This window comes from Hemitrygon akajei, chromosome 5 (assembly GCF_048418815.1).
Source record: "Hemitrygon akajei chromosome 5, sHemAka1.3, whole genome shotgun sequence".
Lineage (NCBI taxonomy): Eukaryota > Metazoa > Chordata > Chondrichthyes > Myliobatiformes > Dasyatidae > Hemitrygon > Hemitrygon akajei.
Window position 1 is genome coordinate 113,053,663 of NC_133128.1, and position 144,179 is coordinate 113,197,841.

The 144,179-nt window shown below is 46.3% G+C and overlaps 1 protein-coding gene across 1 annotated transcript; it reads right to left on the minus strand.

Annotated features, from left to right (window-relative positions):
• Positions 1–12,300: 12,300 nt before the first annotated feature.
• Positions 12,301–79,918, minus strand: mnx2b (motor neuron and pancreas homeobox 2b). Its single transcript, XM_073044611.1, has 3 exons — positions 78,890–79,918; positions 22,885–23,045; positions 12,301–14,094 (listed from the first exon to the last, which is right to left on the minus strand). The coding sequence occupies exons 1-3, from the start codon at positions 79,356–79,358 to the stop codon at positions 13,822–13,824; spliced, it is 903 nt and encodes a 300-aa protein (XP_072900712.1). The 5' UTR covers positions 79,359–79,918; the 3' UTR covers positions 12,301–13,821.
• Positions 79,919–144,179: the final 64,261 nt, after the last annotated feature.

Below are 144,179 nucleotides of genomic sequence, written 5' to 3' on the forward strand. Positions count from 1 at the left end.
CATTGTGGGTCAAAGAGCCTGCACTGTGCTGTATGTTCTATGATTAACAATGAATCAGAGTGCAGGGAGGAGAGAGAGAGCCTGGTGACTTGGCAACAACCTTTCCCTCAATGTCAGCAGGACAAAGAGATGGTCACTGAATTCGGAAAGAGGGGGTGATGCACATCCTCCTATCCACATCAATGGTGCTGTAGTCAAGATGGTTGGGAGCTTTAAGTTCCTTGGAGTAAACCTGTCCTCATCTAACCACAAGGTCAAGATGCACTGTAGAAAGCACCCTGCCTGGGTGCATCACGACTGGGTCTTGCAGCTGCTCCTCCTGCAACTGCAAGAAACTGCAGAGTGTTGTGGACACAGCACAGCACATTACGGAAAGCAACTTGCCTTCCATACGCTTCTCACTATCTCAGTAAAGCAATCAGCATAATTGAAGACCCCACTTCTTGTGTCTGTGCACAACTACCTATCGATTAAATAAAAGCATGCATGCAGGAGATGGTGTTAACTGGTGTGTTCACATTGCACAGAGAGAGAGAGAAAACAGTGCACATGCGTAAGCAACAGATTACCGTAGTACATAGTCCTAAGGTGGGGGTCATAGCTCTGAAGGAAATTGATCCATGCATTACACTTCCTCCCCTTTAGATTAGTGCAACATAACCTGTGTATGTACAAGACATTCAATTTCCCTTTCATTAACCCATATTCCAAATAAAGATTCTATCACAGTTCTAAAGGTTCAGTCTTTTGGGTGGTGCTCTGTTTGTTTCAGGATAGCACCTCTGGACCTGTGGAGTGGCATCAGGTTTGGTTGGTGTCTGGTCTAAGATAATACTCTTGGTTTGTCGTGTCACATTGCTGTCAGTGGCATCATCATTGAGAAGTAAGTCCAGTGATTGTAATGTATCCATCTTTTTGGATGCATTCGACTCAGGTGTGTTCTTTGGTTGAGCATCCAAAATTGGGTTGGTGAATTTCAAAGTCATGAGGACATGACAATTTTTGGTGAGGGGGAAGAGTGTAATGCCCTGGATAAGATTTTACTGCTAATGTTGTAGGGTATTTCATTTAATGGCTTTCTGTAGAAGCGGTGCGTCTGCTGGTGGTGTTGGGTTACCGTTAAAGATAAGGGGTTCATGCTTAGGAATGCTGTGTCATCCAATCAGAATGGTGGAATTGGGAGAACATTCTAGAGAACACTGGGCTGAGAGGTTTTGTGATGGACACCGAGGTGGGTCGAGGTCTTTATCAATGGGAGATGGAAAGATAAGAAATTCAAGAGAACTGGCTGTCGGATTTGATCCAACTGGATTGAGGGGGAGGAGGAATATGAGACGTGGGCAGAACAGACATCTCAGGTGCTGGGTGAGTGGCAGTGCTCTGATAATGAGAAAAAGTAGCCACTGGTAGAGAGTCTAAAAGGTCCAGCAGCTGAGGTGGTGAGGTCCTTGAAGGCTACTTCCACAGGCTACATACAAGCATTAGAAACCAATTTTGGCACAATGGAAAGCCCAAATGGAGCTTATGACGGCGTTTAGGAGCATGCTTCAGGAGAAAGAGGAGAACATTTCTACCTACATTTTTCAGCTAGAAAGACAGCTGCTTTGTTTGTGGCATAAAGGGGCCATTCCACAGGCTGATGTGAATCAATTAAGGATGGACCAAGTGGCAAAGGGCGCACTGCATGTGACGTGATTGCTTTAAGCCTCTGAATGTCTCGTAGGATGCACCCCCTCCCTCGTTGAGCTGATCAGAGAAGTAAGAGAGGAGGAAAACATGATGGAGGAGCAAGAGGCCTCCGTCAGCAGGGCACAGTCCTCAGTGGCCTCTGTTGCTGAAGCAGCCCCTGATGTCCCACAGTTCGGTGTTTTACAGGATTTTGTGAAAGGTTTTAGAGCCGAGGCTTCTCAGTTGATATTGGCCCATGCTGCCAACAAGCATCACAAAGTCAACAGGGAGCCGGACCCACTGGTTGGAGGTACTGAGCAGAAGGCTGCCACCGAATGGGGTCCCTTGAAGCAGGGGAGCGACTGATATTGTTTTTTAGAATTGTGATGAGGAGGGACATTTCAGGTGAGAGGGCGGAAGATGGGAAAACCTTTGGAAGGTGAACTAATGGTTACTGAAACAGAAGGGAAAGTCGGGAAACCTCAGGAAGACCCAATAAGGTAATGGCCTGGCGTCTTGCGAGGGGGGGGGAGGAGCACGTTCCAAACAATGTATCAAGGAACACTGCACAATGCAAAACCCTATTCCTGAAGACATAGTGGGGCCAAGATCCAGTGTATCCCTATTGATCGAGGGTATTTATGCTACAGCCATCAGGTTACATCGGCTGTCAGGTTACTCTGCTGTACAGATCCTTCTACAACCAGTATTTGATGTGTTTATCATTGACACCACTCAGTGCCCTAGAGCTTTGGGGTCTTGATACTGATAATTACCTGTATGATTTTTAATTGTCGTGGAAGCTGGAGTTTCTAGAGGCAGATGTTAGAGTAGCTGAGGCCTCTGATATGCTGGTATTATTCTGTCTGGACCTGGCTGAGAAGGGTGAAGCTTCAACTCTTGTGGGAACAAATACTCCTATTGTGAGGAGGCTAGTGAGAGCCTGCAAGGAGAGAATTGGAGAGTTTTCTGAAAACCTTGTCCATTCACTGGTGTTCAGAGCTGTTTTTGAGAAAGTGCAAGCCCATCCTAGGCTGGATGATGAGCACAAACAAGAAACTGTGTGGTAAACTCAATCCAAATCCATCGTGTTGTGGCCTGAGGAAGTAGAGTGATAGGAAACCCCAAATTTCCTGGAATTCCTGATGCCGAGGCCCTCCTGGTGGATGATCTGGAAGACCACAAAGAGGAGTCATGCTTCCCTGCTGGGGTGCTAGTGAGGCCTGGACTGCAGAGACCATCGGCTGTACAGGTAAACAGGATGACAGTGATTGTCAGGAGCACCTCAGAGAGAGAGGTCACCTTCAAGTGGGGGATGCTGATGGCTTATCTTTTTCCAGTAACTGTAATGTCTAGTTTTCCTGTGAGAAAACCAGGAGGGAGACTGGATCGGGAAAGTTGATAGCCAAGACTTCCAACTTTGGTGACTCCCCGGGACCTGGGATTTGAAAAAGGAGACTGATGGGGAAGATGTTACAGTTCGAGGATGTCTTTTCTACAGTCGAGTTTGACGTGGGTTGCTCCAAGAGTACTTGCCACACCATCTGAGTGACAGAGGACACCCCTTTCAGAGAAAGGTCTCAGCGATTAGCACCAGCAGAGGCAGAGGATGTCCGGCAGCATCTGCTGAAACTGAAAGAAGCTGGGATTGTCACTGAGACACAGAGTCCCCATGTGTCTTCCATAGTGGTGCTGAGGAAGAAGAATGGGAAGGTACAAAAGTGTGTTGACTATCGGACACTGTAAGTCCCTGACCAGTATACTGTTCCGCTGATGGAGGATGCTTTGGCCTGCCTGAGTGGAGTGAAATGGTACAGTGTGCTGGACCTAAAGAGTGGGTATTATCAGATACCCTTGAGTGAAGATGTCAAAGAGAAGACAGTATTCACTTGGATTCTTTCAGTTTGAAAGAATACCTCGGGGCACATCAGGAGCACCAGCTATTTCCAAAGAGTCATGAAGAAGACTGTTGGGGACATGAACTTGCTTGAGGTACTGGTGTACCTGGATGATCTCATAGTGTTCGGGTCCACCCTGGAAGAGCACGAGACATGGTTGCTGAAGGTGTTAGACCTCCTGAAAGCTGAAGGGTTAAATCTTTCCCTGGACAAATGCCAGTTCTGTAAGACGTCAGTCAACTACATTGGGCAGATAGTCTCATAAACTGGAGTAGCTACAGATCCATCCAAGATTGAGGTGGTGACCACATGGCCAAGGCCCAAGAATGTGAGTTGCCCTACACTCATTCCTTGGATTCTGTGGGTACTACTAGAGATTTGTGAAGGACTACTCCAAAGTAAGCCACCTTTTGAATCAGTTTCTGTGTGGGTATCAATAGAACAAACTGGAGTTGAGGAACCAGGTTTTATACAGGGTCATGTCTCCTCCAGATGGGTCTCAGCATTCCCAGTTGGTTTTACCTCAGAAGCATTAAAGGATTGTGTTGAAGTCATGTCATGATGATTCAGGTCATTTGAGGTTTGACAAGACTTATGGATTGGTCCAAAATCAGTTTTACTGGCCCAAATGAAGTCTGAGGTCAAAGAGTACTGTAAGTCGTGCATTCAGCGTATTTGGAGGAAGACGCTCCCTTATCCTGTTTACAGAGTGTGGGGCCGCTTAATTGAGTATGTATGGATTTCCTCTCCATAGAGCCTGCTGCATTACGAATGTCTTGATTATTTCTGATCACTGCACCAGATATGCTCAAGCCTTCCTTACAATGGAACAGAGGGTGTCCACTGTGGCTAAAGTGTTATGGGAGAAGTATTTCATTCATTATGGCCTTCCAAGATGGAATCACAGCGATCAGGGAAGGGATTTTGAGAGTAGGCTCATACATGAGTTACTGGGCACGCTTGGAATTGAGAAGTCAAGGACCACACTCTATCATGCTTAGGGTGATCCTCAGCCTGAGAGGTTCAACTGGGCATAGTTAGATATGCTTGGAACCATGGAGATCAGCAAGAAGAACAAATTGAGTCAACATTTTGGACATTTTGATCCTCTGCTACAACTGTACACAGAATGCCGCTCCTGGATACTCGTCATATTATTTGATGCTTGAGCACGAAGCAAGATTACCTGTTGACCTCTGTTTTGGGACTGGTGGGGAAGACTCGCCACAGAATACCTACCTTAAGTATGTGTCTGACATGAGGAAGGAATTGCAAAAGGCTAATGAACTACCAGAGGTCTCTGCTACTAAGCAGAATCAAGGAAACAAGAGGAGATATGATCAAAAGATATGATCAGTTCTTCCAACTGAAGCCTGGAGACAGAGTTCTAATAAGGAATTTGGGGCCACCAAGGAAGCATAAATTGGTTGATTATGGGTGGCTATGCCTTACATAGTGGGGAGTCAGATGCCAAATGTGCCAGGCTTTCGGGTGAAGCCAAAAGACGGGAATGGGCCTGTCAAACTTCTCCACTGGAACCAGCTTTTATCTCTAGGACAGGAGTTACGTGTTGACCCAGAGCCTCACATGGATCCTACACCTAGTAGGAGGAATCTGCACGGAAGCAGGAGAACAGAAAGACGATCAGTGGAGAGACCTGAAGGAGTCCTAGCCACTGAATGGTGTATGGATTCAGAGGATGAGGAAATGGAAGTGTGGTATATCAAGTCAAGTCACTTTTATTGTCATTTCGACCATAACTGCTGGTACAGTACATAGTAAAAATGAGACAACGTTTTTCAGGACCAGTGTGTTATACGACACAGTATAAAAACTAGACTGAACTACGTAATAAAAAAAACAACACAGAGAAAGCTACACTAGACTACAGACCTACACAGGACTGCATAAAGTGCACAGAAACAGTGCAGGCATTACAATAAATAATAAACAGGACAGTAGGGCAAGGTGTCAGTCCAGGCTTCAGGTATTGAGGAGTCTGACAGCTTGGGGGAAGAAACTGTTACATAGTCTGGTCGTGAGAGCCTGAATGCTTCAGAGCCTTTTCCCAGATGGCAGGAGGGAGAAGAGATTGTATGAGGGGTGCATGGGGTCCTTCATAATGCTGTTTCCTTTGTGGATGCAGCGTGTAGTGTAAATGTCCATGATGGCGGGAAGAGAGACCCTGATGATCTTCTCAGCTGACCTCACTATCCGCTACAGGGTCTTGCGATCCAAAATGGTGCAATTTCCAAACCAGGCAGTGATGCAGCTGCTCAGGATGCTCTCAATACAACCCCTATAGAATGTGATGAGGATGGGAGGGTGGGAGATGGACTTTCCTCAGCCTTCTCAGAAAGTAGAGACGCTGCTGGGCTTTCTTTGCTATGGAGCTGGCGCTGAGGGACCAGGTGAGATTCTCCATCAGGTGAACACCAAGAAATTTGGTGCTCTTAACAATCTCTACCAAGGAGCCGTCGATGTTCAGCGGGGAGTGGTCGCTCCGTGCCCTCCTGAAGTCAACAACCATCTCTTTTGTTTTGTTCACTTTCAGAGACAGGTTGTTGGCTCTGCACCAGTCCGATAGCTGCTGTACCTCCTCTCTGTAAGCTGACTCATCGTTCTTGCTGATGAGACCCACCACGGTCGTGTCATCGGCAAACTTGATGATGTGGTTCGAGCTGTGTGTTGCAGCACAGTCGTGGGTCAGCAGAGTGAACAGCAGTGGACTGAGCACGCAACCCTGGGGAGCCCCCGTGCTCAGTGTGATGGTTTTGGAGATGCTACTCCCGATCCAGACTGACTGAGGTCTCCCAGTCAGGAAGTCTAGGATCCAATTGCAGAGGGAGGTGTTCAGGCCCAGTAGGCTCAGTTTTCCAATCAGTTTCTGAGGGATGATTGTGTTGAATGCTGAACTGAAGTCTATGAACAGCATCCGAACATATGTGTCTTTTTTGTCCAGATGGGTTAGGGCCAGGCAGAGGGTGGTGGCAATGGTGTCATCTGTTGAGAAGTTGGGACGGTACCTTATGCAAACTCCCCAGTAATGGATGAATGAGATTCTCAAACCTCCCTATGCTGACTCAGATGTAGCAGTGGGGGGTGGGGGAACTAGCAGTAGACAGGCAGACTTGAGGCTGGACAATGAAGGGAAACCAGGCTCTGAAGTAATTAGGGATGAAGCTGAGCTCAGTCGAGTGGCAGGGGAACCTGAGTTTCTGGAAAGCATGAGTAATGGACAGGCGGAGACAGGAAAGATCCCAAGGAGTGTCTGAGACTAAAGAAGTGGAGGATGGGATAAGAAGGTCTCAGAGAGTCAGGTACCCTCCAGATAGGTTGGCCTATGAGGCACCAGGGGACAGTGTGGTGGGGGAGAGTGCAATGCCCTGGATAAGATTTTACTGCTAATGTTGTAGGGTATTTCATTTAATGGCTTTCTGTGTCTGCTGGTAGTGTTGGGTTACTGTTAAAGATAAGGGGTTGTGATGTTCATGCTTAGAAATGCTGTGTCATCCAATCAGAATGGTGGAATTGAGAGAAGGTTCTAGAGAACACTGGGCTGAGAGGTTTTATGATGGACATTGAGGTGGGTCGAGGTCTTTTTCGACAGGACATGGAGAGATAAGAAACTCAAGAGAACCGGCTGTAGAATTTGATCCAACTGGATTGTGCAACTCAGTGGAGTCCAAGAGGAAAATTCCTGCCAGTGATTTGTGAATAGGAGTTGGCACTGTGAGTACATAGGACACATCAGCTTTCGGAAGATTTGACCTCCAACTGGCGTACATTTGACTGTTTAATTACGATGGGCCCTTTTGTGTTTTTTTTACTTCCATGCAGTTTGATAGGGTTGTTAAGGATGTGTATGGCATGTTGGCCTTCAGTAGTCAGATTGATGTCAAGAGCCCTGAGGTAATGTTGCAGCTCTATGAAACTGTAGTTAGACCATACTTTGAATATTGTATTCAGAGCAGATTTACCAGGATGCTGCCTGGATTAGAGAACATGTCATATGAGGATAGATTAGTGAGCTAGGGCTTTTTTCTTTGGAGTAGAAGAGGATGAGAGGTAACGATACGGTTGCCAACCTTTTAACCTACTCTAAAGTCAATCTATCCCTTGTCTCCCACATAGCCCTCCAAGTTTTCTGGGCCTACAGTACCTACTTTCCATATTCCTACCTAAGAGTCTCTTAAATATCGCTAATGCATTAATCTGCCTGTTCCACCACCCCTGGCAGGACAATCCAAGCATCCAACACTCCCTGTGTAAAAAAACCCACCTCTGACATCTCCCCATACTTTCCTCCAAACTCCTTAAAATGATGCCTCTTTGTATTAGCAATTCCCGCCCTGGGAAAACATCCCTGGCTGTCCACTCGAACTATGCCTCTTATCACCTTGTACTTCTCTATAAAATTGTCTTTCATCCTCTTTCATTCCAAAGAGATAAGCCCTAGCTCACTCAACCTATCCTCATAAGACACGCTCTCACTTTATTTGAAGACAGCTGGCTAAGAGCTGCATTGACGTCAGGTGGGGATACTGCCAATGCGGGCTGAAGGAATGCCACGCTCTCAGAGACACCGTCTTCCAATGAGAATTGGAACTGCGACTTCAGCGTGGGGCAGCATGGTAACATAGCGCTTAGCGTAACGCTCTGAGTCAGCAAACTGGATTCAATTCCACTGCTGTCTGTAAGGAGTTCATACGTTCTCCCCACCACTGCACGGGATTCCTCCAGATGCTCTGGTTTCCTCCCACATTCCAAAAACATGCTGGTTAGTAGGTTTATTGGACACATAGGTATAATCGGGTGGTGTGGACTCATTGGGCCAGAAGGGCCTGTTACCATATAATACCTTATTTATTACTCAAAGGGCCTGTACTGTGCTGTATTGCTCTATGTTCTAAATCAATAAATAACCTCCCGTATTATTTTTCATCCTGAACTTTAAACAACCAAAAACACATTTAAAAGAAATTCTGCCAAATAATGACAATCATGTGAATAATTTACCAAATAAAATCTGTAGTCAGAAACATTTCGAGGGGTGTGATATACAACTGGATGCCAGGGTGAATGAGTTATACAAAGCTAATAGCTTGAATATCTTCCTGTCAGCTTCAGATGTTTTTTTAGGTATGTTAAAGATTAAAGATAAGTTTAATTTATCAAATGCACATTGAAACATCAAAATATGCAATGAAATGTGTCTTCTGTCTCAAATCAAATCAGTGACGATGTGCTGGAGGCAGCCCACAAGTGTCACCGCCAGCACCAGTGTCGCATGCCCACAACTTCTGAACCCTAACTACACGTCTTTGGAATGTGAGGAGAAATTAGAACACCCGGAGGAAACCGACATTTGTACGTTCACAGGGAGAATACGCAAAATCCGTACAGACAGCAGTAGGAATTGAACCCTGGTCACTGGCACTGTAAGGCGTTATGCTAACCACTACACTCACCCTCAGAGAGGACACAGAGATCTCTCTCCAGTAACAGGGGAACTCTTAAAGCTCAGGTGTGAAAGCCAAGAGCCATGTAGAAAGGAAAAATAGAAGATCAGTTCACTTCACTTTGGAAGATGAACTACTGTGCAAGATCAGATTATTATTTAAATGGTGAAAGGTTTGAGCATGTTGTGGTGTAGAAGGAATGGGGAGTTGTTGTCGATGAATTGTTAAGAGTTGGTTTGCAAGGGCAACAGGTTATCAAGGTAAATGAAATGTTAGCCTTTGTTGCTAGAGGGAATGAATTTAATGCTGCAAATATACAGAGTATTGGTGAGGCTGCATTTGGAGTACTGTGTGTAACTTTGGTCTTGTTACTGGAGGAAAAATATACTGATTTTGGATGTGGTGCAGAGGAAGTTTCCAGAAATGAGGGGATTGGGTTGGCTTCTCAGGAGAGATTGAGTCACCTGGGACAAAACTCACTGGAATTCTGAAGAATGAGAAGGTATCTTGTAGAAACATATAAAATTATGAAAAGGGTAGATAGGATAGAGGCAGGAAGGTTGTTTCCATTGGTGGCTGAGATTAGAACTTGGTGACATAGCCTCAAAATGTGGGAGAAGATTTAGGACATAGATTATGAGAAACTGCGTTTCCCAGAGAGCAGTGTCTGTGGAATTCTCCACCCAAGGAAGCAGTAGGGGCTATCTCATTAAATATAAGCAGGGGAATTAGGGTTATGGGGAAGAGGCAGGTAGGTCGATCGGAGCCCACAGCAAATCAGCCATGATCTTATTGAAAGGTGGAGCAGGATTGGCAGGTCAGATGGCCAACATCTACTCCTATTTCTTGCGTTCTTATGTCCTCAGGGTTTAGATGGAATTGAAAACCCTAATCTACTTCACAATGGACCTTGCACCTTTTACCTGCATCTTGTTAATGAGAGGTCAGAGGAGATTGGCCAGACTGGTTGAAGCTGTCAGGAAGTAGCTCAAATAACCATTTGTTACAACAGCATTGTGCAGAAGAGCATCCCTGAATGCATAACACATCAAACCTTGAAGTTGATGGGCTAGAGTAACGGAAGAACACAAGCATTCACTCTGTGCCCACTCTGTCAGGTACAGGAGGTATCTAATAAAGTGGCCACTGCTTGTATAGCACTTCATTCTGCAGTCTGTTGTCATTTTCCCTTGTACTGCCTCACTCGATGGCATGTAGAACAAAGGGTTTTCACTGTACATTCGTTCATGTGACAGTAATAAACCAATTTAACAATTTAATATGCAGATGAATTTCAATTATAGATCATCCATGTTCCAAGGCAGAACAGGCTAAAAGGCATATCACAAACACAAGATGCTGGAAATCCAGAGCAACGCACACAAAATGATGGAGGAACTCAGCAGGTCAGGTAACATCTATGGAGGGGAATAAATAGCTGAAGTTTCAGGCCAAGACCCTTCATCAGGACTGGAAAGGGAAAGCGGAAGAAGGCAGCGGGAGGAGGAGTACAAGCTGGCAGGTGATAGGTGAGTCTGGGTGGATGCATGGTCGAAGAGCAGCAGAGATCTCAGAGGGCAAGCAGTGAGAGAAGGTCTCACAACTCCCATTAAAGAAAAGATTTAACCTTCTTCTAGGTTATATTCCTCGAAGAGACTTCGCAGTGGAGCAGCTAATTTTAAACACAAGAGATTCTGCAGACACTGGTAATCCAGAACAAGACACACAAGATGCTGGAGGAACTCAGCAGGCCAAAGGCAGTATCAATGGAGAATAAATAGTCCACTTTTTCTATGGAGAGGAATAATTGTGGCTTCTTCTTTTCCAGTCTTGATGAAGGATCTCGACCAGAAGCATCAAATGTTTCTTCCCTTCCATAGATGCTCCCTGACCTGCTGGGTTCCTCCAGCATTTTTTGTGTGTTTCTCTAAAAGGCATCTCTACCTGTTGATGTTCTCACTGGGGAAGAGGCAGTGCAGCAACCATGCCAGGACCACCAGGCTCATAAACAGTTCCTTCCCCTCCCAAGCTGATCAGGCTGATCAACATCACCTAGCAGCATTTTATGTGCTCTCTGAGTATCGTCACCTTGTCATGATGGAGATGCTCGTGAGTTTCCGCGATCCTGAGAGCAATGCCATCTGGCACTCAGCTCCTGACAGGGTCACCCTTGGTGGGCAGGTCAAAGGGGATATTCCAGACAAAGAACGATCCAACCCAAGACCTCAACAGTGGAGGTGGAAGAAGATGATGACAGATCGCAATGACAGTGAAGGTAGAGAAAGGCTGCAGCAGTGAAAGGTCTCAGTCATCTTGTATTCCACGACACTGGACCCTGACACTGATCTGTCGAGGAATGTGCTGTGGCTGTCCATGAATCAGCTGTCCCATGTTAAACAAAGTCACACACGTGTTCTCCATTTAGGGAATAACTCCTCAGGAGAACATCATACTCAACCTTGAGTGAGCCCACTACAGCTATTTTATGTTACATATGTAGAGAACAGTTGTATGTACATTGTGTTTTATAATTTATCAATATATATTGTTTTTTATCTTATTGCATTTTTTATGCTGCATTGGATCCAGAGTAACCATTATTTTGTTCTGCTCTACACTCACATTCTCAAATGACAATAAACAATCCTGAATCTTGAATCTTTTGAAGTGAACACGTGGGAAATTAATGTTGTCTTTTAAACCTCATTGTCTTATACAAGTTCAAATTCAAGTATAATTGTTATTCAGCCATCCACAAGTACACAGCTAAAAGAAACAACGTTCCTCTGGGACCAAGGTGCAAAACAGAGCACACAATATGGTTAACGTAGCACATACAGCCACAAAGTAGAATAGTAGCACCAGTCCCTGAGAGACACGGCCTGAAAGTTGTTGGTGCATGGGATGTTGTCCTGGAGCCACGACTCTGCAAAAACAAGTGCGCAGCAGTTCCTCATCTCCCACTGCGTCAGCTGCAGGTGAAGGTGATCCAGCTTGTCTTCCAGGGAGCAAACAGTGGAGAGCAGCAACAACGGGAGAGCCAGCCTGCAGGGTCCGACCCCTAACCCAGCACGGATTCCAGTGTGCCCACCCACACCACCTCCAGCGCTTCCTCCCCTAGGTGGCTGTAACAGGCGCCGCTGTGGCATGAAGGACTGGTCAGCTGCCTGCCATTGGTAGGCTTTGCCAATGAACCAAACATGCAGTATGTTGTATTACCAATGCCCAGCAGGGTCTTGCAATGACAAGAAAAACGTTTAACACAAACATAGTTGTATAGAACATGATGCTGTTTAATATTCACATTTAAAAGCGTGGCAAGCATTTGCTTTGTACAAGGTTTAGGGTACTGCAGACAAGAATCTAGAGACAGACATCAAAGAGAAGAAAGCTCCAGACAGACAATGGGTGCTTTAAAGGGAAGGACGCAGATTTGGTTCAAAAAGTAGAGAAGTCTGTTTGTCACCAGCCAATACCATAAATATTTTGCAACTTCCAGAACAGACATTATAAAACTGTGAGGATGTAACGCTGAGACTTTAGAGGGCATTGGTCAGACTGCATGGAGTACTTTGAGCAGTTTGGGGCCCTTTATGTGAAAAACGATGAGCTGGCATTAGAGATGGTCCATAGGAAGTTCACAAGAATGATCCTGGGAATGAAAGGGTTAACATATGAGGACCATTTGATGCCTCTGGGTCTGTACTCACTGGAGTTTAGAGGAATGAGTGAGGGTCTCATTGAAACCTATCGAATATTGAAAGAGGATGATTCCTATAATGGGAGAGTGTACGACCAGAAGGCACAGTCTCAGAATAGACAGGTGTCACTTTAGAACAGAGATGAGGAAGAAATTTTTTAATCAGAGGGTGGTGGATCTATAGAATTCATTGCCATGGACAGCTGTGGAGGCCAAGTCATTGAGTATATTTAAAGCAGAAGCTGACAGGTTCTTGGTTAGCAAGGGTGATTAAGTCAGGAAAATGGAGTAGAGAGGGATAATAAATCAGCCATGATGGAATAGCAGAGCCTACTCACTGGGCCAAAAGGCCCAATTCTGCTCCTAGATCTTATGGATATGTGTACTCACATCTACAGTTCCTTCCACACACACACACACACACTTACCCATATTCACATGCTTGCTCTCAATTACACGCACACATTATCACATATGCACACATCCGCACACATATGTACACATCTGTATTTGAGATTCTGTGACATCAGCTGGTTGTGTTTTCTTGAACGTTACATAATATAAAACAGAAATGTAAAGATCCACAAAACACTTAAAATTCACAGTATTTGAATAAATTAAAAACATTCCCAATTCTTTCAATTCGCTTTTTTGTCTTTCATTTCCAAGATACTTCATTTTTAAAGTGTCTCTTTCCTTTTTGTTCTTGTTTTACACTCATGTTTTTGTCCATTAAGTCTTCAAACCAGCAGCCTTTCGTGGACCCAGAGATGTCTTCCCAAAATATAGTATATAATAATTCACATTAAATATGACAAAATAAAAAATAAATTAAATTAACTCAGTACAATATAATCTTCAAGTGCCCAGCCAGTCCAGCACTGCCTCTCTTTTTTTATTCAGTTTTCTTTTGCAGAAGTCAGAATTCTTTTATTATTTCCCCTTGGCTGAATTTTATAGAAATCTCAAACAGAGGAAGAGAGAGGAACAAACCAGACAGGCACTAGGACCTATCATTTGGGCAGAGTGCACCTTCTGGGAGACGGAAAGAAAGTAGGCTGTTCAAGTTTGTTAGGAAGTTGCACAAAATAATTCACAAAGCTGGGGCAATTTTCACTTCCTTCCGGGTCATTTCATCTTCTGAGCAGGAACTGTTTGACGTGTAGCCCAGTTCTGTGTTGCACTGGAGAAACGTTGTGGTGTGGGTGCTGAAATCCACACCTTCTGGCTCTGATCTGCTTTCGCCCCCAACTGCTTTCTCCAAGTACTTGCCACCCCGCTGTTTCTCGGCCTCCTGAGCTGCCTGTTCCTTGGCTTTCCGACTCCGCTTCCATTTCATCCGTCGGTTCTGGAACCAAATCTTCACCTGAGTGGAAAATGCAATTGAGAAGAGGTGGTCATCATTGGACTGACATTCTTGTTGCTACAAAGACTTCATTTCTTATTACCACTGCAACCCTCCTCCCTCCCTCGCATTTTCAGTGGGACCTTCCAAGAACTTATTACATTTCAAAAATAAACTTTACTCATCATATTAAAAAATACTGAAGAGCCAACAGTGCAAACGTTTACATGAACACAAGAGATGCTGGAAATCCAGAGCAGCACACACAAAACGCTGGAGGAACTCAGCAAGTCAGGCAGCATCTATGGAGGAGAATAAACAGTCGACATTTCAGGCTGGGACCCTTTATCAGGGCTGATACTGCCGGACCTGTTTAGTTCCTCAAGCATATTGTGTGTGTTACTCAGAATTACAATCAGGTTTATTATCACTGATTCATATCATGAAATTTATCAGTTTGTGGCAGCAGTGCAGTGCAATACATAAAAGAAAATTACTGTAGGGTCAGAACATTGACTGTTTATTCCTCTCCATAGCTGCGGCCTGACCTGCTGAATTCCTCCAGCATTTTATATGTGTTATACAAAATGTTTGCATTCATTGTTATTACATTCCATGGTGTCAACTTGTTTTTTAATATCAAAATAAACTTATTATGTGTGTTACCTACAAAATTATTTACAAGAATAAACCTTGCAGCCTTTTCATCCTTACAATCATAGTCAAAGCCTTAAGTAGTGCTCTATTACATTCCTTACAACAAACAGCATTGTTGCCACTTATGTGGCCCCCGGAGCTGGTACACTACTACAGTAACTGAGGGGCTTCCTCACCCAGTGTGGCCCCTCACTCTCCAGCAGTGGAAAAACCCTATACCTTTGTCCTTCACCACCAAGCCCTTGTCGTGACTTAACTTAGTTTTAAAGACCATAGCACCTTTACTATTCATGGTCTCCTGGGTGATTCATCCTTTCGGGATTTAAGGGGGTCCCCACCTGCCGCAGCCCGTCCATGTGTGGTAGTGGAAGGAGCCCCCACAGAAACTTTCCATTGTCTGCACCAAGACTCAGTGCATCACTCAGCATGTCCTACTGCAGCCTGACTGAGCCAGTCAGCAGCCTTCCTCCACGGACATCTCACTCTGCTGGATGGTCATCGAAACATAGAAATCTACAGCACATTACAGGCCCTTTGGCTCACAATGTTGTGCTGACCATCTAACCTACTCTAGAAACTGCTTAGAATTTTCCTACCGCATAGTCCTCTATTTTTCTAAGCTGCATGTAACTATCTCAGAGTTTCTTAAAAGACCCTATTGTATCTGCCTCAACCACCATCACTGGCAGTGCACTCTACACACCCACCACTCTGTGTGAAAAACTTATCTCTGACATCCCCCTTGTACCTACTTCCAAGCACCTTTAAACTATTCCTCCATGTGTTAGCTATTTAAACCCTGGGAAAAAGCCTCTAGCTATCCACACGCCCCTCATCATCCTCTACACCTCTATCAGGTCACCTCTCATCCTCTGTCGCTCCAGGCAGAAAAGACCAAGTTCACTCAACTCATTCTCATAAGGAATGCTCTCTAATCCAGGCAACATCCTTGTAAGTCTCCTCTGCACTCTCTCTATAGTATCCACATCCTTCCTGTAGTGAGGTGACCAGAAATGAACACAGTACTCCAAGTGGGGTCTTATGTAGCTATAACATTATCTCACAGCTCATGAATTCAATCCCACAGTTGATGAAGCTCAACGTACCGTACACCTTCTTAACAACACTGTCAACCTGCGCAGCAGCTTTGAGTGTCCTATGGATATGGACCCTAAGATCTCTCTGATCCTCCACACTGCCAAGACTCTTACCATTAACAATATATTCTGTCTTCAAATTTGACCTACCAAAGTGAACCACTTCACACTTATCTGGGTTGAACTCTATCCGCCACTTCTCAGCCCAGTTTTGCATCCTATCGATGTCCCGCTGTAACCTCTGACAACCCTCCAGACTATCCACACACCCCCAACTTTTGTGTCATCAGCAAACTTACTAACCCAGCCTTCTACTTCCTCGCCCAGGTCATTTATAAAAATCACAAACAGGTGAGGTCCCAGACCAGGTCCCCGCAGAACACCACTGGTGACTGTCCTCCTTGCAGAATACGAACCATCCACAACCACCCTTTGCCTTCTGTGGTCAAGCCAATTCTGAGTCCACAAAACAAGGTCTCCTTGAATCCCATGCCTCATTACTTTCTGAATGAGACTCGCATGGGGAACCTTATCAAGGGCCTTACTGAAATCCATATACAGTACACTACATCTACTGCTCTACCTTTATCAATGTGCTTTGTTACATCCTCAAAGAATTCAATCAGGTTCATAAGGCATGGCCTTCCCTTGGCAAAACCATGCTGACCATCCCTAATCAGGTTATGTCTCTCCAAATGCTCATAAATCCTGCCTCTCAGGAACTTCTCCAACAACTTGCCCACCACTGGAAGGGAGGTTGCCCATTGCAAAGTTCAAAGTAAATTTATTATCAACTTACACACGTTACCAGATACAAGATTGAGATACGTTTTTACAGACATTTACAGTAAATAAAAGAAATAGAATTTGTGCGAGGCTTTGGAGGAGGTACAGAAAATGCTCACCAGGATGCTGCCTGGGTTAGAGAGTATGGGCTTTAAGGAGAGGCTGGACAAACTTGGATTATTTCTGCTGGAGCATCAGAGACTGAGAACCCCCTGACAGAAGTTTTTAAAATGATGAGAGGCATAGCTAGAATAGAGAGTCAGTCATTCTCCCAAGATGCAAGTGTTAAATACAAGGGGGCTTAACTTTAAGGTGAGAGGGTGAAAAATTCAAAAGGAGCTTTGCAAGGCTGGAAAATGTTTAGTATTTCATCAGGGATGCCTGCCATTCTGACCATTCCTTTCTCTCTCTCTTTTGCCTTCTGGGAGAAGATACAAGAGCTTGATACCTCAATGACCAGACTCGTGAACATCTTCTTCCACACTGCTGTCAGACTCCTAAACCAGTCACCTCTCTCACATCCCCTTCCCAGTGGTGTTGCAACATTCTCATGCCTCTTGTAGTTCTACCTCTACTGCCCAAAGGAAGGTGGGGAGAGTTGGTGGAGGAGAACACATTCTATGTTCTGTTAAACAGCCAATAAAAGACCCTCCCCCCACCCCAGACATTTTCTCTTCAGATTCAGATTCCGTTTATTGTCATTTAAAAAACACAAATGCAATGCAGTTAAAAAATGAGACAACATTCCTCCAGAATGATATCAACAAAGCACATGACAAAACAGACTACACCAGAAAATCCACATAACGTTTGGCAATCCCCAATTCAGAGTCTGGAGAGGCTGCTGCGTATTAATATTGCGCTACCATCTTAGTGGAAAGGAGCTCCAAACCCACCAGACAAAACAAGACCAAAAACTAAAGCTACAAGACCTACACAAAACCACATAGTTACAACATACAGTTCTCTCCCACCAACTCCATCGACCTTCCATTGGGCAGAAGTAGAATTACAAGGGTCTGCAAACATACAGAACTGAACAGGCCCTTCGATTCACAATGTTGTGCTAACCTTTTAACCTACTCCAAGATCAAGCTAACACTTTCTACCCACATAGCCAGAATCATAATCAGGTTTAATATCACCAGGATATGTCATGAAATGTGTTGTTATGCAGCAGTAGTACATTGCAATACATGATAATAAAAAAACTGTAAATTACTATATATAAGTACCGTATTTCAAAAAGAGAGGAATATATACTGAGGTAGTGTTCGGGGGTTCATTGTCGATTCAGAAATCTGATGGCCGAGGGGAAGAAACTGTTCTTGAAGCATTGAGAGCATGTAAGATGAAGGTTTTTTACACAGAGAATGATGGGGTGCATGGACTGCACTGCTGGGTGGGGTGGTAAAGGCAGATGCATTAGGGAGATTTAAAAAAATAGATTCTGCAGAGGCTCAAAATCTTGAGCAGCCAACAGAAAATGCTGGAGAAGCTCAACAGGTCAGGCAGCATCTACAGAGAGGAGAAACGGTCAACATTTCTGTTATGTTTGTTCTTAATAAAGACAAACCGTATGGACAAAAATGCTAACATGCATTCATTTACTGTAAAATGGCTCTAGCTCCAGACATCCGTGCGATCAGCTCGCTCTCACATCACTTCCGGTTCCGGGTAAACAGCCCGCATTGCACATTGGGAATTGAGTTTTTACAATTATGTACCCATATAATAACTCGGTTTCGAAGCGAAACCTTCGTCAGAAAGTTAGAAAGATTAGCTTTAATTGTCGCATGTACAGCACATCAAAACATCGAAGCAAAGTGTGAAATGCAGCATTTGTGTCAACCAACAGTACGTGGTGGGAGCAAACTGCCCACAACTTACTAACCCTAACCCTTACGTCTGTGCAAAGTGGTAGGGAATCGGGGCACCTGGAGGAGAGTCATGGATTACAAAACCCTTACAGACAGTGGTGGGAATTGAACTCCGAACGCTGCCCACGCCCCTGGACAGGAAAGGAAGGGGGCAGGAGTAGGAATACAGGCTGGCGGGTGATAGGTGAGACTCGATGAGGAGGAAGGTGCAGTAAGAAGCCTTTGAGGTGATAGGTGGAAGTGACCCTCAGATAGGCACATGGATGTAAGATAATGGAGGGTTATGGGCTGTGTAGGAAGGAAGGGTAGGACTGTTTGTGGAGTAGGTTTATATAGATCGGCACAACATTGCTGCACTGTTCCACGTTTTCTGTTTCTAATCATTTTTACTTAGTGAGTGGATTAACGTTGAGAATGCACCAGCGGGGGAATAGTGGAGGCAGATTCAATTATCGCGCCCTGAGGAGGTACCTGGATATGTCATAGGATTTGGGGAGAGGGTGGGAAATGGGATAAGCTGGAATGTTGTTACATGTTGCTAGTATGGACTTGAAGGTCAAATAACCTTAAGATGGAAGGCCACAAGTAAGCTAGCCAATAATATTAAAGAGGATACCAAAAGTTTCTTCAGATACATAAAGTGTAAAAGAGAGGCAAGAGTGGATATCGGTCCGCTGGAAGACAACGTCGGAGAGATAGTAATGGAGGACAATGAAATGGCAGATGAACTGAATAAGTATTTTGTATCAGTCTTCACTGTGGAAGACACTAGCAGTATGGTAAAGTTCCAGATGTCAGGGGGCATGGTCTGTGAAGTTACCATAACTAGAGAGAAGGTTCTTGGGAAACTGAAAGGTCTAAAGTTAGATAAGTCACCTGGACCAGATGGTGTACACCCCAGAGTTCTGAAAGAGGTGGCTGAAGAGGTTGTGGAGGCACTAGATTCTGGAATGGTCCTGGAAGACTGGAAAATTGCAAATGTCACTCTTCTCTTCAAGAAGGGAGAGAAACAGAAGAAATGAAACTATAGACCAGTTAGTCTGGCCTCAGCAGTTGGGAAGATGTTGGAGTTGATTATTAAGGATGAGGTTTTACGGTACTTGGAAGCACGTAATAAAGTAGGCTGTAGTCAGCATGGTTTTCTTGGGAAAATCTTGCCTGACAAATCTGTTGGAATTCTTTGAAGAAACAACAAGCAGAATAACAAAGGAAAATCAGTTGACTTTGTGTACTTGGATTTTCAGAAGGCCTCTGACAAGATGACATGAGGCTGCTTAACAAGCTACGAGCCCATGGTATTACAGGAAAGATTCTAGCATGTTTAAAGCAGTGACTGATTGACAGGAGGCAAAGAGTGAGAATACAGGGAGGCATTTCTGGCTGGCTACTGGTGACTAGTGGTGTTCCACAGGTTGCTGTGTTGAGACCAGTCCTTTTTATGTTATATGTCAATTGTTTGGATGATGGAATTGATGGCTTTGTTGCAAAGTTTTCAGACAATATGAAGATAGGTGGAAGGGCAAGTAGTTTTGAGGAAGTAGAGAGGCCACAAAGAATGGGTAAAGAAGTGGCAGGTGGAATGCAGTTCAGGAAGTGTCTGGTCATGCACTTTGGTAGAAGAAATGAAAGGGTTGACTGTTTTCTAAATGAGATGAGATACAAGCAACTGTGGTGAGGAAGGCAAATGCAATGTTAGCATTCATTTCAAGAGGACGAGAATATAAAAGCAAGGATGTAATGGTGAGACTTATTAAAGCACTGGAGAGGCTTCACTTGGCAGTTTTTGGCCCTTTATCTTAGAAAGAATGTGCAGAAACTGGAGAGAGTTCAAAGGAGGTTCACCAAAATGATTCCAGGATTAAATGGTTTGTCATATGAAGATTATTTGATGGGTCTGGACCTGCAATAACTAGAATTCAGAAGAATGAGGGGCAACCTCATTGAAAACTATCGAATGGTGAAAGGCCTTGATAGAGTGGACGTGGAGAGGATGTTTCCTATAGTGGGGGAGTCTAGGACCAGAGGACACAGATAGAGTGGATGTGGAGAGGATGTTTCCTGTGGTGGTAGAGTCTAACACCATAGGACACAGCTCCAGAAGAAAGAAGTGTCCTTTTAGAATGGAGTTGAGGAGGAATTTCTTTAGCTAGAGAGTGGTGAATCTGTGGAATTATTTGCCACAGGCTCCTGTGGGGGCCAAGTCTTTATGTATATTTAAGGCAAACACTGATATATTCCTGATTGGTTGGGGCATGAAAAGATACAGGGAGAAGGCAGGAAATTGGGGCTAAGAGGAAATTTGGATCAGCTATGATGAAATGGCGCAGCAGACTGTTTGAGCCAAATGGCCTAACTCTGCTCCTATATCTTATGGCCCTATTGCCACTGCCTGTGTTTTAACCATTCAGCTATTGCAGAGAAGTGTGAAATATTTTACTTCTGGGGGTCAAATAAGACCATAAGGTACAGGAGCCGAATTAGGCCACTCGGTCCATCGAGTCTGCTCCGCATTCCATCGTGGCTGATTTGTTATCCCTCTCAACCCCATTCTCCTGCCTTCTCCCCATAATTTTTGACACTGTTACTAATCAAGAACCTGGCAATCTTCTACCTAAATATACACAATGACTTGGCTGCACAACCATCTGTGATAATGGATTACACAGATTCACTACCCTCTGACAAAAGAAACCCCTCCTCATCTCCATTCTGAGGGGTTGTTCTTGTATTCTGAGGGTGATGTACAGTAAAAGGCAGGACCCTTAGGACTACTAATGCACAAATGTTGGGGCGCAAGTCCACAGCTTCCTGGAAGTGGCAAAGCAAGGACATAGGATGGTCAGGAAGGCGTATATTGTGTTTGCCCTCATCAGTCAGGGACCTGAGTGTTGCAGCTGTATAAAGCATTGGCTAGGCCACATTTGGAGTATTGTGTGCAGTTCTGGTCGTCCCCATTATAGAAACAAAGAGGAGTCATTGGACATGGTGCAGAAGAGGTTCAGGAGCATGTTTCTTCAATCAGATTCAGATCCATATCGAAACAGCCAGTGAAATGTGTCATTTGCATTCACAAACAGCACAGCTTAAAGAGAACTATGAGGCATTAGAGGAAGGATGTGGAAACTTTAGAAAGGATGCCAAGGAGATTTACCAGGATGCTGTCTGGGTAGGAGAGTGTGTCTTATGAGAACAGGTTGAGCGAGCTCAGGCTTTTCGTTTTGGAGTCAAAGAGGATGAGAGGTGATTTGATCAAGTTTGCATTGCTCTCACTAATGCACCCATGAATGACTATAGGGAGCTTGCTAAAGTGACCGACAGTCTACACTAAGCCAGGGGCGTCATTCCACCTCCTTTCCCTGTCTCAATAAACCCAGTCAACAGGACCTCCAACACACACACAACCACGACTGCAGAACAGACAACGTCGGGTCAGTGCTTTTATCGTGCTTGCTTTGGTACGAATGCCACTGCCCTGCAGCTTCGACCGTGCCAGCACCTCGGGACATCAGAGGAACGTGAACACAGTGGGTTTCTGTTGACCTATATTCCACCTCATTTGTTTTGTCTGCCATGATCCACTCCTACATCCCCTTAGGCCCCCTCATGCATTTTGGAATGAAGAGAAATGACTTATCATTAGAGAGGAGAGATAAACCTGAGTGTATTTTAGTAGATCACCTTGCACCAGCCCACCGAGATCTGGAGGATTCTGCTACTATGACATGACCATGAACGTGTCAACATACCCCTGGGACGAGCCAGAGGCCTCTGCTGTTACTCCATCCATACAACATGGGACCTGAGCCGGGTGGCTCACCCAAGCTCCAGACGGGCTCACAATGCCGGATTTGGTGAATTCTGGGGGTGGCGGGGGAGGTCTGCATAGGGTAATGTAATGGTGGAAACATGCATAATTCACATTGAGTTGAGGGTCACTTGAAGAGGCTGACCGAACATGATGATGTGATTATATAAAGTACTTTTACCACGCTTTATGTTCTGTGTTTGGTCAACAATAAAGTGAATTGTTACTGTTTCCCTGTAAAACGCCTCTGCCACTTTGCTTATGAAAACCTACTATATGTTAACCCTTTCATTCTCAGGATCATTCTTGCAAACACAAAAGGTCTGCAGCTGCTGGAAGTCCAAAGTAACTCACACAAAATGCTGGAAGAACTCAGCAGTTCAGGCAGCATCAATGGAGAGGAATAAAGGGTTGATGTTTCAGGCCAAGACCCTTCATATCTGGACCCTCCCTCTGCCAGCATTTAGACATGGGGCCCAAAGCTGCTCACAATCACAGAATGTAGAATAAAGTATTACAGTGCAAGCAGGCAATAAGGTGCCGTGTTGCCCTCCCCATTCTGAAGGTTTCACAGCCTCCTCCTTACCTGGGTCTCTGTCAGCATGAGGGACGTAGCGACCTCGAAGCGCTTTGGCCTGGAGAGGTACTTGTTGAGCTTGAACTGGTTCTCTAACTCTAGGAGCTGCTGGCTGGTAAAGGCCGTCCGTGGCCGCCGACATTTCCCCATCAGACCTGACTGAGGCTGACCTGGAATGGTACATGCAGAGCAGGTTATTGACCACGCCAGCTGACCGGAAGGAAAAGTCATCAAAAAAGTAGCATTATACGGCCCAGTCAGTCACAGGAAAAGCCCTCCCTCTCACTGTGCACATCTACATGGAGCAGCATCCAACATTAGAAAGTCTTTGACAAGAACAGGCCATTCAGCCCAACAAAGCTTGCCAAATTCCTATCCACATAAGGTGTTGAAATAACTATCGCCTTTAGATTTGAAAGTCTCTAAGGTACTACTCTCAACTACAAAACTAGGTAGTTTGTTCCATGTGCCCACAACTCGCTGTGTAAAAGAAATGCCTCCTCATGTTAGTCTCCCCTTAACCAGTCTCCACCTTTGGTCCCCGTGTCCTTGATGATGGATTAACCTTGAAATAGCAGTCTTACTTATACCTTTAATGATTCTGAACACTTCTATCATGTCTCCTCTTGTTCTACATCTACTTAGGCTAAAAGGATTTAATTATTTCAATCCTTCTTCACAGCTCATACCCTGATGAACTGGAATGAGTCTCAACACCCTTCTCTGAACTCTCTCTGGTGCCTTCGCATCCCTTACATAACATGGAGACCAAAATTGTACAGAGTACTCAAGATGTGGCCTCACAAGCACATTATACAGCTTAAGGAGAACATCTCCAGGCTTGAACTCCATTGAGTGCATTATCTAGCCCAACATTCTATTAGCTTCCTGATCGCTTCTGTACCTTGCCTGGATGTTGATGGCGATGAGTCTACCAGGACACCCAAATCCTTCTCATACAGTGCACTTTCTAACTCAAGACCTCCACACTGTATATTTTATATGAACTTACATTAAATTTCATCTGCCATTTATCTGCCCACATCTGGATTTTGTTTAAATCTATCTGTATTGATTCTGCTTCCTGAATATTATCAGCCCATCCCATTGATTTTGTGTCATCTGCAAACTTTACTAGCTTATTTATTATGTGCTTATCATTAACGTGAATTAAAAAACAGCAGTGACCCCAAACCTGATCCCTGTGGAACCCCACTTTTAGAACATCTTCTAACTGTTTTTCTTGCTCTATTACTGATGCTTTTTGACCCAGTTTTGTTTTGAAGCTTATTATCAGTTTATGTCCTAATATGTTATTCTCCACTAAGATGTTTAAACAGTTGAGCCTGGTCTGTTCTAAGTTCCCTTCCACCCCACTCCCACCAATTCCCTAGTTTAAACAGTCCTTAATTAACTGAAGCATATGCCTGCCCAGTATATTAGTTCCCCTCCAGTTCAAACATAACCCATCCCAGCAGTACAGGTTCCATCTGTCTCAAAAGGTGCCTGAATGCCCCTCTAACCTACACCATTATCAAGGACCCCTACCATCCAGGCCATTTTCTCTTCTCACTGCTGCCATCAGGAAGGAGGTACAGAAGGTCCCACACCAGCTGGTTCAGGAATAGTTATTACCTTTTAACCATCAGGCTCCTGAATCAGAGCGGATAACTTCACTCACCACAACTCTGAACTGATTCTGCAACCAATGGACTTGATTTCAAGGACTCTACAAGTCATATTAGAAACATAGAAAACCTACAGCACGATACAGGCCCTTCGGCCCATAATGCTGTGTTGAACATGTACTTACTTTAGAAATTACCTTGGGTTACCCATAGCCCTCTATTTTCTAATACACACACTCAATCCTGGTGCGACACAGCAGGTCAGGCAGTATCTATCGAGGGAAATGAATAGTCGATGTCTTGGGTGAAAGACTCCCCTCTATTATCACCCCAACTTTGTTTTCCTTCATTCTGGTGTCCCTCTCGCACATTCTCCTCCCCTGGCCTCATGATCTGCCCATCTTCTCCCATTTTCTTCCCTTATTCTATTGTCCACTGTCTTCTATCAGGTCTCTTCTTTAGCCCGTTACCCCTTGCACCTATACCTCTCAGCTTCTCACATCATTTCCTTCCACCCTCCTTCCCTCACCTACCTTCTCACCCCATCCCTCCCCTGGACTCACCTTGCGCTGCCAGCTTGTGCTCAGCCCCCTCCCTCCCCACCATTTTATTCTAGATTCTGACAGTTGCCTGTCCTATGAAGTCGAAGCAGTTAAAGTAAACGTGTCACCAAAGTACTTCATGTTTCTACAGATTACCTTGAGATTCAGTTTCTTGCAGGCATTTACAAGAAAATAAATACTTATTCTCAATATTATCTATTTTTTTATTTTTTTATTTTATTTGTGTTTTTTGTAATTGCTCAGCTGGTCTTCTAATGCATATTGGTTGTCTGTTCATCTTTCTTTGTGTGTAGTTTCTCATTGATTCTACTATAACCATATAACAATTACAGCATGGAAACAGGCCATCTCGGCCCTTCTAGTCTATGCCGACGCTTTCTTTCACCTAGTCCCACTCACCCACACTCAGCCCATAACCCTCCATTCCTTTCCTGTCCATATACCTATCCAATTTTACTTTAAATGACAATACCGAACCTGTCTCTACCACTTCTACTGGAAGCTCGTTCCACACAGCTACCATTCTCTGAATAAAAAAGCTCCCCCTCGTGCTACCCTTAAACTTTTGCCCCCTAACTTTCAAATCATGTCCTCTTGTTTGAATCTCCCCTACTCTCAATGGAAAAAGCCTATCCACGTCAACTCAATCTATCCCCCTCATTATTTTAAATACCTCTATCAAGTCCCCCCTCAACCTTCTACGCTCCAAAGAATAAAGACCTAACTTGTTCAACCTCTCTCTGTACTTAGGTGCTGAAACCCAGGTAACATTCTAGTAAATCTTCTCTGTACTCTCTCCATTTTGTTGACATCTTTCCTATAATTCGGTGACCAGAACTGTACAAAATTATTGTATGTATTTATTATTCAAATTTTTTGTACTGTATTATTATTTTTTAATTATTTAAAATTATTTGTACTATTTATTATTCAAATAAGTGTATGTGTATGTCACCAATATCAGGACAGGATATGGTGACATACACGTACTTGAATAATAAATTTACTTTGCACTTTGGAAGGCCTGCAAATCTATAGCACCTTACAGCACCACACCTTATTGCATGCTACCTGGATTGGAGGATAGGTCAGACTACACAGGAGCGTGAGCCTGGTGTCTCTGCTTGGGATTCTGCAGTGGGGCTCAAACCCACAAACTTCTAGTAAGTGGAAAAACAGACTACTGGCCCCAGCTTATCAGTTTAAATAAAGTTTTGGATCAAATCTGTAATACATTACTCATCTGAGCACCAGGTGGCGCCAAATGCTTATCCTAGTCAATCAGAAACAGAATCATTGATATATATCATTGATATATGTCATGAAATTTGTTGTTTTGCAGCAGTAGAACAGTGCAGTGCATAAAATATACAATAAATTACAATAATGTAATACAATAATATAAAAGTAGTGCAAAAAAGAGAGCAAAACTTAGTCCCTTGAAGCAACTTACAGAATAAGAAAACCAGCTGCAGGCCATTTATAGCAATTAGTCCAACACCATTAGAGCACCAGGGCCCTGGGTTCAATTCCCACTGCTGCTTGTAAGAAGTTTGTATGTTCTCCCTGTGACTGTGTGAATTTCCTCTGGGTGCTCCAGTTTCCTCTCATGTTTCAAAGACGTTTGGGTTATCCGGTAATGCACTCCACCCCCCCCCCCCCCCCCCACCATTTCCCACTCCCCTTTTCCCTCTCTCATCTTGTCTTCTTACCTGCCCATCACCTCCCTCTGGTGCTCCTCTCTCCTTTTCTTTCTTCCATGGCCTTCTGTCCTCTCCTATCAGTTTCCCCCTTCTCCAGCCCAGTATCTCTTTCACCAATCAACCTGCCAGCTCTTTACTTCGCATCTACCCCCACCTCTCAGTTTCACCTATCACCTTGTCTTTCTTCCTGCCCCCACCTTCTAACTGACTCCTCATCTTTATCTCTCCAGTCCTGATGAAGGGTCTTGGCTTGGAATGTTGACTGTGCTCATTTCCATAGATGCTGCCTGGCCAGCTGAGTTCCTCCAGCATTTTGTGTGTGTTGTTTGGATTTCCAGAATCTGCAGGTTTTCTCCAGTTTGTGATTGGGTTGGTAGGTTAATTGGCCAGATGGGTGTAATTGGGTGACATGGGCTGGTTCGGCCAGTTACTGTGCTGCATTTCTAAATAAAAATAAAATGTTACTAACCAACCCTGTCCTATTGTGTTATTGAGTAATAAAATAGGGAGATGTTGGCCACACAAGAGATTCAGCAGATGCCAGAAATCTTGAGCAACACACACACACAAACTGTTAAAGGCACTTCACAGGTTAGGCAGCATTTATAGAGGGAACTTGACAGACAGCAGCTCAGATCAAGGTCCTTCATCTGGGCTGAAAGATAGAAGGGAGATGGACAGAATGTCCATTTCCCTGCCACAGATAGTGTCTGACCCACTGAGTTCCTCTAGCATTTTCTTTGTTGGTAAATGGTCCAGGATCTACAGTCTCTCCTGTCTTGAGTTAAGTTAAAATATCTACCTGCATTCTGGGTCCAGATCTTTAAAATATGTTTAGCTGATTGGAATCAGTTTTATATATAATGTCACAGTGCACACAATGTTACAAACTTGTTTTTTTCTTTTTTTTTGCTCTTTTTCAAAGGATTTAAAGATTCAAAGTGCATTTATTATCAAAGTATGCAGTATACAACCCTGAGATTCATCTTCCCACAGACAGCCACGAGACAAGAAGAGCCATGGAACCCATCCAGGTCCTGCACCCAAACCATAGCCCTCCGTACCCTCTGCTTCATGTACTTACCTATTCAAACTTCTCTTACGTTACAATCAAACCTGCATCCACCACCTCCGTTCTCCTCTCAAATTCCCCTTAAACTTTTACCATTAACCTATCACCTCCAGTTCTAGTCTTGCCCAATCTCAGTGGCAATAGCCTGCTTCTATTTACTCTATCTATATTCCTCATAATCTCATAACCCTCTTATAAAGTCCCCTTCATTCTCCTACGCTCCAGGAAATAAAATCTTAACCTGTAACTCAGGTCCTCAAGACCCAGCAACATCCTTGTAAACTTTCTCTGTACTCTTTCAAACATTCCTGTATTGTGACATGGACACAATAAACAGAGTGAGCAGGGTGTACAGGATATTGTATCACTTGTTTTAAGATATATCGTTTGAAGTTAATGGACACATTTTAATGACTGGTTATTACTTTTAAGGATATTTATTAGATGGCACTTTGCAAATTCAGTGAAACTGATTTGTAGCCTTCAGAGAGGGATTACCTTGTTGGAGATTTAGGATTAAACTCAGTAAATAGAGTGGTTTGTGAAGGTAAGATTAAAAGCAAAAACACATTTAAAAATGTGCAAAAGTGGTTTAGGACTAGAATAATTTGAGTTTCCACTCTGTGGCATACAGGGATAGGTTAGCAATCTCTGTCAAGTGATTAGAAATCCTGAAGCCTAGTTAAAGAAGAGTAGAGGAGTTTCCATGTCCCAACCATTACACAGAGAGTTGTGGAGACAGCTCTGCATATGACAGAAACCATGGACTCTGTTTACACCTCTCACTAACTACCTCAGTAAAGCAGCCAACATAATCAAAGACCCTCCCATTGGGCAGAAGATACAGAAACCTGAAAGCGCGTGCTACCTGGCTCAAGATCACTGTCTGCCGCACGGTAATAAGACAATTGAATGGTCCCCTAGTACAATAAGATAGACTCTTGACCTCACAATCTACCTTGCTACGATCTTCCATTTTGTTGTCTACTGCACTGCACTTTCTCTTATTTTGCAATCTGTTACTCTTTCCCTTTGTTCTACCTCAAGGCACTGTGTAATGATCTGTATGAAGTCTGCAAGACAAGCTCTTCACTGTATCTCAGTACATGCAACAATAATAAACCAATTTACCCAGGCATACCGATTGGATTGGTTTATTATTGTCTCCTGCACCAAAATACAGTGAAAAGGTTTTGTGAAAGCCATTCAGAGAGATCAGGGCACACATATTTATATCTAAGGAGGTAAAAAGAATTCAGAGCATCGTGTTACAATTACAGAGAAAGTGAGGTGCAGGTAGGCAAATAATGTGAAAGGGCCACAGTGAGGCAGAATGAGAGATCAAGAGTTTATTGTTAATGCAAGAGAGGTCCGTTCCAGACTCTGATTAAAGTGGGAGAGAAGCTGTCTTTGAGCCGAGTGCTGTCTGCTCTTCAGCGATGTATCTTCTACCCAATGGGAGGGGAGAGAAGAGAAATGATTAAGGTGGGAGGGGGGCCCTTGATTATGTTGGCTGTTCTACCGAGGCAGAGGGAAGTGTAGAGTTCGTGGAGGGGAGGCTGGACTGCCTGTGTTCACAACTGTCTGTAGTTTCTTGTGGGCTTGAAAGAGCAGTTGCCCTGTCACCACTACTTAAATCAAATTAACATATCATATACTGCATTACTGTTTCTGGGCAAAATAGCCACTTTTCTGTGTTTCCCAAACTAATAATAATAAAACCTAGAACATTACAGCACAGTACAGGCCCTTCAGCCCATGATGTTTTGCCAACCTGTTAACCTCCTCAGAGATCAATCTAACTCTCCCCTCCCTCATAGCCCTCAATTATTCTGTCATTTATGTGCCTATCTTTAATATCCCAGATGTATCTGCCTCTACTACCATCCCTGGCAGGGCGTTCCACACACCCACCACTCGCTGTGTCCTCCCTATACTTCCCTCCAATCACATTAAAATGGTGCCCCTATAATTATGCTTTCACTTTAATACTGCAGCTTTTGTTGTGAATTGCCACAACAGGATATCATGAGAAGTTTTCCTGTTCTGTGATTGCCTTCCATTGACCCCAATGGCCCTTAGAACAATGCCACCCACAACATGGCTATTTGACACATTAGGCCCATACCAGCTTGTTCCAAATCACTCTCCCTCCCCTAACGTCCTGAAAATTATTTCTCTCCAAGTACTCATTTACTTAGAGATAGAGGGCAGAACAAGCCCTTTGGGCCCTTTGAGCTGCACTGCCAGCAACACCCAATTAAATCTTAGTCTAATCACAGGATAATTTACATTGTCCAATTAACCTACTAACCAGTACATCTTTGGTCTGTGGGAGGAGACCAGAGCATCGGGGAGAAACCTGTGCAGTCACACGGAGGATGTACAAAATCCTTACAGAGGACACCGGGATTAAACTCCAAACTCCAAAACCTGAGGTGTAATGGCATCGCGAAAACCACTACACTACCCTCCAATTGAAAAGTGTTTCTCTCCAATATAGAAAGGATGTGGGAGATTTAGAGAGGGTGCAGAGGCGATTTACTAGGACACTGCCTGGATCAGAGAGTGTGTGTGTTTTTTTTTAATTGAATTTTCAAATAGGTTACAGAAGGAAAAAAAATTGTAATAACAAAATTATCAACCCTTCCCCCCTCCCCGCTAACAGAGCGTGTTTTATGAGGACAGGTTGAGCAAGCTAGGAGGGAAGGAGGATTAGACAAGACTTGATAGAGATCTACAAGATGATAAGAGGCATAGTTAGAGTAGACAGGCAGAGACTTTTTTCCCAGAGCAGAAATAGCTGATGAGAGAGGGCATAATTTGAAGGTGATTGGTGGAAAATACAGGGGGAATGTCAGAGGAAAGTTTTTTTATACATGAGTGGAACACTCTGCCAGAGATGGTGGTAGAGGCAGATACAATAAGGACATTAGATAGACACATGAATGATAGAAAAATAGAGGGCTATGTTGAAGGGAAGGGTTGGATGGATCGTAGAGTAGGTTAACAGGTCAGTACAACACTATGGAGCAGAGGACCCGTATTGTGTTGTAACGTTCTATGTTCTAGTTATGTTATTTCCCTTGGGAACTATGTTCATCAAATTGTTTTAGGCAGTGCATAAAGATTAGCCTTATTTGTCACATGCACATCGAAACATCAAAACGTACAGTGAAATGCCACAGCCTGAGGCTGTTGCTGGAGACAGTCTGCAGGTGTCGCTACGCTTCTAGTGCCGACACAGCACGTCCACAACACAGTAACCATAGCTGGTACGTCTTTGGAATGTAGGAGACAACTGTAGCTCCTGGAGGAATCCATGCAGTCAGGGGAGGTACGTGAAAACTCCATCCAGACCCCAGCAGGAACTGAACTCAATCACAGTTGCTGGTGCTGTAAAGCATTACACTAAGGGTTATGTTACTATACTAAACTAATTGACTTCAAAGTTAATTTGTCACAAGGCACTGTTGTGAAAATTCAAGTTTCACTTTTATTTTCCTCCCAGTCCTAAGGAAATTTTCATGACATGCTCAAAGAAAGTCGAGGCGCTGTTTAACACAGCAATTATACAGCCACTGCATGATTTTATTAACCCACTTAAAAGAGAAAATTGCCATTATGTTTGTGTGCTAAAATGGACAGTAAAACTCTAATAGGTCAATTATAATGTAATTGAGTCTGCCAATTGGATCTGGAGTATTTTTATATTGCATTGGCAACCTCAGTAGCTGTAAAGGGCATATTCGGACTGAGGGCTGATTAACAGATGCCAAAATAAGTAGCAAAGTCACACGTGAACCTCTAGTTAAAGAGCTGGACTGGTGGCATCGTGAAGCTGAGGCTTAATAGGGTATTGGTCAGAGTTCAACTTGAATATGGTGAGCAGTTTTGGGCCCTTTATCTAAAAAAGGATGTGCTGGCATTGGAGAGTGTCCAGAAGAGGTGCATGAGAATGATCTTGGGAATAAAAGGGTTAACATACGAGGAGCACTTGATGGCTCTGGGCCTGTACTCACTGGAGTTTAGAAAAATGAGGGGGGATCTCACTCTAACGTATTGAATATTGAAAGGTCTAGACAGAGCGGAGGTGAAGAGGATGTTTCCTATAGTGGGGGAGTCTGGGTCCAGAGACCACAGCCTCAGAGAATAGTAATTTTCTTTAAAAAAGAGAGCAGAAGGGTGGTGAGTCTGTGGAATTCATTGCCATGGACAGCTGTGGAGGCCAAGTCATTGGGTATATTTAAAGTGGAGGTTGATAGGTTCTTGATTAGTGAAGGCATCAAAAGTTACAGGGAGAAGAAAGGAAAATGGGGTTGAGAGGGATATTAAAATAGCTGTGCTGAAATGGCAGAGCAAAATTGATGGGCTGAATGGCCCACCTCTGCTCCTATGGCTTTATGGTCATTGTGGAGACCTGTGATTGGCTGAAATTATCAAAACTTTTAAAGTGTTAATTTGTAATTGACACCAAGGTGAGCGACCATATCAACTATTTATCTAGAATATTCATTGCAGAATAAATTATTGTAGGAGGAAACTATGGCCTCTTCATATTAAAGGCTACAGAGCAACTTAATTATTTAAAAAAATATACATTAAGTGACCGCTTTATGTACACCTGCCCGTTAATGCAAATATCTAATCAGCCAATCATGTGGCAGCAACTCAATGCATAAAAGCTTGCAGACATGGTCAAGAGGTTCATTTGTTCAGAATGGGGAAGAAATGTGATCTAAGTGACTTTGACTGTGGAATGATTGCTGGTGCCAGATGGGGCAGTTTGAGTACCTCAGAAACTGCTGATCTCCTGGGATTTTCACACACAACAATCTCTAGAATTTACAGAGAATGGTGTGAAAAACAAGAAAAAATCCGATGAGTAGCAGTTCTGTGGGTGAACATGTCTTGTCAATGAGAGAAGTCAGCGAAGAATAGCCGGACTAGTTTAAGCTGACAGCAAGGTGACAGAAACTCAAATGGCCACATTACAACAGTGGTGTGCAGAAGAGCATCTCTGAACACACAACACTTCGAACCTTGAGGTGGATGGGCTACAACAGCAGAAGACCACAAAAATACACCCAGTGGCCATTTTCTTGGGTACAGCAGGTGGGTAATAAGTGCATATATGAAAGTTTAGCAATAGCCTATGATTTTTCGATCAATGATGCGTTAGCATAATCCATTCAGAAAGAGTTTTTTGTTTTTCACACCATTCTTTGTAAACTCTAGAGACTGTTGTGTGTGAAAATCCCAGGAGATCAGCATTTTCTCAGGTACTCAAACCACCAGTCTGCTATTCCTTAGAGCACAGGAGACTGAGAGGTAATTTTATAGAGGTGTATAAAATCATGAGGGGCATAGATAGGAAAAAATACATTCGGTCTTTTTCCCAGGGTTGGATAATCAAGATTTAAAGGGCGTAGAAGGAATGAGTTAACAAGAATTTGAGAGGCAGCATGTTTTACACAAAGGGTGGTATCGATTAGAATGGTTATAGAGCCATCGAGTCATAGAGCACTAGCACAGAAACAGGCCCTTTGGTCCATCTAGTCCATGCTGAACTGTTATTCTGCCCATTCCCATCAGCCTGCACCTGCACCAAAGCCCTCTGATCCATGTACTTATCCAGCAGGGAGACAGGCTTTTCTGACCCAGCAAGTCCAGTGCTGATGCCACTACACCATTGGCTGGCCCAGACCATATCTATACCCCTCATAAATTTGTATTTTTGTGCTTTGTTGAGGCAGATATGTGGAATGGAAAGGTTTATTTATGGGCCAAATACTGAAAATAGGACTAGCTTGGATGGGGCACCTGGGTCAGCACAGACCAATTGGGCTGAAGGGGCTCTTTATGTGCCCTATGACTCTACATGAGCATAAACAAATCTAAGACGCTAACATTTAGATTGTCAAAGATTACACAATCATTGAATAGGTAGGCACTTGCTATTACATAGAAATGAAAGTCCATCTCTTTGAAATATAGATTCTGTTTAAAATACAGATTAGAGACACTATTGCGTAATTGGATTGCCATTATTATGTAGAAATTTGATTAGACCTACAATACAAAGATTAGATTGTTTCTTCTACCGGAGACAAATAATATAATATTCAGATCAAATACTGATTATAATACAAAGATTAGATAATCACTGAGTTTATGTCATCTTTACATAAATATTATTTTATTTTATCTATTTTTTATTTAGAGATACAGCACAGAACAGGTCCTTCTGGTCCAATGAGCCATACTGGCCAGCAACCCATCCATTTAACCCTATCCTAATCACAGGAGAATTTACAATGACCAACTAACCTGATAACTGGTAAGTCTGTGGATTGTGGGAGGAAACTGGAGCACCTGGAGGAAACCCATGTGATTCACGTGACAACATACAAATGCTTACAGACAGTGCTGGATTTGAAATCTGAACTCTGGCACGCCCTGAGCTGTAATAGTATTGCATTAACTGCTGTACTACCGTGGTGCCCAGTATGCACAGGATAACATTGGATCAATGGTACTAGACTGTAAAACCATAAGACAGAAGAGCAGAATTAGGCTATTTAGCCCAAGTCTGCTCCCCCATTTTGTTATGGCTGATTTATTACCCCTCTCAACTCATTCTCCTGTCTTCCCCCGTAATCTTTGACGTCCTTACTTATCAAGAATCTGCTTTAAATATAGGCAATGACGACCTCCGCATATTAATTAATTCCACAAACTTGCCACCCTCTGGCTAAAGAAATTCCTCTTCACATCAGTTCTAAAATGATGTCATTTTGTTCTGAGCCTGTGGCCTCTGGCCCTAGACTTCCCTCACTATGGGAAACATCCTCTCCATACCAGAGTCTATCTAGGCTTTTCAATATTTGATGGGTTTCTGTCAGATTATCGCTCATTCTTCTAATCTCCAGTGAATGCAGACTAGGTTGCAGTGAAGATGTCTCTTAGACTTTGGGTTTTGCCAAAGGGAATAAGGAAGCCATGAACCATTGGATCAGTAGGTATGTGAGGAGGCACGAGGTACATAAGGCAAATCATGGAAGCTAGCCTCCCCTCTGTCTATACTTCTCACTGACTCAGCAGAACAGCCAGCACAATCAAAGACCCCACCTACCTTGAACATTGTCCCTTCTCCCCTCTTCCATCAGGCAAAAGATGCAAAAGCCTGAAGGCATGTACCACCAGGCTCGAGGACAGCTTCTACACCTCCGTATGACTATTGAATAGTCCGCTAGCTTAGCTAGTTTTTGTCACGTGTACATCAAAACAGTAAAATGTATCATTTGCATCAACTACCAGCATCATCCAAGGTTGTAATGCGGGGCAGCCCGCAAGTGTCGCCATGCTTCCGGCACCAACGTAGCATGCCCACAACTTACTGACCCTAACCCTAACCGGTAGGTCATTGGAATGAGAGCGGAAACCCATGCCATGGGGAGAACATGTAGACTACAGTGGGAACTCCTGATCACTGGCACTCTAAAGCATTGTGCTAAGTTTGATGGTTGGCCTCACAATCTACCTCGTTATGATCTTGTACCTTATTGTTTACCTGCACTGCACTTCCTCTGTAACTGTTACACTTTCTTCTGTTATTGAGTCAGAATCAACCTCAATGCACTGTGTAATGGTCTGATCTGTACGAAGTGTGCAAGGCAAGTTTTTCACTGTATCTTGGTACGTGTGACAATAATAAACCAAACAACATCCTTGCCACTATCAAACATCTATTTACACTAATCCCATTTTTTTTAAATCCTCAAATTCCCATGTCCTCAAATCCTACCACTTTTGTCCATACTAGGGGCAATTTATAGTGGTCAATTAAACCTGCATGTCTTTGGGATGTGGAAGGAAACCAGAAACCCATCTGGACACAGGGAGAAAGTGCAAACTCCACACAGACAGTGCCAGAGGTCCAGATTGCAGCTGGGTCTCTGGCGCTGAGAGGCTACCTGCCACACCATTACGCTCACTGCCCGTATACTTGCAGAAATAGAGAGGACAATGACGTGAGGTGGTTATGGACCAAAGTGTATTGGTGCCCCTTAGGTTGTCCCTGCCCCTGTCTGCTGTAGCAATATTCACTTGCTGAGGAGGCGGAAGAGAGCTGGACTGTGCACGTCTACAGTACACTCATGTCCGTCCGCAGATGCGCAGTAAGGAGCATCCTAACATGCTGCACCACTGCAATGTGCAGAAACTGTCCCACAGCGGACAGGAAGGCACTATAACGTGTAGTCAAAACTGCCCACCACATCACAGTCTGCCAGTCACCAAGGATGTACAGTATATACAGAAAGGTGCCAGAAAAGGGCCAGTAACATCATAAAGGATCCCAACCACTCTGCTCATGGACTGTTTATCCCACTCCCGTCAGGGAGGAGGCAACGTAACAAAAATAGTTCTTTTCTTGAAGCAGTAAGGCTGATCAACACTCTGCCCACTAACACACCCCACCAAATCCACACCAGAACTACTTTATGATTTCCTGTCAGTCACCTTATGTACAGACACACCTGTACATACACATTATGGACATGAAAATTATCTATGTATATACAGTAAGCTGTCTTACGTATTTATATTTATTGTGTTTTTTGTGCTGCTTCGGATTCCGAGTAACAACTATTTCATTCTCCTTTACACTTGTGTACTGGAAATGACATTAAACAATCTTGAATCTTGTGGAAAGTGTTGACAATGCGAAACTAATTGGCCGCGGCATTAGGCTTCCCTCAGTAGACATTCCGCCTCTCCGCACTGCCACCTCTTTCATCCAGCCCCTTGTAAAATTTCCTTTATCTTTCATTAAGGCCGAGATCAAAAGTAATTTGTAGCACCAGACACGATGACGGAGCCGAGTGATTTGTGGTGGCAGCTGATAAATTATGGCCCAGAGCTGTTCAGCAAGCGCAGTCACTGGGCCTTTCTTTTAATGTGGCATTTCGGGATCCAAGCCAAAAACCATGGCCTGCAGTAGCTATGGAAATGGGCTGCAGCATGTTAAAGCACTCACAGCAACATTACCCCATTGATCTGACTGCCTCATCTTGCTGAGTGGACCATCACCTAACACATTGCAACCTATTTCATATCCCTACAAAGTGTCGTCAGAACAGGAGAAGGCCTTCTGGTTTCTGTCACCCAAACAGCTGATAGAGTCCTGAAATTACTCTGGTCATTTAGACCATAAAACCAGAAGATGTAGGAACAGAATTAGGCCATTCAGTCCATCGAGTCATTTCCTTCATCCATCATGGCTCCATGATTAATCTAACCATTGCCTGCTCTGCAGCCCTTAACATTCCACTTTTTCTTCATCCATGTGTCTACTTAAGAGTCCCTTAAGTCCTTAATGCATCTGCCTCTACCACAACCCCAGGCAGTATGTTCCAGGCACCCACAACTCTCTGGCTGAAAAAACGTACTTCTGACATCCCCCCTATATGTTCCTCCACTCAACTTAAAACAATGTCCTCTGGTACTAGTCATTGCTGCCCTGGGAAAAGTCTCTGGCTGTCCACTCTATAAGACCAAAAAATACAGGAGCAACATTAGGTCATTTGGGCCATCAAGTCTGCCCACCGTTTCACTGTTGTTGATTTATTATCCCTCCCAGCTCCAATCTTCTTGCCTTCTCCCCATAACCTTTGACACCCTTACTAATCAAGAAGCTATCATCCTCCACTTTAAATACACCCAACGACTCGGCCTCCATAGCTGTCTGTAGCAATGAATTCCACAGATTCACCACCCTCTGCCTAAAGAAATTTCTCCCCATCTCTGTTCTAAGGAGACATCCTTCTATTCCAAGGCTATGCCGTCTAGTCCTAGACTCCCACACCCACTCCATATCCACGATATCTAATCATTTCAACATTCAACAGATTTCAAGATGATCCCCCCCCCATCCATTCTTCTAAACTCCTGTAGGTACAGGCTCAGAGCTGTTAAACATTTCTCATACATTAACCCTTTCATTCCTGGGATCATTCTCATGAACCTCATCTTTAGCCTCTTCCATGCCAGTGTATTCTTTCATAGATAAGAGGCCCAAAACTGCTCACAATACTCCGAATATGTTCCAACTAATTTCTGAATTCACTCCCTGTGTAGAAAATTGTCTCCACCTTTATTCCTTCTACCAAAGTGCATGACCATACATTTCCCTACACTGTATTCCGTCTGCCACTTCTTTATCCTTTCTCCTAATCTGTCTGAGTCCTTCTGCAGACTTCCTGCTTCCTCAACACTACCTGCACCTCCGCCTATCGTTGATTCATTTGCAAACTTGGCACAAAGCTATCAATTCCATCAAAAAGATCATTGACATACAATGTGAAAAGATGCGGTCACAACACCAACCCCTACGGAATACTGCTAGTCACCAGCAGCCAACCCCTTTCTTCCCACACCTTGCTTCCTACCTGTCAGCCAATCTTCTATTTATACTAATATCATTCCTGTAATACCATTGGTTCATATCTTGCTCAGCAGCCTCATGTTTGACACCTTGTCAAAGGCTTTCTGTAAACCCAGGTATACAACATCTGCTGCGTCTCCTTTGTCTATCTTGCCTGACATTTCCTCTAACAGGACGGAAAAAGGATGAAGAAGGCAGAATGAGAAGGTGGGGGTGGGGGGGGAGGAGTACAAGCTGGCAGGTGATAGGTGAGACCAGGTGAGGGGGAAGGTAGGTGGGTGGGGGAGGTGTGATAGAGCTGGGGGTTGGATGGTGGAAAAGCTGAAGAGGAGGAATCTGACCATGGAGATCAGGAAACTGGAGGGGCACCAGAGGGAGCTATAGGCAGGCGAGGAGATGGAAAGGAGTAAGAGGGGAACCAGAATGGAGAGTGCAAAAAGGCAGACAAGGGAGGGAAAGAAAATACAGGAAGATAGAGAAATCGATGTTCATGCCAGCAGGTTGGAGGCTATCCAGACAGGATGTCCGGTGTTGCTCCTCCATCCTGAGAGTGGCCTTATCATGGCAGTACAGGAGGCCATGGACTGACGTGTCTGTTGCAAGCGACAGGTTAAGAAGAGGTCTAGTCAGTATGTCTCCATTCTGCATTCTGTTTTCTTCCGACTACATCCGTATGGCATGGTTTTTTAGATAGCGTGTAAAGGTTTATCACTCTATCTCGATACATGTGACATTAAACCAATAGCGACATATCACAAGTATCCGTGGTGATTCCATCCCATTTCGGATGCTGTGTCTGGGCGTCCAGTTACGCCGCAACATGCCGCTTTTTACACTTGACCTCAGGAATGGAAGGGTTAACGTGGTTGGAGTGCTTAATGGCTCTGGGCCTGTACTCGCTTCTGTTCAGAAGAATGACAGGGCTCTTCATTGAAAAGCCGAGACAGAACGATGGTAGAGAGCATGTTTCAATAGGTGAAGAGTCTGGGACCACAGGGACAATAATCACAAGGAAGCCGCTTCAGAACTGCGATGAGGAGGAATTGCTTCACCCACACATACATGCGCACATACACAGATAACATTTTATTATTTAAGACGAAATCCCGACCAGTTGCTATGAGATTGGCATTTTCGCAGACTGCTGGGCACTGTAATATTGAAGCACCTTGATTCAAGAGGTCAACGGAATGAAATACTGTGCGTGTTGTAATGAAAATTTAGGTTAACTATTATTTTCTAGATCCACTGTCGTGTGATTATCTTTCCCGCCATCTGCCCAAAGCCAGCCAGGACCCGGTTGTCTTCAAGATTGTTTAATGTCTTTCCCAGTACACATGCGTAAAGGAGAATTAAATAATTGTTACTCAGCACAAAAAAAACCACAATAAATATAAATAGATAAGATAGCTTATGTACTGTATATGTCCGTAAAATGATGCTAGGCACAGGAATGTCTTCATGAGGTGGCTGCAGGACATGATAAAATAGCGGGGGGGTGGGGCTGCGTGTGCAGGAATGGGTTATGGGTGGGGGTGTTGATCAGCCTTACTGCTTGGAAATAGTAACTGTTTTTGAGTCTGGTGGTGCTAGCGTGGATGCTACTTAAAATAACTCGTGTGTATGTGCGTGTGTGCGTGTATGAGAGAAAGAGAGAGAGTTATGTGTGTGAGTGAGTGTATGTGTGTGTCTGTGTTGTCTGCATGTGTGCGTGGTGTGTGAGTTTGTGTAAAATGCACGTATGATTGTGCCCATGTTTATGCATATATAGAGTCATAGACACTACAGCACAGAAACAGGCCCTTTGGCTCATCTAGTCCATGCTGAACCTGGTCCCATCAACCTGCATCTGGACTATAGCTCTCCAACACCACCACCACCCCCCCCCCCCCCACCCCGTGCATCTATATATATCTGTCTCTGCACGTGTGTGTGAGGGACAGCGAAATCGGGAAAAATACAGTCAAAGTACTTATTTATTACTACATACTGCCTCGAGATTCACTTTCCATCAGACATTCGCGGGAAAATAAATACAACAGAAATGCCTATAAGAAAATGAATCGGTTACAACAAAGGATGAGAACGGAAATGGGGGAGAGAAAACAGGAGACGGGAGAATCGAGGAAACTGAAAGTTGTCTGTAGTAGCGACAGAGTGAAAGAAGACGAGAGTACTTGTGTTTACTGTTTATGATTGCAGATGTGTATAATATATCTGACTGTGTTTTTGCGTGCGTATGTCTGTATGTGTTTCTACGTCTGCATATGTGTCTGTGTGAGCGCACTTGTATCTGTGTATATGTCTGTGTTTCTACGTCTGCATGACTGTGTGAGCGCACTTGTATTTGTGTGTATGTCTGTGTTTCTACGTCTGCATATCTGTGTCTGTGTGAGTGCACTTGTATTTGTGTGTGTGTATGTATGTCTGTGTTTCTACGTCTGCATATCTGTGTCTGTGTGAGCGCACTTGTATTTGTGTGTGTATGTCGGTGTTTCTACATCTGCATGTCTGTGTCTGTGTGAGCGCACTTGTATTTGTGTGTATGTCTGTGTTTCTACGTCTGCATATCTGTGTCTGTGTGAGTGCACTTGTATTTGTGTGTGTGTATGTATGTCTGTGTTTCTACGTCTGCATATCTGTGTCTGTGTGAGCGCACTTGTATTTGTGTGTGTATGTCGGTGTTTCTACATCTGCATGTCTGTGTCTGTGTGAGCGCTCTTGTATTTGTGTGTATGTCTGTGTTTCTACGTCTGCATGTCTGTGTCTGTGTGAGCGCACTTGTATTTGTGTGTGTATGTCGGTGTTTCTACGTCTGCATATGTGTCTGTGTGAGCGCACTTGTATCTGTGTATATGTCTGTGTTTCTACGTCTGCATGTCTGTGTGAGTGCACTTGTATTTGTGTGTGTATGTCGGTGTTTCTACATCTGCATGTCTGTGTCTGTGTGAGCGCACTTGTATCTGTGTGTGTATGTCGGTGTTTCTACGTCTGCATATCTGTGTCTGTGTGAGCGCACTTGTACTTGTGTGTATGTCTGTGTCTGTGTGAGCGCACTTGTATTTGTGTGTATGTCTGTGTCTGTGTGAGCGCACTTGTATTTGTGTGTGTATGTCGGTGTTTCTACATCTGCATGTCTGTGTCTGTGTGAGCGCTCTTGTATCTGTGTGTATGTCTGTGTCTGTGTGAGCGCACTTGTATCTCTGTGTGTGTGTATGTCTGTGTTTCTACGTCTGCATATCTGTGTCTGTGTGAGCGCACTTGTATCTGTGTGTGTGTGTATGTCTGTGTTTCTACGTCTGCATATCTGTGTCTGTGTGAGCGCACTTGTATTTGTGTGTGTGTGGGTCTCGCTCTTAATCTGTTTCCGCTGTCCTCCGCTCCAGCCCCACCGATTCTCCCGCCTCACGTTTTCACTCCCTCCCTCTCGGTTTCTTTATTCGATTTCATTGCCGATTTACTGAATCACTCGAATGGTCTCTAAACAGTTTCGCGAGTTTTAACTGTGTGAAAGACACTAAAATATGGGAAAGATTGAAAAACACTTCAGATGCCTTGCGCCCAACGAAAGACTCCTTCATATTAACCGCAAAGAGAATTTGTTTCCGACGGGAATCGACAGTAACTATCAAAATAAAAAAAGACGAAATTAAACTAGTTTTCTATAATGCCAGCAACGGTTTTAATTTCCATCTCCGCGGGCCGGTGAAAGCACAGAGCCGAATAGGGAACGTTTGAAACCGTTTCATTTTACTCGCTCCCTGGCCGCCGAAATCCTGGGCCTGTCAACTCGATTCATCAGGTCGGAGGCAAAGAAAAATCTCCAGCTCGGAGACGCCTGTGCAATTTGAATACAAGTCGAAACTTGTTCGATAGTTATTTTGTAAATGAATTTATTTACAAATATAAGCTGTAATTAATGTTTAATGCTAATCCTAATACTGTACCAAACTGGCCATGTCAGAATCTGAATCCGAATCCGAATCATCACCCACATGTGTCGTGAAATTTGTTGTACAATGCAATACACAAAAAAATCTGTAAAGTCCAATTATATATTTTTTTCATTAAGTAATGCAAAAAGAGAGGGAAATGTTGCATAGTTTGTGTCCGTTCAGAAAGCTGATGGCCGAAGGGAAGCTGCTCCTGAAACGGGTGTGTGTGTGTGTCGGTGTAATTAAAGTTCAATATTTGTAAACGCAACGTCTTAACGATATTTAATACACCTGTCTCTGTTAAATTAACATGTTAACACTGTCACTTATTTAAATAAAACAAAGGGTAACAAATGAATCGTGTTGAAATTAACTACGTAAATTGACGCCTTTGGTCTGTGAACCGTTTACATGCTTTGTAAACAGAACAATAGCGTTAATACTTGGTTTGGATCTTAATTTGAAAACCTGCGATAGTTACATTAGCCAGTATTTAAACTTGTAAGAAATACAGGTTTTGAAAGCAAAACCTCGTTCTTTTCTCCCCCAGTGTCCTCAACGTGTTTACGAGATAGATGGATGTGTTATTGTTTACGAGATAGATGGATGTGTTATTGTTTACATTTTACAATCGTCGCTGGTGTTAACGGGTTAAATCGCATTGTGTCCAGGGGTGCTGTCAACTACTTGAGAACATGGACATATTTTGTGTAAATTGATGTATTATTGTCACATGTATCGAGCTACAGTGGGAAAACCTGTACAACTCTACACGTAGAGTTTTAGAGGCAGGTTTTAGGCGTTTTCACCGTCAAATTTAGGATTAAAGGTCTCGGCCTGATAGATGCTGCCTGACCTGCTGAGTTCCTCCAGCGTTTTGTGTGTCTCGCTTCCGATTACAGTATTAGTATTACAGTGTTAGTATTACGCTGGGAGTGTGAACGTGTGCACAGATACTAAATTTTGTCCACGCGAGTACAACACTAGTGCACGAATTAATCCAGTGTGGAATCTTTTGGGATTCCAGTTCCAATTCCTCTATCTCTTCGGCGAGTTTAGGATTGGAGTTGATGCGGTGGAAGCTCTAATAACGTAGCATTGGTGAGTTGGGTCAAATAGCCAGCGTCCAATACACAGTTCCCCATACGGTGCAGATTCGCCGCACGTGTTTATAAACCGCGTGATGGCACCTTGAACTAAATTTAAACGCAATACATTATTTGCCCGTTTTGTGAACCCTATTTGTATCACCCCGTTGTAATAATGTTGCAAAAGCAGTTACACCCGCTGTCTTTCTCTACCTCTCTACAGCCTACGCATATTCCAAAATAGTTAACAATTTTGATTTGATCCTTTAAAGTTCAATTTTATATTCTATAATATTTCATTGATAAATATATACGTACGTAATGTACTAAAACGATGTTTATTAAAACATTATACGAAGAAATAAATTTAATATATACAGGTATGTACATATTCTTTCTGACACATGAAAGTGTAATGTGTAATCTGTAATCGTTCATCGATAAATATGTACATATGGAATTTACTAAAATATGAATTAATCAAAATATATATTCCTCGCAACACAACGAAAGTCATTTGATCATCTATAATCTTTCGTTGATAAATACCATGTATCTTTTAAATTTACTAACAATATATATTAAAGCAATATGCTAAGAAATAATTTTAAATGATCCTTTTAAAATATTGAAACTATATTCCTAATCTATAATATTTCATGACATACACGAGTTTGTATATACACATTTTTAAAAACCCTCCAATTCAATGAAAGACTTGGTGGTAGAGAGCGTACTTATGGTTTGTTCCATCCAAATATACATATATATTTATATATAACGAAGTATATACTTTATAATTGAATGATCATAGATTATCAAATTAAACCTACAATTTTAAAAAAGGAAGCGCTTTAAAATAATTATCAATGTAATAACGTTATTTTTTTACCCAAAACATCTTAATATTATATTCTGGCGGGACTTGCATTAATTAAACGTGTTCCTACTCAAAAGTTTCACGTTAAATTCAGCTCAAATATTTCAGAAGCCATGATTCCATTTTGCTATTGTATTCAAGTTTAGTTTGACCGTTTGTAAATGTAAAGGGAACCTGGTGATAACGCAATGAAGAGAATAAAGAAGATTCAAGATTATATTCGCAGTATACATGTGTAAACGAAATAATTGTTACTTCGGATCCGATGCAGCACAACAAAACAATAAGATCAAGAACGCAGTTATAAAAAACACAATAAATATAAATGCATAAAATAGCTTGTATGTCCAGGAAGTGGATTTATCCACGCTCATCACACTGAGGCTGAGAAATTCGACTCGCCGTCTGTTAAAGTAAATTATTAGCATGATGTTATTGCGAGGGAATGCGGGACATTATCATGAAATGCTCTCCCAAGGAGAGTCTTGCAGAATATCTTCTTACATTGCGACGGTGTCGCCTCCATTCTTGTACCTTCTTCTCACTTCATTTTATAATTTCTAATTACGATATAGAAAGTTTTCCCGTTCCATGCTGGGATCACTGCAAAACCGCCGGATTCCCGCGGCACAGCAGTAGAAATCCAGTCACATACTTGACAGCGGTAGTGGGTAAAGGTGAATACAGAAAGGGTCGCTTGCTCAGTCCATGTCGATTGCACACTTTGTTCGACCTGTTCGCGCTTTGAACGACTGTTCCCTCCACACACAGCAAGCAACTAACAGAGAAATAAGACTATCACATCACCAACAGCATCATTATAGCAACACAATACAGGGTCACATTATATACGCAGACGACTACCACAATAACCTCTCACTTAACATCAGGAAAACCAATTATTGACTGCTGGAAGAGGTAACCGGAACAGAGGTGGAGAGAGCGAGCAACGTGAAATTCCTCGGCATTATCATTTCAAAGGATCTGTACTGGGCCCAGCATGTAACTGGGGGCAGGAAAACGCTTCTACTTTCATGCGCGATGTGGCATGTAATCTAAAACTTGGACAAACTTCTATAAAGATGCACGGTGGAGAGTATCACGGCCTGGTATGGCAATGCTACGCTTGAACGCGAAAAAAAAAGTAGTGGATACTGCCCAGTCCACCACAGGTAAAGCCTTAAAACGAGAACATCTGCAGGTGCTGGAATCGCACAAAATGACGGAGGAACTCAGCGGGCCAGGCAGCCGCTGTGGAAAAGAGTAAGCAGTCGGCGATTCGGGCCGAGAGCCAGGGTTCTCGACCTGGCCTGCTAAGTTACTCCATCATTTCATGTGTGTCGCATAGGTAAAGCGGTTGAACGGTTTTACAGGGAGCGTTGTGGCGGGAAAGCAGCACCCACCTTCGAGGACCCCTATTACCCCAGGCCATGCTCCGTTCTCGCTGCTGATATCAGGACGGAGCCTCAAGTTCCACATCACCAGGTTCAGGAACAATTATTACCCCTCAGCCATCAGGCTCTTGAACCAAAGGGCATAATTTCACTCTCATGCCAAGACTGAACTGATTCTCTAACACTTCTAAGGATTCTACAACTCGCGTTCTCGATATTCATTGCGTGTTAGGTAATTTATTATTATTATTATTATTATTTTATTTTAGTATTTGCACAATTTGGTTTTTTTTGCTTGTCGGTTTTTCGTAGATTCTTTTGCGTTTCTTTCTATTTACCATAAATGCCCGCAAGAAAACGAATCTCACGGCAGAATATGGTGACATATATATACTTCGATATTAAATTTACTTTGAACATTGACTGTTCCAAATACACAAGTTCACATATTAGCATGTGTATAGTTTACCAGTATTATTCAGAAACCCGTATTTCCTCTGATACATACATTAATAGTTTACCAGAGTAACACACACATGAAGTGCTGGATAAACTCAGCAGGTTAAGCAGCATCTAGCAGGGCTTCCCACCTGGGGTCCAGGGACCTCTTGCTTAATGGTATTGATCCGTGGCATAAAAAAGGTTGGGAACACCTGAAGGAGAGGAATAACGATTTGACTTTTCGGGCCGAGACCTTTCATCAGACCCTTCCCTGACGAAAGGTCTTGACCCGAAACGTCGACTCCTTATTCCTCTCCATAGATGCTGCCTGACCCGCCGACTTCCTCCACCACTGCGTGTGTGGTGCTTGGATTTCTTGCATCTGTAGATTTGCTTTCGTTTGTGAGGTTAAGAGTTTATCTTATTGTGCTAGAGGACCGTTTAATATTTTGCGTTTTCCGGCGGTATGGGGGGATAATTGGACCTAGTCTCACCATTACTTGCATTGCACATCAAAAATGCTGGGGGAACTTACCATTACTTGTGACTTTTTGAAATAAGTCAGCGTCCATAACGGGCGAGAAATTCAAGAAACACAAGAGATTCTGCGAATGCTGGAAATCCATTGAAACATTTTAGCCTCGCAATTTACCTTGCTGCCTGTCTGCACTTCAACTTTATTCTGCATGTTGTTATTTACCCCTTGCACGCACCATTCTAATGAAATCAACTGTATCAAGGGTATGCAAAGCAGGTTTTCCACTGTACCTTGGCACGTGTGACGATAATAAACCAATTTACCAATTTAAAAGCATTCCAAAAGAGAGCAAACTATTTCGTTCAAAACAGTCAACTGAAGAAATGTTCGGCCGTATATAAAATCTCACTCCAGACTGGACGATTCAGCGGTAGTTTAGACTAGTGTAAGGGCCTGATACAAGAGATGTCCTCGTAATTCGACTACCTCAACGATTATATCGTTATCTCTTTGTTTTTGAATTGATTATTTATTTGGAATAGTGATTTTGAGTCTTTGCATTGGTTAGCAGAATCGCTTCACAGCACCGGCGATCCCCGATCGGGGTTTGATTCCCGCCGCTCTCTCTCTGTCTGGAGTTTGTCCGCTCTCACAGTGACCATGCTGGTGTTCTCGGGGTGCTCCAGTTTTCTCCCACAGTCCAAGGACGTACGGGTTAGGGGTAGTCAGCTGTGGGCATGCTATGTTGGCGCGGAAGCGCGACGACACTTGTAGGCACATTAACTTAAAGCCACGCGTGCCACGGTATGTTTCGATGAGCGTGTGACAAATTAAAGTGAATCTTTAATAAAGTTAATTTAAACCGTAGTGCTGCCACAGAACAACAAATTTCACAATATACAAGACAATGATAATACATCTGATTCTGATGTGAAAGTGATATTCAGCTAACGAACATTGTCTGAAAATTCTGTTGGCACCCTGCAAAAATAATAATACAATCTTGATCGCATTCACAAACAAGAGAAAATCTGCAGATGCTGGAAATCCGAGCAACACACACAAAATGCAGGAGGAACTCAGCGGGCCAGGCAATATTTATGGAAGAAAGTACAGTTGACGGTTCCATGGATGCAGCCTGGCCTGCTGAGCTCCTCCAGCATTTTGTGTGTGTGTTGATCGCACTGATCCTGGGCAGGTTAGAAATAGATTACTTCAGTTGAATTAGACCTAATTTTAGCAGGAGAGTCCGTGGATGTTGTTTACTTGGATTTTCATAAGGTCTTTAACAAGGTGCCGCACATGAACCTGCTTAACAAGAGCCCATGGTATTGCAGGAAAGATTCTCGCATGGATAAAAGATTGGCTGAGTGGCAGGAGACAAAGAGTGGGAATAAAAGGGGTCTTTTGTGGTTGGCTGCAGTGACTGGTGGTGTTCCGCTGGTGTTGGGACTTCTTTTTATGTTACATGTCAAAGATTTGGATGTTGGAATAGATGGCTTTGTGGCCAAGTTGCAGACGATATGAAGATAGGTGGAGGGGGAGGTAGTTTTGAGGAAGCAGAAAGCCTGCAGAAGGATCTAGACAGATTAGAAAAATGGGTAACAAAGAAGTGGCAGTTGCAATATGGTGTAGGGAGGTGTATGGTCATGCACTTTGTTAGAAGGAATAAAACCAATAGACTATTTTCTAAACTGGAAGAAAATGCAACATTGAAGTGGGAAAGGCACTTGGGAGTCCTTGTGCAAGATTCCCTGAAAGTTAACTTACAGATTGAGTTGGTAGTTAGGAAATGCTAATGCAATATTAGCATTTATTTCGAGAGGACTTGAATATAAAAGCAAGGATCAAAGGCATTGGCCAGACCACATTTGGAGTACTATGAGCAGTTTTGAGCTCCTTATTTAAGGCTTTGTAAAAGCTCCGGAGGAGGTTGACGAGACTGATTCCGAAGATGAAATGGTAAATGTCTGCGGAGTGTTTGTAGCTTCTGGGTCTGTACTCGCTAGAGTGTAGAAGAATGGGGGTGTCCTCATTTAAATCTATCAAACATTGAAAGGCCTAGATGGAGTGGACGTGGAGAGAATCTTTCCTATGGTGGGCGTCTAGGACGAGAGGTCACAGCCTCAGAATATAAGGCGTTCATTTAGACAGAGATAAGAAGGAATTTCTTTAGCCGGCTGGTAGCGAAGCTGTGGGATTCCTTGTCACAGGCGGCTGTGGAGACCAAGATACCGGGTACAGTATATTAAAGCGACGTTGATAGGTTCTTGATTAGCAAGGGCGTCAAAGGTTAACGGCGAGAACGCAGGAGAATGGTGTTGAGAGGGATAATAAATCAGCCATGATGGAATGACAGAGCGCACTTGACGGGCCGAGTGGCCTAGCTCTGCCCCCTGTGTCTTATAGTCTAAAGGGAACTACGCGGAGAACATAGAAGATTACATGGCTGGGGGAGAGAGCAGGCTCTGAAGACATTTCAAAACGGGATAATTTTGAAGTCAGCACTCTGATTTAACGTCGCTTATATTTCGCACATTCTTCATTACATCGTTAGGCGTCCTTGAACAGCCACAAGGGCGCGGGAGTAATACAACCATATCCCCGAGTTACTTAGTGAACTTCATTCAAAAAGAATAAAACCGAGCCCCTGAGATTATATTGTAATAACTGAAGCGAGCGCAACGGATTCCGATGTTCTGCTCTATCAGTTAACAGAAAGGGCCTGTAACCAGCTGTTGCTGTGAACAGGTGGGCTGCCCCCGACCAGTTAGAAGCGACTTGGCGGGAGCGACGGGGATCGAGAGGGGAGAAACTGGGAATGTGAAAGGATTTCACAGCATCTGGGGGAGGGGATGTGGATTTAGTACATCAGCTAAATAACGGCTTTCCCGCCTCTTCTGAAAAAGTTCTGTCGCTAAGCAGAAATCAAATCCATTTCAAATCAAAGTCTCTACATTCTTAATAAGGGAGACAGATGATCGCATGTGCGTTACTGCCTACCGAGCGATCGGCAGTGAAATCACTACTTGGGGCGGGGGAGGAATGAGTGGAGTTTCTGCCAGCAACAGTATGCTGTCCAGAGAGGTAATTACACCCTCCTCACCCCCAAACACACACCCATCCTCCCCAACACACATACATCATCATCATCATGTGATCACTCGTAGTCAAGTATGATCTGGTCACTTGTGGGTCTTGAGATGACTGAAGACGCTGATCAGTGATCCACAAGTCCTACTGCGGTGTTGGCAGGTGGTGGCCATTGAGGTGCTGGTTGGGCCTTTCCCACTCTCTCCTTATGTTGAATCCGCTTAGTCTCAGCAGCACAGTAGAGGTATTCTTCCAGCTGTGCAGTCCCCTCATAGACAGTTCTTCTCCAGCTTTTCCTAACCTGTGCTAATTTCTCCCATCCGCTCAGGTTGATGTGGCACTTCTTCAGGAGGGTCTGGTATTGTCCTTGAACCACTTTTTCTGCCCTCCAGGAGTGCACTTTGCATCTTCGAGTTGGCTGAACAGGAGTTGTTCTGGGAGATGGGAGTCAGAATTGGTGTCAAGTCATGATTATGGCTATGGGGTTAATGTTAGCCTCCTCCAGGATGATGGATTTATTACGCCTGTTCTTCCAGCGACCTCTCAGAATCTTTCAGAGGCATGTTTAATGGTAAGCTTCTATGGAGTTTATGTGCCTGCTGTATGTTGTCCATGACACCACCCCATATAGCAAGGAGGGGAGGGCTGTAGCTTTATAAACCAGAAGCTTAGTGTTGGTCTTGATATCTGTATATCAAACCTTCTTTCTCTGCCTGGCAAAAGCTCCACTCGCACAGCCTATTCTGTGAATTATTTCAAGGTCAATGTTGGCTCTTGAAGAAAGAAGGCTGCCAAGATATGGGAAATAATCAGTGTTCTCCAGGGGGATGTTGTCAGTTTGGATGTTTGGAGGTTTAGGAGCTTCATCTGGAGCAGGTTGGTGCAGGACTTGGGTTTTCTTGATGTTCAGATCAAGTCCCAGGAGCTTGTATGCTCTGGCAAAAGCATCTGTTATGTAGATCCTCCTCAGAGTGAGCTGCAATGACATTGTCATCTGCATATTGGATCTCCATGATGAAAGCAGTTGACACCTTGCTCTTTGCCTTGAAGCTGTTAAGGTTAAAAAGCCCCCCATCTATCCTATAGAGAAGTCTGGACTCTTTGTGGGAGGTTTTGGCCTGTGAGGTGAAGAATGGTTAAAATGTAAAGTGTAAACAGAGTTGGGTCAGCGATGCACCCCTGTTTGACCCTGATCTCAACCTTAAAAGGTGCTGTTTCAGAGCCGCTGTTGCTGATGACTGTTGCACTTATATCATTGTGTAAGAGCTGCAGGATCTTGAGGTATTTCTCCAGGCACCCAACTTTGGACAGTACCTGCCAAAGGTTAGGATGATGTACAGAGTCAAATGCTTTTGCAAGGTCTATAAAGGGCATATAAAGTGGGAGATTTTGTTCCTACAATTGACATGCTATAAAAACCATATCAGATGTTCCTCTGGCTGGACGGAAGCCACAATGAGACTCAGGCAGCTCTTCTGCCAAAGGTGAAAGCTGGTCACTTAAAATTTGGGTGAGTACCTTTCCTGTTGTAGAGAGGAGGGGAGATGTTTCTATAATTTCCGCAGTTACTTTTGTCACCCTTTTTGAAGAGTATGACGAACAGGACTGGAATCTTCTCCTGGTCCCATATCTTGACAGCAGGTCACAAATATGATTTAAAAGTTCTGTGCTACTTTCCTTGAGGATTTCTGCTGGAATTTCATCAGGCCCAGTGGGAAGCCATCCACACTTCTTCGATATTAGGAGGCTTACTCAAGTCCTCCTTCATGGGTCATTGTGGGAGCTGGTTGATGACTTCAGTGTCAACAGTGGTGTTATGATTAAATAGCTCCTGAAGGTGTTCCTTCCATCCATAATTGATGGCATCACTGTCCTTTAGCAGCCTTTGTCCATCTTTAGAGCCACGATGGTTTGGGCCACTGTCTTGATGGCAATAAAGAATCCCCTGATATCACCAGAGTCGACAAGCTGTTGCATTTCTAGGGCCCTCTCTGTCCATCACTGATTCTTTATTTCCTTTACTCTATGCTGGAGTACAGCCTCAGCTTTGGAGTGGGCTTCTCTTTTTGATGTCCTTCCACCAGGCATAAAAATCTTTCCTTTTGTTGTTGATTAGCTCTTCCACTTCATTGTTGTTTTGTTCAAAGCAATTTTTGTTTTTCTTGGTCTTGTATCCAGTGATGTTTTTACAAGTATCAAGGATGGTGGTATTCAATGTGATCCAGTGTACTTCAATGTCCTTGGATACTGCTTTGGGATTCTTTCAGAAGGGGCAGCCTGGAGATGATGTACCATTGCTGTGTCTTTCAGGCTTTCAATGTTGAACCTGGGACAGCTCAGCTTCTTTTGCACTCTACTCCTCCACATGATTTTGATGGTCATTTGTGAGTGAATAAGCCGATGGTCTGTCCAGCCATCATCAGCACTGATCGTGACTCTTGTATTCTTTACGTCTCTGCGATCCTTCCTCCAAGTACTGATGTCATCTGCAAGATGCCAAGTCTTTGAATGGGGATGCCTTCATGAAGTTTTCACCTTATTTCTCTGGTGAAGCAGGGTGTTGGTGATGGTCAGGTCATGTTCAGTGCATGAGGTCTTTTAATGAGGGGAGACTGATGCACGAGCAGCCACCACATGGTCTTTGACAGAGAAAGGGCCAAAATCCAATGGCATGGAGAACTAGATGACTGGGTTCCAATGGTCCAGATGGCATTGCTCTCAGGATCACACAAGCTTTCCTCTGCCTTTGCAGCCGTTGTGGTGGTCCTCATAATTCCGAGAATCTGGAGACTCTAATTTGCCACCATCTTCTGCCTGCTTCACTATCTGTGCAAGCAAGCACAGATTACAACCCCATGCTATCTTCCTATTGAAATATCCCGGCATTTATTCATCAGGACTGGCTTTCCATCCATTAAAAATGAAGTATTCATGGTCAGGAAGATCAGGATTTTACACCATGGTGTACTAAATCTCTCTTCATACGCTCGCTCACATACAAATGGGGCAAAGTCCATCTGATTTACCCTCATTCATCTATGGTAATGGATGGAAAGCAAGTCCTGATAAATAAATGCCAGGATATTTGAATAGGAACAGACCATGGGGTTGTAATCTGTGCTTGCTCACTGAAAGAGCTGCCCAGTTAAAGCCTCCCTAAAGCCCTCAACTTTTTTTACATGCAACATGATACAATCATAACGGAACTGTTGACTAATCATATCCATCAATCTCGATCTATTGCTGAGAGGAAAGACTGAGTTGTGTAGAGCTTTGGAAACTGAGGAAATAGAAGTGATATGTTCAGGTACACGAGATTCTGCAGTTGCCAGAAATCCAGGGTAACACCCACAAAGAACCGAGGAACTCAGCAGGTCATCCAGTGCTATGGAGGGGAATAAACAGTTGACGTTTGAGGACAAGTCCTGATGAAAGATCTCAGCCCAAAACATCAGCTGATCATTCCCCTCCTTAGAAGCTGCCTGACCTGCTGAGTTCCTCCAACACTTTTTATGTGTGACATTTTCAGGTTCTGTACCTCAGGTAATAAATACTTCGTTAAAAAAATAAGATTAGCTTTATTTTGTCACATGTACAACAAAATATTGCAGCATACAGCAAAATGTGGCATTATTGTGCCAATGACCCACACGGTCTGAGATGTGCTGGGGGCAAGTACCAGCATCCAGAGATACCGGCCACGTGACAGACGCACTGCCACCTGGCTGGTCGGAGGACACACCACACGCCAATCAACATTTGGTCCCTCCCAACTAATCAATGCACACCTAAATTATTGGTCACCTTAATTGGATTATCTCGCCCAGCCCCATGCCATAAAAGGTGAGACTTGTCCCTGGATCGGTCTCTCTTACAGACCACCTCATTGAAGGTAAGTGCATTGATTTATGCTTGGGAAGATCTATCGTTTGTCCTGGTAAGGGAGCCGCGGCTATCCAAGGTCAAGGGGGATAGCTGTTGTAGTGCTTTTCCCTTATTCTTAGTTTGTGTAACCGTACCCTGTCCCCACACCGCTTCCTGTGTATTGTAGTTGCTTGTGTTGACCCGACTTCCCCTTGTAAATAAATTCCTTATTATTAAAACTGTGTGTGTCCAGGCCTCTACTGTTGAGACTCAAAGAACCAGTTATTTTCCATCACAACACATGCCCACAACCTACTAACCTTAACCTGTACATCTTCAGAATGTGGGAGGAAACCCACCTGGTCACAGGTAGAAATTACAGACTCCTTACAGACGGTGATGGGAATTGAACACTGAACTTAGCATGTTATGAAGTGTGCTTGCATAATGTCTACAGGATAGAAATAAACTCTTTGACCAAGAAATCTGTGTAAGTGTTCACATTCTACTATGACATAAAATCTCATCTGTTGATACCTCTGTCATTCGATGTGTATTCCTTTCCACCTGATTGATTTTTTTTAGTTTAGAGATACAACAAGGAGCGAGCCATTCCCACCTACTTATTTGTTGTTCTTTCTTTCCATGCCTTGTAATTTGGGTTGCAACCTTGCCGTTTCTTTAGCAATTTTGTCTGTTTTTTTTTAATGAGGCCGAGTTTCTAGCTCGACGATCTACCCAGCGCGGAAGGAAAGCCTGCAAGGAGCTTGCCGGATTCGAACCCAGGACCACTCGGCTCGAAGTCTGGTGTGGATGCTGCTACACCACCAATCGGCTTAACCTACTTATTTAACTCTAACAAATCACAGGACAATTTACAATGACTAATTAAACTACTAACTGTACATCTTTGGACTGTGGGAAGAAACCAGAGCACCCAGAGGAAATGCATGCAGCAATAGGGAGAACAAACAAACTCTTTACAAAAGGCAGCAGAAGTAAACTTCAAGCTGTAATAGTGTTTCAGCCCAATTTAGATATCTTGCTTCTTGTTCAAAGTAGAAGCAATTTACATCAATGTTCCACAATGACTGCGTAAGGTATTTTTCCCTGATTACACAATGGATTTATTAGTTTTATGTTCTATGTTGTATGCTGCATATACAGAATCTACTTCATTATTGCTTATTACTCTCTTCCCATTACTATCTACAGAGAGGAGTACAGGCGCCTACAGACACACTGAACAGCTTCTTCCCCTCTACCATTAGATTTCTGAATGGACAATGAACCAATGTACACTACCACTATTATTTCTTTTTGCACCATTTATTATATATAATTGTAATTTATGTGTTTTTATTACTATGTATTGCACTATATTGCTGCTGTAAAACAACAAATTTCACAATATATATCAGTGATAATGAAACTTGATTCTGATCTACCAGCACTCTGTAACTGTTAAATTTTATTCTGCATTCTGTTTGTTTCCCCTTGTACTACTTTGATGCACCATGTTGTGATCTGATCTGAATAAACAGACAAGTTTTTCACTGTACCTGGGTACTTATGACGATAATAAACCAGCTCCAGTTCTGGGCCACAGGAATCTCCACTGATCCCAAGAGACTGCTTCTGATGAAGAACTTTTTGGGTGGAGAATTTCAGTTATGCAACCCTTATTTCAGTGGCTTGCCTATTGTACACAGAATAGTCATAAGGTAAACCACTCAGCTGGTTTCTACACTCAGTACATCCAGGATTACGAAGGGAATAATTCATTCTATCATGGGCAATAACCTCCCCACCATGGAGGACATGTTCAATAGGCAATGTCTCAAGAAGGCAGCATCCAACATTGAGGACCCCCGTAATTCGGGACGTGCCCTCTTCTCTTTGCTACCATCAGGGAGGAGGTACAGGAGCCTAAAGGTCCACACTCAATGAATTAGTAACATCTCCTTCCCCTCTGACATCAGAATTCTAAATAGACCATGAACTTTTTCCTCTCCTTTTACACTACTTATTTATTTTAGGCATATTTCTTATTGTAACTTGATAATTTTTACATATTGCACTGTACTTCTGCTGCAAAACAACAAAGTTCATGGCACATTTATTACCATTGTATGTGTACAATATTCAACCTAGAGACTTGCCTTCTTGCAGGCAGCCACAGAACAAAGGAACACAATAGAATCCACAAAAAGAAACACACAAAGACCTGGAGACATCCAATGTGTGAAAAAAGAACAAAGCACACAAACAATAAAAAATGTAAATACCACACAGAACATGAACCTCAGAGCCCCTGAAAGCGAGCCCACAGCCATGACATTGGTCAGTGAATAACTCTTCCAGTTCCACTGCCCCTTCATACTTTTATCAGTGAGACAGCATGTGTTCCTTTTAAAAAAGCCTCCCCTTAAACCATTTGTTTAAATAGATTAGAGACCTGTGTCATTTCTTGGATCTTTAATCTCCTTCCAGCTAATTCCCAACGAGATAAAACAATGCTTGGGCAGCTCAACATGCACCGATTCCCATCAGGATCGGTGACTGTTGAGTCTTTTGCTTCTCCATTCACTGGGAGACCCATTGAGCCACTGTATAAAGACAGAGCAACGCTCATTTTTCTCTGCTTCACTGGAGTGAATGATCTGAAGTGGTGTGCCCTTTTGTCTTGTGTGTCGTGCTTAACCAGCTCATAAAACACACTATGATTTCTTTATGTCCTATTTATTGCCCTCTGCTGCATTCCATGGGCTTTTCGTCTTTACAGCCAGGCAATTTAGGAGCTGTGACCAGCTGCAGGAGAAGCCTTGAAGATCCCAGTTACTCTGGAACTCCTGAAACCAATGGCATTATGACTACTAGATGCAAAGTGTTCCCCTACACAAACCTTAATATTGGGCCATAGACCATAAGCCAGAACAGCAAAATCAGGCTACTTGGCCCGTCGAGTCCGCTCTGCCATTCAATCATGGCTGATTCAATTTCAACAAGGCTTCTGGAACAGCACCTGCCAAACTAACTGATGTCCATAAGACTTCTGAGCAGAATTGGGCCACTCAGTCCATCGAGTCTGCTCTGCTATTCCATCATGGCTGATTAATAATCTCTTTCAACCTCGTACTCCTGCTCTCTCCCCTTTGATGTCCTTACTAACCACCACTCTAAATATATTCAATGACATCCTCCACAGCCATCTGTGGCAAGGAATTCTGCAGATCCTCAACCCTCTGGCCAAAGAAATTCCTTCTTGTCTCTGTTCTAAAGGGACATTTTTGTACTGAGTGATTACCCTCTGGTTCTAGACACCTCCGTTATTGGAAACATCCTCTGCAAGTCCATTTTATCTAGTCTTTTCAATATTTGGTAGGTTTCAATGAGAAACCTATCAAATAAATGCATTCTTGGTTCCAAGGTTGTCAAGCCGAGGAGTGTAAGGGGACAAGCTCTCACTACCTAAAAGTGCTCCTCACGGCATGCGCCTCAAATAGCCTCTGACAACCAAGTCCAACTCCTGGTCTTCTCGTGTGGCTTAGCCTCTAAGCCCGGCAGAACTGTTTCTACTGACAGGAGAAGGGGTGAAGGTGGGTCCTGGCACCTTGAAACCAGTTCTTCGGGTAGATGGAGCTCGTCAGCCTGGGAAGGCAGTCCATCTAAGAGAGGGAAAACTCTGATTTCAAACCTCCGCTGCCTTGCGGCCATACCCGCTCATGGGAAAGGCTTCGGGAGAAAACCCCGAGGACAAATCCGGAGATGGAGTCCCTAAGGCAGTCCGACGTTGTCTTCAACTTTGCTCTGGCAGCTCCTGTGACAACACTGGTGCCAAGCTGTATCAGCCCTTGCCCTTCCCCTGGACAACATCAGTGGCGTGGAGAGGGGAGACTCGCTGCATGTGCAATAGCTGGTCTTCCATACAACCTCGCCAAGGCCTGCACCCTGGAAAGGACACTCCAAGACTTTCCAGGTGCAGATCCATGGTCTTGCGAGACTAACAGATGCCTCAAATGCTTTCTAAACTGGTCAGATCTCCAGATAGCCCATATCCCTCTATAGGCCTGCCTGCTCACGTACCTACACTTGGCTGTTGTAATGTATGGTTACTTGGGTTACTATCACCTTCTTGTCAGTTTGAACCAGTCTGGCCATTCACCTCTGACCTCTCTCACTAGCAAGGCATTTTCATCCACAGAACTGCCACTCACTGGATGATTTGTTGTATTTTTCCACACCATTCTCTGTGAACTTTAGAGACTGTTGTGCATGAAAATACTGAGATATCAGCAGTTTCTGATATACTCAAACCTCCCCATCTGGCACCAATGGTCAAAGTCACTTAGATCATATTTCTTCCCCATTCTGATGTTTGGTCTGAACAACAACTGAAAATCTTGACCATGTCTGCATGCTTTTATGCATTCACATGACTAGTGGATTATAAAGTATATAATCTAATCAAATATCTATTTTGCACTAACGAGCAGATATACAGGTGTACCTAATAAAGTGGCCATTGATTGTATGATTTGGGGGTCTTAGATGGTGAATGTGGCTTTCTTGTGGCATTATACCAGGAGAGCAAGCGGATGCAGGAAGTGCAGCCACCAGCTGGCCTCACTGAGTGAGCAACCATGCTCGGCCATCCCAGTTCTGCCTGGCTCACCTGCTGAGGCTCAAGAGGGGTGGTTGGAGGGCTTAGAGGTACTGGGTGAGAAGATAGGGGGAAATCACCCTGTTCCCACCTGGCAGAAGGTGCCTGCAGCCCCACAGCAGCCGGCAAATTCATCCCCGCCCATCCCACCGGCCTGCAAAACACTTGGTCGTACACTCAGTGGCCACTTTATTAGGTACACCCATGCACCTGTTCGTTAATGCAAATATTTAGTCAGCCAGTCATGTGGCAGGAACTCAGTGCATAAAAGCATGCAGACATGGTCAGGAGGTTCAGTCTTTGAAATGGGGAAGAAATGTGATTTAAGTGACTTTGACTTGGACGGGGTGGTTAGAGTATCTCAGAAACGACTGAACTCCTGGGATTTTCACGCAGTATATGTGGCCTCTAGAGTTTACAGAGAATGGTGTACAGGAGGTACCTAATAAAGTGGGTAGAGTGTATCTGCAAAATGTCCATTAATTGTACATCCATAACCCAGGGAAGAACTGTACCCAACTATAGACTGGTACTGAACTAAATAAATTATATCAGTTTTATTAGTCACATGTATATCAGAACATACAGTGAGACGCATCATTTGTGTTAACAACCAACACACCTAAGGATGTGCTGGAGTCAGTTTGCAAGTGCCGCCACACATTCCTACACTAACATAGCATGCCCAAATGTTCAGCAGAACAACACAAGCAGCAACAGCAAAACAAGACCCTTCATCACCCTCACGTACATGTAGTTGCATAATATTGTGCATTGTTCCCTAGTTCTGTAACCCTGAGAAGCCATCGTAGGGTGAGCATTTACTTTTTTTATTTATTTATCTAATTACTACATCCAAGGGAGTAAAAATCTTTATTGCATCTCTGTTGCAATGTACAAGCAACAAAGAGGGGAAATATGGGAGGTTACTGCCCAAACGCTAAGATTGTATACGTAATTGCTTTGTATACACGTGTGTAGAGTCAGATGTACTAATGGCTAGTTCTAGCAATGATCAAAGTTGGCTCCAACCAAATGTGCTCTGCTGTTATTTTTGCACATACATAAAAAGAACTTTGTTAATAGGAGCTGCCTAAAAATACGCCACGTGGGAACGCAGCATGGGTGCCAAAGAACAAATGGCACCTACTTTAACAACTTGGAAAGGCAGCACAATGGTGAGCAACGTCTGTGCCAAACATGATGCCAAAGTAAACCAAATCCCTTCTGCCTGCACATGATCCAGCATAGCAGAGTCGTGGACTCATAAAGCACAATTAGGTTCAAAGCTCAAAGTAAATCTATTATCAAAGTACATATATGTCACCATATGCTACCTTGAGATTAATTTTCTTGAAGGCATTCACAGTAGAACAAAGAACTACAATCAAATCAATAAAAACTGCACTTAAAGACTGACAAATGACCAATGTGGAGAAGAAGGCAAACTGTGCAAAATTTACAATATAAAAAGGAAGTGAGTACACTTTGTGTGCCACGGTCTCGAGGATTACTTGGAGGGAGAGAGAGCCTTGAGTAGACATTGGATTGTGCATAATTCGGCACTTGACAAGGAAAATACACAGCTCAGAACGTTAGTCCCACCATGCTCAATCTTTCAATTTCTGACTTTGTATAACATCTTTCTCCACAACCACTACACTATCTTTTCTCGCGCTCTGCTTCCCATCCCCCTGCAACTCCAGTTTAAACTCCCCTGTGCAGCATTAGCAAACCTTCCTGCTAAGGAATTGATCCTGTATCTCTGACACTATAATAGCATTACACTAAACACTCTAGATTAATCTCTGCCTTAAATACACCCAATGACTTGGCTTCCACAGCCGTCTGCAATGAATTCCAAAGATTTATCAACTTCTGGCTAAAGAAATTCCTCCTCATTTCTGTTTGAACGAGACATCCTTCCATTTTGAGGCTGCACCCTTTGGTCCTGGACTTCCCAACGTTAGACACCCTGACTAATCAACAACTAATTAATCTCAGTTTAAATGACTTGGGTATATCGGACTTCCAGTTGCACACATTTTTGTCTCAGCAGGCCCTGTTTCATCGCTTCTGCATTGTAGATTGCCCAGCATGTACCGTGCCTAACATAATTCAGTAAAAACATTTAATCTCACTGCTACGTTATCATATTAGCTCCTGGAGAGCATCCAGGGCATGCTCTCTTCTTACTCTTGTCATTGGATAAGGAGTACAGCACCTCCTCAAGAAAACAATATCCCCTCCACCAGGGCAATGCCCTCTTCTTGCAACTCCCGTCAGGCAGGGGGTACAGCCTCCTGAAGTCCCGCACCACCAGGTTCCAGAACAGCTTCTGCCCTTCAAACCATTCACTTCCTGAACCAACTGGCACAACCTCAGTATAGCAACACTAACGTGGACTTTTATTTGCTCCAATTCTGTTTTCTTATAAATTTATGCATAATTTACTTTCAATTTGTCTTTCTTATGAATGCTGCTTATCTGATGCTGTGTGCCTGTGATACTGCTGCAAATAAATTTTTTAAATTCCATTTTATCTGGCCCACACTGCCCAATTACACCCACGTGACCAATTAACCTATTAACCCGTATGTCTTCCGTATGTGGGAAGAGACTAGGGAACCTGGAGGAAACCCATGTGCTTACGGGGAGAGCAAACAAACTCGGGAAACGAACCCAGGTCACCGGCGTAGTAATACATTATGCTAACCTCTATCCTACATGCTACCCACTTGTGCATATGTACTTCGTTACATTTAGTCAAGATTGACTAAACTGGTAACCAGGTTAACAGTAGCTGTAATTATACTGATGTAATATGATTGCAGTGTCTGTGTATGGCGGTTTACACGTTTGCTGCTAACTAACATTTAGCTCCAAGGAGGCACAGGGACATACTGTATCTCTGCAGATGCTGGGATCTGGAGCAACACAAATTCTGCAGGAGGATTTCAGCAGGTCTATGGGAAAAGGATCTGTTGACATTGGAGGGTGAAACCCTCCATCAGGATTGAGAGTGGAGAGATGAGAGAGGCAGTTTAAAGAGGAAAGAGGGACTGTGTCTGGTGGATTGAAAGTTTAAAGTTCAAAATTAAATATACCTAATATACTACATTGAAATTCATTTCCTTGCAATCAGTTACAGCGAAGAAATACAATAGAATTTATGAAAAAATGATACATAAACAATATCCTGATGAAGGTTCTCAGCCTGAAACTTCGACAGTTCATTCCCCTCCATAGAATCTACCTGACCTGCTGAGTTCCTCCAGCACTTTGTGTGTGCTCCTATACACAAAGACTGATGAACAAATAATGTGCAAAAGAAGATAAATTGCACAAATAACAATAAATAATGTTGAGAACATGAGGTTTAGGCTCCTTGAAAGTGAGTCTGTAGGTAGTGGAATCAGTTGTGCTGAGGTGAGTGGAGTGATCCGTGCTGCTTCAGGAGCCTGTCGGTTGAAGGGTAGTAAATGTCCCTGAAGCTGGTGAAGTGGGGCGCAAGAATTCTGTCAAACAGGTTGTGCTGGGCAGGGGAGGAGAGGGGGAGGTGAGCAGGGGAGGAGAGGGGGAGGTGAGCAGGGGTGGAGGGCAAAGGTGAGCAGGGGAGGAGAGGGGAGGTGAGCAGGGGTGTTGGAACGTTGTAACAAGTGAATGATGGAGGAGAGAGAGAGGTAGGAAAATGAAAACTAAATACAGATGGAGCAATTAGGATCGGAAATAAAGTGAAACCAGTATCTAAGACACTATGATTTCTTTTCGAGATACAGCACGGTAACTGCCCCATCCAGCCCAACGAGTCCGCACCGTCCACTCACACAAATGTGACCAATTAATCTACTAACCCAATGTCTTTGGACTGTGGGAGGAAACTGGAGCACCCAGAGGAAACCTTCCAGGAAGAATGTACAAACTCTTCATGGGCAGTGGCAGGAATTGAACCTGGGCAGCTGTAATCATGTTATGCTAACTGCTATTCTGTTGCACCTTCCCAGTTGATCTAAGTACCAGAGGAACACACACAGAAGGCCAGATTAAATAAAATGTCGACGTTTCAGGCCGAAGACCTTCATCAGGACTGGCAAGGAAGGGGCAGAAACCGGAATAAGGTGGTGGGGGAGGGCAATGAGTACAAGCTGGCAGGTGATAGGTAAAACCAGGTGGGGAGGGGGGAGGATGGGGTGAGGTGGATGAAATGAGAAGCTGGGGGGGGGGCAGTGGTGAAGAGGAGGAATCGACCTAAATACTAAATCTGGTGTAATAGAGAGTTTAGTTATAATCTCCTGAACACTAACTATCAGACAAGACCTTCTCAAACTATCTTTTCCACCAAGCATGCTTGAATTTCTAAACCACTTAGAAAATCAATCATCCATCAGCCCTCAAGTCTAATCAATCACCCAGTAAATGCCTAGGTTTTATCGGGAATGAGAATGCAGGGAATTGGCTTCACTTTACACCTTACAAATCACCAATAAGCACACATACAAAAAGGTGTAAACACATTCTCCTGTCTTGTTGATGCTATCAGTGAATATCTTTGCACAGGTGAAGGGCAATTGTTGAGGCGGAACTGATTGCATCTCCTAAGAGGAAAGTTGTTAAGTAACTGATATGACCCGGGCAAAGATGGGAAGAGGGTCAGCGGAATTCATTGTTACAGCACAGAATGGTGTGATACTGTGAATTGTTTGTCCTCTGATATTGGTATGCTGACTTATTAAAACCATAAGGTATAGGAGCAGAATTAGGCCATTTAGCCCATTGATTAACCCCACCCCCCCACCCTATAGCTTAAATCCTGGACCTCATTTTCAGTGCTGTTAGAGAACTCCACTCAGACCCCGTCTTTCATGAGACACCACACCTGGGTTGTTAGTGATTTTTTTCAAAGTACAGTACAGAAACAGGCCATTTGGCCCAACACATCCAAGCCATGCCTATCTAACCTACTCCCAGTTCAAGGTTCAAAGATCAAAGTAAATTTATTAGCACATGGATGGGAGGGATATGGAAGGCTATGGTTTAGGTGCAAGTCAATGGGACAAGGCAGAATAATAGTTCAGCACAAACTAGATGGGCCAAAGGGCTTTTTTTCTGTGTGGCAGAGCACCATGACTCTATTATTAAAGTATGTATATGTTACCATGCAAGAACACAAATCTTAGCCTGCAAGCCCATTGAAGGATGCAGGCTGGGGGCGGTCTATCCTGGGGCTGGCAGCCTGTCTTTGTGTGTGGGTGAGAAATGGGCTGGTTATGCTGTTGTTTTGCTTTGTCCTGTAGTTGTGTTGTTCTTGTTGCTTGTGTTGTTCTGCTGAACCCTGTGGACATGCCATGTTGTTACCGGAATGTGTGATGACACTTGCAGGCTGCTCCCAGCACATCCTTTGGTTGTGTTGGTTGTAAACGCAGATGATGCATTTCGCCATATGTGTGATAAATAAATAAATCAGATTCAAAGTGACAGGGGCCAATGGAAATGGAGCCTATGCAGGAACTCAGAGAGACAAGAGACTGCAGATGAAGAGATTTGGCACATTGATCTTCATAAATCAGAGCATTGAGTACAGGAGGTGGGATGTTATGTTGAAGTTGTATAAGACATTGGCGAGGCCTAATTTGGAGTACTGTGCACAGTTTTGCTCACCTACCTACAGGAAAGATGTAAGTAAGATTGAAAGAGTATAGAGAACATTTACAGGCAGTTGCCAGAACTGTTAAAGAGAATGGTTGATTAGTTAGACTTTATCCTCTAGCGCTTAGGAGAATGAGGGGTGATTTGACAGAGGTATACAAAATTATATAGACAAGGTAAATGCAAGCAAGCTTCTTCCATTGGAGTTGGGCGAGACCAGAACTAGAGATTATAGGTTAAGGGTGAAAGGTGAGGTACTTAAGGGGAACCTGAGGGGGAACTTCTTCACTCAGAGTGTGGGCTGAGCTGCCAGAGGAAGTGGTGGGTGTGGGTTTGATTGCAATATTTATGAGAAGTTTGGATAAGTACATGGATGGGAGGGATATGGTGAGCCATGGACCTGCTGGATGAGAGAATAATGGGACTAGGTGGGCCCAGGGAGCTGTTTCTATGCTCTATGACTATGTTGGAATCAGGAGCAGCAACCTGCTGAAGTAACTCCATAGTTTAAGCAGGGCCTCCTCCAGGTGTGGAGGTGTCATAGGCAAATGGAGGAGGGGAGGGGAGGAAGGATGCATTTTATTGTATACTTCAATGAATATATCACAAATTGTCAGGACTGCTGAAAGATCCATCTGAGATATTTATCAGAAGCACTGCATATGCAGGGACCTTAGTATTATCAATGACTCCTCCCATCCGTCCAACAATCTCTTTGACCCCTTACTGTGAGGCAGAAGGTACTGTAGCAGTAAGACAAGGATGGGTAACATCTCCTTCCCCCAGGCTGTGAGACTACCGAATTCCCTGGCACCACCCAGGTCTCACCACGTATGAAGCACCGGTACCGTTATACTGTTAACTTTTTGACTTGTGTGGTAAATGCACCTTATGCTCAATGTCAATCTTCTGGAATATATTTCAATAGTTGTGGTAATATTACTTTGTGTTGTGTGTGAGTTACATTGTGCTCTATTTTGTGCCTTGGTCCAGAGGACAACTATTTTGTTTGGCAGTATAAGTGTGTACGATTGAACAACAGTAAACTTAAAGTTGAACTTGATAAAATAAATTAATCTGAGCGGATTGTGAAGGTCCGGAAGGCATTGATACTGGTTTATTATTGTCACATGTACCGAGATACAGTGAAAAGCTAGTCTTGCATACTGTTCATACAGATCAGATCGCCACACAATGCATTGAGACAGAATGCAGAATAAAGTGTAAAAGCTACCAAAAAGGGCCAGTGCATGTAAACGATAAAGTGCAAGATTGGGTAGATTTTGAGGCCAAGACTCCATCTTATCATACAAGAGGTCATAAGAAGAGTCTGATACCAGTGGGATAAGGCTGTGTTTGAACCTGGTGACAGGTGGGGGTAACGGATGGCTGCAGATGATGGAAGGCCATGAGTGGAACTAGATAAGGGAGGTGGGATGTGCGGGTTATTACAGTAGGGAAGGGCACAGTGGCACGGTGATGGGTAGATGGAGTACATAGATCATTACAGCACAATACACACAATCCCACTCATGTCAGCCATTTCCACCCAGGGAAAAAGTCACTGACTATCGACTTGATCTACACTCAGTGGCCACTTTATTAGGTATGTTTGTGGTCTTCTGTTGCTGTAGTCCATCCGCTTCAAGATTTGATGTGCTGTGCATTCAGAGACACTCCTCTGCACGCCACTGTTGTAACGCCTGGTTACTTGAGCTACTGTTGCCTGCCTGCAGTTTAAACCAGTTGGCCATTTTTCTCTGGCCTCTCTCATTAACGAGGCTTTTGCCCACAGAACTGCCATTCACTGGATGCTTTTCGCACCATTCACTGTAAACTCTAGAAACTGTTGTGCTTGAAAATCCCAGAACAGCAGTTTCTGAGATACGCAAACCTCCCCTCTGGCACCAACAATTAACCAATGGTCAAAGTGACTTAGATTGCATTTCTTCCCCATTGTGATGTTTGGTCTGAACAACAACTGAACCTCTTGACCATGTCTGCATGCATTGAGTTGCTGCCACATGAACTACTGATTAGATGTTTGTATTAATGAGCAACGGTACCTAATAAAGCGGCCACTGAGTGTATGCCACTTATCTTGTAGGCAGCTCTCGATTCCAGGGAGTGATGGGTTTGTGCCTCTGGTGGACTGTGTCCTCTCCAGGGAGCAAGCCTGGGCGGGAAGATTTGAAGAACTGGCTGTTGCCCATGCAGCAGGTACCCCCTCTCCAAGTCACTGAGGGAAGGGCAAATGCCGATCCAGCTTGGTACGAGTATCATCGCAGAGGTTGCCAGAGTGAAGATGTAAACATCAAACTGCCTTAGGAACCCCGGCTCCGGATTTCTTCCTCGGGGTTTACTCCCAAAGCCTTTCCCGTGGGTGGTTATGGGCGCAAGGCAGCGGAGGTTTAAAATCAGAGTTTTTTTTCTCCTAGGCGGGCTGCCGTCCAAGGCTGACGAGCCCCACCTGGCCGAATATCATCTTGTACACCTCTAACAAGTCACCACTCATCCTCCTTTGCTCCTAGATCGCTCAACTTATCATAGTAAGACATGCTCTGTGTTCTGGGCAGGATCCTGGTAAATTTCCTCTGCCTCTCTCAAACTTCCACATCCTTCCTATAATGAGGTGACCAGAACGGAACAGTGTGGAGGGGAGGTGGGGAAGGAGGAGGAACAGTGTGGAGGGGAGGTGGGGAAGGAGGAGGAACAGTGTGGAGGGAAGGTGGGGAAGGAGGAGGAACAATGTGAAAACAGTGAACTGGAACTGAGGAGTTTGTTCTGCTGAGTGCCAGTGTGGACACAATGGGGCAAGAAAAAGAAAGATTAAATACAGGATGCTTCATACATCCCCAGAGTTCAGCCCAGGAGTAACCATAAGACATAGGAGTAGAGTTAGGCTATTATGCCCACTGAGTCTGCTCCATCATTCCATCATGGCTGATTCATCATCTTTCTCAAACGCATTATCCCTACCTTCTCCCCATAACCATTTAATGCCCTTACTAATCAAGGACCTATCAACTCTGCTTTAAATATATTTGGCCTGCTCAGCTGTCTTTGGCAATGAATTCCACAAACTCCCCACCCTAAGGCCGAAAAGAATTCCTCCTTAAAGTTCAAAGTTTAAGTAAATTTATTTCAAAGTACATATACGTCACCATATGCTACCCTGAGATTCACTTACTTGCGGGCATTCACAATAGATATAACAGAAAAACAATAGAATCAATGAAAACGCACACTGCAAATACAAACAACCAAAGTGAAAAGGACAACAAGCTACGCAAACACTAAGAGGGGGAAAAATAGATAAGTATCAAGAACATGAGTTGTAGAGTCCTTAAAAGTGAGTCCATAGGTTGTGAGTTCAGTTGTGTTGGGTGAGCAAAGTTATCCCCTCCGGTTCCAAGAGCCTGATGGTTGAGGGGTAATAACTGTTCCTGAACCTGGTGGTGTGGGATTTGAGGCTCCTGTACAGCCTTCCTGATAGTAGCAGTGAGAAGAGAGCTCATCTCTATTCTAAAAGGTTGTCCTTCTATTCTGAGGCTGTGCCCCCGATCCGAGACTCCCCCACTATGGGAAACATTTGCTCCACATCCACTCTATTTAGGCCTTTCAATATTTGATAGGTTTCATTCTTCTAAACTCGTGAGTACAGACTCAAAACATCAAACATTCCTTATAATGTTATCCCTCAGACCCTCTTTGCTTGCCATAAGTTTAACCAGCTGGTTTGAGTTGTTAAAGCCTCAGTCCTGCTTAAGTCGTTTGCCTTCTCACTGGATCATTCAACACCTGTGTTTGTATTACTTTTTGATTATATTGACCTCAGAGAGGAGGAGAAAAACAACCAAAATAAAGGATTAAGGTGTGTCTGGTACTGAAACACATTTCCAGTAGAAACTTGTGACCATAGTAATGAACGAAGGATGGGTTCAATTTAATGGATCTTCCTGTGTCAAGACTCCCTTCGCTCAACTAGAATGGGCTGTTTACTTTTTTTCCCCAAATTCTGGCTTCCGTTATTGTCACTTCAGCATTTCCGTTTTGCACTACCTCAGTTTGCATATTTTTGGAGAGTTCTTTAATTTTGTGCTTAGAGCATAAAACAGTTCAGCACAGTACAGACCCTGTGACCCACAATGAGGTGGACAGATGGTGGTGTGTTTGGGCGCAGCAGCCTCTCGGGGGCCAGCCAAAGGTATTTTTGTCTTTTTTATGATCACAGGAACTTCAGGTACAGCAGTTCTACCACATCAGCGAGCTGCTCGTTAGCAGAGAATCTGCACTTGGTGCCAATCATGCTACTGCCTGCCACAGGAAGGCATTGGAGTCGGTGAACACAGGCGGTATGCAGTGACATTTCTCTTGCGATTGCCAGACGCTGTTGGATATTGATAATGTAAAATGCAGCAAGTCCATTTCCATTGTTTATTTACAAGACAGACAGCGGGGGACCTGCATGGCCTCGGCTGTAGTGAGAAATAGGTCTCATGCCGTGGGCTTGCCTGTTGCAGCAGTCCAGGAGAAGAGATGCTAGAGGTGGTGTAGCACAGCGTCCATGCTGGGATGAGGGCTGCACCAACCCACCCACCCTCATCAGTGTTGCCCTCCAAGTGTTTGATTTGTGGAATGACAAGCTGGATTGTGTACATGTGTATGTTCATCTGCAGTCTGCTGAAAACTGCTTGTTCTTGCCAATAACACCACGTACCATCAATTTATAGAACATGTCACTCAAGAGCTTCGGGTATACAGATGTACAGTATTTTTTATGTAACTGTATGTTTGCTTGCTATCATACATGTGCTATATGTAACTTGTGCTGTGTATGACTGACTGTCAGTTCTGTGTTTTGCAGCTTAGCCCTGGAGAAATGCTGTTACATTTGGCTGTATTTATGTATGGTTGAAAGATAATTAAACTTGAACTTTAATGTTTTACTGATCTTTTAACCTACTCCAAGATCAATCTCTGCTTCCCTTCCACATAATCCTCCATTTTTCTATCATCCATGTGTCTATCTAAGAGTATCTTAAATGCCCCAATACATTTGCCTTTAACACCACCCCTGTCAGTGTGTTCTACACACATGCCACCTCTGACCCCCCCCCCATACTTTCCTCCAATCGCCTCACAATTATGACCCTGAGTCACTCAATCTATGCCTCTTAACATCTCGTAAACCTCTGTGGTCACCTCTCATCCTCCTTTACTCCAAAGAGAAAAGCCCTACTTCACTCAAATTCTCTTCACTTTGCTTGAAGGCGGGTAGAAGGAAGCCACTCCCGAGGCAGACAGAGGACAACCTGGATCGACAACATCAGGAGTGGACCAGCCTCACCACCAGAGATGCAAGAGGTTTGACTGCCGACAGATCGCAGTGGAAGAAAAAGGTCACCGAGGTTCTGGCAGAGTATGGCACATGATGATGATGATGGGGCAAGCTTAGATGGAAGTCTTCGTCAGCATAGAGCAGGTGGGCTGAAGGGCCTGTTCCTTTGCTGTATGACTCTATGTTTATTTTAAATCTGGATTAACACACCAGTATTCACCTCTCCAAGTATCACTGCAAATTCAAAATGCACCCAGTTTAATCACTTGTTTCAGTCTATAAGGCATCAAGATCGGACATGATGCAGTGGTGGGTGTGAGGGGTTAGATCACAGACCATTTCAGGGACAGAATCTTCCCTCCCAGTGTTGATACGGACATGGATCAAAAGGCAGTGCCTCAGCAAGGACCCTCACCATCCAGAACATGCCCCCTTCGCATTACTACCATCAGGGAGCCTGAAGGCACACACTCAAATTCTACCCCTCCACCATCAGTCCATGAACATAACCTCACTATCTCACACACCTTTTCTTCTTTATTTAGAGATACAACACAGTAACAGGTCCTTCTGGCCCAATGAACCCGCACCACCCAATTATACCTATGTAACCAATTAACCCACTAACCCAAATGTCTCTGCAATGTGGGACAACCCCAAAGCATCTGAAAGAAACTCACTCAAACTGCACGTTTTTTAAAATCTATCTTTATTTTTAGTATTTTAATATTGCACTGTACTGCTGCTGCAAAACAACAAATGTCACGACATACATCAGTGATATTAAACCTGGTTCTGATTCTGAAATTCAACTCAACTATGGCTTCCAGATATCACAGCCTGTTCCTTTGTCAACCTCTCCTGGTCCCTCCACATGGATGTAGTGTTGAGGAAGTCACATCAGCGCATGTAATTTCTTAGGCATCTGAGATAATTTGGCTTGCCCTTGAAGATTCTCTCGAACTTCCAGAGATCCGCTATGGAAAGTATCCTGATGGGTTATATCTCAGCCTGTTATAGCAGCTGCTCTGTTCCGGACCATGCAGAAAGTGGTAAACACTGCCCAGTCTGTCACAGGCTCATCATTTCCTTCTGTCCAGTCCATTTTCATGGTGTGTTGCTTCAGAAAGGCCAACAGTGTCATCAAGGCTACCAGCCACCCTGGCCATTCACTTTTCTCTCTTCTACCTACCAGGAGAAGTTACAGCAGCTTGAAAACATGGACAAGAGAACAGCTCCTGCTGCACTGCTGTCAGGTTCCTGAACCAGTCACCTGTCTCACATCCCCTTCCCAGTGCTGCCATGCTCCTGAAACCTTAATTTTACCTCTCTTGTCATTGTCACTTTAACATTTAAATTTACACTGCCCAGTCTTCGCCATGGGACATTGCACCAGCCTGTTTTGTACAATTTACTATGCTCATTATTGCATTTATTATTATCGGCTACATTATTTAAATGTGTGTGTGTGTGTGTGTGTGTGTGTGTGTGTGTGTGTGTGTGTGTGTGTGTGTGTGTGTGTGTGTGTGTGTGTGTGTAAGATTGGATTGGTGTTTAAGAGGGTGGGTGGGTGGATGTATGTGGGTGCGTGTGAGGGTGGTTGGGTGTGTGTACAGGTGTGTGAGAGTGGGTGTGTGTGTGCCTGAACAGATTAGATTTGGCAAAGTTATTTCCCATGGTAGGGGAGTCCAGGACAAAAGGGCACGACTTCAGGACTGAAGGACATCCATTTAGAACTGAGATGCGGAGAAAGTAATTTAGTCGGAGGGTGGTAAATCTGTGGAATTTGTTGCCACAGCTGTGGAGACTAAGTCATTGGGTGCATTTAAGGCAGAGATAGATGGGTTCTTGATTAGCCAGGGCATCAAAGGGTATGGGGAGAAGGCAGGAAGAATTGCATCAGCCCATTATTGAATGGCAGAGCAGGCTTGATGGGCCAACTGGCCTACTTCTGCTCCTATATCTTATGGTCTTATGTGTGCACAGGTGTGTGTGTGAGTCTACATGTGAGTGTAAGTGTAGATGCATGTGTGTAAGGGCAGTTGGGTGTGTTATGAGAGTAGGTGTGTCAGTGTGAGAGGGAGGGTAGGTGGATGTATGTGGTTGTGTGTTGGAAAGAGGGAGATTTTTCTTCAATTCACAGACAGCAGCTGCTTCATAACTCACTCCACAATAAACACAGGCAGCCTCACACAAAACATCACAAGCTCAAACCGTCTTTCCTTCTCAGTTTCCTTGGGTCTGATGGGAGTTTTCTGTGGAGTCATAGAGCACTCCAGCACAGAAACAAGCCCTTCAACCCATCTAGTCCATACTGACTATGCCTTCTGCCTAATCTCACCGACCTGCACCTGGACCTGGACCACAGCCCTCCATATGCCTCCCATCCATGTACTTATCCAAACTTCCCTTAAATTCTGCAGTCGCACTTCACTGATGGCTCGTTCCATACTTGCACCAACCCAAATTTCTCCTTAAATATTTGAATGAATAAAAGAAATTCTATTTTTCGGTCAATACAAACATAACAAAAAGCATCATTTTCAACAATGATTTCATGAGACAAAATTAAATAATAAAACTCTTTAAAATAGACTGAAAGGGTGCAGGCTGAAGCTACAGCTTATTACGCCTACCCCTCCTACTTATACAAAAACATATTTGGCATCAATCATCACATCAAAACAAAGAATTCTTAATCTTTTAACACAAAATCCAATTCCAAGTATCATTTATTTATTTGTTTGTTTATATTATAAATATCTGACCTTTCACCATTTGTTCTAATCTCAATGAACTTCAGTGGGAAAACCTGTGTAGATTTACCCTATCACTTACCCTCATTTTTATCTTAAGACCACCTCTATAAAACTACAGGAGGAAAAAGGAAGAGGTCCATGATCTAGTCCTTATCAGGGGAATGGGGGTGAACAGGGTGGACAACATTAAATTCCTTGGCATTACCATTTCACAGATTCTGTTCTGGCACCAGCACTTAAGTGCCATTACAAAGATGGCAGAGCAGCACCTCTATTTTCTTAAAAGTTTGCACAGATTCAACATCATCTAAAAATTTGACTAACTTCTATAGTTCCACAGTATAAAGTGGCTTCATGACCTGGTATGGAAACACCAATGGCCAGGAATGGAATAGCCTACAGAAAGTGACGGATTCATCCCAGTCCATCCCAGGCAAAGTCCTCAGGTTCCAAACCACCAGGTTCAGGAACAGTTATTACCCTTCACTTGTTAGGCTCCTGAACCAGCATGGAGAACTTCACTCACCTCAACACTGAACTGATCACGGAACACAACCTACCGACTCCTTGAAAGATGTATGTATGTATGTATGTATGTGCTCAGTTTGTCTTTCGTTGATCATTGGTTGTTTGTCAGTCTTTGGAAGCAGTTTTTCATTGATTCTATTGTATTTATTTTTCTCTCTGTGAATGTCTGCAAGAACCCCAGGGGTAGTATTTAGTGACATATACCTACACTTGATAATAAATTTACTTTGAACTTTGAAGATCGCCCCTCATTCTCCTGAGCTCCAAAATCATTTCTGATGTGATGATTTATGCTATGTGATGGTATGCGACAAGTTTTTCACCATATCTCAGTACCTGTGACAATAATAAACTCATTCCAATCATATTTATGAACGGTTCATGAATCCATTCATAAACAAGAGAAAATCTGTAGATGCTGGAAATGCAAACAACACACAAAATACTGGAGGAAGTCAGCGGCATCCAGGGAAAAGAGTAACAGTCAATGTTTCTGGCCGAGAACCTTCAGTGTGATTGGAGAAAAAAGACTGGAGGAGTAGATTTTAAAGGGGAGGGAGAGAGCAACACCAGGTGATAGGTGAAACCGGGAGGGGGAGGGGTGAAGTAAAGAGCTGGGAAGTTGATTGGTGAAAGAGATACAGGACTGGAGAAGGGGGAATGTGATTGGAAAGAACCGAAGGCCCTGGAAGAAAGAAGCGAGGGAGGCGAGGAGACAAGATGAGAGAGGAAAATGGGAATGGGAAATGGTGAAGTTCAAGGAATCGATGTTCATACCATCAGGATGGAGACTACCCAGGCCTCCTTTCTTTCTTCCAGGGCCTTCGGTCCTCTCCTATCAGACCCCCCCCCCCTTCATCAACTTCACAGCTCTTTACTTCACCCCCCTTTTCAGCTTTCACCTATCACCTTGTGCTTACCCCCACCCCGCCAAACACACACACCTTTTAAATCTACTCATCGTTTTTTCCTCTAGTCCTGCTGAAAGGTCTCGGCCCGAAATGTCGACTGTACTTTTCTATAGATGCTACTTCGTTATTTTTGTAATATATATTAATTTGTCTTAATTGTAATAAATATTGACTTTATGCTGCAATACATTTCACGTTATAGGAGACCGTGATAATAAACTTGATTCTCATTCTGATTCTCCCCATGTGTCCCATCGCTCTCCCTGCTCTCTCTCTATTTCTGTCTACCTCTCGTTCTATTTTAGTTTCTCCCTGTAACCCTATCCGACTTCAGTTTTCCCTCTCGCATTTCTCTCCGACTGAACAAGATGTGATCCCTGTGTAAACACGTGTGCGAGGTGTGAAGTCTCCCGCTTTGTGCTTCTGTTGTTGGAGTACGCACCGCATCTAATCTCATCTGTACCCTACACACAACGATCCCTTCTTCATTGTGGCAAATGGGCCGTGAAACAGCCCCGGATCCAACTGCAAATTGATCCAATTATTCCAACAAGCAATTAGACTGAACGACAGCTTCCTTTAACAACTTGACCTCCACACACACTGCGTGATCCCAATGAACCGCACAGGGAAAACGCATTGGCGGGCCTAAATCTGGAGATGAAAGCTGTTACATGCAATATATAACGTGGTTATTTATTTATAAAACGGATATGCATATGATACTAGCACGTGAGCTCCCTCTGAACGCCTCTCCACAACCCGCCCCCCCCCCCACACACACACACATACCCAAGAATAAGGTAATGACCATACAACTATTAGAAGACTGTAGGGGATACTGATGTAACGAACATTTCCTACACGCCTGTAATAGACATACATATAGCTGACGCGTAGATGAATAATTGGTAAAACAGTAAATTGGTTTATTATTGACACCTGCAGCTAGGTACAGTGAAAAACTTTGTTTTGCACGCTACCCATGGAGATCAGTTCATTACAACAATGCATTGAGGTAGCACAAGAGGAAACAACAAGATTGTAGAATAAAGTGTTACAGTTACAGAGAAAGTGCAGGATTCAAAAGACTTCGGGGTATTTTGATATAGTGACAATTTCGTTTACGCCTGCAGTATATATAGCTCGTGCTTAGAAGAGTAATACTCTCCCCTTTCTCTGTCACCCTTTCTTCTCTCTCCCCCTTCAGTCACTCTCTCTTCCTCTTCCTCTCTCTCTCCGTTTTACACACACGCAATCGCAGAGAGACAATTCTTATGAAGATCATGATCGCACTCAAACCACTTTAGGGTATCCTAATGGAGTGATAATTTCCTCTCCATAGTTCATGCTTAGATGGATATATATATAGATAATATTTATACAAAAGTGTCCCTCCACCCCACAGGAAACCGAAAAGAGCGGCATTTGCCAGCGACCGATCCACGACAGCTACTTCGGACCCAGAGAGGCTTAATGTCTTAATCCCGCTTCAGTATCAGGGGCGAGTGACAAAGGGGACTTGCACTGTATCCTAGGCTCAAACATTCCGACGCACAGCACAATACACAACTGTTCCTTCTCAAACACGGAACAGATGCCACGGCAGAACAAAGCCGCGCCGATATTCAGAAGAATCCTTTATTTTGTAACGACATTTGGAATTTATAACCCGATGAGCAGTTTTAACGGGACGTCCGGCCCATGTCAAAACAGCCGTCACACTGAACGAACAGTAAAACACGCTTTGAGGGTGTCCTCGTGATAATTCGATTAAAATGTGAACTCTTAACAACTCCTCTGAATAACCTCCATTTTAAACTTAACTCAGATTTATTTTTCCTGATCTAGGTATCAGAAGGAAAGTTTATTCCCACATAATGTTCCCAGGAAATAGAGTGAGATGCACGCCACTACGAAAAAAAAACAGCAAGCGTAAACACGAAAAATATGATCAGTTTTCCTTTCTATTATATTTTCAAAAAGGTAACCTGCCCGGTATGTCAAGATTTGAGGACCTGAGCTATAGGGTTATAGTTGAATAGGTTAGGACTTTATTCCCTGGAGTGACGGATAGAGGTATACAAAATTATGCCAGCAGGATGGGTGAGACTAGAACTAGGAGTCATGGATTAAGGGCGAAAGGAGAATTTCTTAACTCAGAGTCCTGAGAGTATGAAACGAGCTGTCAGCGCAAGTGGTGGATTTCAACATTTGACAGGGGTTTGGGTAGGTGCACGGATGGGAGGGATGTGGTCCGGATACAAGTCGGCGAGTCTAGGCAGATTAATAGTTCGGCACAGACAAGATGGGCCGAAAAGATTGTTTCCGTGCTGTAGTTCTCTGTGACTCTCAATATACCGGACAACACGCACAGAAATGCTGGATTAACTCAGCAGATCGGGCAGCGTTTATGGATAGGAATAAACAGTGGACGTTTCGGACCGAGGCCCTTTATCTGGAATTATATGCATATATATTTTTGCAACATTAAAGACACACACACACACACAGAACAAATAAGGGGACCGTTTGGTCAGTCATTCTTGCGTGGATCTGTGAAAGAGTTATTCGGTTAGCCATCGAACAGTGCAGCACAGAAACAGGCCAATCGGCCCATCTAGTCCACGCCGAACTCTTATTCTGCATAATCGACCAGCACCCTCCCATCCATGTACCTATCCAAACCTCATTAATGTTGACATCCTGTTCACTATGAAGATAAACGAGCCTGCAGATGCTGCAATCTAGAACAATAGCAGATCTCAGCGTCTATGGAGGCAAACGGTGCAGCGACATTTTAGGTCGAGGCACTTCAACAGAAGTGACGGGGTGTCTCTACGGATGCTGGTCGACCAGTTGACTTGTCGATTTCTTTTGCCTCTTTAACAACATCACTGTAGGAGAGGAAAAGAAGCTCTCTTACAAAGTTCAAAGTAAATTTATTATGTATGTGCTATATATGTCAGCCGGCCTGTGGTGGCATCAGCACCGGACTTCCAGGCGAGTGGCCCTGGGGTCGAATTCGGCCGGCTCCTGGCACGCTGTCCATCCGTGCTGGGTTGAGCGTCAAGCTAGCAACTCTGCCTGGTAAAAAACACAAGATGCAAAGGAAGGACACGGTTGTCGCCCTACGCGTGGAGAGGAACGGCAATAGTATACGTCACCATATACAATCTTGAGGTTCATTTTCTTGCGGGCATTCGCAGTAGGTACAAAGGAACACAATAGAATCCTTGAAAAACTACACAAATATGGCAAACTGCAAATACAAAAACTAATAGATACATACATACAAAGACAGACAGAGAGATAGATCCTTCCTCTAATGAGGTGACCTCAACTGAATACAAGGGTGGTCTAACCAGTTTTATACGTTCATCAGATAGATCCTGAATTTAAAATAAAATGCACAAAATGCTGGGTCAGGCCAGGGGAGTGGACGGCCTGCAGACGCTCTCTCTCCTGCTGAGTTGGTCCAACAGGTTGCTTCTGTGTTTGATCCAGATTCCAGCACCCGCGGTCTCCAGTGTCACGTGGACAGGATCTAAACGGAGAGGACATTGTCCTGAGTCAAGAAGAGAATGAGGTGATCTCAGTGAAGCGTATAACACTTCTGTTGGGCTAAATAAAGCAGATGCAGGGTTGGTGATATTTTTGTCTGGACTACCAATCGACTGAGGGTCACAGCACGAAGTTCCGCACGGAGTTGAGAAGAAATTTCTTCACCCCAAGTGTGGCGAATCTTTGGAATTCCTGGGCAGGGGTTGGGGAAGGGCTCGCAAAGCTTAGTCAAGACAGCAATAGGTACATTATTGGATACTTAGGTAGTGGCATGAGGGTAATAGATCAGCTGTGATTTTATTGGCGGAGGAAGCGCAAGAGTACTATTCATTTCATAATCATACTTATATTTTTCATAGTTCTACCAAGGAAGAGTACAGAAAGTTCAAAGTAAATTTATTATCAAAGTACGCAGTGTATACGTCACCATATACTACCCTGAGATTCATTTTCTTGCAGGCATTCAGAATAAATACAAATAAAGACAACGAATTGTGGAAATAGAAAAAAGTAATTGTTGAACCTGCGCTTCCCCCCCCCCCCCCCACATACGATGCCATCAGCACCGTTTCCCCTCTTGTTGCACTGGAACCCACACTCACTCCCTCAACGTCAAATCTATTACAAACTCCCCCACCCCACCCGTACTAGTGGTCAGTTACAGTAGTCTATTAACGTGGCTTCTATGCTGTCAGTATTATTATACAAAAATTTTACACTTTATTATAATTTATAGCTTTCCATGTATTTCACTGCTACTACCACAAAACAATAAATTTCACGATATATGTCAGTGATATTAAACATGATTCTGATTTTGGTAAATCTTTATCAAATGTTTCATAATTTGAAGCATCTATTCTCAATTTCTCACGAACATAGATACAGAACAGAGAACAGGTCACTGGGCCCGCCACCTGTGTTGAATTAATTGCTGAACTAATCGCTTCTACCTATATCATTCCATTGCTAGCACATTCATGTACCTGTCCAAGAGCCTCTTCAACATCTCTGTCGTATTTGCCTCCACCACCACCCTTGGCAGGGCACTTCAGACACCCACCCACCGCCCTCTGTGCCAAAACCTTGCCCCGAACATCTCCACTGAACTTACCCCGTTTCACCTTAAATGCATGGAATTAGTCATTTAACCCTGGGAAAAAGATGCTGCTGCCCGTCTACTCGATCTGTGCCTCTCATAATTTTGTAAATATCTATCGGATCTCCCCTCAGCCTCTGCCGCCTCAGAGAAAACAACCTAAACTTGTCCAGTATCTGGTTATAACACCCGCCCTCTGATTCAGGCGGCATCCTAGTAAACCCTTTACTGCACCCTTTCCAAAGCCTCGAAATCCGTTCTCTAAAGGGTCGACCAAAACCGAACTTCCCTAAACTGCACCGAGCAGTCTTTTTTCGGTAAATTTCTAAGCATTACTTTTCTAGATTGTGAGGATTTTTTTCCCTCTAAAAATGGAAGTTTGTGTGACACATTTGGATTACAGTCAATAAAAACGAGTTCAGGCTAGGGGAATATTTAGCCCGGAGTGTAGGAGGCAGAGGAGTGACCGTACAGAGGTCTATAAAACTGTTTTTCCCCCCAGGGTAGGGGAGTCTAAAGCTAGAGGACAAGTTTAAAGTGAGAGTGGAAAGATTTAAAGGGGCAACGTTTACATTGAAGGAGCTGCTAGAGAAAGTGGTAGAGGCAGGTACAATTCGAATCATGGAAACAGGCCTTTTGGCCCACTGCGCCCATGCCGACCATGGTGTCGGTCCCATTTGCCCGCGTTGGCTTCCTATTCCTCTAACTCCCTCAAATGTTTGAGCAAGTACGTGGACAGGTAAGGGACATGGGACAAACGCAGCGAGGCATCCTGGTCGGCATGGGCGAGTTGGGCCGAAGGGCCTTTTTCTGTTCTAGGGGTCGACGAAAGACTAACTTCACAAATATTGACACAGATTCACCGATTGTTATGAACTATACAAACTCTACACTTGTCAATGAAGTCAGGTACTCACTGTTGTAGTCGGGTAGTCTAGGTATCATCATGCCGGCGGCTTGAGCCCGGAGCCAGTGATCGAGCTGGAAAGAGCCCGCGGCGGCGGCCGCCTTGAGGTGCTCGGGGTGTGGCTGAGCGAGCTGCGGGAAAGGCCCGTACGACAGAGCTGGGTGGTGGGCTCCCAATGCCGGATAGGTGTAGACGGGATGCCCGTACATGGTGGGCAAAGCGGAGTGGGACAGAGAGCCAAGTGCTGGGGGTTGCAGGTTGAGTAGACCCGGCTTGGGGATGATCCCGCTAGCCAGCGACACGGCGCCCACCGTTCCCCGGGGAGACGGTGTGTCGGTGCGGATACAGGAGCCCGGGCTCCCCGCTGAACTCTCGGGCATCGAGTTGGGACTCAGCACTGGAGGAGAAGAGCTCGGCACCGCCCGGGCAGGCTCTTCGGCTAACAGAGCGTCGATCCTGAAGTTCTTGGACTTCTCCATGTTCCTGGAGTGACAAGTGCAGAGATTTGGAGATCTGGGGAGGTCCCTCTCAGTGTGAGAAGAGCTCTCTACAATTCCTGGCCGGGCGACCGCGTAGGACGGCACTGCCAGCCTATCACAGAATCACCTGCAGATCACCTCAACTCCCCTCGCAGTTTCCAGGGAACTCTCGGCAATAACACCCACTCTCTAAAGGGTTCTCCCTAGCTTGGGGGACAGTTGAGCAAGACCTGAGTCCCACAATTAAAAGCGTCCCCGTTTCTAATTACCTCTTCGGATCACTTTACATCGTATGTCACTTCTATCCTTCCGTCTTTACGAGTTTTGGTTCCGCGCCTGTTCTCTGCCTGTCTCGTCTGTCTTTCTCTTCTGCGTACTTGGCCCCTCCTTTTTTCATTTATTGTGTCTATCCTTCTATTCTTTCCCTTCTTTTGTCCCCGCTTCCTCTCCACTCTCGTTTTCTACCTTCGCCCACGTTTTCATGTGCCGCTGTTTCTGGGATCCCCCAACTTCCTCTGAGCCCGCTGAGCCTCTCTCACCGCATTCCTTGGCGCACGGGTCTGTGTGTGTATTTTGGTCCTACAATGGGCTGCCGGTCCCTTGGCCCACGACTGCGCCGTTAGAGTGTCCGCCTTTCTAGGCGAGGGAGGAGCACCGTCTCCGTACCCGCCCCTCTCCACACTTTTTCCCCCGGGGACGAAGAGCCTTTTCAAATGCCATTTCGTTAACTAATTATCCCCTTACTGCCACGAAACTCCGCCAAGAGCGGACAGAGAAGCCGCTGAAAGGGTTATCGGACCCCCGAGTCACGGGGGAACTGAGCGCACGAGAACCAGGCGGAATTGTTCAGTTTGGAGCCGGTTCTGTGTTCGTGATAATGGAGGGAATTTCTCGTTCCAAGTTAGGGAATATGAGCGCAGCAGAAATCAAAATTCAAAGTAAATGTATTATCAAAGTACTTGTATGTCGCCATGAGATCTATATAACAGAATCAATGAAAAACTACACACAAACGAAGACAAACGACCAATGTCCAAACGACATATTGAACAAATAGAAAAAAAACAAATACTGCAATAATAATAAACAAACACATGATACTAAGAGCATGAGCCGTAGAGACTTGAAAACATGGAACAAGTTCAATGTTGAGAAATGAGAGGTTGTCCCTTGTTATCGCCCCTTTCGTTCGCTCGCTCTTCATCAAGAAATAGTTGTTTAGAAGCACGTTTTCGTTTCCGATTTTCAGGGTTTCAGAAGCATTTGCAAGGCTGTCCATACGCGTAAAGTAATCTCTCTCTCTCTACCGTTCCAGGACAAGCCACTCGCTCTCAGTCGCAAGTTTTCGTTCATATTAAAAATCCTGTATAAATCAACCGATTCAAGGCGGCGATCTTCAGTAACTACGGGGAGGGCGGTGACGCTTGTAGCAGAGGAAATATTGCAGGTCCATTGAGCACAGCAAGATTCCAGGGTCAATAAGGCAACCCAAGTAGACAGGGACGTTAAGGAGAGCTTGTGGCAGATCGGCCTTAATAAATACTACTACTTAGTACAGAAATTCATGCTGATGTTGTATAAGAAGCTGGCGAGGCCAAGTTTGGAGTTTTATTTACGGCACTGGTCACCTAACTACAGAAAAGATGTCAATAAGATTAAAAGAGTACAGAGAAAATTTACAAGGATGTTGCTGGGACTTGAGGACCTGAGTTATAGGGAAAGGTTGAATAAATTCCTACATTCCCTGGAGTGCAGGAAAATGAGAGGAGATTTGCCAGAGGTATACTAAATTATGAGGGTAAATGTAGGCAGGCTTTGTCCACTGAGGACTGGTGAGACGAGAACTAAAGGTCATAGGTCAAAGTTGAAAAGTGAACTATATAAGGGGAAACCTGAGGGCGAACTTCTTCATTCAAAGGGTGCTGTGAGTGTGGAACGAGCTGTTAGCAGGACTGCAACATTTGGGAGAAGATTGGATAAATACACAGAGGGGAGGGGTATAGAATACGGGTCGATGGGACTAGGTGGAATAATGGTGCACTCGCTCTGCAGTAGTGTTCTATGCCTCTATAACACGGGGGGGGGGGGCGGACATGGGCTTTTGGAGAAAGACCTTTCCCCATTCATTCAGCTCCTCGTTTACAGGACAGGAGTAAAAAAGGCTACGAAGGCTACAAACGATCTGCTGGAATAACTCAACGGGTTGAGCAGCTTCTGAGGGAAGGGGGATTGTGACAGGAATTCTGATGTTTCAAATCAAAAACAGCATCAGTTCCTCTGGTGGATTGTTTGTCCCTCCAGATTCCAGATTCCAGATTCCAGCATCTGCAGCCTCTTGTGTCTCTATGCAGAATTTTTCAATTGTCAAGGCACTCAATGACCACATTATTAGACACACCAGTACACCTGCATGTTCATGCAAATATCTAATCAGCCAATCACGTGGCAGCAACTCAATGCATAAAAGCATGTGGACATGGTCAAGAGGTTCAGTTGTTGTTCGGAGCAAGCATCAGAATGGGGAAGAAATGTGATCTAAGTGAGTTTTTTTCCATGGAGTGATTGTTGATGTCAGGTCTAGGTCTTATGGTCTTATTAGGTTCTTGATTCATCAGGGCATCAAAAGTTATGGGGAGAAGGCAGGAGAATGGGGTTGAGAGGGGAGAATAATTCAGTCCTGAAGGAAAGGCAGAGAGATTTGATGGGTCAATGGCCTAAATCTGCTCCTACGTCATAGTCTTATGATCTGAGTATCTCAGATACTGCCGATCTCCTGGGATTGCATGCACAGATTCTCTAGAGTTTACAAAGCACAATGTGAAAAACAAAAGAAACAAAAAAAAAAAAATCCAGTGAGTGGCAGTTCTGTGGGTGAAAATGCCTCGTCAATGAGAGAGGTCAGAGGACAATGGCCAGACTGGTTCAAGGTGACTGGCACTCAGATAACCACAGCATACAACAGCAGTGTGCAGAAGAGCATCTCTGAATGAGGGTGGGCTACAGCAACAGAAGACCACATCAGGTTCCACCCCTGTAGCTGATCAAGTGACCATTGAGTGTATAGTGGTGACTAAGGATCAACTTCATTCGCCATATACATTCACATGTATTAGAAAATTTGCTGTGGTGTAAAATAAAGTCAGAGGTTAAAGTGCAGATACGGAATAAAATTTGCATAAATACATAAATACCAGCATGTATTTACAATGTAAACAGCATTAAGGTAAATGGAGAGGCGATAAAAATACGGTTTGATTTTATCTTTACAAAGAAGGTTTAAACAGGAGATGGAAATAAATTCTTAAAAAGTTCTCACATAATTGTAAAACAGCAAAGATTCAAGGATGTTACTGGGACTTGAGAATCTGAGTTATAGGGAAAATTTGAATAGGTTAGGACTTTATTTCCTGGAGTGTAGGAGAATGGAGGGAGATTTGATAGACATATACAAAATTATGAGGAGTGTGGAAGGCTTTTTCCACTGGGGTTGACTGAGACTAGAACTAGAGGCCACAGATAAAGGGTGAAAGGTGAAATGTTTAAGGGGAACTTGAGGGGGGCCTTCTTCACTCAGAAGATTATGCAAGTGTGGAACAAGTCGCAAGCAGAAATAGTGGATATGGGTTTGATTTCAACATTTAAGAGAAATTTGGATAGGTACATGGTTGGGAGGGGAATGGAGGGTTATGGTCTGGGTGCAGGTTGATAGGTCAAGATAGGATAACAGTTCGGTATGGAATAGGTGGGCAGAATGGCCTGTTGGTGTGCTGTACTGTCTATGACTCGATAACTGTATTAATTAGATAGCCCATTAAATGCTCAGTTGAACATTCTGTTCTGTATGTTGAAGATGCAGTCACCCTTCATACTAAACAAATACTCTTCCCCCTCCATGCATACAGTGGACAGAGAGTATCTGTTTCCCAGGGTTGAAATGCCTAATACCGGAGGGCATGCATTGAAGGTGAGAGGGGGTAGGTTCAACGGGGATGTGAGGGGTAAGTTTTTTACTCAGAGAGTGGTGGATGCCTGGTATGGTGGTAGAGGCGGACACATTAGAGGCTTGTAAGAGACGTTTGGATAGGAAGATTGATGTGAGGAAGATGGAGGGATATGGACATAGTGTAGGTAGGAGGGATAAATGTTTGTGTGTTTTTAGCTAATTTGGCACAGTATTCTGGACTGAATGTCCTGTTCCTGTGCAGTACTGTTCTATGTTCCTTTACCCCAAAGCCACTATTAAGTTAACTCATTGACACCAGAGACACTGTAGATGCTGGAAATTCAGAGCAACACACACACACACAAAATGCTGGACGGACTTAGCAGGTCAGGCAGCGTCTAAGGAGAGGAATAAAGAGCTGACATTTTGGGCTGAGATCCTGGAACAACTCAAACTTCAGTCAGGGGGCTTGGCAATCCACTGTCGGGAGCTTGCATACGAAGGGAAAGAGATTAACGATTGCATGCATTGGCTTTGAAATGAACATGTGACAGGGGCAAACGAGGTTCCCGCAATCAGAAAACCAAAGGCAGGAAGAGCGGTGGAAATGAATAAACGCAGTGACCAGATAAGGTAGGACTCCTGGCTGAAAAACACTGTCCGTAATATCATAATAAATGTCACATTTTGTACAGGGTGATTTCTCACCTCAATGCTAAACTTACATTACAACCTATAGACTCACTTTCAAGAACTCAAAAACTCATGTTCTCAGTACTTTTTAAATTTTATATGTTATTATATAGATAATTTGTCTTCTTTTGCACATTGGTTGCTTGTCATTCCTTGTCTACGTACAATTTGTTGTAAAATCTATTATATTTCTTTATTTTCCTGTAAAGGCCTGCAAGAAAAAAAGAAACTCAATGTTGTATATATGTACGGTAATAACACTCAGTGGCCACTTTATTAGGTACACCTGTACACCTGCTTGTTAATGCAAATATCAAATCAGCCAGTTCCGTGGCAGCAACTCAATATATAAAAGCATGCAGACATGGTCAAGAGATTCCATTGTTGTTCAGACCAAGCATGAGAATGGGGAAGAATGTAATCAAGTGACTTTGGAATGATTGTTGCTGCCACACAGAGAGGTTTGACCATCTTGGAAACTGCTGATCTCCTGAAATTTTCACACACAACTGTCTCTAGAGTTTACAGAGAATGGTGCATAAAGCAAAAAACATCCAGTGAATGGCAATTCTGTGGGTGAAAATGCCTCATTATTGAGAGAGGTCAGAGGAGAATGGCCAGACTGGTTCAAGCTGACAGGAAGGTGACAGTAAGTCAAATAACCACACATTACAACAGTGGTTTGTAGAAGAGCATCTCTGAACACACAACATGTTGAACATTGAAGTGGATGGGCTACAGCAGCAGAAGCCCATGAACATGGGCTCAGTGGCAACTTTATTAGGTACAGGAGGTAACTAGCAATGTGGCTACTGTGTATATCCCCCATTTTACAAAACCACTTTTCAGCCAGGCGAACTTTCCTTCTCTCCATTTTGAGTTTCATTTCAGTTTAATTCTGATATGCTAAATTTGATCAAGTTAAGCCACTGTCACAAATGCAATATCTATCTGGATGATTTTATTTGTTAAAACCTAATTCAGAATTGTCCACAGACCCCTTCACTTGTTCAGCTTTTTATATATTGATCAAAGGCATTCTCCTAGATGCAATTTAACCATTCTTTTCTTTCCAGATCTCTCCATACAACTTGCACCCCAGCTAATATTAGAGTTGTTGAAATCCCCTATTATTGGTTAGTGACTGGTAAGGCCACAATTGGAATACTTACTGCCTACAGTTTGGTCACCTTGTTATAAGAAAGACGGGACTGAACTAGAAAGAGTGCAAGGAAGATGTTGCCAGGACAGGAGGGCATGACGTATAGGAAGAGGATGGCCAGGTTAGGTCTTTATTCTTTGGAACGTAGGAGAATGAGAGTCAACCTCATAGAAGTGTGTAAAGCAATGTGAAGCAAGGTCTGGATGGATGGTAACAGTCTTTTCCCCAGGAGCGTGGAGTCCAGAGCTAGAGGGCATAGATTCAGAATGATGGGAGGAAAGATTTAGAGTCATGGGGTTTAGAGGGACAGGATTTAGAGAGACGGGGTTTAGAGAGACAGGATTTAGAGAGACAGGGTCTAGAGAGACAGGGTTTAGAGAGACGGGGTTTAGAGAGACAGGGTCTAGAGAGACAGGGTTTAGAGAGATGGGGTTTAGAGAGACAGGGTCTAGAGAGACAGGGTTTAGAGGGACGGGGTCTAGAGAGACGGGGTTTAGAAGGATGGGGTTTAGAGAGACGGGATTTAGAGGGATGGGGTTTAGAGAGACGGGGTTTAGAGAGACGGGATTTAGAGGGACAGGGTCTAGAGGGACGGGGTTTAGAGAGATGGGGTCTAGAGAGACGGGGTCTAGAGAGACGGGGTTTAGAGGGACAGGATTTAGAGAGACGGGGTTTAGAGAGACAGGATTTAGAGAGACAGGGTCTAGAGAGACAGGGTTTAGAGAGACGGGGTTTAGAGAGACAGGGTCTAGAGAGACAGGGTTTAGAGAGATGGGGTTTAGAGAGACAGGGTCTAGAGAGACAGGGTTTAGAGAGACGGGGTCTAGAGAGACGGGGTTTAGAGGGATGGGGTTTAGAGAGACGGGGTTTAGAGCGACGGGGTCTAGAGAGACAGGGTTTAGAGGGACGGGGTTTAGAGCAACGGGGTTTAGAGAGATGGGGTCTAGAGAGACGGGGTTTAGAGGGACGGGGTTTAGAGCAACGGGGTTTAGAGAGAAGTGGTTTAGAGAGACGGGCTTTAGAGGGATGGGGTTTAGAGAGATGGGGTTTAGAGAGACGGGGTTTAGAGAGACAGGCTTTAGAGAGACGGGGTCTAGAGAGACGGGGTTTAGAGAGACGGGGTTTAGAGGGACGGGGTTTAAAGGGATGGGGTTTAGAGAGACGGGCTTTAGAGGGATGGGGTTTAGAGAGATGGGGTTTAGAGAGACGGGGTTTAGAGGGACGGGGTTTAGAGGGATGGGGTTTAGAGCGACGGGGTCTAGAGAGACAGGGTTTAGAGGGACGGGGTTTAGAGCAACGGGGTTTAGAGAGACAGGGTTTAGAGAGATGGGGTCTAGAGAGACAGGGTTTAGAGGGACGGGGTTTAGAGCAACGGGGTTTAGAGAGATGGGGTTTAGAGGGACGGGGTTTAGAGCAACGGGGTTTAGAGAGACAGGGTTTAGAGAGACGGGATTTAGAGGGACAGGGTTTAAAGAGACGGGGTTTAGAGCAATGGGGTCTAGAGAGACGGGGTTTAGAGGGACGAGGTTTAGAGCAACGGGGTTTAGAGAGATGGGGTTTAGAGGGACGGGGATTAGAGAGATGGGGTGAAGAGAGACGGGGTTTAGAGAGACGGGCTTTAGAGAGACGGGGTCTAGAGAGACGGGGTTTAGAGGGACGGGGGTTTAAAGGGATGGGGTTTAGAGAGATGGGCTTTAGAGGGATGGGGTTTAGAGAGATGGGGTTTAGAGAGACGGGGTTTAGAGGGACGGGGTTTAGAGGGACGGGGTTTAGAGCGACGGGGTCTAGAGAGACAGGGTTTAGAGGGACGGGGTTTAGAGCAACGGGGTTTAGAGAGACAGGGTTTAGAGAGACGGGATTTAGAGAGACAGGATTTAAAGAGACGGGGTTTAGAGTAATGGGGTTTAGAGAGACGGGGTTTAGAGGGACGGGGTTTAGAGAGAAGGGGTTTAGAGAGACGGGCTTTAGAGGGACGGGGTTTAGAGAGATGGGGTTTAGAGAGACGGGTTTTAGAGAGACGGGCTTTAGAGAGACGGGGTCTAGAGAGATGGGGTTTAGAGAGACGGGGTTTAGAGAGACGGGGTTTAGAGGGACGGGGTTTAGAGGGATGGGGTTTAGAGAGACGGGCTTTAGAGGGATGGGGTTTAGAGAGACGGGATTTAGAGAGACAGGGTTTAGAGGGACAGGATTTAGAGAGACGGGGTTTAGAGAGAAGGGGTTTAGAGAGACAGGGTTTAGAGAGATGGGGTCTAGAGAGACAGGGTTTAGAGGGACGGGGTTTAGAGCGACGGGGTTTAGAGAGATGGGGTCTAGCGAGACAGGGTTTAGAGGGACGGGGTTTAGAGCAACGGGGTTTAGAGAGACAGGGTTTAGAGAGACGGGATTTAGAGGGACAGGGTTTAAAGAGACGGGGTTTAGAGCAATGGGGTTTAGAGAGACGGGGTTTAGAGGGACGGGGTTTAGAGAGAAGTGGTTTAGAGAGACGGGCTTTAGAGGGATGGGGTTTAGAGAGATGGGGTTTAGAGAGACGGGGTTTAGAGAGGAGCTTTAGAGAGACGGGGTCTAGAGAGACGGGGTTTAGAGAGACGGGGTTTAGAGGGACGGGGTTTAAAGGGATGGGGTTTAGAGAGACGGGCTTTAGAGGGATGGGGTTTAGAGAGATGGGGTTTAGAGAGACGGGGTTTAGAGGGATGAGGTTTAGAGGGACGGGGTTTAGAGCGACGTGGTCTAGAGAGACAGGGTTTAGAGGGACGGGGTTTAGAGCAACGGGGTTTAGAGAGACAGGGTTTAGAGAGACGGGATTTAGAGGGACAGGATTTAAAGAGACGGGGTTTAGAGCAATGGGGTTTAGAGAGACGGGGTTTAGAGAGAAGGGGTTTAGAGAGACGGGCTTTAGAGGGACGGGGTTTAGAGAGATGGGGTTTAGAGAGACGGGGTTTAGAGAGACGGGCTTTAGAGCAACGGGGTTTAGAGAGACAGGGTTTAGAGAGATGGGGTCTAGAGAGACAGGGTTTAGAGGGACGGGGTTTAGAGCAACGGGGTTTAGAGAGATGGGGTTTAGAGGGACGGGGTCTAGAGCAACGGGGTTTAGCGAGACAGGATTTAGAGAGACGGGATTTAGAGGGACAGGGTTTAAAGAGACGGGGTTTAGAGCAATGGGGTTTAGAGAGACGGGGTTTAGAGGGACGGGGTTTAGAGAGAAGTGGTTTAGAGAGACGGGCTTTAGAGGGATGGGGTTTAGAGAGATCGGGTTTAGAGAGACGGGGTTTAGAGAGACGGGCTTTAGAGAGACGGGGTCTAGAGAGACGGGGTTTAGAGAGACGGGGTTTAGAGGGACGGGGTTTAAAGGGATGGGGTTTAGAGAGACGGGCTTAGAGGGATGGGGTTTAGAGAGATGGGGTTTAGAGAGACGGGGTTTAGAGGGACGAGGTTTAGAGCGACGGGGTCTAGAGAGACAGGGTTTAGAGGGACGGGGTTTAGAGGGACAGGGTTTAAAGAGACGGGGTTTAGAGCAATGGGGTTTAGAGAGACGGGGTTTAGAGGGACGGGGTTTAGAGAGAAGTGGTTTAGAGAGACGGGCTTTAGAGGGATGGGGTTTAGAGAGATGGGGTTTAGAGAGACGGGGTTTAGAGAGACAGGCTTTAGAGAGACGGGGTCTAGAGAGACGGGGTTTAGAGAGACGGGGTTTAGAGGGACAGGGTTTAAAGGGATGGGGTTTAGAGAGACGGGCTTTAGAGGGATGGGGTTTAGAGAGATGGGGTTTAGAGAGACGGGGTTTAGAGGGACGGGGTTTAGAGGGATGGGGTTTAGAGCAACAGGGTCTAGAGAGACAGGGTTTAGAGGGACGGGGTTTAGAGCAACGGGGTTTAGAGAGACAGGGTTTAGAGAGATGGGGTCTAGAGAGACAGGGTTTAGAGGGACGGGGTTTAGAGCAACGGGGTTTAGAGAGATGGGGTTTAGAGGGACGGGGTTTAGAGCAACCGGGTTTAGAGAGACAGGGTTTAGAGAGACGGGATTTAGAGGGACAGGGTTTAAAGAGACGGGGTTTAGAGCAATGGGGTTTAGAGAGACGGGGTTTAGAGGGACGGGGTTTAGAGAGAAGTGGTTTAGAGAGACGGGCTTTAGAGGGATGGGGTTTAGAGAGATGGGGTTTAGAGAGACGGGGTTTAGAGAGACGGGATTTAGAGAGATGGGGTCTAGAGAGACGGGGTTTAGAGAGACGGGGTTTAGAGGGACGGGGTTTAAAGGGATGGGGTTTAGAGAGACGGGCTTTAGAGGGATGGGGTTTAGAGAGATGGGGTTTAGAGAGACGGGGTTTAGAGGGACGGGGTTTAGAGCGACGGGGTCTAGAGAGACAGGGTTTAGAGGGACGGGGTTTAGAGCAACGGGGTTTAGAGAGACAGGGTTTAGAGAGACGGGATTTAGAGGGACAGGATTTAAAGAGACGGGGTTTAGAGAGACGGGGTTTAGAGGGATGAGGTTTAGAGGGACGGGGTTTAGAGCGACGTGGTCTAGAGAGACAGGGTTTAGAGGGACGGGGTTTAGAGCAACGGGGTTTAGAGAGACAGGGTTTAGAGAGACGGGATTTAGAGGGACAGGATTTAAAGAGACGGGGTTTATAGCAATGGGGTTTAGAGAGACGGGGTTTAGAGAGAAGGGGTTTAGAGAGACGGGCTTTAGAGGGACGGGGTTTAGAGAGATGGGGTTTAGAGAGACGGGGTTTAGAGAGACGGGCTTTAGAGCAACGGGGTTTAGAGAGACAGGGTTTAGAGAGATGGGGTCTAGAGAGACAGGGTTTAGAGGGACGGGGTTTAGAGCAACGGGGTTTAGAGAGATGGGGTTTAGAGGGACGGGGTCTAGAGCAACGGGGTTTAGCGAGACAGGATTTAGAGAGACGGGATTTAGAGGGACAGGGTTTAAAGAGACGGGGTTTAGAGCAATGGGGTTTAGAGAGACGGGGTTTAGAGGGACGGGGTTTAGAGAGAAGTGGTTTAGAGAGACGGGCTTTAGAGGGATGGGGTTTAGAGAGATCGGGTTTAGAGAGACGGGGTTTAGAGAGACGGGCTTTAGAGAGACGGGGTCTAGAGAGACGGGGTTTAGAGAGACGGGGTTTAGAGGGACGGGGTTTAAAGGGATGGGGTTTAGAGAGACGGGCTTAGAGGGATGGGGTTTAGAGAGATGGGGTTTAGAGAGACGGGGTTTAGAGGGACGAGGTTTAGAGCGACGGGGTCTAGAGAGACAGGGTTTAGAGGGACGGGGTTTAGAGGGACAGGGTTTAAAGAGACGGGGTTTAGAGCAATGGGGTTTAGAGAGACGGGGTTTAGAGGGACGGGGTTTAGAGAGAAGTGGTTTAGAGAGACGGGCTTTAGAGGGATGGGGTTTAGAGAGATGGGGTTTAGAGAGACGGGGTTTAGAGAGACAGGCTTTAGAGAGACGGGGTCTAGAGAGACGGGGTTTAGAGAGACGGGGTTTAGAGGGACAGGGTTTAAAGGGATGGGGTTTAGAGAGACGGGCTTTAGAGGGATGGGGTTTAGAGAGATGGGGTTTAGAGAGACGGGGTTTAGAGGGACGGGGTTTAGAGGGATGGGGTTTAGAGCAACAGGGTCTAGAGAGACAGGGTTTAGAGGGACGGGGTTTAGAGCAACGGGGTTTAGAGAGACAGGGTTTAGAGAGATGGGGTCTAGAGAGACAGGGTTTAGAGGGACGGGGTTTAGAGCAACGGGGTTTAGAGAGATGGGGTTTAGAGGGACGGGGTTTAGAGCAACCGGGTTTAGAGAGACAGGGTTTAGAGAGACGGGATTTAGAGGGACAGGGTTTAAAGAGACGGGGTTTAGAGCAATGGGGTTTAGAGAGACGGGGTTTAGAGGGACGGGGTTTAGAGAGAAGTGGTTTAGAGAGACGGGCTTTAGAGGGATGGGGTTTAGAGAGATGGGGTTTAGAGAGACGGGGTTTAGAGAGACGGGATTTAGAGAGATGGGGTCTAGAGAGACGGGGTTTAGAGAGACGGGGTTTAGAGGGACGGGGTTTAAAGGGATGGGGTTTAGAGAGACGGGCTTTAGAGGGATGGGGTTTAGAGAGATGGGGTTTAGAGAGACGGGGTTTAGAGGGACGGGGTTTAGAGCGACGGGGTCTAGAGAGACAGGGTTTAGAGGGACGGGGTTTAGAGCAACGGGGTTTAGAGAGACAGGGTTTAGAGAGACGGGATTTAGAGGGACAGGATTTAAAGAGACGGGGTTTAGAGCAATGGGGTTTAGAGAGACGGGGTTTAGAGGGACGGGGTTTAGAGAGAAGGGGTTTAGAGAGACGGGCTTTAGATGGACGGGGTTTAGAGAGATGGGGTTTAGAGAGACGGGCTTTAGAGAGACGGGCTTTAGAGAGACGGGGTCTAGAGAGATGGGGTTTAGAGAGACGGGGTTTAGAGAGACGGGGTTTAGAGGGACGGGGTTTAGAGGGATGGGGTTTAGAGAGACGGGCTTTAGAGGGATGGGGTTTAGAGAGACGGGATTTAGAGAGACAGGGTTTAGAGGGACAGGATTTAGAGAGACGGGGTTTAGAGAAAAGGGGTTTAGAGAGACAGGGTTTAGAGAGATGGGGTCTAGAGAGACAGGGTTTAGAGGGACGGGGTTTAGAGCGACGGGGTTTAGAGAGATGGGGTCTAGAGAGACAGGGTTTAGAGGGACGGGGTTTAGAGCAACGGGGTTTAGAGAGACAGGGTTTAGAGAGACGGGATTTAGAGGGACAGGGTTTAAAGAGACGGGGTTTAGAGCAATGGGGTTTAGAGAGACGGGGTTTAGAGGGACGGGGTTTAGAGAGAAGTGGTTTAGAGAGACGGGCTTTAGAGGGATGGGGTTTAGAGAGATGGGGTTTAGAGAGACGGGGTTTAGAGAGGAGCTTTAGAGAGACGGGGTCTAGAGAGACGGGGTTTAGAGAGACGGGGTTTAGAGGGACGGGCTTTAAAGGGATGGGGTTTAGAGAGACGGGCTTTAGAGGGATGAGGTTTAGAGAGATGGGGTTTAGAGAGACGGGGTTTAGAGGGATGAGGTTTAGAGGGACAGGGTTTAGAGCGACGTGGTCTAGAGAGACAGGGTTTAGAGGGACGGGGTTTAGAGCAACGGGGTTTAGAGAGACAGGGTTTAGAGAGACGGGATTTAGAGGGACAGGATTTAAAGAGACGGGGTTTAGAGCAATGGGGTTTAGAGAGACGGGGTTTAGAGAGAAGGGGTTTAGAGAGACGGGCTTTAATGGGACGGGGTTTAGAAAGATGGGGTTTAGAGAGACGGGGTTTAGAGAGACGGGCTTTAGAGCAACGGGGTTTAGAGAGACAGGGTTTAGAGAGATGGGGTCTAGAGAGACAGGGTTTAGAGGGACGGGGTTTAGAGCAACGGGGTTTAGAGAGATGGGGTTTAGAGGGACGGGGTTTAGAGCAACGGGGTTTAGAGAGACAGGGTTTAGAGAGACGGGATTTAGAGGGACAGGGTTTAAAGAGACGGGGTTTAGAGCAATGGGGTTTAGAGAGACGGGGTTTAGAGGGACGGGGTTTAGAGAGAAGTGGTTTAGAGAGACGGGCTTTAGAGGGATGGGGTTTAGAGAGATGGGGTTTAGAGAGACGGGGTTTAGAGAGACGGGCTTTAGAGAGACGGGGTCTATAGAGACGGGGTTTAGAGAGACGGGGTTTAGAGGGACGGGGTTTAAAGGGATGGGGTTTAGAGAGACGGGCTTTAGAGGGATGGGGTTTAGAGAGATGGGGTTTAGAGAGACGGGGTTTAGAGGGACGGGGTTTAGAGGGACGGGGTTTAGAGCGACGGGGTCTAGAGAGACAGGGTTTAGAGGGACGGGGTTTAGAGCAACGGGGTTTAGAGAGACAGGGTTTAGAGAGACGGGATTTAGAGGGACAGGATTTAAAGAGACGGGGTTTAGAGCAATGGGGTTTAGAGAGACGGGGTTTAGAGGGACGGGGTTTAGAGAGAAGGGGTTTAGAGAGACGGGCTTTAGAGGGACGGGGTTTAGAGAGATGGGGTTTAGAGAGACGGGCTTTAGAGAGACGGGCTTTAGAGAGACGGGGTCTAGAGAGATGGGGTTTAGAGAGACGGGGTTTAGAGAGACGGGGTTTAGAGGGACGGGGTTTAGAGGGATGGGGTTTAGAGAGACGGGCTTTAGAGGGATGGGGTTTAGAGAGACGGGATTTAGAGAGACAGGGTTTAGAGAGAAGGGGTTTAGAGAGACAGGGTTTAGAGAGATGGGGTCTAGAGAGACAGGGTTTAGAGGGACGGGGTTTAGAGCAACGGGGTTTAGAGAGACAGGGTTTAGAGAGACGGGATTTAGAGGAACAGGGTTTAAAGAGACGGGGTTTAGAGCAATGGGGTTTAGAGAGACGGGGTTTAGAGGGACGGGGTTTAGAGAGATGGGGTTTAGAGAGACGGGGTTTAGAGAGACGGGGTTTAGAGCAACGGGGTTTAGAGAGACAGGGTTTAGAGAGACGGGATTTAGAGGAACAGGGTTTAAAGAGACGGGGTTTAGAGCAATGGGGTTTAGAGAGACGGGGTTTAGAGGGACGGGGTTTAGAGAGATGGGGTTTAGAGAGACGGGGTTTAGAGAGACGGGCTTTAGAGAGACGGGGTCTAGAGAGACGGGGTTTAGAGAGACAGGGTTTAGAGGGACGGGGTTTAGAGCGACGGGGTTTAGAGAGATGGGGTCTAGCGAGACAGGGTTTAGAGGGACGGGGTTTAGAGCAACGGGGTTTAGAGAGACAGGGTTTAGAGAGACGGGATTTAGAGGGACAGGGTTTAAAGAGACGGGGTTTAGAGCAATGGGGTTTAAAGAGACGGGGTTTAGAGGGACGGGGTTTAGAGAGAAGTGGTTTAGAGAGACGGGCTTTAGAGGGATGGGGTTTAGAGAGATGGGGTTTAGAGAGACGGGGTTTAGAGAGGAGCTTTAGAGAGACGGGGTCTAGAGAGACGGGGTTTAGAGAGACGGGGTTTAGAGGGACGGGGTTTAAAGGGATGGGGTTTAGAGAGACGGGCTTTAGAGGGATGGGGTTTAGAGAGATGGGGTTTAGAGAGACGGGGTTTAGAGGGATGAGGTTTAGAGGGACGGGGTTTAGAGCGACGTGGTCTAGAGAGACAGGGTTTAGAGGGACGGGGTTTAGAGCAACGGGGTTTAGAGAGACAGGGTTTAGAGAGACGGGATTTAGAGGGACAGGATTTAAAGAGACGGGGTTTAGAGCAATGGGGTTTAGAGAGACGGGGTTTAGAGAGAAGGGGTTTAGAGAGACGGGCTTTAGAGGGACGGGGTTTAGAGAGATGGGGTTTAGAGAGACGGGGTTTAGAGAGACGGGCTTTAGAGCAACGGGGTTTAGAGAGACAGGGTTTAGAGAGATGGGGTCTAGAGAGACAGGGTTTAGAGGGACGGGGTTTAGAGCAACGGGGTTTAGAGAGATGGGGTTTAGAGGGACGGGGTCTAGAGCAACGGGGTTTAGAGAGACAGGGTTTAGAGAGACGGGATTTAGAGGGACAGGGTTTAAAGAGACGGGGTTTAGAGCAATGGGGTTTAGAGAGACGGGGTTTAGAGGGACGGGGTTTAGAGAGAAGTGGTTTAGAGAGACGGGCTTTAGAGGGATGGGGTTTAGAGAGATGGGGTTTAGAGAGACGGGGTTTAGAGAGACGGGCTTTAGAGAGACGGGGTCTAGAGAGACGGGGTTTAGACAGACGGGGTTTAGAGGGACGGGGTTTAAAGGGATGGGGTTTAGAGAGACGGGCTTTAGAGGGATGGGGTTTAGAGAGATGGGGTTTAGAGAGACGGGGTTTAGAGGGACGAGGTTTAGAGCGACGGGGTCTAGAGAGACAGGGTTTAGAGGGACGGGGTTTAGAGGGACAGGGTTTAAAGAGACGGGGTTTAGAGCAATGGGGTTTAGAGAGACGGGGTTTAGAGGGACGGGGTTTAGAGAGAAGTGGTTTAGAGAGACGGGCTTTAGAGGGATGGGGTTTAGAGAGATGGGGTTTAGAGAGACGGGGTTTAGAGAGACAGGCTTTAGAGAGACGGGGTCTAGAGAGACGGGGTTTAGAGAGACGGGGTTTAGAGGGACAGGGTTTAAAGGGATGGGGTTTAGAGAGACGGGCTTTAGAGGGATGGGGTTTAGAGAGATGGGGTTTAGAGAGACGGGGTTTAGAGGGACGGGGTTTAGAGGGATGGGGTTTAGAGCAACGGGGTCTAGAGAGACAGGGTTTAGAGGGACGGGGTTTAGAGCAACGGGGTTTAGAGAGACAGGGTTTAGAGAGATGGGGTCTAGAGAGACAGGGTTTAGAGGGACGGGGTTTAGAGCAACGGGGTTTAGAGAGATGGGGTTTAGAGGGACGGGGTTTAGAGCAACCGGGTTTAGAGAGACAGGGTTTAGAGAGACGGGATTTAGAGGGACAGGGTTTAAAGAGACGGGGTTTAGAGCAATGGGGTTTAGAGAGACGGGGTTTAGAGGGACGGGGTTTAGAGAGAAGTGGTTTAGAGAGACGGGCTTTAGAGGGATGGGGTTTAGAGAGACGGGGTTTAGAGAGACGGGATTTAGAGAGATGGGGTCTAGAGAGACGGGGTTTAGAGAGACGGGGTTTAGAGGGACGGGGTTTAAAGGGATGGGGTTTAGAGAGACGGGCTTTAGAGGGATGGGGTTTAGAGAGACGGGGTTTAGAGGGACGGGGTTTAGAGCGACGGGGTCTAGAGAGACAGGGTTTAGAGGGACGGGGTTTAGAGCAACGGGGTTTAGAGAGACAGGGTTTAGAGAGACGGGATTTAGAGGGACAGGATTTAAAGAGACGGGGTTTAGAGCAATGGGGTTTAGAGAGACGGGGTTTAGAGGGACGGGGTTTAGAGAGAAGGGGTTTAGAGAGACGGGCTTTAGATGGACGGGGTTTAGAGAGATGGGGTTTAGAGAGACGGGCTTTAGAGAGACGGGCTTTAGAGAGACGGGGTCTAGAGAGATGGGGTTTAGAGAGACGGGGTTTAGAGAGACGGGGTTTAGAGGGACGGGGTTTAGAGGGAGGGGGTTTAGAGAGACGGGCTTTAGAGGGATGGGGTTTAGAGAGACGGGATTTAGAGAGACAGGGTTTAGAGGGACAGGATTTAGAGAGACGGGGTTTAGAGGAAAGGGGTTTAGAGAGACAGGGTTTAGAGAGATGGGGTCTAGAGAGACAGGGTTTAGAGGGACGGGGTTTAGAGCGACGGGGTTTAGAGAGATGGGGTCTAGAGAGACAGGGTTTAGAGGGACGGGGTTTAGAGCAACGGGGTTTAGAGAGACAGGGTTTAGAGAGACGGGATTTAGAGGGACAGGGTTTAAAGAGACGGGGTTTAGAGCAATGGGGTTTAGAGAGACGGGGTTTAGAGGGACGGGGTTTAGAGAGAAGTGGTTTAGAGAGACGGGCTTTAGAGGGATGGGGTTTAGAGAGATGGGGTTTAGAGAGACGGGGTTTAGAGAGGAGCTTTAGAGAGACGGGGTCTAGAGAGACGGGGTTTAGAGAGACGGGGTTTAGAGGGACGGGGTCTAGAGAGACAGGGTTTAGAGGGACGGGGTTTAGAGGGACAGGGTTTAAAGAGACGGGGTTTAGAGCAATGGGGTTTAGAGAGACGTGGTTTAGAGGGACGGGGTTTAGAGAGAAGTGGTTTAGAGAGACGGGCTTTAGAGGGATGGGGTTTAGAGAGATGGGGTTTAGAGAGACGGGGTTTAGAGAGACAGGCTTTAGAGAGACGGGGTCTAGAGAGACGGGGTTTAGAGAGACGGGGTTTAGAGGGACAGGGTTTAAAGGGATGGGGTTTAGAGAGACGGGCTTTAGAGGGATGGGGTTTAGAGAGATGGGGTTTAGAGAGACGGGGTTTAGAGGGACGGGGTTTAGAGGGATGGGGTTTAGAGCAACGGGGTCTAGAGAGACAGGGTTTAGAGGGACGGGGTTTAGAGCAACGGGGTTTAGAGAGACAGGGTTTAGAGAGATGGGGTCTAGAGAGACAGGGTTTAGAGGGACGGGGTTTAGAGCAACGGGGTTTAGAGAGATGGGGTTTAGAGGGACGGGGTTTAGAGCAACCGGGTTTAGAGAGACAGGGTTTAGAGAGACGGGATTTAGAGGGACAGGGTTTAAAGAGACGGGGTTTAGAGCAATGGGGTTTAGAGAGACGGGGTTTAGAGGGACGGGGTTTAGAGAGAAGTGGTTTAGAGAGACGGGCTTTAGAGGGATGGGGTTTAGAGAGATGGGGTTTAGAGAGACGGGCTTTAGAGAGACGGGGTTTAGAGGGACAGGGTTTAAAGGGATGGGGTTTAGAGAGACGGGCTTTAGAGGGATGGGGTTTAGAGAGATGGGGTTTAGAGAGACGGGGTTTAGAGGGACGGGGTTTAGAGGGATGGGGTTTAGAGCAACAGGGTCTAGAGAGACAGGGTTTAGAGGGACGGGGTTTAGAGCAACGGGGTTTAGAGAGACAGGGTTTAGAGAGATGGGGTCTAGAGAGACAGGGTTTAGAGGGACGGGGTTTAGAGCAACGGGGTTTAGAGAGATGGGGTTTAGAGGGACGGGGTTTAGAGCAACCGGGTTTAGAGAGACAGGGTTTAGAGAGACGGGATTTAGAGGGACAGGGTTTAAAGAGACGGGGTTTAGAGCAATGGGGTTTAGAGAGACGGGGTTTAGAGGGACGGGGTTTAGAGAGAAGTGGTTTAGAGAGACGGGCTTTAGAGGGATGGGGTTTAGAGAGATGGGGTTTAGAGAGACGGGGTTTAGAGAGACGGGATTTAGAGAGATGGGGTCTAGAGAGACGGGGTTTAGAGAGACGGGGTTTAGAGGGACGGGGTTTAAAGGGATGGGGTTTAGAGAGACGGGCTTTAGAGGGATGGGGTTTAGAGAGATGGGGTTTAGAGAGACGGGGTTTAGAGGGACGGGGTTTAGAGCGACGGGGTCTAGAGAGACAGGGTTTAGAGGGACGGGGTTTAGAGCAACGGGGTTTAGAGAGACAGGGTTTAGAGAGACGGGATTTAGAGGGACAGGATTTAAAGAGACGGGGTTTAGAGCAATGGGGTTTAGAGAGACGGGGTTTAGAGGGACGGGGTTTAGAGAGAAGGGGTTTAGAGAGACGGGCTTTAGATGGACGGGGTTTAGAGAGATGGGGTTTAGAGAGACGGGCTTTAGAGAGACGGGCTTTAGAGAGACGGGGTCTAGAGAGATGGGGTTTAGAGAGACGGGGTTTAGAGAGACGGGGTTTAGAGGGACGGGGTTTAGAGGGATGGGGTTTAGAGAGACGGGCTTTAGAGGGATGGGGTTTAGAGAGACGGGATTTAGAGAGACAGGGTTTAGAGGGACAGGATTTAGAGAGACGGGGTTTAGAGAAAAGGGGTTTAGAGAGACAGGGTTTAGAGAGATGGGGTCTAGAGAGACAGGGTTTAGAGGGACGGGGTTTAGAGCGACGGGGTTTAGAGAGATGGGGTCTAGAGAGACAGGGTTTAGAGGGACGGGGTTTAGAGCAACGGGGTTTAGAGAGACAGGGTTTAGAGAGACGGGATTTAGAGGGACAGGGTTTAAAGAGACGGGGTTTAGAGCAATGGGGTTTAGAGAGACGGGGTTTAGAGGGACGGGGTTTAGAGAGAAGTGGTTTAGAGAGACGGGCTTTAGAGGGATGGGGTTTAGAGAGATGGGGTTTAGAGAGACGGGGTTTAGAGAGGAGCTTTAGAGAGACGGGGTCTAGAGAGACGGGGTTTAGAGAGACGGGGTTTAGAGGGACGGGCTTTAAAGGGATGGGGTTTAGAGAGACGGGCTTTAGAGGGATGAGGTTTAGAGAGATGGGGTTTAGAGAGACGGGGTTTAGAGGGATGAGGTTTAGAGGGACAGGGTTTAGAGCGACGTGGTCTAGAGAGACAGGGTTTAGAGGGACGGGGTTTAGAGCAACGGGGTTTAGAGAGACAGGGTTTAGAGAGACGGGATTTAGAGGGACAGGATTTAAAGAGACGGGGTTTAGAGCAATGGGGTTTAGAGAGACGGGGTTTAGAGAGAAGGGGTTTAGAGAGACGGGCTTTAAAGGGACGGGGTTTAGAAAGATGGGGTTTAGAGAGACGGGGTTTAGAGAGACGGGCTTTAGAGCAACGGGGTTTAGAGAGACAGGGTTTAGAGAGATGGGGTCTAGAGAGACAGGGTTTAGAGGGACGGGGTTTAGAGCAACGGGGTTTAGAGAGATGGGGTTTAGAGGGACGGGGTTTAGAGCAACGGGGTTTAGAGAGACAGGGTTTAGAGAGACGGGATTTAGAGGGACAGGGTTTAAAGAGACGGGGTTTAGAGCAATGGGGTTTAGAGAGACGGGGTTTAGAGGGACGGGGTTTAGAGAGAAGTGGTTTAGAGAGACGGGCTTTAGAGGGATGGGGTTTAGAGAGATGGGGTTTAGAGAGACGGGGTTTAGAGAGACGGGCTTTAGAGAGACGGGGTCTATAGAGACGGGGTTTAGAGAGACGGGGTTTAGAGGGACGGGGTTTAAAGGGATGGGGTTTAGAGAGACGGGCTTTAGAGGGATGGGGTTTAGAGAGATGGGGTTTAGAGAGACGGGGTTTAGAGGGACGGGGTTTAGAGGGACGGGGTTTAGAGCGACGGGGTCTAGAGAGACAGGGTTTAGAGGGACGGGGTTTAGAGCAACGGGGTTTAGAGAGACAGGGTTTAGAGAGACGGGATTTAGAGGGACAGGATTTAAAGAGACGGGGTTTAGAGCAATGGGGTTTAGAGAGACGGGGTTTAGAGGGACGGGGTTTAGAGAGAAGGGGTTTAGAGAGACGGGCTTTAGAGGGACGGGGTTTAGAGAGATGGGGTTTAGAGAGACGGGCTTTAGAGAGACGGGCTTTAGAGAGACGGGGTCTAGAGAGATGGGGTTTAGAGAGACGGGGTTTAGAGAGACGGGGTTTAGAGGGACGGGGTTTAGAGGGATGGGGTTTAGAGAGACGGGCTTTAGAGGGATGGGGTTTAGAGAGACGGGATTTAGAGAGACAGGGTTTAGAGAGAAGGGGTTTAGAGAGACAGGGTTTAGAGAGATGGGGTCTAGAGAGACAGGGTTTAGAGGGACGGGGTTTAGAGCAACGGGGTTTAGAGAGACAGGGTTTAGAGAGACGGGATTTAGAGGAACAGGGTTTAAAGAGACGGGGTTTAGAGCAATGGGGTTTAGAGAGACGGGGTTTAGAGGGACGGGGTTTAGAGAGATGGGGTTTAGAGAGACGGGGTTTAGAGAGACGGGGTTTAGAGCAACGGGGTTTAGAGAGACAGGGTTTAGAGAGACGGGATTTAGAGGAACAGGGTTTAAAGAGACGGGGTTTAGAGCAATGGGGTTTAGAGAGACGGGGTTTAGAGGGACGGGGTTTAGAGAGATGGGGTTTAGAGAGACGGGGTTTAGAGAGACGGGCTTTAGAGAGACGGGGTCTAGAGAGACGGGGTTTAGAGAGACAGGGTTTAGAGGGACGGGGTTTAGAGCGACGGGGTTTAGAGAGATGGGGTCTAGCGAGACAGGGTTTAGAGGGACGGGGTTTAGAGCAACGGGGTTTAGAGAGACAGGGTTTAGAGAGACGGGATTTAGAGGGACAGGGTTTAAAGAGACGGGGTTTAGAGCAATGGGGTTTAAAGAGACGGGGTTTAGAGGGACGGGGTTTAGAGAGAAGTGGTTTAGAGAGACGGGCTTTAGAGGGATGGGGTTTAGAGAGATGGGGTTTAGAGAGACGGGGTTTAGAGAGGAGCTTTAGAGAGACGGGGTCTAGAGAGACGGGGTTTAGAGAGACGGGGTTTAGAGGGACGGGGTTTAAAGGGATGGGGTTTAGAGAGACGGACTTTAGAGGGATGGGGTTTAGAGAGATGGGGTTTAGAGAGACGGGGTTTAGAGGGATGAGGTTTAGAGGGACGGGGTTTAGAGCGACGTGGTCTAGAGAGACAGGGTTTAGAGGGACGGGGTTTAGAGCAACGGGGTTTAGAGAGACAGGGTTTAGAGAGACGGGATTTAGAGGGACAGGATTTAAAGAGACGGGGTTTAGAGCAATGGGGTTTAGAGAGACGGGGTTTAGAGAGAAGGGGTTTAGAGAGACGGGCTTTAGAGGGACGGGGTTTAGAGAGATGGGGTTTAGAGAGACGGGGTTTAGAGAGACGGGCTTTAGAGCAACGGGGTTTAGAGAGACAGGGTTTAGAGAGATGGGGTCTAGAGAGACAGGGTTTAGAGGGACGGGGTTTAGAGCAACGGGGTTTAGAGAGATGGGGTTTAGAGGGACGGGGTCTAGAGCAACGGGGTTTAGAGAGACAGGGTTTAGAGAGACGGGATTTAGAGGGACAGGGTTTAAAGAGACGGGGTTTAGAGCAATGGGGTTTAGAGAGACGGGGTTTAGAGGGACGGGGTTTAGAGAGAAGTGGTTTAGAGAGACGGGCTTTAGAGGGATGGGGTTTAGAGAGATGGGGTTTAGAGAGACGGGGTTTAGAGAGACGGGCTTTAGAGAGACGGGGTCTAGAGAGACGGGGTTTAGACAGACGGGGTTTAGAGGGACGGGGTTTAAAGGGATGGGGTTTAGAGAGACGGGCTTTAGAGGGATGGGGTTTAGAGAGATGGGGTTTAGAGAGACGGGGTTTAGAGGGACGAGGTTTAGAGCGACGGGGTCTAGAGAGACAGGGTTTAGAGGGACGGGGTTTAGAGGGACAGGGTTTAAAGAGACGGGGTTTAGAGCAATGGGGTTTAGAGAGACGGGGTTTAGAGGGACGGGGTTTAGAGAGAAGTGGTTTAGAGAGACGGGCTTTAGAGGGATGGGGTTTAGAGAGATGGGGTTTAGAGAGACGGGGTTTAGAGAGACAGGCTTTAGAGAGACGGGGTCTAGAGAGACGGGGTTTAGAGAGACGGGGTTTAGAGGGACAGGGTTTAAAGGGATGGGGTTTAGAGAGACGGGCTTTAGAGGGATGGGGTTTAGAGAGATGGGGTTTAGAGAGACGGGGTTTAGAGGGACGGGGTTTAGAGGGATGGGGTTTAGAGCAACGGGGTCTAGAGAGACAGGGTTTAGAGGGACGGGGTTTAGAGCAACGGGGTTTAGAGAGACAGGGTTTAGAGAGATGGGGTCTAGAGAGACAGGGTTTAGAGGGACGGGGTTTAGAGCAACGGGGTTTAGAGAGATGGGGTTTAGAGGGACGGGGTTTAGAGCAACCGGGTTTAGAGAGACAGGGTTTAGAGAGACGGGATTTAGAGGGACAGGGTTTAAAGAGACGGGGTTTAGAGCAATGGGGTTTAGAGAGACGGGGTTTAGAGGGACGGGGTTTAGAGAGAAGTGGTTTAGAGAGACGGGCTTTAGAGGGATGGGGTTTAGAGAGACGGGGTTTAGAGAGACGGGATTTAGAGAGATGGGGTCTAGAGAGACGGGGTTTAGAGAGACGGGGTTTAGAGGGACGGGGTTTAAAGGGATGGGGTTTAGAGAGACGGGCTTTAGAGGGATGGGGTTTAGAGAGACGGGGTTTAGAGGGACGGGGTTTAGAGCGACGGGGTCTAGAGAGACAGGGTTTAGAGGGACGGGGTTTAGAGCAACGGGGTTTAGAGAGACAGGGTTTAGAGAGACGGGATTTAGAGGGACAGGATTTAAAGAGACGGGGTTTAGAGCAATGGGGTTTAGAGAGACGGGGTTTAGAGGGACGGGGTTTAGAGAGAAGGGGTTTAGAGAGACGGGCTTTAGATGGACGGGGTTTAGAGAGATGGGGTTTAGAGAGACGGGCTTTAGAGAGACGGGCTTTAGAGAGACGGGGTCTAGAGAGATGGGGTTTAGAGAGACGGGGTTTAGAGAGACGGGGTTTAGAGGGACGGGGTTTAGAGGGAGGGGGTTTAGAGAGACGGGCTTTAGAGGGATGGGGTTTAGAGAGACGGGATTTAGAGAGACAGGGTTTAGAGGGACAGGATTTAGAGAGACGGGGTTTAGAGGAAAGGGGTTTAGAGAGACAGGGTTTAGAGAGATGGGGTCTAGAGAGACAGGGTTTAGAGGGACGGGGTTTAGAGCGACGGGGTTTAGAGAGATGGGGTCTAGAGAGACAGGGTTTAGAGGGACGGGGTTTAGAGCAACGGGGTTTAGAGAGACAGGGTTTAGAGAGACGGGATTTAGAGGGACAGGGTTTAAAGAGACGGGGTTTAGAGCAATGGGGTTTAGAGAGACGGGGTTTAGAGGGACGGGGTTTAGAGAGAAGTGGTTTAGAGAGACGGGCTTTAGAGGGATGGGGTTTAGAGAGATGGGGTTTAGAGAGACGGGGTTTAGAGAGGAGCTTTAGAGAGACGGGGTCTAGAGAGACGGGGTTTAGAGAGACGGGGTTTAGAGGGACGGGGTCTAGAGAGACAGGGTTTAGAGGGACGGGGTTTAGAGGGACAGGGTTTAAAGAGACGGGGTTTAGAGCAATGGGGTTTAGAGAGACGTGGTTTAGAGGGACGGGGTTTAGAGAGAAGTGGTTTAGAGAGACGGGCTTTAGAGGGATGGGGTTTAGAGAGATGGGGTTTAGAGAGACGGGGTTTAGAGAGACAGGCTTTAGAGAGACGGGGTCTAGAGAGACGGGGTTTAGAGAGACGGGGTTTAGAGGGACAGGGTTTAAAGGGATGGGGTTTAGAGAGACGGGCTTTAGAGGGATGGGGTTTAGAGAGATGGGGTTTAGAGAGACGGGGTTTAGAGGGACGGGGTTTAGAGGGATGGGGTTTAGAGCAACGGGGTCTAGAGAGACAGGGTTTAGAGGGACGGGGTTTAGAGCAACGGGGTTTAGAGAGACAGGGTTTAGAGAGATGGGGTCTAGAGAGACAGGGTTTAGAGGGACAGGGTTTAGAGCAACGGGGTTTAGAGAGATGGGGTTTAGAGGGACGGGGTTTAGAGCAACCGGGTTTAGAGAGACAGGGTTTAGAGAGACGGGATTTAGAGGGACAGGGTTTAAAGAGACGGGGTTTAGAGCAATGGGGTTTAGAGAGACGGGGTTTAGAGGGACGGGGTTTAGAGAGAAGTGGTTTAGAGAGACGGGCTTTAGAGGGATGGGGTTTAGAGAGATGGGGTTTAGAGAGACGGGCTTTAGAGGGATGGGGTTTAGAGAGATGGGGTTTAGAGAGACGGGGTTTAGAGGGACGAGGTTTAGAGCGACGGGGTCTAGAGAGACAGGGTTTAGAGGGACGGGGTTTAGAGGGACAGGGTTTAAAGAGACGGGGTTTAGAGCAATGGGGTTTAGAGAGACGTGGTTTAGAGGGACGGGGTTTAGAGAGAAGTGGTTTAGAGAGACGGGCTTTAGAGGGATGGGGTTTAGAGAGATGGGGTTTAGAGAGACGGGGTTTAGAGAGACAGGCTTTAGAGAGACGGGGTCTAGAGAGACGGGGTTTAGAGAGACGGGGTTTAGAGGGACAGGGTTTAAAGGGATGGGGTTTAGAGAGACGGGCTTTAGAGGGATGGGGTTTAGAGAGATGGGGTCTAGAGAGACAGGGTTTAGAGGGACGGGGTTTAGAGCAACGGGGTTTAGAGAGATGGGGTTTAGAGGGACGGGGTTTAGAGCAACCGGGTTTAGAGAGACAGGGTTTAGAGAGACGGGATTTAGAGGGACAGGGTTTAAAGAGACGGGGTTTAGAGCAATGGGGTTTAGAGAGACGGGGTTTAGAGGGACGGGGTTTAGAGAGAAGTGGTTTAGAGAGACGGGCTTTAGAGGGATGGGGTTTAGAGAGACGGGGTTTAGAGAGACGGGATTTAGAGAGATGGGGTCTAGAGAGACGGGGTTTAGAGAGACGGGGTTTAGAGGGACGGGGTTTAAAGGGATGGGGTTTAGAGAGACGGGCTTTAGAGGGATGGGGTTTAGAGAGACGGGGTTTAGAGGGACGGGGTTTAGAGCGACGGGGTCTAGAGAGACAGGGTTTAGAGGGACGGGGTTTAGAGCAACGGGGTTTAGAGAGACAGGGTTTAGAGAGACGGGATTTAGAGGGACAGGATTTAAAGAGACGGGGTTTAGAGCAATGGGGTTTAGAGAGACGGGGTTTAGAGGGACGGGGTTTAGAGAGAAGGGGTTTAGAGAGACGGGCTTTAGATGGACGGGGTTTAGAGAGATGGGGTTTAGAGAGACGGGCTTTAGAGAGACGGGCTTTAGAGAGACGGGGTCTAGAGAGATGGGGTTTAGAGAGACGGGGTTTAGAGAGACGGGGTTTAGAGGGACGGGGTTTAGAGGGAGGGGGTTTAGAGAGACGGGCTTTAGAGGGATGGGGTTTAGAGAGACGGGATTTAGAGAGACAGGGTTTAGAGGGACAGGATTTAGAGAGACGGGGTTTAGAGGAAAGGGGTTTAGAGAGACAGGGTTTAGAGAGATGGGGTCTAGAGAGACAGGGTTTAGAGGGACGGGGTTTAGAGCGACGGGGTTTAGAGAGATGGGGTCTAGAGAGACAGGGTTTAGAGGGACGGGGTTTAGAGCAACGGGGTTTAGAGAGACAGGGTTTAGAGAGACGGGATTTAGAGGGACAGGGTTTAAAGAGACGGGGTTTAGAGCAATGGGGTTTAGAGAGACGGGGTTTAGAGGGACGGGGTTTAGAGAGAAGTGGTTTAGAGAGACGGGCTTTAGAGGGATGGGGTTTAGAGAGATGGGGTTTAGAGAGACGGGGTTTAGAGAGGAGCTTTAGAGAGACGGGGTCTAGAGAGACGGGGTTTAGAGAGACGGGGTTTAGAGGGACGGGGTCTAGAGAGACAGGGTTTAGAGGGACGGGGTTTAGAGGGACAGGGTTTAAAGAGACGGGGTTTAGAGCAATGGGGTTTAGAGAGACGTGGTTTAGAGGGACGGGGTTTAGAGAGAAGTGGTTTAGAGAGACGGGCTTTAGAGGGATGGGGTTTAGAGAGATGGGGTTTAGAGAGACGGGGTTTAGAGAGACAGGCTTTAGAGAGACGGGGTCTAGAGAGACGGGGTTTAGAGAGACGGGGTTTAGAGGGACAGGGTTTAAAGGGATGGGGTTTAGAGAGACGGGCTTTAGAGGGATGGGGTTTAGAGAGATGGGGTTTAGAGAGACGGGGTTTAGAGGGACGGGGTTTAGAGGGATGGGGTTTAGAGCAACGGGGTCTAGAGAGACAGGGTTTAGAGGGACGGGGTTTAGAGCAACGGGGTTTAGAGAGACAGGGTTTAGAGAGATGGGGTCTAGAGAGACAGGGTTTAGAGGGACAGGGTTTAGAGCAACGGGGTTTAGAGAGATGGGGTTTAGAGGGACGGGGTTTAGAGCAACCGGGTTTAGAGAGACAGGGTTTAGAGAGACGGGATTTAGAGGGACAGGGTTTAAAGAGACGGGGTTTAGAGCAATGGGGTTTAGAGAGACGGGGTTTAGAGGGACGGGGTTTAGAGAGAAGTGGTTTAGAGAGACGGGCTTTAGAGGGATGGGGTTTAGAGAGATGGGGTTTAGAGAGACGGGCTTTAGAGGGATGGGGTTTAGAGAGATGGGGTTTAGAGAGACGGGGTTTAGAGGGACGAGGTTTAGAGCGACGGGGTCTAGAGAGACAGGGTTTAGAGGGACGGGGTTTAGAGGGACAGGGTTTAAAGAGACGGGGTTTAGAGCAATGGGGTTTAGAGAGACGTGGTTTAGAGGGACGGGGTTTAGAGAGAAGTGGTTTAGAGAGACGGGCTTTAGAGGGATGGGGTTTAGAGAGATGGGGTTTAGAGAGACGGGGTTTAGAGAGACAGGCTTTAGAGAGACGGGGTCTAGAGAGACGGGGTTTAGAGAGACGGGGTTTAGAGGGACAGGGTTTAAAGGGATGGGGTTTAGAGAGACGGGCTTTAGAGGGATGGGGTTTAGAGAGATGGGGTTTAGAGAGACGGGGTTTAGAGGGATGAGGTTTAGAGGGACAGGGTTTAGAGCGACGTGGTCTAGAGAGACAGGGTTTAGAGGGACGGGGTTTAGAGCAACGGGGTTTAGAGAGACAGGGTTTAGAGAGACGGGATTTAGAGGGACAGGATTTAAAGAGACGGGGTTTAGAGCAATGGGGTTTAGAGAGACGGGGTTTAGAGAGAAGGGGTTTAGAGAGACGGGCTTTAAAGGGACGGGGTTTAGAAAGATGGGGTTTAGAGAGACGGGGTTTAGAGAGACGGGCTTTAGAGCAACGGGGTTTAGAGAGACAGGGTTTAGAGAGATGGGGTCTAGAGAGACAGGGTTTAGAGGGACGGGGTTTAGAGCAACGGGGTTTAGAGAGATGGGGTTTAGAGGGACGGGGTTTAGAGCAACGGGGTTTAGAGAGACAGGGTTTAGAGAGACGGGATTTAGAGGGACAGGGTTTAAAGAGACGGGGTTTAGAGCAATGGGGTTTAGAGAGACGGGGTTTAGAGGGACGGGGTTTAGAGAGAAGTGGTTTAGAGAGACGGGCTTTAGAGGGATGGGGTTTAGAGAGATGGGGTTTAGAGAGACGGGGTTTAGAGAGACGGGCTTTAGAGAGACGGGGTCTAGAGAGACGGGGTTTAGAGAGACGGGGTTTAGAGGGACGGGGTTTAAAGGGATGGGGTTTAGAGAGACGGGCTTTAGAGGGATGGGGTTTAGAGAGATGGGGTTTAGAGAGACGGGGTTTAGAGGGACGAGGTTTAGAGCGACGGGGTCTAGAGAGACAGGGTTTAGAGGGACGGGGTTTAGAGGGACAGGGTTTAAAGAGACGGGGTTTAGAGCAATGGGGTTTAGAGAGACGTGGTTTAGAGGGACGGGGTTTAGAGAGAAGTGGTTTAGAGAGACGGGCTTTAGAGGGATGGGGTTTAGAGAGATGGGGTTTAGAGAGACGGGGTTTAGAGAGACAGGCTTTAGAGAGACGGGGTCTAGAGAGACGGGGTTTAGAGAGACGGGGTTTAGAGGGACAGGGTTTAAAGGGATGGGGTTTAGAGAGACGGGCTTTAGAGGGATGGGGTTTAGAGAGATGGGGTTTAGAGAGACGGGGTTTAGAGGGACGGGGTTTAGAGGGATGGGGTTTAGAGCAACGGGGTCTAGAGAGACAGGGTTTAGAGGGACGGGGTTTAGAGCAACGGGGTTTAGAGAGACAGGGTTTAGAGAGATGGGGTCTAGAGAGACAGGGTTTAGAGGGACGGGGTTTAGAGCAACGGGGTTTAGAGAGATGGGGTTTAGAGGGACGGGGTTTAGAGCAACCGGGTTTAGAGAGACAGGGTTTAGAGAGACGGGATTTAGAGGGACAGGGTTTAAAGAGACGGGGTTTAGAGCAATGGGGTTTAGAGAGACGGGGTTTAGAGGGACGGGGTTTAGAGAGAAGTGGTTTAGAGAGACGGGCTTTAGAGGGATGGGGTTTAGAGAGATGGGGTTTAGAGAGACGGGGTTTAGAGAGACGGGATTTAGAGAGATGGGGTCTAGAGAGACGGGGTTTAGAGAGACGGGGTTTAGAGGGACGGGGTTTAAAGGGATGGGGTTTAGAGAGACGGGCTTTAGAGGGATGGGGTTTAGAGAGATGGGGTTTAGAGAGACGGGGTTTAGAGGGACGGGGTTTAGAGCGACGGGGTCTAGAGAGACAGGGTTTAGAGGGACGGGGTTTAGAGAGACAGGGTTTAGAGAGACGGGATTTAGAGGGACAGGATTTAAAGAGACGGGGTTTAGAGCAATGGGGTTTAGAGAGACGGGGTTTAGAGGGACGGGGTTTAGAGAGAAGGGGTTTAGAGAGACGGGCTTTAGATGGACGGGGTTTAGAGAGATGGGGTTTAGAGAGACGGGCTTTAGAGAGACGGGCTTTAGAGAGACGGGGTCTAGAGAGATGGGGTTTACAGAGACGGGGTTTAGAGAGACGGGGTTTAGAGGGACGGGGTTTAGAGGGATGGGGTTTAGAGAGACGGGCTTTAGAGGGATGGGGTTTAGAGAGACGGGATTTAGAGAGACAGGGTTTAAAGGGACAGGATTTAGAGAGACGGGGTTTAGAGAAAAGGGGTTTAGAGAGACAGGGTTTAGAGAGATGGGGCCTAGAGAGACAGGGTTTAGAGGGACGGGGTTTAGAGCGACGGGGTTTAGAGAGATGGGGTTTAGAGAGACGGGGTTTAGAGAGACGGGATTTAGAGAGATGGGGTCTAGAGAGACGGGGTTTAGAGAGACGGGGTTTAGAAGGACGGGGTTTAAAGGGATGGGGTTTAGAGAGACGGGCTTTAGAGGGATGGGGTTTAGAGAGATGGGGTTTAGAGAGACGGGGTTTAGAGGGACGGGGTTTAGAGCGACGGGGTCTAGAGAGACAGGGTTTAGAGGGACGGGGTTTAGAGCAACGGGGTTTAGAGAGACAGGGTTTAGAGAGACGGGATTTAGAGGGACAGGATTTAAAGAGACGGGGTTTAGAGCAATGGGGTTTAGAGAGACGGGGTTTAGAGGGACGGGGTTTAGAGAGAAGGGGTTTAGAGAGACGGGCTTTAGATGGACGGGGTTTAGAGAGATGGGGTTTAGAGAGACGGGCTTTAGAGAGACGGGCTTTAGAGAGACGGGGTCTAGAGAGATGGGGTTTAGAGAGACGGGGTTTAGAGAGACGGGGTTTAGAGGGACGGGGTTTAGAGGGATGGGGTTTAGAGAGACGGGCTTTAGAGGGATGGGGTTTAGAGAGACGGGATTTAGAGAGACAGGGTTTACAGGGACAGGATTTAGAGAGACGGGGTTTAGAGAAAAGGGGTTTAGAGAGACAGGGTTTAGAGAGATGGGGCCTAGAGAGACAGGGTTTAGAGGGACGGGGTTTAGAGCGACGGGGTTTAGAGAGATGGGGTCTAGAGAGACAGGGTTTAGAGGGACGGGGTTTAGAGCAACGGGGTTTAGAGAGACAGGGTTTAGAGAGACGGGATTTAGAGGGACAGGGTTTAAAGAGACGGGGTTTAGAGCAATGGGGTTTAGAGAGACGGGGTTTAGAGGGACGGGGTTTAGAGAGAAGTGGTTTAGAGAGACGGGCTTTAGAGGGATGGGGTTTAGAGGGATGGGGTTTAGAGAGACGGGGTTTAGAGAGGAGCTTTAGAGAGACGGGGTCTAGAGAGACGGGGTTTAGAGAGACGGGGTTTAGAGAGACGGGGTTTAGAGGGACGGGCTTTAAAGGGATGGGGTTTAGAGAGACGGGCTTTAGAGGGATGGGGTTTAGAGAGATGGGGTTTAGAGAGACGGGGTTTAGAGGGATGAGGTTTAGAGGGACAGGGTTTAGAGCGACGTGGTCTAGAGAGACAGGGTTTAGAGGGACGGGGTTTAGAGCAACGGGGTTTAGAGAGACAGGGTTTAGAGAGACGGGATTTAGAGGGACAGGATTTAAAGAGACGGGGTTTAGAGCAATGGGGTTTAGAGAGACGGGGTTTAGAGAGAAGGGGTTTAGAGAGACGGGCTTTAAAGGGACGGGGTTTAGAAAGATGGGGTTTAGAGAGACGGGGTTTAGAGAGACGGGCTTTAGAGCAACGGGTTTAGAGAGACAGTGTTTAGAGAGATGGGGTCTAGAGAGACAGGGTTTAGAGGGACGGGGTTTAGAGCAACGGGGTTTAGAGAGATGGGGTTTAGAGGGACGGGGTTTAGAGCAACGGGGTTTAGAGAGACAGGGTTTAGAGAGACGGGATTTAGAGGGACAGGGTTTAAAGAGACGGGGTTTAGAGCAATGCGGTTTAGGGAGACGGGGTTTAGAGGGACGGGGTTTAGAGAGAAGTGGTTTAGAGAGACGGGCTTTAGAGGGATGGGGTTTAGAGAGATGGGGTTTAGAGAGACGGGGTTTAGAGAGACGGGCTTTAGAGAGACGGGGTCTATAGAGACGGGGTTTAGAGAGACGGGGTTTAGAGGGACGGGGTTTAAAGGGATGGGGTTTAGAGAGACGGGCTTTAGAGGGATGGGGTTTAGAGAGATGGGGTTTAGAGAGACGGGGTTTAGAGGGACGGGGTTTAGAGGGACGGGGTTTAGAGCGACGGGGTCTAGAGAGACAGGGTTTAGAGGGACGGGGTTTAGAGCAACGGGGTTTAGAGAGACAGGGTTTAGAGAGACGGGATTTAGAGGGACAGGATTTAAAGAGACGGGGTTTAGAGCAATGGGGTTTAGAGAGACGGGGTTTAGAGGGACGGGGTTTAGAGAGAAGGGGTTTAGAGAGACGGGCTTTAGAGGGACGGGGTTTAGAGAGATGGGGTTTAGAGAGACGGGCTTTAGAGAGACGGGCTTTAGAGAGACGGGGTCTAGAGAGATGGGGTTTAGAGAGACGGGGTTTAGAGAGACGGGGTTTAGAGGGACGGGGTTTAGAGGGATGGGGTTTAGAGAGACGGGCTTTAGAGGGATGGGGTTTAGAGAGACGGGATTTAGAGAGACAGGGTTTAGAGAGAAGGGGTTTAGAGAGACAGGGTTTAGAGAGATGGGGTCTAGAGAGACAGGGTTTAGAGGGACGGGGTTTAGAGCAACGGGGTTTAGAGAGACAGGGTTTAGAGAGACGGGATTTAGAGGAACAGGGTTTAAAGAGACGGGGTTTAGAGCAATGGGGTTTAGAGAGACGGGGTTTAGAGGGACGGGGTTTAGAGAGATGGGGTTTAGAGAGACGGGGTTTAGAGAGACGGGGTTTAGAGCAACGGGGTTTAGAGAGACAGGGTTTAGAGAGACGGGATTTAGAGGAACAGGGTTTAAAGAGACGGGGTTTAGAGCAATGGGGTTTAGAGAGACGGGGTTTAGAGGGACGGGGTTTAGAGAGATGGGGTTTAGAGAGACGGGGTTTAGAGAGACGGGCTTTAGAGAGACGGGGTCTAGAGAGACGGGGTTTAGAGAGACGGGGTTTAGAGGGACGGGGTTTAAAGGGATGGGGTTTAGAGAGACGGGCTTTAGAGGGATGGGGTTTAGAGAGATGGGGTTTAGAGAGACGGGGTTTAGAGGGACGGGGTTTAGAGGGATGGGGTTTAGAGCGACGGGGTTTAGAGAGATGGGGTCTAGAGAGACAGGGTTTAGAGGGACGGGGTTTAGAGCAACGGGGTTTAGAGAGACAGGGTTTAGAGAGACGGGATTTAGAGGGACAGGGTTTAAAGAGACGGGGTTTAGAGCAATGGGGTTTAGAGAGACGGGGTTTAGAGGGACGGGGTTTAGAGAGAAGTGGTCTAGAGAGACGGGCTTTAGAGGGATGGGGTTTAGAGAGATGGGGTTTAGAGAGACGGGGTTTAGAGAGGAGCTTTAGAGAGACGGGGTCTAGAGAGACGGGGTTTAGAGAGACGGGGTTTAGAGGGACGGGGTTTAAAGGGATGGGGTTTAGAGAGACGGGCTTTAGAGGGATGGGGTTTAGAGAGATGGGGTTTAGAGAGACGGGGTTTAGAGGGATGAGGTTTAGAGGGACGGGGTTTAGAGCGACGTGGTCTAGAGAGACAGGGTTTAGAGGGACGGGGTTTAGAGCAACGGGGTTTAGAGAGACAGGGTTTAGAGAGACGGGATTTAGAGGGACAGGATTTAAAGAGACGGGGTTTATAGCAATGGGGTTTAGAGAGACGGGGTTTAGAGAGAAGGGGTTTAGAGAGACGGGCTTTAAAGGGACGGGGTTTCGAGAGATGGGGTTTAGAGAGACGGGGTTTAGAGAGACGGGCTTTAGAGCAACGGGGTTTAGAGAGACAGGGTTTAGAGAGATGGGGTCTAGAGAGACAGGGTTTAGAGGGACGGGGTTTAGAGCAACGGGGTTTAGAGAGATGGGGTTTAGAGGGACGGGGTTTAGAGCAACGGGGTTTAGAGAGACAGGGTTTAGAGAGACGGGATTTAGAGGGACAGGGATTAAAGAAACGGGGTTTAGAGCAATGGGGTTTAGAGAGACGGGGTTTAGAGGGACGGGGTTTAGAGAGAAGTGGTTTAGAGAGACGGGCTTTAGAGGGATGGGGTTTAGAGAGATGGGGTTTATAGAGACGGGGTTTAGAGAGACGGGCTTTAGAGAGACGGGGTCTAGAGAGACGGGGTTTAGAGAGACGGGGTTTAGAGGGACGGGGTTTAAAGGGATGGGGTTTAGAGAGACGGGCTTTAGAGGGATGGGGTTTAGAGAGATGGGGTTTAGAGAGACGGGGTTTAGAGGGACGGGGTTTAGAGGGACGGGGTTTAGAGCGACGTGGTCTAGAGAGACAGGGTTTAGAGGGACGGGGTTTAGAGCAACGGGGTTTAGAGAGACAGGGTTTAGAGAGACGGGATTTAGAGGGACAGGATTTAAAGAGACGGGGTTTAGAGCAATGGGGTTTAGAGAGACGGGGTTTAGAGGGACGGGGTTTAGAGAGAAGGGGTTTAGAGAGACGGGCTTTAGAGGGACGGGGTTTAGAGAGATGGGGTTTAGAGAGACGGGCTTTAGAGAGACGGGCTTTAGAGAGACGGGGTCTAGAGAGATGGGGTTTAGAGAGACGGGGTTTAGAGAGACGGGGTTTAGAGGGACGGGGTTTAGAGGGATGGGGTTTAGAGAGACGGGCTTTAGAGGGATGGGGTTTAGAGAGACGGGATTTAGAGAGACAGGGTTTAGAGGGACAGGATTTAGAGAGACGGGGTTTAGAGAGAAGGGGTTTAGAGAGACAGGGTTTAGAGAGATGGGGTCTAGAGAGACAGGGTTTAGAGGGACGGGGTTTAGAGCAACGGGGTTTAGAGAGATGGGGTCTAGAGAGACAGGGTTTAGAGGGACGGGGTTTAGAGCAACGGGGTTTAGAGAGACAGGGTTTAGAGAGACGGGATTTAGAGGAACAGGGTTTAAAGAGACGGGGTTTAGAGCAATGGGGTTTAGAGAGACGGGGTTTAGAGGGACGGGGTTTAGAGAGATGGGGTTTAGAGAGACGGGGTTTAGAGAGACGGGCTTTAGAGAGACGGGGTCTAGAGAGACGGGGTTTAGAGAGACGGGGTTTAGAGGGACGGGGTTTAAAGGGATGGGGTTTAGAGAGACGGGCTTTAGAGGGATGGGGTTTAGAGAGATGGGGTTTAGAGAGACGGGGTTTAGAGGGACGGGGTTTAGAGGGATGGGGTTTAGAGCGACGGGGTTTAGAGAGATGGGGTCTAGAGAGACAGGGTTTAGAGGGACGGGGTTTAGAGCAACGGGGTTTAGAGAGACAGGGTTTAGAGAGACGGGATTTAGAGGGACAGGGTTTAAAGAGACGGGGTTTAGAGCAATGGGGTTTAGAGAGACAGGGTTTAAAGAAACGGGGTTTAGAGAGAAGTGGTTTAGAGAGACGGGCTTTAGAGGGATGGGGATTAGAGAGATGGGGTTTAGAGAGACGGGGTTTAGAGAGGAGCTTTAGAGAGACGGGGTCTAGAGAGACGGGGTTTAGAGAGACGGGGTTTAGAGGGACGGGGTTTAAAGGGATGGGGTTTAGAGAGACGGGCTTTAGAGGAATGGGGTTTAGAGAGATGGGGTTTAGAGAGACGGGGTTTAGAGGGATGAGGTTTAGAGGGACGGGGTTTAGAGCGACGTGGTCTAGAGAGACAGGGTTTAGAGGGACGGGGTTTAGAGCAACGGGGTTTAGAGAGACAGGGTTTAGAGAGACGGGATTTAGAGGGACAGGATTTAAAGAGACGGGGTTTAGAGAGACGGGGTTTAGAGAGAAGGGGTTTAGAGAGACGGGCTTTAGAGGGACGGGGTTTAGAGAGATGAGGTTTAGAGAGACGGGGTTTAGAGAGACGGGCTTTAGAGCAACGGGGTTTAGAGAGACAAGGTTTAGAGAGATGGGGTCTAGAGAGACAGGGTTTAGAGAGACGGGGTTTAGAGAGAAGGGGTTTAGAGAGACGGGCTTTAGAGGGACGGGGTTTAGAGAGATGGGGTTTAGAGAGACGGGGTTTAGAAAGACGGGCTTTAGAGAGACGGGGTCTAGAGAGACGGGGTTTAGAGAGACGGGGTTTAGAGAGACGGGGTTTAGAGGGACGGGGTTTAGAGGGATGGGGTTTAGAGAGATGGTCTTTAGAGGGATGGGGTTTAGAGAGATGGGGTCTAGAGAGACGAGGTTTAGAGAGACGGGCTTTAGAGAGATAGGGTCTAGAGAGACAGGGTTTAGAGGGACGGGGTTTAGAGCAACGGGGTTTAGAGAGACAGGGTTTAGAGAGACGGGATTTAGAGGGACAGGGTTTAAAGAGACGGGGTTTAGAGCAATGGGGTTTAGAGAGACGGGGTTTAGAGGGACGGGGTTTAGAGAGAAGTGGTTTAGAGAGACGGGCTTTAGAGGGATGGGGTTTAGAGAGATGGGGTTTAGAGAGACGGGGTTTAGAGAGGAGCTTTAGAGAGACGGGGTCTAGAGAGACGGGGTTTAGAGAGACGGGGTTTAGAGGGACGGGCTTTAAAGGGATGGGGTTTAGAGAGACGGGCTTTAGAGGGATGGGGTTTAGAGAGATGGGGTTTAGAGAGACGGGGTTTAGAGGGATGAGGTTTAGAGGGACGGGGTTTAGAGCGACGTGGTCTAGAGAGACAGGGTTTAGAGGGACGTGGTTTAGAGCAACGGGGTTTAGAGAGACAGGGTTTAGAGAGACGGGATTTAGAGGGACAGGATTTAAAGAGACGGGGTTTAGAGCAATGGGGTTTAGAGAGACGGGGTTTAGAGAGAAGGGGTTTAGAGAGACGGGCTTTAGAGGGACGGGGTTTAGAGAGATGGGGTTTAGAGAGACGGGGTTTAGAGAGACGGGGTCTAGAGAGACGGGGTCCAGAGAGACGGGGTTTAGAGAGACGGGGTTTAGAGAGACGGGGTTTAGAGGGACGGGGTTTAAAGGGATGGGGTTTAGAGAGACGGGGTCTAGAGAGACGGGGTTTAGAGAGACGGGGTTTAGAGGGACGGGGTTTAAAGGGATGGGGTTTAGAGAGACGGGCTTTAGAGGGATGGGGTTTAGAGAGATGGGGTTTAGAGAGACGGGGTTTAGAGGGATGAGGTTTAGAGGGACGGGGTTTAGAGCGACGTGGTCTAGAGAGACAGGGTGTAGAGGGACGGGGTTTAGAGCAACGGGGTTTAGAGAGACAGGGTTTAGAGAGACGGGATTTAGAGGGACAGGATTTAAAGAGACGGGGTTTAGAGCAATGGGGTTTAGAGAGACGGGGTTTAGAGAGAAGGGGTTTAGAGAGACGGGCTTTAGAGGGACGGGGTTTAGAGAGATGGGGTTTAGAGAGACGGGGTTTAGAAAGACGGGCTTTAGAGAGACGGGGTCTAGAGAGACGGGGTTTAGAGAGACGGGGTTTAGGGAGACGGGGTTTAGAGGGACGGGGTTTAGAGGGATGGGGTTTAGAGAGATGGTCTTTAGAGGGATGGGGTTTAGAGAGATGGGGTCTAGAGAGACGAGGTTTAGAGAGACGGGCTTTAGAGAGATGGGGTCTAGAGAGACAGGGTTTAGAGGGACGGGGTTTAGAGCAACGGGGTTTAGAGAGACAGGGTTTAGAGAGACGGGATTTAGAGGGACAGGATTTAAAGAGACGGGGTTTAGAGCAATGGGGTTTAGAGAGACGGGGTTTAGAGGGACGGGGTTTAGAGAGAAGTGGTTTAGAGAGACGGGCTTTAGAGGGATGGGGTTTAGAGAGATGGGGTTTAGAGAGACGGGGTTTAGAGAGACGGGGTTTAGAGGGACGGGCTTTAAAGGGATGGGGTTTAGAGAGACGGGCTTTAGAGGGATGGGGTTTAGAGAGATGGGGTTTAGAGAGACGGGGTTTAGAGGGATGAGGTTTAGAGGGACGGGGTTTAGAGGGACGGGGTTTAAAGGGATGGGGTTTAGAGAGACGGGCTTTAGAGGGATGGGGTTTAGAGAGATGGGGTTTAGAGAGACGGGGTTTAGAGGGACGGGGTTTAGAGGGACGGGGTTTAGAGCGACGTGGTCTAGAGAGACAGGGTTTAGAGGGACGGGGTTTAGAGCAACGGGGTTTAGAGAGACAGGGTTTAGAGAGACGGGATTTAGAGGGACAGGATTTAAAGAGACGGGGTTTAGAGCAATGGGGTTTAGAGAGACGGGGTTTAGAGGGACGGGGTTTAGAGAGAAGGGGTTTAGAGAGACGGGCTTTAGAGGGACGGGGTTTAGAGAGATGGGGTTTAGAGAGACAGGCTTTAGAGAGACGGGCTTTAGAGAGACGGGGTCTAGAGAGATGGGGTTTAGAGAGACGGGGTTTAGAGAGACGGGGTTTAGAGGGACGGGGTTTAGAGGGATGGGGTTTAGAGAGACGGGCTTTAGAGGGATGGGGTTTAGAGAGACGGGATTTAGAGAGACAGGGTTTAGAGGGACAGGATTTAGAGAGACGGGGTTTAGAGAGAAGGGGTTTAGAGAGACAGGGTTTAGAGAGATGGGGTCTAGAGAGACAGGGTTTAGAGGGACGGGGTTTAGAGCAACGGGGTTTAGAGAGATGGGGTCTAGAGAGACAGGGTTTAGAGGGACGGGGTTTAGAGCAACGGGGTTTAGAGAGACAGGGTTTAGAGAGACGGGATTTAGAGGAACAGGGTTTAAAGAGACGGGGTTTAGAGCAATGGGGTTTAGAGAGACGGGGTTTAGAGGGACGGGGTTTAGAGAGATGGGGTTTAGAGAGACGGGGTTTAGAGAGACGGGCTTTAGAGAGACGGGGTCTAGAGAGACGGGGTTTAGAGAGACGGGGTTTAGAGGGACGGGGTTTAAAGGGATGGGGTTTAGAGAGATGGGGTTTAGAGAGACGGGGTTTAGAGAGACGGGCTTTAGAGCAACGGGGTTTAGAGAGACAGGGTTTAGAGAGATGGGGTCTAGAGAGACAGGGTTTAGAGGGACGGGGTTTAGAGCAACGGGGTTTAGAGAGATGGGGTTTAGAGGGACGGGGTTTAGAGCAACGGGGTTTAGAGAGACAGGGTTTAGAGAGACGGGATTTAGAGGGACAGGGATTAAAGAAACGGGGTTTAGAGCAATGGGGTTTAGAGAGACGGGGTTTAGAGGGACGGGGTTTAGAGAGAAGTGGTTTAGAGAGACGGGCTTTAGAGGGATGGGGTTTAGAGAGATGGGGTTTAGAGAGACGGGGTTTAGAGAGACGGGCTTTAGAGAGACGGGGTCTAGAGAGACGGGGTTTAGAGAGACGGGGTTTAGAGGGACGGGGTTTAAAGGGATGGGGTTTAGAGAGACGGGCTTTAGAGGGATGGGGTTTAGAGAGATGGGGTTTAGAGAGACGGGGTTTAGAGGGACGGGGTTTAGAGGGACGGGGTTTAGAGCGACGTGGTCTAGAGAGACAGGGTTTAGAGGGACGGGGTTTAGAGCAACGGGGTTTAGAGAGACAGGGTTTAGAGAGACGGGATTTAGAGGGACAGGATTTAAAGAGACGGGGTTTAGAGCAATGGGGTTTAGAGAGACGGGGTTTAGAGGGACGGGGTTTAGAGAGAAGGGGTTTAGAGAGACGGGCTTTAGAGGGACGGGGTTTAGAGAGATGGGGTTTAGAGAGACGGGCTTTAGAGAGACGGGCTTTAGAGAGACGGGGTCTAGAGAGATGGGGTTTAGAGAGACGGGGTTTAGAGAGACGGGGTTTAGAGGGACGGGGTTTAGAGGGATGGGGTTTAGAGAGACGGGCTTTAGAGGGATGGGGTTTAGAGAGACGGGATTTAGAGAGACAGGGTTTAGAGGGACAGGATTTAGAGAGACGGGGTTTAGAGAGAAGGGGTTTAGAGAGACAGGGTTTAGAGAGATGGGGTCTAGAGAGACAGGGTTTAGAGGGACGGGGTTTAGAGCAACGGGGTTTAGAGAGATGGGGTCTAGAGAGACAGGGTTTAGAGGGACGGGGTTTAGAGCAACGGGGTTTAGAGAGACAGGGTTTAGAGAGACGGGATTTAGAGGAACAGGGTTTAAAGAGACGGGGTTTAGAGCAATGGGGTTTAGAGAGACGGGGTTTAGAGGGACGGGGTTTAGAGAGATGGGGTTTAGAGAGACGGGGTTTAGAGAGACGGGCTTTAGAGAGACGGGGTCTAGAGAGACGGGGTTTAGAGAGACGGGGTTTAGAGGGACGGGGTTTAAAGGGATGGGGTTTAGAGAGACGGGCTTTAGAGGAATGGGGTTTAGAGAGATGGGGTTTAGAGAGACATGGTTTAGAGGGACGGGGTTTAGAGGGATGGGGTTTAGAGCGACGGGGTTTAGAGAGATGGGGTCTAGAGAGACAGGGTTTAGAGGGACGGGGTTTAGAGCAACGGGGTTTAGAGAGACAGGGTTTAGAGAGACGGGATTTAGAGGGACAGGGTTTAAAGAGACGGGGTTTAGAGCAATGGGGTTTAGAGAGACAGGGTTTAAAGAAACGGGGTTTAGAGAGAAGTGGTTTAGAGAGACGGGCTTTAGAGGGATGGGGATTAGAGAGATGGGGTTTAGAGAGACGGGGTTTAGAGAGGAGCTTTAGAGAGACGGGGTCTAGAGAGACGGGGTTTAGAGAGACGGGGTTTAGAGGGACGGGGTTTAAAGGGATGGGGTTTAGAGAGACGGGCTTTAGAGGAATGGGGTTTAGAGAGATGGGGTTTAGAGAGACGGGGTTTAGAGGGATGAGGTTTAGAGGGACGGGGTTTAGAGCGACGTGGTCTAGAGAGACAGGGTTTAGAGGGACGGGGTTTAGAGCAACGGGGTTTAGAGAGACAGGGTTTAGAGAGACGGGATTTAGAGGGACAGGATTTAAAGAGACGGGGTTTAGAGAGACGGGGTTTAGAGAGAAGGGGTTTAGAGAGACGGGCTTTAGAGGGACGGGGTTTAGAGAGATGAGGTTTAGAGAGACGGGGTTTAGAGAGACGGGCTTTAGAGCAACGGGGTTTAGAGAGACAAGGTTTAGAGAGATGGGGTCTAGAGAGACAGGGTTTAGAGAGACGGGGTTTAGAGAGAAGGGGTTTAGAGAGACGGGCTTTAGAGGGACGGGGTTTAGAGAGATGGGGTTTAGAGAGACGGGGTTTAGAAAGACGGGCTTTAGAGAGACGGGGTCTAGAGAGACGGGGTTTAGAGAGACGGGGTTTAGAGAGACGGGGTTTAGAGGGACGGGGTTTAGAGGGATGGGGTTTAGAGAGATGGTCTTTAGAGGGATGGGGTTTAGAGAGATGGGGTCTAGAGAGACGAGGTTTAGAGAGACGGGCTTTAGAGAGATGGGGTCTAGAGAGACAGGGTTTAGAGGGACGGGGTTTAGAGCAACGGGGTTTAGAGAGACAGGGTTTAGAGAGACGGGATTTAGAGGGACAGGGTTTAAAGAGACGGGGTTTAGAGCAATGGGGTTTAGAGAGACGGGGTTTAGAGGGACGGGGTTTAGAGAGAAGTGGTTTAGAGAGACGGGCTTTAGAGGGATGGGGTTTAGAGAGATGGGGTTTAGAGAGACGGGGTTTAGAGAGGAGCTTTAGAGAGACGGGGTCTAGAGAGACGGGGTTTAGAGAGACGGGGTTTAGAGGGACGGGCTTTAAAGGGATGGGGTTTAGAGAGACGGGCTTTAGAGGGATGGGGTTTAGAGAGATGGGGTTTAGAGAGACGGGGTTTAGAGGGATGAGGTTTAGAGGGACGGGGTTTAGAGCGACGTGGTCTAGAGAGACAGGGTTTAGAGGGACGTGGTTTAGAGCAACGGGGTTTAGAGAGACAGGGTTTAGAGAGACGGGATTTAGAGGGACAGGATTTAAAGAGACGGGGTTTAGAGCAATGGGGTTTAGAGAGACGGGGTTTAGAGAGAAGGGGTTTAGAGAGACGGGCTTTAGAGGGACGGGGTTTAGAGAGATGGGGTTTAGAGAGACGGGGTTTAGAGAGACGGGGTCTAGAGAGACGGGGTCCAGAGAGACGGGGTTTAGAGAGACGGGGTTTAGAGAGACGGGGTTTAGAGGGACGGGGTTTAAAGGGATGGGGTTTAGAGAGACGGGGTCTAGAGAGACGGGGTTTAGAGAGACGGGGTTTAGAGGGACGGGGTTTAAAGGGATGGGGTTTAGAGAGACGGGCTTTAGAGGGATGGGGTTTAGAGAGATGGGGTTTAGAGAGACGGGGTTTAGAGGGATGAGGTTTAGAGGGACGGGGTTTAGAGCGACGTGGTCTAGAGAGACAGGGTGTAGAGGGACGGGGTTTAGAGCAACGGGGTTTAGAGAGACAGGGTTTAGAGAGACGGGATTTAGAGGGACAGGATTTAAAGAGACGGGGTTTAGAGCAATGGGGTTTAGAGAGACGGGGTTTAGAGAGAAGGGGTTTAGAGAGACGGGCTTTAGAGGGACGGGGTTTAGAGAGATGGGGTTTAGAGAGACGGGGTTTAGAAAGACGGGCTTTAGAGAGACGGGGTCTAGAGAGACGGGGTTTAGAGAGACGGGGTTTAGAGAGACGGGGTTTAGAGGGACGGGGTTTAGAGGGATGGGGTTTAGAGAGATGGTCTTTAGAGGGATGGGGTTTAGAGAGATGGGGTCTAGAGAGACGAGGTTTAGAGAGACGGGCTTTAGAGAGATGGGGTCTAGAGAGACAGGGTTTAGAGGGACGGGGTTTAGAGCAACGGGGTTTAGAGAGACAGGGTTTAGAGAGACGGGATTTAGAGGGACAGGATTTAAAGAGACGGGGTTTAGAGCAATGGGGTTTAGAGAGACGGGGTTTAGAGGGACGGGGTTTAGAGAGAAGTGGTTTAGAGAGACGGGCTTTAGAGGGATGGGGTTTAGAGAGATGGGGTTTAGAGAGACGGGGTTTAGAGAGACGGGGTTTAGAGGGACGGGCTTTAAAGGGATGGGGTTTAGAGAGACGGGCTTTAGAGGGATGGGGTTTAGAGAGATGGGGTTTAGAGAGACGGGGTTTAGAGGGATGAGGTTTAGAGGGACGGGGTTTAGAGGGACGGGGTTTAAAGGGATGGGGTTTAGAGAGACGGGCTTTAGAGGGATGGGGTTTAGAGAGATGGGGTTTAGAGAGACGGGGTTTAGAGGGACGGGGTTTAGAGGGACGGGGTTTAGAGCGACGTGGTCTAGAGAGACAGGGTTTAGAGGGACGGGGTTTAGAGCAACGGGGTTTAGAGAGACAGGGTTTAGAGAGACGGGATTTAGAGGGACAGGATTTAAAGAGACGGGGTTTAGAGCAATGGGGTTTAGAGAGACGGGGTTTAGAGGGACGGGGTTTAGAGAGAAGGGGTTTAGAGAGACGGGCTTTAGAGGGACGGGGTTTAGAGAGATGGGGTTTAGAGAGACAGGCTTTAAAGAGACGGGCTTTAGAGAGACGGGGTCTAGAGAGATGGGGTTTAGAGAGACGGGGTTTAGAGAGACGGGGTTTAGAGGGACGGGGTTTAGAGGGATGGGGTTTAGAGAGACGGGCTTTAGAGGGATGGGGTTTAGAGAGACGGGATTTAGAGAGACAGGGTTTAGAGGGACAGGATTTAGAGAGACGGGGTTTAGAGAGAAGGGGTTTAGAGAGACAGGGTTTAGAGAGATGGGGTCTAGAGAGACAGGGTTTAGAGGGACGGGGTTTAGAGCAACGGGGTTTAGAGAGATGGGGTCTAGAGAGACAGGGTTTAGAGGGACGGGGTTTAGAGCAACGGGGTTTAGAGAGACAGGGTTTAGAGAGACGGGATTTAGAGGAACAGGGTTTAAAGAGACGGGGTTTAGAGCAATGGGGTTTAGAGAGACGGGGTTTAGAGGGACGGGGTTTAGAGAGATGGGGTTTAGAGAGACGGGGTTTAGAGAGACGGGCTTTAGAGAGACGGGGTCTAGAGAGACGGGGTTTAGAGAGACGGGGTTTAGAGGGACAGGGTTTAAAGGGATGGGGTTTAGAGAGACGGGCTTTAGAGGGATGGGGTTTAGAGAGATGGGGTTTAGAGAGACGGGGTTTAGAGGGACGGGGTTTAGAGGGACGGGGTTTAGAGCAACGGGGTTTAGAGAGACAGGGTTTAGAGAGACGGGATTTAGAGGGACAGGGTTTAAAGAGACGGGGTTTAGAGCAATGGGGTTTAGAGAGACAGGGATTAAAGAAACGGGGTTTAGAGAGAAGTGGTTTAGAGAGACGGGCTTTAGAGGGATGGGGATTAGAGAGATGGGGTTTAGAGAGACGGGGTTTAGAGAGGAGCTTTAGAGAGACGGGGTCTAGAGAGACGGGGTTTAGAGAGACGGGGTTTAGAGGGACGGGGTTTAAAGGGATGGGGTTTAGAGAGACGGGCTTTAGAGGAATGGGGTTTAGAGAGATGGGGTTTAGAGAGACGGGGTTTAGAGGGATGAGGTTTAGAGGGACGGGGTTTAGAGCGACGTGGTCTAGAGAGACAGGGTTTAGAGTGACGGTGTTTAGAGCAACGGGGTTTAGAGAGACAGGGTTTAGAGAGACGGGATTTAGAGGGACAGGATTTAAAGAGACGGGGTTTAGAGAGACGGGGTTTAGAGAGAAGGGGTTTAGAGAGACGGGCTTTAGAGGGACGGGGTTTAGAGAGATGAGGTTTAGAGAGACGGGGTTTAGAGAGACGGGCTTTAGAGCAACGGGGTTTAGAGAGACAGGGTTTAGACAGATGGGGTCTAGAGAGACAGGGTTTAGAGAGACGGGGTTTAGAGAGAAGGGGTTTAGAGAGACGGGCTTTAGAGGGACGGGGTTTAGAGAGATGGGGTTTAGAGAGACGGGGTTTAGAAAGACGGGCTTTAGAGAGACGGGGTCTAGAGAGACGGGGTTTAGAGAGACGGGGTTTAGAGAGACGGGGTTTAGAGGGACGGGGTTTAGAGGGATGGGGTTTAGAGAGATGGTCTTTAGAGGGATGGGGTTTAGAGAGATGGGGTCTAGAGAGACGAGGTTTAGAGAGACGGGCTTTAGAGAGATGGGGTCTAGAGAGACAGGGTTTAGAGGGACGGGGTTTAGAGCAACGGGGTTTAGAGAGACAGGGTTTAGAGAGACGGGATTTAGAGGGACAGGGTTTAAAGAGACGGGGTTTAGAGCAATGGGGTTTAGAGAGACGGGGTTTAGAGGGACGGGGTTTAGAGAGAAGTGGTTTAGAGAGACGGGCTTTAGAGGGATGGGGTTTAGAGAGATGGGGTTTAGAGAGACGGGGTTTAGAGAGGAGCTTTAGAGAGACGGGGTCTAGAGAGACGGGGTTTAGAGAGACGGGGTTTAGAGGGACGGGCTTTAAAGGGATGGGGTTTAGAGAGACGGGCTTTAGAGGGATGGGGTTTAGAGAGATGGGGTTTAGAGAGACGGGGTTTAGAGGGATGAGGTTTAGAGGGACGGGGTTTAGAGCGACGTGGTCTAGAGAGACAGGGTTTAGAGGGACGTGGTTTAGAGCAACGGGGTTTAGAGAGACAGGGTTTAGAGAGACGGGATTTAGAGGGACAGGATTTAAAGAGACGGGGTTTAGAGCAATGGGGTTTAGAGAGACGGGGTTTAGAGAGAAGGGGTTTAGAGAGACGGGCTTTAGAGGGACGGGGTTTAGAGAGATGGGGTTTAGAGAGACGGGGTTTAGAGAGACGGGGTCTAGAGAGACGGGGTCCAGAGAGACGGGGTTTAGAGAGACGGGGTTTAGAGAGACGGGGTTTAGAGGGACGGGGTTTAAAGGGATGGGGTTTAGAGAGACGGGGTCTAGAGAGACGGGGTTTAGAGAGACGGGGTTTAGAGGGACGGGGTTTAAAGGGATGGGGTTTAGAGAGACGGGCTTTAGAGGGATGGGGTTTAGAGAGATGGGGTTTAGAGAGACGGGGTTTAGAGGGATGAGGTTTAGAGGGACGGGGTTTAGAGCGACGTGGTCTAGAGAGACAGGGTGTAGAGGGACGGGGTTTAGAGCAACGGGGTTTAGAGAGACAGGGTTTAGAGAGACGGGATTTAGAGGGACAGGATTTAAAGAGACGGGGTTTAGAGCAATGGGGTTTAGAGAGACGGGGTTTAGAGAGAAGGGGTTTAGAGAGACGGGCTTTAGAGGGACGGGGTTTAGAGAGATGGGGTTTAGAGAGACGGGGTTTAGAAAGACGGGCTTTAGAGAGACGGGGTCTAGAGAGACGGGGTTTAGAGAGACGGGGTTTAGAGAGACGGGGTTTAGAGGGACGGGGTTTAGAGGGATGGGGTTTAGAGAGATGGTCTTTAGAGGGATGGGGTTTAGAGAGATGGGGTCTAGAGAGACGAGGTTTAGAGAGACGGGCTTTAGAGAGATGGGGTCTAGAGAGACAGGGTTTAGAGAGACGGGGTTTAGAGAGACGGGGTTTAGAGGGACGGGCTTTAAAGGGATGGGGTTTAGAGAGACGGGCTTTAGAGGGATGGGGTTTAGAGAGATGGGGTTTAGAGAGACGGGGTTTAGAGGGATGAGGTTTAGAGGGACGGGGTTTAGAGCGACGTGGTCTAGAGAGACAGGGTTTAGAGGGACGTGGTTTAGAGCAACGGGGTTTAGAGAGACAGGGTTTAGAGAGACGGGATTTAGAGGGACAGGGTTTAAAGAGACGGGGTTTAGAGCAATGGGGTTTAGAGGGACGGGGTTTAGAGGGATGGGGTTTAGAGAGATGGTCTTTAGAGGGATGGGGTTTAGAGAGATGGGGTCTAGAGAGACGAGGTTTAGAGAGACGGGCTTTAGAGAGATGGGGTCTAGAGAGACAGGGTTTAGAGGGACGGGGTTTAGAGCAACGGGGTTTAGAGAGACAGGGTTTAGAGAGACGGGATTTAGAGGGACAGGGTTTAAAGAGACGGGGTTTAGAGCAATGGGGTTTAGAGAGACGGGGTTTAGAGGGACGGGGTTTAGAGAGAAGTGGTTTAGAGAGACGGGCTTTAGAGGGATGGGGTTTAGAGAGATGGGGTTTAGAGAGACGGGGTTTAGAGAGACGGGGTTTAGAGGGACGGGCTTTAAAGGGATGGGGTTTAGAGAGACGGGCTTTAGAGGGATGGGGTTTAGAGAGATGGGGTTTAGAGAGACGGGGTTTAGAGGGATGAGGTTTAGAGGGACGGGGTTTAGAGCGACGTGGTCTAGAGAGACAGGGTTTAGAGGGACGTGGTTTAGAGCAACGGGGTTTAGAGAGACAGGGTTTAGAGAGACGGGATTTAGAGGGACAGGATTTAAAGAGACGGGGTTTAGAGCAATGGGGTTTAGAGAGACGGGGTTTAGAGGGACGGGGTTTAGAGAGAAGTGGTTTAGAGAGACGGGCTTTAGAGGGATGGGGTTTAGAGAGATGGGGTTTAGAGAGACGGGGTTTAGAGAGACGGGGTTTAGAGGGACGGGCTTTAAAGGGATGGGGTTTAGAGAGACGGGCTTTAGAGGGATGGGGTTTAGAGAGATGGGGTTTAGAGAGACGGGGTTTAGAGGGATGAGGTTTAGAGGGACGGGGTTTAGAGCGACGTGGTCTAGAGAGACAGGGTTTAGAGGGACGTGGTTTAGAGCAACGGGGTTTAGAGAGACAGGGTTTAGAGAGACGGGATTTAGAGGGACAGGGTTTAAAGAGACGGGGTTTAGAGCAATGGGGTTTAGAGGGACGGGGTTTAGAGGGATGGGGTTTAGAGAGATGGTCTTTAGAGGGATGGGGTTTAGAGAGATGGGGTCTAGAGAGACGAGGTTTAGAGAGACGGGCTTTAGAGAGATGGGGTCTAGAGAGACAGGGTTTAGAGGGACGGGGTTTAGAGCAACGGGGTTTAGAGAGACAGGGTTTAGAGAGACGGGATTTAGAGGGACAGGGTTTAAAGAGACGGGGTTTAGAGCAATGGGGTTTAGAGAGACGGGGTTTAGAGGGACGGGGTTTAGAGAGAAGTGGTTTAGAGAGACGGGCTTTAGAGGGATGGGGTTTAGAGAGATGGGGTTTAGAGAGACGGGGTTTAGAGAGACGGGGTTTAGAGGGACGGGCTTTAAAGGGATGGGGTTTAGAGAGACGGGCTTTAGAGGGATGGGGTTTAGAGAGATGGGGTTTAGAGAGACGGGGTTTAGAGGGATGAGGTTTAGAGGGACGGGGTTTAGAGCGACGTGGTCTAGAGAGACAGGGTTTAGAGGGACGTGGTTTAGAGCAACGGGGTTTAGAGAGACAGGGTTTAGAGAGACGGGATTTAGAGGGACAGGATTTAAAGAGACGGGGTTTAGAGCAATGGGGTTTAGAGAGACGGGGTTTAGAGAGAAGGGGTTTAGAGAGACGGGCTTTAGAGGGACGGGGTTTAGAGAGATGGGGTTTAGAGAGACGGGGTTTAGAGAGACGTGGTCTAGAGAGACGGGGTCCAGAGAGACGGGGTTTAGAGAGACGGGGTTTAGAGAGACGGGGTTTAGAGGGACGGGGTTTAGAGGGATGGGGTTTAGAGAGATGGGCTTTAGAGGGATGGGGTTTAGAGAGACGGGGTTTAGAGAGATGGGGTTTAGAGGGACGGGGTTTAGAGGGATGGGGTTTAGAGAGACGGGCTTTAGAGGGATGGGGTTTAGAGAGACGGGATTTAGAGAGACAGGGTTTAGAGGGACAGGATTTAGAGAGACGGGGTTTAGAGAGAAGGGGTTTAGAGAGACAGGGTTTAGAGAGATGGGGTCTAGAGAGACAGGGTTTAGAGGGACGGGGTTTAGAGCAACGGGGTTTAGAGAGATGGGGTCTAGAGAGACAGGGTTTAGAGGGACGGGGTTTAGAGCAACGGGGTTTAGAGAGACAGGGTTTAGAGAGACGGGATTTAGAGGGACAGGGTTTAAAGAGACGGGGTTTAGAGCAATGGGGTTTAGAGAGACGGGGTTTAGAGGGACGGGGTTTAGAGAGATGGGGTTTAGAGAGACGGGGTTTAGAGAGACGGGCTTTAGAGAGACGGGGTCTAGAGAGACGGGGTTTAGAGAGACGGGGTTTAGAGGGACGGGGTTTAAAGGGATGGGGTTTAGAGAGACGGGCTTTAGAGGGATGGGGTTTAGAGAGATGGGGTTTAGAGAGACGGGGTTTAGAGGGACGGGGTTTAGAGGGACGGGGTTTAGAGCGACGGGGTCTAGAGAGACAGGGTTTAGAGGGACGGGGTTTAGAGCAACGGGGTTTAGAGAGACAGGGTTTAGAGAGACGGGATTTAGAGTGACAGGGTTTAAAGAGACGGGGTTTAGAGCAATGGGGTTTAGAGAGACGGGGTTTAGAGGGACGGGGTTTGGAGAGAAGTGGTTTAGAGAGACGGGCTTTAGAGGGATGGGGTTTAGAGAGATGGGGTTTAGAGAGACGGGGTTTAGAGAGACAGGCTTTAGAGAGACGGGGTCTAGAGAGACGGGGTTTAGAGAGACGGGGTTTAGAGGGACGGGGTGTAAAGGGATGGGGTTTAGAGAGACGGGCTTTAGAGGGATGGGGTTTAGAGAGATGGGATTTAGAGAGACGGGGTTTAGAGGGACGGGGTTTAGAGGGATGGGGTTTAGAGCGACGGGGTCTAGAGAGACAGGGTTTAGAGGGACGGGGTTTAGAGCAACGGGGTTTAGAGAGACAGGGTTTAGAGGGACGGGGTTTAGAGCAACGGGGTTTAGAGAGATGGGGTTTAGAGGGACGGGGTTTAGAGCAACGGGGTTTAGAGAGACAGGGTTTAGAGAGACGGGATTTAGAGGGACAGGGTTTAAAGAGACGGGGTTTAGAGCAATGGGGTTTAGAGAGACGGGGTTTAGAGGGACGGGGTTTAGAGAGAAGTGGTTTAGAGAGACGGGCTTTAGAGGGATGGGGTTTAGAGAGATGGGGTTTAGAGAGACGGGGTTTAGAGAGACGGGCTTTAGAGAGACGGGGTCTAGAGAGACGGGGTTTAGAGAGACGGGGTTTAGAGGGACGGGGTTTAAAGGGATGGGGTTTAGAGAGATGGGCTTTAGAGGGATGGTGTTTAGAGAGATGGGGTTTAGAGAGACGGGGTTTAGAGGGACGGGGTTTAGAGGGACGGGGTTTAGAGCGACGGGGTCTAGAGAGACAGGGTTTAGAGGGACGGGGTTTAGAGCAACGGGGTTTAGAGAGACAGGGTTTAGAGAGACGGGATTTAGAGGGACAGGATTTAAAGAGACGGGATTTAGAGCAATGGGGTTTAGAGAGACGGGGTTTAGAGGGACGGGGTTTAGAGAGAAGGGGTTTAGAGAGACGGGCTTTAGAGGGACGGGGTTTAGAGAGATGGGGTTTAGAGAGACGGGTTTTAAAGAGACGGGCTTTAGAGAGACGGGGTCTAGAGAGATGGGGTTTAGAGAGACCGGGTTTAGAGAGATGGGGTTTAGAGGGACGGGGTTTAGAGGGATGGGGTTTAGAGAGACGGGCTTTAGAGGGATGGGGTTTAGAGAGACGGGATTTAGAGAGACAGGGTTTAGAGGGACATGATTTAGAGAGACGGGGTTTAGAGAGAAGGGGTTTAGAGAGACAGGGTTTAGAGAGACGGGGTCTAGAGAGACAGGGTTTAGAGGGACGGGGTTTAGAGCGACGGGGTTTAGAGAGATGGGGTCTAGAGAGACAGGGTTTAGAGGGACGGGGTTTAGAGCAACGGGGTTTAGAGAGATGGGTAGAGAGACGGGGTTTAGAGAGACGGGCTTTAGAGAGACGGGGTCTAGAGAGACGGGGTTTAGAGAGACGGGGTTTAGAGAGACGGGGTTTAGAGGGACGGGGTTTAGAGGGATGGGGTTTAGAGAGATGGGCTTTAGAGGGATGGTGTTTAGAGAGATGGGGTCTAGAGAGACGGGGTTTAGAGAGACGGGCTTTAGAGAGATGGGGTCTAGAGAGACAGGGTTTAGAGGGACGGGGTTTAGAGCAACGGGGTTTAGAGAGACAGGGTTTAGAGAGACGGGATTTAGAGGGACAGGGTTTAAAGAGACGGGGTTTAGAGCAATGGGGTTTAGAGAGACGGGGTTTAGAGGGACGGGGTTTAGAGAGAAGTGGTTTAGAGAGACGGGCTTTAGAGGGATGGGGTTTAGAGAGATGGGGTTTAGAGAGATGGGGTTTAGAGAGGAGCTTTAGAGAGACGGGGTCTAGAGAGACGGGGTTTAGAGAGACGGGGTTTAGAGGGACGGGGTTTAAAGGGATGGGGTTTAGAGAGACGGGCTTTAGAGGGATGGGGTTTAGAGAGATGGGGTTTAGAGACACGGGGTTTAGAGGGATGAGGTTTAGAGGGACGGGGTTTCGAGCGACGTGGTCTAGAGAGACAGGGTTTAGAGGGACGGGGTTTAGAGCAACGGGGTTTAGAGAGACAGGGTTTAGAGAGACGGGATTTAGAGGGACAGGATTTAAAGAGACGGGGTTTAGAGCAATGGGGTTTAGAGAGACGGGGTTTAGAGAGAAGGGGTTTAGAGAGACGGGCTTTAGAGGGACGGGGTTTAGAGAGATGGGGTTTAGAGAGACGGGGTTTAGAGAGACGGGCTTTAGAGCAACGGGGTTTAGAGAGACAGGGTTTAGAGAGATGGGGTCTAGAGAGACAGGGTTTAGAGGGACGGGGTTTAGAGCAACGGGGTTTAGAGAGATGGGGTTTAGAGGGACGGGGTTTAGAGCAATGGGGTTTAGAGAGACAGGGTTTAGAGAGACGGGATTTAGAGGGACAGGGTTTAAAGAGATGGGGTTTAGAGCAATGGGGTTTAGAGAGACGGGGTTTAGAGGGACGGGGTTTAGAGAGAAGTGGTTTAGAGAGACGGGCTTTAGAGGGATGGGGTTTAGAGAGACGGGGTTTAGAGAGACGGGCTTTAGAGAGACGGGGTCTAGAGAGACGGGGTTTAGAGAGACGGGGTTTAGAGGGACGGGGTTTAAAGGGATGGGGTTTAGAGAGACGGGCTTTAGAGGGATGGGGTTTAGAGAGATGGGGTTTAGAGAGACGGGGTTTAGAGGGACGGGGTTTAGAGGGACGGGTTTTAGAGCGACTGGGTCTAGAGAGACAGGGTTTAGAGGGACGGGGTTTAGAGCAACGGGGTTTAGAGAGACAGGGTTTAGAGAGACGGGATTTAGAGGGACAGGATTTAAAGAGACGGGGTTTAGAGCAATGGGGTTTAGAGAGACGGGGTTTAGAGGGACGGGGTTTAGAGAGAAGGGGTTTAGAGAGACGGGCTTTAGAGGGACGGGGTTTAGAGAGATGGGGTTTAGAGAGACGGGCTTTAGAGAGACGGGCTTTAGAGAGACGGGGTCTAGAGAGATGGGGTTTAGAGAGACGGGGTTTAGAGAGACGGGGTTTAGAGGGACGGGGTTTAGTGGGATGGGGTTTAGAGAGACGGGCTTTAGAGGAATGGGGTTTAGAGAGACGGGATTTAGAGGGACGGGGTTTAGTGGGATGGGGTTTAGAGAGACGGGCTTTAGAGGAATGGGGTTTAGAGAGACGGGATTTAGAGAGACAGGGTTTAGAGGGACAGGATTTAGAGGGACGGGGTTTAGAGCAACGGGGTTTCGAGAGATGGGGTCTAGAGAGACAGGGTTTAGAGGGACGGGGTTTAGAGCAACGGGGTTTAGAGAGACAGGGTTTAGAGAGACGGGATTTAGAGGGACAGGGTTTGAAGAGACGGGGTTTAGAGCAATGGGGTTTAGAGAGACGGGGTTTAGAGGGACGGGGTTTAGAGAGAAGTGGTTTAGAGAGACGGGCTTTAGAGGGATGGGGTTTAGAGAGATGGGGTTTAGAGAGACGGGGTTTAGAGAGGAGCTTTAGAGAGACGGGGTCTAGAGAGACGGGGTTTAGAGAGACGGGGTTTAGAGGGACGGGGTTTAAAGGGATGGGGTTTAGAGAGACGGGCTTTAGAGGGATGGGGTTTAGAGAGATGGGGTTTAGAGAGACGGGGTTTAGAGGGATGAGGTTTAGAGAGACGGGATTTAGAGGGACAGGATTTAAAGAGACGGGGTTTAGAGCAATGGGGTTTAGAGAGACGGGGTTTAGAGAGAAGGGGTTTAGAGAGACGGGCTTTAGAGGGACGGGGTTTAGAGAGATGGGGTTTAGAGATACGGGGTTTAGAAAGACGGGCTTTAGAGAGACGGGGTCTAGAGAGACGGGGTTTAGAGAGACGGGGTTTAGAGAGACGGGGTTTAGAGGGATGAGGTTTAGAGGGACGGGGTTTAGAGCGACGTGGTCTAGAGAGACAGGGTTTAGAGGGACGGGGTTTAGAGCAACGGGGTTTAGAGAGACAGGGTTTAGAGAGACGGGATTTAGAGGGACAGGATTTAAAGAGACGGGGTTTAGAGCAATGGGGTTTAGAGAGAAGGGGTTTAGAGAGACGGGCTTTAGAGGGACGGGGTTTAGAGAGATGGGGTTTAGAGAGACGGGGTTTAGAGAGACGGGCTTTAGAGAGACGGGGTCTAGAGAGACGGGGTTTAGAGAGACGGGGTTTAGAGAGACGGGGTTTAGAGGGATGGGGTTTAGAGAGATGGGCTTTAGAGGGATGGGGTTTAGAGAGATGGGGTCTAGAGAGACGGGGTTTAGAGAGACGGGCTTTAGAGAGATGGGGTCTAGAGAGACAGGGTTTAGAGGGACGGGGTTTAGAGCAACGGGGTTTAGAGAGACAGGGTTTAGAGAGACGGGATTTAGAGGGACAGGGTTTAAAGAGACGGGGTTTAGAGCAATGGGGTTTAGAGAGACGGGGTTTAGAGGGACGGGGTTTAGAGAGAAGTGGTTTAGAGAGACGGGCTTTAGAGGGATGGGGTTTAGAGAGATGGGGTTTAGAGAGACGGGGTTTAGAGAGGAGCTTTAGAGAGACGGGGTCTAGAGAGACGGGGTTTAGAGAGACGGGGTTTAGAGGGACGGGGTTTAAAGGGATGGGGTTTAGAGAGACGGGCTTTAGAGGGATGGGGTTTAGAGAGATGGGGTTTAGAGAGACGGGGTTTAGAGGGATGAGGTTTAGAGGGACGGGGTTTAGAGCGACGTGGTCTAGAGAGACAGGGTTTAGAGGGACGGGGTTTAGAGCAACGGGGTTTAGAGAGACAGGGTTTAGAGAGACGGGATTTAGAGGGACAGGATTTAAAGAGACGGGGTTTAGAGCAATGGGGTTTAGAGAGAAGGGGTTTAGAGAGACGGGCTTTAGAGGGACGGGGTTTAGAGAGATGGGGTTTAGAGAGACGGGGTTTAGAGAGACGGGCTTTAGAGAGACGGGGTCTAGAGAGACGGGGTTTAGAGAGACGGGGTTTAGAGAGACGGGGTTTAGAGGGACGGGGTTTAGAGGGATAGGGTTTAGAGGGATGGGGTTTAGAGCGACGGGGTCTAGAGAGACGGGGTTTAGAGAGACGGGGTTTAGAGAGACGGGGTTTAGAGGGACGGGGTTTAGAGGGATGGGGTTTAGAGAGATGGGCTTTAGAGTGATGGGGTTTAGAGAGATGGGGTCTAGAGAGACGGGGTTTAGAGGGACAGGGTTTAGAGGGATGGGGTTTAGAGAGACGGGGTTTAGAGTGATAGGGTTTAGAGGGATGGGGTTTAGAGCGACGGGGTTTAGAGAGACGGGGTTTAGAGAGACGGGTTTTAGAGGGACGGGATTTAGAGGGGTATGGGTCAAGTAGAGGATATTAGGATTGTCTAAATGGGCACCATGGACAGGATGGACTGGTTGGACCAAAGGCCTGTAGCCATTCTGGATTCTTGTTAGATTCTATTGCTGACCTCATATTTTAGAGCTCTCAGGAAATTGTTCTACAAATTTTATCTCTTATCATTGTTTGGAGAACAATAGAGCACCATGTTAACAAACTCTGCCGACTTATCTTTGTCATACAGTCATTGTGCACTACAACACAGGAACCGACACTTCGATCCATCTAGTCCATACTGAACTGTTAATCTGCTGAGTTCCATTGACCAGGACCCAGACCATAGCCCTTCATACCCCTCACATCATGTGCTTACCCAAAACTCTCTTAAATGTAGCAGTCAAACCCTCATCCACCACTTCCGCTGGCAGCTCATTTCACATTTGCACCACCCTCTGAGTAAAGAAGATGCCCCGCAGGTTCCCTTTAATTATTACATTTTTTGCCCTTACATTCATGACCCCTACTTCTAGTCTCACCCAACCTCAGTGGAAAAAAGCCTGCTTGCACTTACCTTATCAATACCACTGATAATCTTGTATGAGGGGTAATTGATATGTTCGTGGCCTAAGGTAGAAGGAGTCAATGTTAGAAAACCTAGCATATTTATTTTTCAACATAGTCCCCTCCTATATTTACACACTTAGTCCAGCGGTCGTGGAGCATACGGATCTTGGACCTCCAGAAAATGTCACAGATGGGTGATTGATAAGGGCCTAAGGAAGAAGGAGATGAGTTACACAGCTCTCGTTACATGTACATGCAGTTCAACTCTTTGAGTGATTATGCAGATGCAGAAAGTTTAAAGTTAATAACTCATCTCCTTCTACCTTGGGCCACGAACTTATCAATCACCCCGATGAGTTATTAACTAATGAGTTAACTTCAAACTTGCTGCATCATCACTCAGAGTTGAACTGCATGTGCATATAACGAGAGCTGTATAACTCATCTCCTTCTGCCTTAGGCCACGATCTTATCAACCACCCATCTGCGGACATTTTCTGGAGGTCCAAGATCCGTATGCTCCACGACCGCTGGACTAAGTGTGTAAATGTAGGAGGGGACTATGTTGAAAAATAAATGAGCTAGAATTTCTAAAATTGACTCATTCTACCTTAGGCCACGAACTTATCAATCATCCCTCGTATACCCTAAATCTCCCGTCATTCCCCTGCGCTCCAGGGGATAAAGTTTTGAGCTACACTCAGTGGCTACTTCCTGTACCTAATAAAGTGGCCACTGAGTGTATGTTTGATGCACCATCAATAACTCACTCTGAGACATAAAGACGAGATATCGGCTTTTATTGACTAGAAGAAGGAACAAGCAGTGAGTGACCACCATACTACATCCTGGAGACTGAGAGGCCGGGCTCAGACCTCCATCACCTTTATACAGGGGTCTGTGGGAGGAGCCACAGGAGCAGTCATCGGGGGCGTGTCCAGACACAGGTATATGTAGTTCACCACAATGTTCATGGTCTTCTGCTGCTGTAGCCCATGCACTTCAAGGTTCAATGTGTTGTGTGTTTAGAGATGCTCTTCTGCAAACCACTGCTGTAACACATGGTCGTTTGAGTTGCTGTTATTCTTCTGTCAGCTTGAACCAGCCTGGCCATTCTCCTCTGATATCTCTCATTAACAAGGCATTTTTGCCCACAGAACTGCCACTCACTGGATGTTTTGTCTTGCCATTTACACTATTCTCCGTAAACTCTAGAGACTTTTGTACGCAAAAATTCCAGGAGAGCAGCAGTTTCTGAGATACTCAAATCACCCTGTCTGGCACCAGCAATCATTCTACGGCCAGTCTCTTAGATCACATTTCTTCCTCATTCTGATGTTTGGTCTGAACAATATCTGAACCTGTTGAATGCTTTTATGCATAGGGGTGCTGCCACATAATTGGCTGATTAGATATTTGCATTAACAAGCAGGTGTAAAGTGGCCATTGAGTGCATTCAACCTTTCTCTTTAATTGAGGTATTAATTAATCTGCAGATTTTTCTCATGGTTTGTATTCAATATTTTGATTAATGAAAGCCAATGTTCCTAAAGCTCTATTTGCAACCCTATTTCTACAATTTACAATATCAAGTTTTAAGAATAAAGAAGTAATGCAAAAAGAGAGCAAGATGGTGAGGCAGTGTTCATGGGTTCGCGGATGTTCAGAAATCTGATGGCAGAGGGGAAGAAGCTGTTCAGACTCCTGCACGTCTGCCCTGATAGTAGTGGTGAAAAGAGAGCATGTCCAGGGTTCTGAGGGCCCTTAATCATAGATACTATTTTCTTGAGGCATCGCCTTTTGAAGATGTCCTTGATGACGGGGAGGCTAGTCCCATGATGGAGTTGGCTACAACCTCCTGCAGTTTTTTCCAACCCTGTGTCTTGGTGCCTCCATACCAGACGGTGATACAACCACTCAGATTGCTCTGGATAGAGTGGATGTGGAGAGGATGTGTCCTGTACTGGGTAAGCCTAGCACCAGAGGGCGCAGCCTCGGAATGAAGAGATGTTCCTTTAGAATAGAGGTGAGGAGGAATTTCTTTAGCCATTTGGTGGTGAACCAGTGGAAATCATTGCCACAGATGTCTATGGAGGCCAAATCATTTGGTATATTTAAAGCAGAGGTTCTTGATTAGTCAGGGAGTCAAAGGTAATGGCAGGAAGATGGGGTTGGGAGGGATAATAAATCAGCCACGGCGGAATGGCAGATCAGACTCAAAGGGCTGAATCGCCTATTTCTGCTCCTAAGGTACATCTGTTTTAATTTGCTAGAATTGCTGATGACAATCCAAATCTCCTTAAACTCCAAATGAAGTATAGCTGCTGCTGACTGTTGATAGCCTCGCATTGGGAAATTGGAACTACCATTGAGATTCTGGAACTTCTTTTAGCTCTATCCCCATGAACCAAAAATACAGGAGATTCTGCAGATGCTGGAAATCCAGATCAATGCACACAAACTGCTGGAGGAACTCAGCAGGTCAGGAGCATCTACGGAGGGGAATAAACAGTTGACATTTTGGGTCAAGACCCTTCATCAGGACGAGAAAGAAAAGGGAAAGAAGCTAAAATAAGTAGATGGTGGGAATGGATGGAAGCTGGCAGATGACATGTGATCCAAGTGTGAGGGAAGATAGGTGGGTGGGTGAGGGGGATGAAGTGACAAGCTGGGAATCAATAGAGGGAAGAGGTAAAGGATTGAAAAAGAAGGAATGGTATAGGAGAAGACAGTGGACAATGGAGGAAATTGAAGGAGGAGGGAGGTGATGGGTAGGTGAGAAGAAGAGAAAGGGCGTGAGGGTAACCAGAATGGGTAATGAGAAAAGGGAGAAGGGGAGGGGAGTATAATTAACGGAAATTGTAGAAATCTGTTCATACTACCAGGTAGGAGACTCCCCAGGTGGTATATGAGGTGACGCTCCTCCAACCTAAGAGTGAGATCTGAAATGAGAGTGAGAATGGGAAAGTATTTTGTGTGTGTTGATCCACGAAACAAAACTTATCAATCCCATTCCTGAAATCTTCCATTGAACCCAAGCCTTTGGAAAATAAGAAGTTGAGATTCACCACTGTTTGAGAGAGCTGATGCTTAAATTATCAGCAATCATTTACAAACGTTTGTAGTTGCAGGGTGGTTTAAAATTTTGGGACAGCAACTAAAAATAATCTTGCAAGCAATTCAATTAGGATTGGGTAATAAACTCCTGCCTTGTCATGACTCTCATGTACTGTGAATGATTAAATAAAAAAACATCTCATTAAAAGCTTAACTTACATTTAATTATGTGTCATCGATCTTGTTTTCCCATTCGGGCAAATGGTTCATTCACTGTAAGAGGTTAATACCTTGAGGTATAAAATAGCTTGCTGGTTGAAATGTGATACAAAGTAAGATGGCTATGAAGCACCAAGGATTAAGGTAAAAAATGTATTGGTATGAATTGCACAATAATATTTGAGATAATAAAGTTTTCCCTGTTCTATGTCGTAACAACCAGAGAATGTTTAGATGCATGAGAAATAAAATTCATCTCCCTCCAATCACAGGCATTGTTCATCTCCAATATGTGAGGACTTGATTGCCACCACCGAAGCCCCGTGATCAACATTCTGGATCATTAACAAAAGGTATCTATAACCTGTTGATTGATTCTAGACAAGACTTTTTAGATAAAATAAAAAAAGCTTGGGAGGATGACCTAAATTGTCAGATTTCTGATGATAGATGGAATAAAATTCTTATATGGGTTAATAAATCATCTTTCTGTGCTCGTCATTCTTTTCTACAATTTAAAGTGGTTCATAGAGCTTACATTTCTAAACAGAAGCTCTCCAGTTTTTACCCGAATGTTTCTCCACTTTGTAATAAATGCAACTCTGCTGATGCCTCTTTAATTCATACATTTTGGTTTTGCCCTACAATTGAAAAGTTTTGGCGGGAAGTATTTCATACCTTCTCTCAACTTTTTAGGGTCCAATTTGACCCAAATCCCCTTACTACCTTGTTTGGTATTATTGCAAATGAAGAATTAACTTTAAATACTCCTAACCTACAGGTTTCAGTTTTTACCTCTCTTTTAGCAAGGAGAGCAATCTTGTTTAAATGGAAGGAGTCTACCTCTCCTACACATCTTCAATGGCTACGTGATATTATGTCGTATTTAAATTTAGAAAAGATCCGCTGCTCAGTCTTAAATTCGAAACAATCTTTTTATGATATTTGGGGACCTTTCCTAAATTACTTCTCCAATTTATAAAGTTTAACAGTGCACAGACTTTTATGTGTATTTTTATCTTCTCTTCTTAAGTGAATATGTTTTTTTTCCTAATTGTCATCCATCAGCTTTTTTCTTTGGTAGTTGGTAGGGGGTTGACTTTTTATATATATATAAAAAAATTCTTTTATGATGTATGACCTATCTTTAAATTTTTGATTACAGAGTGGTATACCTTTATGTGTTATGCTATAACATTTTGATCAATTTTATTACAATATATGAATGTACACAAGTTATGTTGAGATGTATCTATGTGTTGCACTCTGTAAATCTTTTTTTTCCCTTCTGAATAAAAATATTGTAAAAAGAAAGAGAACTTTCTGGATCATCATTGATCTAGATTCAGAATCCAATTCAAATTCAGTTTCAAATTTATTCATTTATTTGTCACCTGTACATCAAAACATATAGTGAAATGTGTTATTTGCATTAACAACCAACACAGCCTAAGGATCTTGTGTGCTCTGGTCCTATACTCTTCCGCTTCTGGGAACATCCTCTCCACATCCACTTTGTAGAAGATTCAATATTTGCTGCTTTCAATGAGAACCCTCTCTCAGGTGTACAATGGCACACAGACAGACCTCCAAACCCAGAACAGGCCAACTTCTGGCCTCAGACCTCCAGACTGTAGCTCTGGACTCGCAGAGTTCTCACCTCTACCTCTTCCGCTGGAGGCCTACCACCCACCGTGTGGAATGCATTGCCCCCCCCCCACCCCAGGTCCCCTTTAAATCTTTCTCCTCTCACGTTAATCCCAGGCCCTCTATTTTTAGACTCCCCTATCCTAGGAAAAGACTGTGATCATCCACCATATCTAAACCCTTGATGAATTTTGTATCTCTAGAATGACAACTCCAAGCCTCCTACACTCCAAAGAAAAAAAATTCCCAGCCTATCTGCCCTCTACTTGTGACTCAAGTCCTGGTAACATCCTTGTGAATCTTTACTGCACCCTCTCTAGTTTAACGACATCCGTCCCATGGCTGGGTGACCAGAACTGCATTGAGAGTTCCCTCATTGTCAGTTGGTCACTGACACAAAGGTGGAGCAGGTAAGTGATCCAGGCCTGGTCTTGACCTCCTGAGCTATCTGTGTGGAGTTTCTATGTTCCCCCCACCATATGGTCCCAGCAAAATGCTGACAGATTCAATGGGTACTGTAAATTAGCCTTAGTGCAGATAATGGAAAATAGAATGTAAAACATTGAATAGTACAGCACAGTAATGGTCCTCTAGCCCACAAAGTTGTGCCAACCCTTTAACCTATCTAACCCTCCCCTCTTGCATAGCCCTTCATTTTCCTTTCACCAAAATGCCTATCTAAGAGTTACTTAAAAGTCCCTAATGTATCTGCCTCTACCGCTGCCCCCAGCAGTGCATTCCACACACTCACCACTCTCTGCATCAAACCTTACCTCTGACATCCCTCCTAAACTTTCCTACAATCAGCCTAAAATTATGCCCCCTCATATTAGCCATGTCTGCTCTGGGAAAAAGTCTCCGGCTATCCATTCGATCTCTGTCTATTATCATCCATCAATTCAGCTCTCATCCTCCTTCGCTCCTAAGAGAAAAGCACTAGCTTGTTCAACCTGTCCTCTTAAGACATTCTCTCTAATCCAGGCAGCATCCTGGTAAATCTCCTCTGCGCCCTCGCTAAAACTTCCTCATCCTTTCTATAATGAAGTGACCAGAATGGAACATAATTCTCCAAGTGTGGTCTCACCAGAGTTTTATAGAGCTGCAATGTTACTTTGTTGCTCTTGAACTCAATCCCCTGACTAATAAAGGCCAACACGCTATACATACACCCTCTCAACTCATGCTGCAACTTTGAGGGATCTCTGGATCCCCAATCTCTTTGTTTCTTTGCACTCCTAAGAATCCTGCCATGAAACTAGTATTCTGCTTTGAATTTCAGCCTTCCAAAATCAATCACTTCACACCTTTCCAGAATGTTCTGAGGCTAGGGAAGGTCCTGTGCACATATATTGATGTTTTATTTTTTGAATAATGGTGAGAAATATGGATTTTGAAAAAAAAATTATTACTCCAGATTCCAGCATCTGCAGTCTCTTTTGTATTCTGATTATAATTCTCTTTTTCTAAATTCATCAAACATGAAGTACCTTCACAGACTTTTAGTTTTCCTTCATGTTACAAAAACTAATAATCTGATTAAATTTTGTAATTTCTCACCAATATTCGCCCATAGTAACATGGAGGTCGATGCACAGAACCTTCCCTAGCTTCAGAATGTGGAATGAAATGTAACAGCGACAGAGACAGTGCAGGTAAACAATAAGGAACAAGATCATATCGAGGTAGATTATGAGGTCAAGAGTCCATCTGATCAGACGAGAGCACCATTCTTATAACAGCAGGCATAAATGCTGTCCTTGAGCATGGTGGGATGCGACTTCAGACTTTTGTGTCTCCTGGGAGAAGAGAGAATGTCTGGGGTGGGTGAGGTCTTTGATTATGGTGGTTGCTTTACTGAGGCAGTGAGCAGTGTAGACAGAGTCCATGCAGGAGAGGCCGGTTTCTGTGATGTGTTGACGTGTGTCCACAACTCTTCATGTTTTTCTTTGCAGTTTCTTGCTTTTTGAGACACAAGAAATTCTGCAGATGTGGAAATCCGGAGCATCACACAAAATGTTGGAAGAACTCAGCAGGTCAGGCAACATCTGTGGAAGGAAATACAGTTTGTAAATAGTCAATATTATGGGTCACGACCCTTTATCAGGAATGGATAGCCAGTATAAACAGATGGGGGAAGGGACCTAGCAGGTGATAAGTAGATCCAGACGAGGGAGGAGTGATAATGGAAGGGGGAATGACAAAAATAACAGAAGCTGGGAGGCAATGGGTAGAAGAGACAGAGGGGTGAAGATGAAAACATCCAACGGGAGAGGGAGGTGGAGTATAAAATAAAGAGAGGGAGGCGGAGTATGAAGCAAAGTGAGGGAGGTGGAGTATGAAATAAAGACAGGGAGGTGGAGTATGAAATAAACAGAGGGAGGCAGAGTATGAAATAAACAGAGGGAGGTGGGTGAAATAAAGAGAGGGAGGTGGAGTATGAAATAAACAGAGGGAGGCGGAGTATGAAATAAACAAAGGGAGGTGGGTGAAATAAAGAGAGGGAGGCGGAGTATGAAATAAAGAGAGGGAGGTGGGTGAAATAAAGAGAGGGAGGCAGAGTATGAAATAAACAGAGGGAGGTGGGTGAAATAAAGAGAGGGAGGCGGAGTATGAAGTAAACAGAGGGAGGTGGGTGAAATAAAGAGAGGGAGGCAGAGTATGAAATAAACAGAGGGAGGTGGGTGAAATAAAGAGAGGGAGGCGGAGTATGAAATAAAGAGAGGGAGGTGGGTGAAATAAAGAGAGGGAGGCGGAGTATGAAATAAAGAGAGGGAGGTGGAGTATGAAGTAAAAAGAGGGAGGTGGAGTATGAAATTTAGAAGACTATTTAGAGTCATAGAACACTATAGCACAGAAACAGGCCCTTTGGCCCATCTAGTCTATGCCAGACTATTAATCTGTCCATTCCCATTGACCTGCACCAGGACCATGGCCCTTCTTACCCCTCCCGCCCATATGCCTATCCAAATTTCTCTTAAATGTTGAAATCGAACCCGCATCCACCATTTCCACTGACAGCTCGTTCCACACTCTCACCACCCTCTGAGTGGAGAAGTTCCCCCTCATGTTCCCTTTAAACATTTCACCTTTCGCCCTTAACACCCTTAACCCTTAACTTCCAGCTCTAGTCTCACCCAACCTCAGTGGAAAAAGCCTGCTTGAATTTACCCTATTTATACCCCCATAATTCGGAATGCAATTTGAAATATTACAGTGATATCTTTGGAAAGATGGAAAGAGTCAATATTTCGGGCTGAGACCCTCTTTAGGACTGTCCTGATGAAAGGTCTTAGCCCAAAATGTTGACTCTTTATTCCTTTCCAAAGATGCTCCGTAATCTGCTGTGTACCCTCAGGTGTGTTGCTCTGGATTTCCAGTATCTGCACTCAGCTGTGTTTACGACAGTGATATATTTTACATTTATCTGAAAGGATTGGTGGAGAATTCTCGTCCTATTAATGAAATAGTTCCTCAGTAGTACAGCACTCATTCAGTACTTCAGTACCGTCACAGCCTTAATTCTTACACTTAAATCTCTAGATTGGTATTCAAACCAATAACCACGAAAGAGCAACAAACTGAGGTATTACTGACAATTAATGAATCTCTTTATTACTTTTCACTTCAAATCCATGTAAGAACGGAAGACAAGACATCACCAAGGTTAAAGGAAGGGTTAGTTAAAGTGATAGTTATTATGTGACACAAGTTTGAGTTTCAAAAGGACACAGATTGTTGAATGAAAGCAAGAAAAAAGGTGATGGAAATTAAGGGTCAAGAGTCAACTTTATTCACCAAATACAATTACATGTGGTGAACCTGTGGAACCCATTGACACAGACAGCTACAGAGGGTAAGTTGTTGTGTATGTCCAAGGCAGAGTTTGATAGCTTCTTGATTAGTGAGAATATCAAAGGCTATGGGGAGAAGGTGGAGAATGGAGAGAGATGTATACTCACTTCATTAGATACACCTGCTCTTTAATACATCTAATCATCAAATCATGTGGCAGCAACTCAATGCATAAAAGCATGCAGATGTATTTAAGAGGCTCAGTTGTTGTTCAGATCAAACATCAGAATGGGGAAAAAGTGACTTTGAGTATGGAATGATGGTTTGTCTATCTCAGAAACTGCTGGTGTCCTGGGGTTTTCATGTACAACATTCTCTTGAGTTTTCAGGGAATTGTGCAAAAAGCGAAAAAGAACATCTTGTTCTGTGGGTGAAAACACATTATTAATGAGAGGGGTTAGAGGAGAATGGCCACACTGGTTCAAGCAAACAGGAAGGCGACAGTAACTCAGATAATCATGTTATTCATCAGTGGTGTGCAGAAGAGCATCTCTGAATGCATAAAGCATTGAACTTTGAAGTGAATGGGCTAGGCCTCATATGGAGCCAGTGATCATTAATGGAGAATGTGTGGAGCAGGTTAAGACCTACAAGTATCTGGGAGTACAGTTAGACGAGAAGCTAGACTGGACTGCCAACACAGATGCCTTGTGCAGGAAGGCACAGAGTCGACTGTACTTCCTTAGAAGGTTGGCGTCATTCAATGTCTGTAGTGAGATGCTGAAGATGTTCTATAGGTCAGTTGTGGAGAGCGCCCTCTTCTTTGTGGTGGCATGTTGGGGAGGAAGCATTAAGAAGAGGGACGCCTCACGTCTTAATAAGCTGGTAAGGAAGGCGGGCTCTGTCGTGGGCAAAGTACTGGAGAGTTTAACATCGGTAGCTGAGCGAAGGGCGCTGAGTAGGCTACGGTCAATTATGGAAAACTCTGAACATCCTCTACATAGCACCATCCAGAGACAGAGAAGCAGTTTCAGCGACAGGTTACTATCGATGCAATGCTCCTCAGACAGGATGAAGAGGTCAATACTCCCCAATGCCATTAGGCTTTACAATTCAACCGCCAGGACTTAAGAACTTTTTAAAAGCTAGTATTAATGCTTTTTGAGATAGTGATTTAGATGCATATCATATTTTTTTTTACTGAGTTAAGTATTGTATGTAATTAGTTTTGCTACAACAAGTGTATGGGACATTGGAAAAAAAGTTGAATTTCCCCATGGGGATGAATAAAGTATCTATCTATCTAACTATCTATCTATCTACAGTAGAAGAAGACCGCACTGACTTCCACTCCTGTACTAATAAAATGGCAACGGTGCATAAATCAGCCATGATGGAATAACGGAGCAGATTCGATGAGCCAAATGGCCTAAATCTGCCCCCAACGTCCTTGGTCTTATGTCTTATGGTACTAGGAAATTGGTGTGTTGGCACTACATGCAACAAACAACAACAACATTCAACAATGATACTGAATAAAGAATTATTTAAGAATAAAGTTAGAAGTAGACATATGAAATAAAATGTATATAAGTACATAGGTACCAACATGTGTTTATAAATTCCCATAGTTCTGAGACGTGGGGGTGGGAGAACAAATT

Excerpts from the sequence above, each read along its gene's own strand:
- mnx2b (XM_073044611.1), bottom strand. The coding sequence starts at position 79,358 with ATGGAGAAGTCCAAGAACTTCAGGATCGACGCTCTGTTAGCCGAAGAG. Across the intron at positions 23,046-78,889 it reads TAGACTACCCGACTACAACA|GTCAGCCTCAGTCAGGTCTG; the intron begins GTGAGTACCTGA and ends GTACCATTCCAG. Across the intron at positions 14,095-22,884 it reads TCATGCTGACAGAGACCCAG|GTGAAGATTTGGTTCCAGAA; the intron begins GTAAGGAGGAGG and ends TTTTCCACTCAG.